Source organism: Notechis scutatus, chromosome 1 (assembly GCF_049901735.1).
Source record: "Notechis scutatus isolate UNSWTSFEM ecotype Mainland chromosome 1, rNotScu1.2, whole genome shotgun sequence".
In the NCBI taxonomy this organism is placed as follows: Eukaryota; Metazoa; Chordata; class Lepidosauria; order Squamata; family Elapidae; genus Notechis; species Notechis scutatus.
The window spans coordinates 277,909,505-278,052,187 of NC_142009.1; the positions used below are offsets into that span (position 1 = coordinate 277,909,505).

At 38.5% G+C, this 142,683-nt stretch overlaps 5 protein-coding genes, 1 non-coding gene and 1 pseudogene across 13 annotated transcripts; 3 read left to right on the forward strand and 4 right to left on the reverse strand.

Moving 5' to 3' along the window:
* Positions 1 to 3,446: 3,446 nt before the first annotated feature.
* On the reverse strand, positions 3,447 to 12,909 carry RAD51 (RAD51 recombinase). The gene is made up of 10 exons (XM_026664575.2): positions 12,605 to 12,909; positions 12,183 to 12,290; positions 11,162 to 11,299; positions 10,530 to 10,647; positions 9,786 to 9,877; positions 8,636 to 8,730; positions 8,384 to 8,497; positions 6,709 to 6,838; positions 6,015 to 6,136; positions 3,447 to 4,195 (listed from the first exon to the last, which is right to left on the reverse strand). The coding sequence occupies exons 2-10, from the start codon at positions 12,267 to 12,269 to the stop codon at positions 4,072 to 4,074; spliced, it is 1,020 nt and encodes a 339-aa protein (XP_026520360.1). The 5' UTR covers positions 12,270 to 12,290; positions 12,605 to 12,909; the 3' UTR covers positions 3,447 to 4,071.
* A 3,500-nt stretch (positions 12,910 to 16,409) lies between these two features.
* On the reverse strand, positions 16,410 to 53,686 carry KNL1 (kinetochore scaffold 1). Its single transcript, XM_087951700.1, has 26 exons — positions 53,519 to 53,686; positions 52,118 to 52,167; positions 51,352 to 51,391; positions 50,542 to 50,601; positions 49,680 to 49,741; positions 48,520 to 48,566; positions 48,364 to 48,400; positions 47,939 to 47,976; positions 44,365 to 44,414; positions 38,850 to 43,421; positions 36,490 to 36,637; positions 35,478 to 35,545; positions 35,102 to 35,200; positions 34,629 to 34,744; positions 32,038 to 32,128; positions 30,426 to 30,542; positions 29,527 to 29,614; positions 26,664 to 26,747; positions 25,248 to 25,287; positions 25,054 to 25,155; positions 23,146 to 23,246; positions 22,631 to 22,699; positions 22,081 to 22,190; positions 19,845 to 19,963; positions 18,045 to 18,167; positions 16,410 to 17,930 (listed from the first exon to the last, which is right to left on the reverse strand). Exons 2-26 carry the CDS (start codon positions 52,147 to 52,149, stop codon positions 17,792 to 17,794), a joined length of 6,552 nt encoding a protein of 2,183 aa, XP_087807826.1. The 5' UTR covers positions 52,150 to 52,167; positions 53,519 to 53,686; the 3' UTR covers positions 16,410 to 17,791.
* A 338-nt stretch (positions 53,687 to 54,024) lies between these two features.
* TRNAS-GCU (transfer RNA serine (anticodon GCU)) lies at positions 54,025 to 54,106 on the forward strand. Its single transcript has one exon. It is a non-coding gene; the product is annotated as a tRNA-Ser (tRNA).
* Positions 54,107 to 57,822: 3,716 nt separating this feature from the next.
* On the reverse strand, positions 57,823 to 63,277 carry RPUSD2 (RNA pseudouridine synthase domain containing 2). Its single transcript, XM_026664573.2, has 3 exons — positions 62,734 to 63,277; positions 60,304 to 60,600; positions 57,823 to 59,307 (listed from the first exon to the last, which is right to left on the reverse strand). Exons 1-3 carry the CDS (start codon positions 63,226 to 63,228, stop codon positions 58,549 to 58,551), a joined length of 1,551 nt encoding a protein of 516 aa, XP_026520358.2. The 5' UTR covers positions 63,229 to 63,277; the 3' UTR covers positions 57,823 to 58,548.
* Positions 63,278 to 68,515: 5,238 nt separating this feature from the next.
* Positions 68,516 to 79,980, reverse strand: LOC113409986 (protein-L-isoaspartate(D-aspartate) O-methyltransferase-like). 7 transcript variants are annotated; one of them, XM_087951708.1, is made up of 9 exons: positions 79,722 to 79,980; positions 78,400 to 78,536; positions 77,464 to 77,568; positions 75,930 to 75,961; positions 75,127 to 75,231; positions 71,389 to 71,509; positions 70,668 to 70,753; positions 69,737 to 69,906; positions 68,516 to 68,918 (listed from the first exon to the last, which is right to left on the reverse strand). In XM_087951708.1, exons 2-9 carry the CDS (start codon positions 78,509 to 78,511, stop codon positions 68,906 to 68,908), a joined length of 744 nt encoding a protein of 247 aa, XP_087807834.1. In that variant the 5' UTR covers positions 78,512 to 78,536; positions 79,722 to 79,980; the 3' UTR covers positions 68,516 to 68,905. The 7 variants fall into 7 exon arrangements, with proteins under 7 accessions (XP_087807834.1, XP_087807833.1, XP_087807831.1 ...); XM_087951707.1 differs by having other exon boundaries at positions 78,400 to 78,532; positions 79,906 to 79,975; XM_087951705.1 differs by lacking the exon at positions 79,722 to 79,980 and adding an exon at positions 79,517 to 79,693.
* Positions 79,981 to 80,053: 73 nt separating this feature from the next.
* CCDC32 (coiled-coil domain containing 32) lies at positions 80,054 to 92,741 on the forward strand. Of its 2 annotated transcripts, XM_087951709.1 has the most exons (4): positions 80,054 to 80,218; positions 83,667 to 83,925; positions 85,589 to 85,745; positions 91,057 to 92,741. In XM_087951709.1, exons 2-4 carry the CDS (start codon positions 83,679 to 83,681, stop codon positions 91,202 to 91,204), a joined length of 552 nt encoding a protein of 183 aa, XP_087807835.1. In that variant the 5' UTR covers positions 80,054 to 80,218; positions 83,667 to 83,678; the 3' UTR covers positions 91,205 to 92,741. The 2 variants fall into 2 exon arrangements, with proteins under 2 accessions (XP_087807835.1, XP_087807836.1); XM_087951710.1 differs by lacking the exon at positions 91,057 to 92,741 and having other exon boundaries at positions 85,589 to 85,749.
* A 13,738-nt stretch (positions 92,742 to 106,479) lies between these two features.
* Positions 106,480 to 122,163, forward strand: LOC113409985 (prolactin-releasing peptide receptor-like; annotated as a pseudogene).
* Positions 122,164 to 142,683: the final 20,520 nt, after the last annotated feature.

Below are 142,683 nucleotides of genomic sequence, written 5' to 3' on the forward strand. Positions count from 1 at the left end.
GGCCTCCCCATGCTTCCAATGAATTTCCCTTAATGTATTTATGGGTCAGTATAGAGGCTTGGATATCTTGCCAAGGAAAAGGAGGACTTGCCAAGGGAAGGAGAAACTAAAATAATAATTTAAAAACCAGCATAAAAAAATCATTGCATCATTGCTGCTACTTCAGAAGGATTCTGAGCCAAAGGAGGAATGAGTTGTTCTACACACACACACACACACACTTTCCTGTTTCACCCTCGGGAGTTGCGTGTGTGTCTCTGTGTGAGGGATGATTAATCCACTGTCAGTGTAAATTATTGCTGACATGAGGGCCTGAATTGTGACAAGATGGATCGCAGGGTTACTGCAGCAATGCCGTGAGAACCCGGGCCCTTTGCGTGACTGCCTGCCTTCTCCCTTCCAGCTGCTCTTTCACCTTGGGACAGGCAGCCCTTAACTCTTTGCTGGCCACTTGGCAAGGGAAAGAAAGGAAGAGCTGGAGGGCCAAGCAGAGGCAAGTCTCTCTTCCGAAAAAGGCTAGTGCCAGCAGTGGCGCAGTGCTTGGCTGTGCCACTGCTGGTGGCTTCCTTACTCTTTTGTTTGTTGTCAGCTGCCCATGTCATACAGAAGCACCAGCTCTCAAAATCAAGAAGCTGAGCTGCATAAAAATCCGATGGTCTGAAAGCAATTTAAGGCTGTTTATGTTTACACATTCCTTCCGTTATTAGATTCACACACACAGGCAGATCCAGTGCGGTATATAAAAATACAGAAAACGTGACTGGTGCCAACATTGGGAGGTGTTAATGCAGTAGCTTCTCTGCTGCGACTGGAGATGGCCATTACATAACCCTGCATCTCTAAGTTTAAGACTACTTTATAACTGTTCTGCAAAGGAGTTTACCAAGAGAGCAAGGAAAAAGTAATAACGTTCACAGCCCTCCTAAGCTTGTGTGGAAGTTTGTTAATGCTTTTTCATGAACATGTTTGTGAAGTCACCAGGAACTGACCTGGACTTGAAAATTTCTTTAATGTAAGGAGATACAACATCATGTTACAATACTCTGTTTGATCAATGCCGTATTTCTGTAGGGAAACAGAAACCGCTTCATGCCTACAAAACTCTCTTCCACAGCTGAAACCCAAGTACAAGTTTCAGGCTTCAGACCAGCTCATGAAAGTAGACCCAGCCGGCCAGATCACAGAACTCGTTAAAATGTTTTGAAAGCTTTGGCATGGAAGGGCTACAAAACGAATGCTGAAACTATACTGATGACCCTGAGAATGAGTGGCACAATCCATAGGAAAATTATATTAAACATGAATAGGGATTATTACGTAGACGTAACATACCGGTAAAACTATTGCAGAGCTTTTGTTCTTTCAGCAAGCACTAAATAGAAGCTGAGGATTGTCTCCAAGTTCTGTAATGCTTCTCCATTTGTTGTATATTGTTACCTGGTGCTCAAATGTAAGGTCTCTTCTCCCCCACCCCCCCACCCCCCGCTCTCTCTCATCTATCTAAAATCAGTACATTAATCTATCGTCTATATCTCTAAAAATGCTTAAAATAGTACGCGAAAGAACTGCGTAATAACAAAAGAACATGGAACGTTAAGGAAAGGTAATACTATAAGGCAGCAGGTTGCATTTTCCAGACTGTCCAATAGAAGATGCCACACCTGTTACATATGAGCTGCATGTCTGGGTATCCATTACATTAGTCATATATAAGCATATATTAAACTCTTAAATTGTTGGTAAAAACCAGATCGTTGACATGAAGTACCAATCTCTATTTTTACACAAATTATGTTCACATACGGAAAAGCTTAGCATATGTTTTTGAAAATCACTTCTGTGGCCACACACAGTGATGATTTCAGCCAATTCTTTTCCCACAAATTTGCTACAAGATGTGGATTTTCTTTCCAAAAATGAGAGATTTCTCAATAACACAGGCTACCCATTTGTTCCTCCAACTGAGAGCCTGGCTCAGTTCCTCTGGCACAGCAGTTTCCTCACATCTCTCACATATATTAGGGAGCAGTTAAATTTCTGTACAACATGCTAATTGTACAGCCCACTGTGTTGCCAGTTCTCTTGAATATGTACAGCAGATGTGTTTGATCTCCACAAAGCCACAATGGGATGTTCGTGACTACTAACTAAACCAGTGTACTGAAGCTGTTTGGGCCAGTTTAGACAGCAGAATGCAGCCTCCCCTCCATCTCTCAATCTACTGTATTGTTTGGAGAGCAAAAAGCAGTTTATTAGCCAGATTTCCCCAGTTTATTAGTCAGATTTCCTCAGTGTCTGCAGTCCTTAAACCTTAGTTATCATTTACTTTAAGATTACAGCCTAGAGCATATTCACTAACTTTGGATACTCAATATTCAGCATTCAGATAACTACATCTAAATTTTAATTTAGGATACATTCTAAATGTTGAGTTGATAGTCAAACAAGTATTTTCAGTTCATGTTTATTGATATCCTGCCTTTATTATTTTTACAAATAACTGAAGATGCAGACATAAACCACATCATCCTATTTCCCCACCCACAACAACCCTATGAGGTGGGTTGGGCTGATTGTGATGCCCAAGGTTAGCTGGCTTTCATGGCTAAGATGGGACTGTCTTTCTAGTCTGGTTGCCTTTAGCCAACTAGACTAACGAGATTTCTGTATTAAAAAAAAATCTGTTGACCTTGTGCCACTCTATTACAGATTTGTAGAGAAGCAGAGATGGCTTCAGATACAATAATACTGTTTCCTAATGTGGCCAATCTCTCTGATGTGAACAGGCAATGTGCGCATTGGCATTAAAGCCAATTTTTGCAGAACCCCTGCCTAAAGATGCTAATGGTCTTGGACCTCAACACTATCTTAGACCCCATGGATGCTTTCGTTTGCAGTACAGACATATGGCTATATAATGCCCAATCAATAATTAACAAAGGCAAGTAGCATTTGTCTAGTGAGGATTAAATTTTGTTGAAAACAGTTGATTCTCCCCCCGTCCCCAAAGTACAGTGGTACCTCAGCACTCGGCAGCTCTGAAAGTCGCTGAATTTGGTACTCCTTGCATTATGATGTGAACATTTTGTCCCATCGTTTGTTCAGTACTTGACACACAAGGTAGAAGTTGTTGATGTTGGCTGCCTCGCTACCTTTTCCAGCCGAAAACAGAAGTCATGTGTTAAGTCACATAGTTTGTTTGGCACTCATAATACTCCTCGTACCTCCCAGAACCTGGGTGTTTTCTAGTTTTTCTCTATACCTTATTATCACCTATAAGGAGCCATTACATTTGTGGAAATCACTAAGTAAAAAAATTCAAATGGAAGTTATATTATTTGCATAATACTGTAGGTTTTTTTTTCTTCAGATGAGATTTCCTACATTCATCATTTTGTCTCAAAATATAAATAAGAATCAGAAGACAAATGTAGCAATCATCAAAATTGCAACAATATGATTAACTTTAATTAAATCAGTTATAATTATGAAAATATTTACAAGTGGAAGACATAGAACATACCTTTAAAATGTTTACAGCCTTTGCTTGTAACAGCAGAATAGCTAGCTTTTCTTGGCTGATGCAACATTTCAATTTACAGCTGTGTAAGTATATATATATATACATGTATAAAAATACAACTTCTAGTTGTCCTTGAAAAAGAAACTATAAATATAAGAAAATTTCTTGCTAGCCATTCAACAAATGTTGCTTTCATTTTATTAGATAGTTCCTTTACTGAACAAATTTCTTCCATTTTATTTCGGCTTCAATCATAAAAATCAGGAAGTGTTGAATGTTTCACACTTGATATATCCATAAACTGCATAAATTCTGTAAATATTTCTTAGAGTTGTCACTATTCTATTGCATTACACAACAAATAAAGATCTTAGTAGGTTATCAGGTATGTTTTAGAAAGTCCAGGAGTCTTCTACTGCTTATCCACAATAACAATTTATGATTGTTTCTTCTGGTAGTATAGCAGAAGTTTCATGAAGAACAGGATCCTATGGAAAGAAATCCCTCTTTGGCCCAATCTTGTGCCATAAATCAAAGAGACAAGTTCTTCAGTCTTTAGCATCTCCTATTCCATCAGCATTAATAGCAAACATGGCTTCTGCTTCAGGGAGGCAAGGTGAATCATATATCTTGCATATCCTAGTTTCACCACGACCTTTTCTCAAGTAAAGCCTAACCAGACAAATTAATGCAGTTATTAAAATAAAAAGTAATGAATTAATAAATAAAACACTAGACATTTATTCAACATGTTCCATTCTATCAACCAGAGAATATTCTGGTCAACATTCAATTGATTATTGGTGTTTTAAGGTTTTCTTCATCCATTAATACTACTGGAAACTCAAACAAAATGGTCAGGTAGAATAGGTAAGTGAGTTAAAAGAAAACGCTGATTTGACAAACCGAAAAAAATTCCTACTTCATTATCTTTGTTAACACATAGTTACATAACCAAATCCAATGCTGAACACTGGCCTCTTGTATTTTTTGCTGCTTTCTCTTACTCCTCACAAGTGCGACAGATAAGTACTGTCCCAGTGCCATGAGTCAAATAAAATTGGTTTCCTACGGAAAGTTGTGCATTTGGCCTGATTGCCCAACAGCACATTGATGTGCCAAGAACATCAACAGCAGAGCACAATATTATCCAAAATACTTGTGTATTTGAATATCTGAAAGGGCTAAAGAAGTGATTAAGTGGCCTTCTATTAAGTTATTGCAACTTACAAATATGCATATTTATATTAAATATACAATTATTTTTGCTTTCAACTACTGTTTTACAACATACCATTATGACAACTTTGTAGGGTAATTTTCTTCATTAAGTTGGTAGCTAAAGATTCAAACTTAGCTTTATACTTCTAGAAGATACAAAGCGGAAGTCCAGTATAGTAAAAGGTAAAAAATTTATACAATCTGAAGAGAAACCAGAGTATTTCTTTGTTTCCTGCCTTTTTCCTATGTGCTCTATGTCCCCTCTGTGATTTATCAGATGATGTTCCTGTTGTGTTAATTTACTGGACTATGCTCCTGTTTGCCTATCTTATTTACTGTAAACATATTTGCTTATATAAAACTGGTTTGTGTCAGCATTTCTGACTCCATTTAGACACCGGCTGTGCAATTCTCTGACACATTAACATTATTTTTCTACATAGTTACTGTATTCTCCAAAGCTTGCATTCACTTCCAAATATTTAATTGAATATTTTGAAGACATGACATAACAATTGCTTATAACTATTATACAGTATTCATAATCAGGATTACTTTTAATTAGATCTTCTGCAATTCCATCGTGTAACCAACCCTTTTTGTCCTCTTGGAACTGTATGACTACTGTTCACATGCTTCTAATTCTTGAGGCTATCATCTCTAGAACATCCTCTGAAATCTATAGACAGTGGACCTGAGGCCACCTTGTGGTGGAAACGAGTTACAGGAAGCACAAAGATTCTAGGTTTTGTACTACTTCTACAGCATCTGCTATTTGTTGTAATGCATTTTTTTTTATTGTAAAGTCTTTTACAAAACAAAATGTAACTTTCCATAATTTTTATCTCTAAATTGTTTGTCACCAGCTCTCTCCAACTGATGTCACAAACTCCACCACCTAATTAAATTCTTGAATTTATTTTATAAGGTAGATCTAATGCACACCTGGATTTCTTGAACCAGGGTGGTTTATAAAATAAGCAGACTTTTACAGAGAATATTTAATAGCTTGAGGGGTATTATTTTATGTTCTGCTTTTTAATCGAAAGTATTTTTATTCTGTTTTTCTTTGTAAAAAGCACTCAGAGATGTTAGTGATCTTGAGTGAGAATAGAAGCTACAAATCACCAATCTCTATTTAAACAAAACCTGGCTTCATTGTCTACAAAAAACTGACATCGCATTGAAGTTTCATTCTAATTTTCACAAAATTTCTAATTAACTGAAAGCATGAAAACTGTTTCACTAAAACTAGCATCTGCAATCCTACCTGGTTGTTGAAGCGTGTGCGATAATATTCCCTCCAATAGGTTTCTTAGGATCTGCAGCAAACATTGCAGCTCCATCTACTTGTGCTACCACCTGGTTTGTGATTACAACTGCTACACCAAACTGTTGTGAAAGAAACATACAATCAGTTTCAGCTTCTTCACTATAAACTGGAAAAAAAATGAAGAGAGAGAGAGGCACAGTGGCTTAAGGAAGCTGGATCTGTGCACCAGAAATTGTCATCACTCCAGTGGTTTGAGCCCTGGAAGTACCACAGAACAGGGTGAGCTCCCGTCACTGACCTCTAACTCCTACCCATCCCACCCAGGATTTTGAAATCATTATTTTGAGTAGATAAATGGGTACTGCTTCGTTGGGAAAGGGTAGCTGTGCAAGAATAGGACCCCTGCCTGGACATGAAAGCGAGATAGGCAGAAGAGGCCACAGAAGATGTCATCAATCCGAACGCTGCTAGCCAGCTGGTGCAAGGTAATTTGCTGCATGGTGCACCGTGGACGAGCATGCAGGCACAAAATAAACTAGCAATTAGGTTGTCAGGATTAATCTGTAAAGTGTAGATTCCTCCCCACCCCCCAAATACAAAATAAATAACTGAAAAATCCCCAAGTGGCTTGGGACCACACATTGCTACAAGGATCTTTATGCAAAACATTGCAAGTGGATCTAATGATTACCTCATCTGCAAGTCGAAGCAACATGCGCAGGAATCTGGCTAAATGCATCTGCCTGGCTGATAATTCCCCTCGGCCAGAGTAGTCTGTCCGGTAAAGAGCTGTGGCGCTGTCCACTATCAGTAAAGCATATCTAAAAGAAAAAAAAAAGAATATTTTCATGTACTGGTTTTAATTCTTGCCCTCCAAACATGTTTGCTTTTCTGGATGGTCTGGCCAATTTTTAGTATACTTCAGGGGTGTCCAACCTTGGTGACTTTAAGACTTGTGGACTTCAACTCCCAGAGTTCTGGGGAGTTGAAGTCCACAAGTCTTAAAGTCACCAAGGTTGGACACCCCTGGTATACTTCAATTGAATACATAAGTATCAAAAAAAAAAGGAATACAGGTAGTCCTTGACTTACAACAGTTCATTTAGTGACCATCCAAAGTTACAATGTCACTGGAAAAAGTGACTTCTGGCCATTTTTCACACTTAACGACCATTAGTCACGTGAGCAAAATTCAGGCGCTTGGCAACGGACTCATTTATGATGGTTGCAGTGTCCCAGGTTCACGGGAATGGCTTTTGCGACCTTCTGACAAGTAAAGTCAGCGGGGAAAGCCAGGTTCATTTAACAATTGTGTCACTAACTTAACAATTGCAGCGATTCACTTAACAACTGCGGCAAGAAAAAGGTAGCAAAATTCACTCAACACGTTTAGCTTAGCAAGAGAAATTTGGGGCTCAATTGTGGTTATAACTCAAGGACTACCTGTATACCCCTACTGCTTCTCCTGAGCAAGATAAAGCCATGTTAGCAATATTTACAGCCTTACCAGGATGAAAACCAAAACCAAATGACAACTGAAGCAGCGAGAACAACCTTAATTTCCTTGGTATCCATTGAAGTTTCACCTTGAGTTCTGTAAAGCAGGCATGGCTAAAATAATGACAAGCAGCCTCTGTACAGCTGTCCATCATCTCTTGCCAGGATAATGTGTGGGGGCCTTTGAGGCGGTTTTTGGAGTTCTGGACACTGCCTGGATTAGTCCCTCCATTTTTTTCTGGTGAGATTTCAGAGGTGGTTCACCATTGCCTCATTCTTGCTAAAGTTGACAGAAGGAGACTGGTCCAAAGTCACCTAGCTGGCTTATGCCTAAGGCAATCTAGAATTAACCATCTCCCAGTTTCTAGCCTGCTGCCTTTAATCACACCACCAAACTGGCTTCATCAGAATGATACTATTTGAAATGATTAAAGATGAAACATGGCTGTAATCAGTTAAAAATATCCTTAGATACGTTAGAATTAATAGCAGAATATGGTATAACGTAGGGGGAACAATAAAAGAAGGCACTTTCATGCAATTCAATATATGGTGATAAAGAGCATGTGGAATTTATTTATCAAAAGAATGCAACTTGTTAACAAAGTTTCTATTGAACCATTGTAATACATATTGTTTTGCCTTTAGCTAAGATTCTTAGAAGCAGGAAAACCTGTGGTAATCACAGCTTGTTTTGAAAAGCAATTTTATCATCAGAACTTTTATAGTGAAAGAACCAAATATGTTTTTTATGCCATTATATTTCCAATTTGTATAAAGTGAGGCATATCCTAAATTGGACATATTTTACATATAAATATTTTAATTTGTTCAAGGAGAAAACTCTGTTTCCTTGACTTTTTTTTTACCTTGATTCTGTCATCATAGCAGATGCTTGATATAGCAGCTGGGTTTGATGGTCTGTATTAAATCCTCGCGCATAAGCCACATTATCAAGAACATCACTACCAGACAAACCATATCTGGGGAAAGAAGGCAAAAACAGATCAATTTTACAGGAGTGGAAATAAATGCACGTGACTTAAAAACTGCCAACAGATAGCTCTACAACTCTTGTATTCAGGATGCAACACCAATAATTTCCAGATAGAAATACAGACCTCTCAGCCACCGCTAGCAAGCGCTCTGGACGGAAAGTGCCTTCTGTGTCTATGTACATGGCCTTCCCTTCACCACCACCTCGATCAATAGGAAGCTTAGAGGGGAATAAAGACAAATTCAGTTTACAGAAGTGAACTAAATTGCAAAGTTGCATCTTTCTACGATAGGGCTATTCCACACAACATTTTGTATTAATGTTATGCAAGGTGACCCTCTCCCCATCCAGTTACTCATCCGTTCTCTAATTTTGCTGCAGAGGAGGATCTCCCAATCTTCCAGGGCCAATCTAGTGTGTGTATGAGAAAGAAATTATCTGCCCTGTCAGTGAACACACATCATTGGCTATAATTTATTATATTAGGCTGTTGGGGAGTTGTCTTATCATCATCTAGAAATACAAACTGATAACCAAACAAACCAAACTATATTATTTTGTTTGTAATTCTTAAAAGACTTTATTAACAGGTTGGTTAAAAGGAAAATGAGGAAAGGGGTAACTGAAGAGGCCAATTTAAGATAAGCTTTAGATGACAACAATCAAACTACTAAAATATCTGTAAACCATCTAATATAGAGCTTATATACCAGAATTAATATTTAGTTGATGAATTTTATGGGGCACGTTTCATCAGATAAAACATTAAAGAAAATTGAGGAAAAATAAATTCATTCTAAGGGCTATCAGCTGAATTATGACAGCAAATAAATCCACTGTCGTGGAAAGAGCCAGTGGAAATTAGTTGTAGAAATAATTAAGAACCGTTTTCTATTATAGTATAAATTTTTTTTTAAATCTAAATTTTCAGAGCATCTACCCAATCTACAAGTTCCCAGTCCTGGATCTGCTATCAAATATCTCATTTAGCTTTCAGCTTCTTTAATGTCCTTGTGCTTAATCTAAAGATGTCCTCCTAATTGGCATATTTAAAGAACTGCAGCATTCTCCACCTCAGTGAAACCAAGACTTCCGAATCAGGGTCTTCAACCAAACATCTAATTCAGCCTTCACAGTCAAAAGGACTACAGAATTCTAATTTTACTGCATTATCTTCCCAGTCCCGAGAACCATGTAATTAAAATACATGGAATAAAATAAATTCTAAAGTTTTTTCTGCACAGTATTACACAAGGAGAATCTCTGTTGCTTACTTGACAGGTTACAGCCAAAGTGTGACATATCTGAGTCTTTCCTGTGCGGAATTCTCCAAACATCTCTGTTATTGACCCAGTTTCTATTCCACCTGGACAAGAAGTACAAAGTTCAGGCATATCACAATAACTATAGACTTCCAAATATGCCCATGAGATTATGTATCACACATTTAAATTCAAACGAGATCTGAAAACAGATCTGAAAATATTTATTTCTGCAGATATATCCCATATTGAACAAATTTACTTCTGAAATTCAAATACGTTTACATGTTTCAGTTACAAGAAATATAATGAACAGAATTCAGATAGCGGACCTTATTACGTAAATTAGCCATACTGCACAAGTTTTATTTTGATTTGTTATGAAAACTATTTAACATTATTCAACAACTAGATGCTTTTCATATAACTTTATTAGGATGTTATTGAATAAATTATTTTTGTAGCAACTCTTTTAGGAGAAATTAAGATATGACTAGACTTTAAGTAGCTTGGGAAACAATCTGTATAATTTTTTTTTAGCAATGGTCTATTTTTTTAGAAGCAAACTTCACTGTATTAAGTTTGCACAGCAGTGTAATATAAATATGAAATTCAAGATTTATGGAACCTCAAAATATGTTCTTTCCTCATATTAACACTAGAAGCAATCCAAAACCATGTATATTTATGTCATCTACTTTTGATTTATAACATGTAATAATGACTTCAGGACCAATTATAAATCAAATGTTGTACCTTGAAGAAGCTTATCAAGTTCTTTGGATCCAGTGGTAATTTGAATAATCTCTGAGCGTCTTTGGTGAAACTCTGTAGCTGTGGTGAATCCCATTGGAACTAACTTTGCTGCTTCAGCCTGCAAATGACAGTGAAATCAAAAGGTTGGTTTTATTTTACAACTCGGTTATTTCATTTGTAATTTTGTGTTAAAACTCTCACGTTTTGCTATAATCCTTTAAAAATTACAGTCAACCACTTGCAAAAAGTAGATAAAGTAGGCATGCTCCAGGTTTTCTCTCTTAAATGTTGTCACCTAATGGGACCTTGGAGATACTCTTTCTTGATGGCCCTTTGGAATAGCCTCCCACCTGAGATTTGAGGGATCCCTACTCTTTTAGTCTCCTAGTGGGCCATGGAAAGCTGGCTCTCGCCCAAGCATTAGGCTAGGATGGTATTGAGCCGAGAGGATGTCTGGTCTTATATCCTGGGGAGAAGGGCATTTCTATTTTATGAAATGTTATGAGCCACCAAGAATCATTATAGTAGAGGCCCATATAAGTCAAATCAATGAATCAATAAGATAATACAAATAATACTCAGTACTGCATAGATACATATTTTCTGAAAAGTTTAAAGCTAAGCATCATTACCAGGATTTTATCTGCTTTAGCTTCACTGATGCCTTTAATATTGAGCAATTCCTTCTTTGGTGCATAGGCAACAGCTTCAACTGTGTGAAAACCAGCTTCTTCCAATTTCTTCACATCATTTGCATTTATTCCACATTGCTATAGAAACAAATAATGTTATATAACACATTTAATATAGAACTCAAAGAGTTCTACACGTGTCAAATATAATGATTCAAATGTAATAGGTAACAAAACTAAACAATATTCTAATGTAAGAGTGAGCTCTGCTGAACTATGAGAGATTTGGTTCTGCAATCTGCAAAGATACTGTAGCATTTATAATCAGCTTTGTTCATTTCAATCATTTCCATCAATTTAAAGAAACAAAAGCAGAGCTTTAAATTCTTTAGTAAGTATAGTTTTTAGTAAAAAAATATATTCTAAGTTTTTAAAAATAAAACCAGTTATTTTTTTTAAAAAATATATTTTATATATTCATTATATATTTACATAATGAATCTATACATAACATTGTCTTCCTTTTTGCGCATAAGCAACAAGTAACAAAAATACACCTAAGAGTTATCTGTCATATTTATATGGCCTCCCATTTCACAGAAGCAACTCTGGGCAATTTACAATAATCAATAAAAATATATAAAAACAGGCTTTATAAAAGTATAAAACCATTATTAAAAATAAAAATACATTAAAAAGTAAAACTCATTTCAATAACACTTAAGATTTGGAAAATATAAAGATTTGGATAACGCTTAATTTAAGTCCTCCTTTTCTCAACTTCTTTTCAAAGGTTGCATAAAAAAGAAACAGGTCACCTGTTGTCAAGGAAAATATTTTATAATATCAGTACTGGTGGCAAGGAGCTTTCTTTCATCCACAATTTTAAAAAGCTACAATTAACGGTTTCACTGAAACTTACATTGAAACAGTACAGCTTGAAAACTATCAATAAAGACCCTGGGAATGAAAATACGACTCCAAACAGAGTTTTAGAGTAATACGTGTTAGTAATACGTACCTCTAAACGGGAAATGGGCTGAGGACCAAAGCTTTCCTCCTCCCTGGAGATATCTATGCTCTCGTCGCATTGCATTTGCATAGCCATGGCACAAAATATCCGATATTCCTATCAAGAGAGAAAAAAACCGAAGTCTGAAAAACACGGCACAAAAGCTAGCGGTGTGCAGCTTTTTAAAATGACCCTTTAATTTTATAGTCATACGGTAAATAATATCCCGTTATGTTTTCCTACGTGAAAAGAGTAACCGTATCCGGATGACAACCCACAAGCACAAACGCTGGAAATGTTATATGCGTTTCTTGGCATATCGCAGTCATTGACATTGAACAGGAGTAAAAGAGAGATTAAACATTATTAATAGTCCCCGTTTTATTCCTGACCGGAACTAAGACCGCGGTGTACAAATCCCCAAGCAACACCTTTCTCTCCCCAATTCTCTTCTTCCAACACCGCGAGCGAGCGAGAGGCCCAAAGGGAGACAGAGACGGTGGATTCCCCACGGCCTCTGGCCTCCAACAGCCGCCGCCTTCCGTGTGGAAACGGAACGCAGCTCGATCGAGCTTTCAAAGGTCGAGTGGTGGTGAATCGAGGCCGCTCGAAGGCCTGACGCAGCCGAGATCCTTCGGGGCCCCCGAGGCCGACCCGTCTAGGGCTCGTTTGCGTCTTCCACCTCCCGGTTCGGATTAACCCGCCACAGGTCACGTGACCGGCGCACAGGCGTAGAGACGTCTCCGCGAAACATGGGAGGGGAAACCCCCACCCACCCGGTATCCCTTGCGCATGCGCATTTCCTTGCGGGCTGTTAGGTCCGACGGAGAGGCGGCTTCCCAAGTTTGTCTTTCTTGAACAATCTTGTAGTTGACTTTGATTGGGGTTCTTTCCTTAAATTCTATCTAGAGAGCCATACTTCTCAAAATGCCAACTTCAACCCGAACCTTTTCGTGATTATTCATATATGCATCTTGTATCTGGGTGGGTGCAACTTCCTGAAACTTTTAAAATGTATGTTGGGAAAGTGATGTATTAAATAGAGAATATACGCGGTGGTGGAGAATGGCCGTTTATACCTTTTTGTTTGAAGGTCAACCCCCCAAATGCTGAATCCCCACGGAGATTTTGGAATGAGGATTGCTCATGGGTCTGTTAAAAGAATATTCCCTACCAAAGCAAATACGTATATTTCCCGTATTTAGTTACTTCGATAGACGGCAGGTCTTACCAATTGAACATCTTTTCCCCTTGAAAATTGCGACAGGCGATGGCACAAAGTAAACAAGTGCTAATTTAGACGTTATTTTCTTAGATCTTAACCTTTTTTTAAAAAAGGTTTTTATTCCACCTTTATTACTGTATAAGTAACTCAAGGTAGCCAACTTACACAATATTCCTTCCTGTTTTTCTCCACATCAACCACCCTACCCTGTCAGGTGGGTTTTGGCTGAGAATGACTGGCCCAAAGTCACCCAGCTGTTTTCATACCTAAGGTGGGACTGGAACTCAGTCTCCTGGTTTCTAGCCCCATGCCTTAACTCCTAGATCAAATTGGCTATTTTACTCCTATGTGTGTCGTGTTCCCCCCCAAATGAAGGAGTGTGCTAAATAAACCTTGTGAAACGTATGTGGATGCAACTTGGTTCATGCTGCCTTATTATAGTTCTGCTTAAGCCAGTGTTTTTCAAACTTTTGGCCATTTTGAAGATGTGTGAACTTCAACTCCCAAAATTTCCTAGCCAGTTTGTTGATTGGGAATTTCATTGCAAGATGAAAGCCACATCTTAAAAATGGCCAAGTTTGAAAAACACTGGTTTAAGCTCACTCTGAACTAGGAATCTATGACTGGATGCTGTGTAGTTTTATCTTGCAGAAACCCAAATAATAGGGATTTGTTCAATAAACTATGGCTGTGTGATTATTTCTTTTAACACAAACCTTCTTAAGGTAGGGAAACACTTAGCTTTCCACAATTATACTTTTAAAAACACTTTTAATTACAAACTCAATATGTGTGATATGGTTACAGAAGGCATTATTGTAGTTTCTGCCATGGCTTCCATCCTCTGGAACATGACGGCCCAAAATGTGTGATTCAGATCCACCCTTTTGGCCTTCCAAAAAGGCCTGAAAATTCTGCTGTTGGAAGTTAAAACCCACCCCTCTCCTAGGAAAATGAAATATTTTAGGATATACTAAAAAGGCAGAATATCCCGCCCCCCAAAAAAACCCAGAAACTCAGAGAGGCAGAAACTCAGCCTCCCCACGTTTGCTAATGGACCATTACTCTGGCCTAGGCCAGTCTATTTTACATTACAAAGATCTACTCCAGGTAAAGCTATAATAGGAATTGCCCAAAGCAACCCTCATTACATCATCATCCAGCAAGGCTCAAACAAGCCTGGGACTCAGGACAGCCTACAGAGTTGCCCCTGCATGGCCCCATGGGAGTCTGACAACCAATCAGAATACAAGCTCAAAGTCAAATCCCAACAGAGTATAAAACCAAGGGACTCTCAGCATTTCTTCCCTTCCTTCTTCACCCAAGGCATGTGCTCCTGTCCACCATTAAACCATCTTTCCAAGCAGTCACCATGTTACCAGTGTCTTTCTTTCCCACTTGGAACTGAATCCAGAAGGATATTTCTTCCAACCTGACAAGTGGCCTGAGGCCCCAACGGAGGCGTGTCATTCTACAGAGAAGACTCCCAACCCTCCTCCCCCTGGGCATCTTGCTCCCTTCCATTCCAGGAAAGGAAGGGGGCGCAGACATGAACTATATTCTGATGCAACCTACAGTGATATAAGTAGAATGCCTATTGGGTTGTACATTAAGTCTGCAAAGTAGCACTTGTTTTATTAAGTCGAAATTCAATCATTGCCAATCATTGTAATTTGAAGACACCCTGTGGTCTGGAATGAGGGATAACAATTCAAACATAATATTTTTATACCATCATAACATCAACATTATAGTATCACACAATAACCACTGCAGTAAATTCTTTAGACAAAGCAGCAGTCTTAATAGATCACTCCTACCTATTAAGCAGAAATGAGCATGTGCATAAAAGGCTACTAAGGGGAAAATAAAACATAAACATTTATGGTATTTATAGAAGCTAGATGTCCCCATCACTGACATTCCAGGAATTAGTGCAGGATGAATTTTCCTGGAGGATCTTTGGAACATGATTACTTGAGACCAATGTTATATCTTATTTTATACTGTATTGTTATTTTTCATTTTGGTTTTCTATGAATGTATTCTCTTTTCTGATATTATTGAGTCCATAGGTAGTCCCGGACTTACAACAGATCATTTAGTGACCAAAGTTATAACAGCACTGAAAAGGGTGACTTATGACTGCTTTTCACTTATCATTGCAGCATCCCCATAGTCATGTGATCAAAATTTGGATGCTTCACAACTGGCTCATATTAATGATGGTTGCCATGTCCTGGCGCCATTTTGCAATCTTCTGACATGAAAAGTCAATGGGGAAGCCAGATTTAATTAACAACTGTGCTACTACAGTTGTTAATTAACTTAATTGCAATGATTCACTTAACAACTGTGGCAAGAAAGATAATAAAATGGGGTAACGTTCACTTAACAAATGTCTCACTTAGCAACAGAAAATTTGGGCTCAATTGTGATCATAAATGGAAGACTGCCTGTAGTTTTTCTTATTATTTTATTGTATTTTATATTATACTGCAGTCCGCTGAGTCTAGATAATACAACCACACACAAATTAAATGATACTACTATTTGTTAAATTGTAACTGATTCTTATGATTCTCTGGACTAGCTCTATGTACATTTTCCAATCTTGTACAGCTTCTTTCAGCTGTTTTATGCTCTGGCTGGTGTCAGCTTTGATGATGTGTAGCCACAATTTTTTGTGTGTGGCCTCATTTCCTTTTACTGTTGATTATTCTGAGCATAACTGCCTTTTCCAGTGTGTTTGATCACATGACATGACTGAAATGTTGTGATTTTGCCTTTCAGTGATAAGTTTTATACACTCTAGTACTTGTTTGCAGAGGAGTCTTCTCTGACACTACAGCTCAAGCAAGTTGGTTTTCCTTCTAACTTTTTCATAGCCCAACTTTTGCTGTTCTCTGTAGCTATGGGAAATATGATGGTGCGGACTAAGCTACATTTAATTGCCAGGCTGATATCCTTGCTTTTCCATACTCAATGTATTCAAATTAAATAAGTGTCAATTACATTTCATTAGGATTTATTTTTAGGGACATGTAACATCCTCGTATAAATTAAAACAATTGAAAATGGGATGGGGGAATAATAGAAAAGGTAACAAGAAAAACAGACAAAAGCATTACTAAACAGGACATGAATAAGAGGAAAATACAGGAAGTAAAGCAGTGCATAAAAACATATTGAGGATTTAAGAACAAGGGAATTAAAAAAATTTGTTTACTTATATTTGCAGGTGTGTGTATGGTTCTGAACAGGAAAAATGCAAAATCTATAAAAAGTAAAGTTTTATACTATACTCCATTAAACTAATATTTGTTTTCTATGATAAAAAGTATAAATATTATTGAACACTGGACCACAATGATTCTATGACACATGCTGTTAACCTTTTTTCATCTGGATGCATAACATTTTGCATAGTTCAATTCTACTTATAAAAGCTTTTTTACAAAATCTTTTTTCTCTTTTCATAAAATTGGAATGAAATAAAGGTAGAGTGTTTAACCCAACTTTTTAAATGTTAACAGAAACATTCTAAACAAATTACAAAATGTGATCCACACAATTTAGAGGGAATAGGTTTTTTAAAAATAATAATAATATGCAAAATATTTTTTTATTTCTTTAAAAAAAAATTAAAATTAAAAAATGAAATAACATAGCAAGTAAATATTGAATTTAAGTGTTGGCAGTGTTTTTTTTTTTTTATTTCTAAATCACTACCAAAATGGTAAAAGTATTATTGTAAACTTTATTACACTTTTCTTTTTGACAAAATACTAAAGTTAAAAAACACTCAAACATCAAAAAGCATTTAAATATGCAATATTTTACATATAAACATAATTTGTCCACCAACAAAATATTAGACAAGGAAAAAATCCTAGAAGTTTTGTTAAAAGAATATCAACATTACAGATTCAAGATGAGCCTGCACAAAGATGCAGGCTCAAATGTCTGCTGCCTTCACTGAAACTGAAGACTTTCCTCAGTCAGTATAATGGAATAAAATTTTAGTACATCCTATGATCATTTCTAAAAGATTAGGAGACTGATCCAATATTCTACATCCAACGTTCAATTCCTTAAGTGCCTTATAGATAGGACTCAAAAGCGCCTCTTACTCATCTTAGCATCCCTTCCCTGCAGTATATGTTTCAAAATTACATCAACTGCAATATAGTTTACTCTATTATGAAATAGTCTCTCAGAAATAAAAGGCAGCGCCAAGCACTAGTGAAAAAAATACAGAAAAACAACAACAGAGGAACCACATTACAGTTTTGCATTATAGTTTTCTGCTTTTCTATAGTTTAAACAAAGATGTAATCACTCTAGTACTGGATGCTTGATAGTTGACATAAATTTTCCAAAGAAGAACAAACTATTGGACAGTTGCTCTTTTATTTATCAGAATTGCTGAAGAATGTTGGCGTAGATGACAACTTATCTGATTGACCATTCTCTTCAAATAGTTGGCTCCCACTGGAACGCTGGACAGAATCACAGAAATTTCATCATGGCTGAGAACAGAAAATACATATATACAAACTGATTAAGACAACGTTTCTGATAAACTTTTTCACAGGAATGAAGTATATATCACTACCCAGAGACATTCACCTTGTTTTACTCACCCAAGATTGCCTGTGCATTTTTGGATAGTGAAAACTATTGGAGATGTTGGATAATTGGCAGATAAAGAGAGTTCAACTTCAAACTTTGCAAAAGGCGTAGAACTGGAGAACAAAAAGCTTACACTACATATGAAAAAAACCAGATACATAAAGTTAATCATTACGTATGTTACTACCCAAGCAAAGCTCAATTATATGAAATAACTGGGAGAAGTAATCCGATTTAAAATGAAAAACTGTGAACATGGATAATTTTATCTTTCACCTAAACCAAATTATATAGTGATAATCTGAATTGGAATCTAAATTAATAACTTGGTAAATGACAACTAATAAATAAAGGTGAATTCAGCCTATTTGCAGTAACTTCATCATGTAAACCAGAGGTGGGCAATTAATTTTCCCAAGGGGTCACATGAGAAATTGGGACTGTTGTGGAGGGCCACTACCTCCCACCTTGCTGCCACCCCCCCCCCCACAACTCCACCATGGACCAGACAGGGACAGCCAAAGTGCTGGATATGGCCCATGGGCTGTAAAATGTCCAGATCTGATATAGACAATCATGAACATATTCAACTTGTTCTCTCTCAAAGATTACTTTACATCGTTTTTCATTGAATGTTTAAATGGCCAGGTTTCAGATGGTGTATCAGCAGTGCCACTCCTGCAATAAATGACTTCTCTACTTACCATGATTTAATAACATCCTGGATTCATTGGTATACACAATAATGTGTTATAAATAGGCTACTCCTGAAAAATGTTTGGAAACTTCAGATGATATGGCCAATGGGCTATTAATAGGTACATGGTTTTTTTGTTTAAAAAAAAAACCTTACTTGCTAGTTCTCAGGAATCTTTCTTTGCTTCCACTTTATCTCTGGATACATTTTAAATAAGTATGAAATTATAGAGCCAGAAATGGCCAGAAACTTAATTAAGTTCCTTAATAAATATACCTTGCAGATATTCTGATGTATTGTTTTAATTGTGTTTTTGTTATAGCAATCTATAATAATTAAATGAGAGGTCATATACAAATTATCATTATCATAAATAACTAAAACTAAACAAAAACCCTTGTTAGATGTTTTTCTCACAGTCAGTCCACATACATAAATTGTGTATTAAGATCTTTCAATTCTCTACTACTAAAAAACCTCTGCCAAATCTGCATGTTGTATGTGTTTGTTTTTAAGTTGCCTGTCAAATTACATACATAACTCTTTTTAGCTTTTATTTTACTATTTATTTTAATCTGGTTCTGGAATCCACTATTTGATTATTTCTCTTTTATTTACTTCATTTTTTATGCATTTTGTAAAGTTTATATCATACTGGATAACTGTGCATTTTTGTTCCTTATTATGCTCCTTGAAATCTATTTGCCAAAAATTGTTCACCTTTTTTTTCCTGCCTTCAGCAAAATGGATTATGATTCGTGGCAATTGCCTAAACAAATCCATGCAGTTTTCTTGGCTGCAATTTCAGATACAATTTGTCATTGCCTTTGTACTAGACTGAGAGAGAGAGCGACTGATTTTTACCTGGCTGACTTTGTGCCTAAGACAGAGGCTCATAACCTCTTGGTTTCCAGCCTTGGGCCTTTAACCACTTCCAATCTGCCTCTCGTTTTAAAATACACCATTGTAAAAATTTAGTGTTGTCAGTTAAGCATAAAACTATGGAGTAATTTAGCTGAATTATAACACGTATTTACAAACTGGGAAGACTTTCCCCCCCAATTATTTGTATGCACCAAGCATACAAACGGAAGTAGATTAGACAAGAACTTACTTTGTGTTATTCACTTCAGTCTTCAGCAAGTAAAATTTTCCGCCCCATTTGTTCAGAAACTCTATCTCTTCTCCCAGAAGTTGACACCGGTTCACCACGAGAGACAGATCATGCAGCATCTACTTGAACAATCAAAATAAACATAATCTTGACATCCTAATAATACACACACAGATTTTCTAGAAAATATGGTTTGTCAAAAATGAACTTTTCATAAAATTTTTGGGTGATTCTACTCTTCAGTCTCCTCTCATCATCCTTATCCTTTTCCTCACCACCAATATCTCCATTATTCGGAACACATGGAAGAAAGTGGTAGAGGTGCAGGGCATTGGGAACTAATAATTGGCTAACCCCTAACTTATCCTTTTTCAATTCTCCCAACGGCGGTTGTCTTTTGGCAAAATAAGTGGCTGAAACCAACCCATATATGACTCAATGTATTGTAGAGAAAGGTATGGTTTTTCTATACCAGGGGTCGGTCCCCAATCCCCAGTCCATAGCACAGTAGCAGTCAGCGACCTGTTGGGAACTGAGCCGTGCCAAGCGGCAGGTTCCATTTGTGCAAGTGGCAGGTGCGTGCATGAAACCACCCCCTCCCCCCCCCACCACTGCTGCTGGTTCAGAGCCGGAAAGGTTGGGGACTTCTGTTCTATACTAAAAGCACTCTAAAAGCAGCATGTAGAACAATAAAGCAAACAATAAGAAAAAATGCATTAGCTTCTTTAAATAACTAAAGCCAATCAGTCATCTAAGTGTTACTGCTTCTAAGACAAAAAATAATACTCTCTAATCCAGGGTCCCCAACCACCGGTCCGCATGAACAAGTCCTACCGGGCCGCTGGCTTGCTGGCGCCGCCATCTTTTTGATGAAAAGTGCTTCCGGTGAGCTTTTCCGGGTAGAAAGCTCACCGGCGCGTTTCATCAAAAAGATAAGCGGCATGCGCTCGGTGAGCTTTTCCGGTAGAAAGCTCACGGAAGCACGTTTTCATCAAAAAAGATGGCGGCGCCAGTGCTTCCGGTGAGCTTTTCCAGGTAGAAAGCTCACCGGAAGCACGTTTTCATCAAAAAGATGGCGGCGCCAGCGCTTCCGGTGACCTCACGGAGCGCTGGCGCCCATGCTTTGATGAAAAATGCTTCGGTGAGGTCACCAGAAGCACTTTTCATCAAAAAGATGGCGGCGCCCAGCTGATGCCGGTGCCGGCGCGGCGCCCAGCTGATGCCAGTACCGGGCAGCGGCGTAAAAAGGTTGGGGATCACTGCTCTAATCCATAGTTCCCCATTCGAGTAATATCCAGATTTTTTTCCCCAAGAATGTATGAGCTTCACGATAAATTTCTAACTTCTTTGTTCATCTCATAAGTGTCATGAACCAGTAAAATAATAAATGTGAGGATAGTTTTAAGAGCTTTACTGTCATGCCTGCTTTATTCTACATAGTATACAAATTCTAGACTTCCTTAAAATTTGTTCCTTACCTGAGAAAGTTGATGCACTGTTGAGCATTTCTTTTTGATGAAAAGTGCTTCCGGTGAGCTTTTCCGGGTGAAAGCTCACCGGAAGCACGTTTCATCAAAAAGATGGCAGTTCAGCGCTTCAGTGAGCTTTTCGGGTAGAAAGCTCACCGGAAGCACGTTTTCATCAAAAAGATGGCGGCGCCATCGCTTCGGTGAGCTTTTCCGGGTAGAAAGCTCACCGGAAGCACGTTTTCATCAAAAAAGATGGCGGCGCAAGCGCTTCCGGTGAGCTTTTCCGGTAGAAAGCTCACCGAAGCTGCGCTTTTCATCAAAAAGATGGCGGCGCCAGCGCTTCCGGTGAGCTTTTCGGGTAGAAAGCTCACTGGAAGCACGTTTTCATCAAAAAGATGGCGGCGCCAGCGCTTCAGTGAGCTTTTCCAGGTAGAAAGCTCACGGGCACTTTTTCATCAAAAAAGATGGCGGCGCCCAGCTGATGCGGTACCGGGCTGCGGCGCCCAGCTGATGCCAGTACCGGGCGCGGCGAAAAAGGTTGGGGATCACTGCTCTAATCCATAGTTCCCCATTCGAGTAATATCCAGATTTTTTTCCCCAAGAATGTATGAGCTTCACGATAAATTTCTAACTTCTTTGTTCATCTCATAAGTGTCATGAACCAGTAAAATAATAAATGTGAGGATAGTTTTAAGAGCTTTACTGTCATGCCTGCTTTATTCTACATAGTATACAAATTCTAGACTTCCTTATAATTTGTTCCTTACCTGAGAAAGTTGATGCACTGTTGAGCATTTCTTTTGCCATGATTTTTGACTGTCAATAAACTGAAAGATAAGCTTATGCACTAATTTTGCAGCAGGCGCAGCTTTTGTTTCTGGAAAAAACACCAAGTAAAGGTAAAAAAAATATTATCAAAAATTAAGTTATATTTAAATCATTTCATGTTATTTGTTTATTAATCACATTTATGTGGCTGCCCATCTCACACAAAGTGATTCCTGGTGGCATATAATAACAGAATAAAATAACAGATAATTTCAGATGTTTTAATCATTAATCATGCACATGTCTCCTTTGTATAGTTTTACCAAGGACCTGTGCATTATCCATTACTTGTAAAAGCTTCTGTTTCCCCACAGCTTTGACTATTATTTTCCTAATGAAAAAAATATACTGCAGAAGAAATTAAAATTAAAATTAGAAAGCAAAGATTCCTGGTATCAAGCCTGATTTTCCTAGTTTCTTCCATTTCAACAGTATGTTTCACATGAAGCTCTGGGTATTCCTTAAGATCATAAAATATTGCAATCTTACCATCCAATAATGTTTCAAAATTCAGACTAACAATCTCCCAGGATAACTTGTTTCTGAAAGTAGCATCATCTACAAAAAAGCACACACAGTGTGAAGCACATCTTCAAAATGGGGTTTGAGTTACTCCACTTCTAGTAATGTATAGTTTGCATTACAAATAGTATGACTTAGGGTGACGTGTGAATCAGATTTGTTCACTTCTGAATAAACTGGATAACCTCCTATACATATTTACAATATTGAAGAATATTTACATGGAGAGATAACTTGTCACATCAGCCTCTACCCTAAAGCTGTCCAGTTTAGACACCCCCTGATCATTCAGGATTTACAATCTATCCTTCTAATGCAAAATGTTCCTTTACAATAAAAAAACACAACTTCACAAAATAGTAGTATCAAACAGCCAAAAAATAGCCACGATAAACAGTTAAATTCAAATAATTTTAAACATTTTTTTTTTACAAAAGTGCCATAGGAGGCAGGTTAAGAGTTCCTGCTATTTTGCAACTTACCTAAGGGACATTTAAATCCCACGGTGAGCTCAATAGAATCATAAAGGAAGGTAAATACTGCCTGGTGATCATTCCATTCCTTTATTACCCACTCAGAGAAGCTGCAAGAATAAAGCATTACACAATCACAGACTGAAGAGAAAATATTAGAAAGACAAGATATGCACACATATTAATATTTGCTATTAATGCACTTTCCGTTTTTGGAAAGCGAAGTGTTTCTTGACTAGGCTGCTAGTGCGACTAATATTAATGTTTCTGTATTTCTTTCTTTAAAATACTTTTCTTCTTGGGGAGACCAAAAGGTTAAAAACAAAAAAGGTTCCATTCATTCCAGGAAGGATGCAGAATTCTTTAGTCGAAGTCTTGAGCAGAAGCTCCAAGAGAAACTCAGATTTTCACAGATTAGGACAGGGGTCCCCAACCACCGGGCCGCGGACCGGTACCGGGCCGTGGAGCACTCTTTACCGGGCCGCAAAGAAAAATTTTTTTAAAAAATGGCGGCTTTCTTCGCCTTCGGTGAATGCTGCTGGGATCGGGGATCAAGGACACAAATGAAAGAAGGGGGGAGGAAGCAACCGAAGCCTGTCCTGTTCTCTGGCTCAGCTCTCTCAGTCGCTTTCTCGCTCCTCCACCAGCCCAGGAAGAAACTGCTTCAAAGAAGCCGGGGGAGGGTGGCTTTTCCTGTCGCCGCAGCTTCCCCGAGCGCCCGTTCACCCCACCCCACCCGCCCGCCCGCTGCGGTTCAATCCACAGTGCTCCGTTCTGCCTGCCTGCCTGTCTGGTTGTTTGGGAGCAGCTTCGGCTGAGAATAATAACTATTCGCCTCTTTTTATCAGCGAGAAGCTGCTCCAAAGCGAAGAAGGCAGGCAGGCAGGCAGGCAGAACGGAGCACTGTGGATTGAACGCGAGCGGGCGGGCGGGCGGGGTGGGGTGAACGGGCGCTTCGGGAAGCTGTGGCGACAGGAAAAGCCACCCCCGGCTTCTTGGGCTGCTGGAGGAGCGATAGAGTGACTGAGAGAGGAGCGAGGCAGACACCTGAGGGAGGGAGGGAGGCAGACACCTGAGGGATGGGGCTGAGGGAGGCAGGGCCGAGGCGCTCCCTGAACTTGGTGGTTTGCTGGCAGGCGTTTTATTACCCGACTAGGTAACAACATCAGATGTTACCTAGTCAGGTAATGAAACGTCTGCAAGCAAACTACCAAACTCAGATTCCCGGTCCTTGAAAAATGTTTCTGCTTGAAACCGGTCCCTGGTACAAAAAGGTTGGGGACCACTGGATTAGGAGATAACCTCTAGCAAAATCAGTGTCTCTTTAATTGTAAGATTAAATCAATTAGATTGATCTAGTGGTTAAGGCACAGGTTAGAAAGCGAGGGTTGATCAGTTGAAGGCCATCTTTGTTATGAAAGCCACTTGGATGACCTTGAGCCTCTCAGCTCAACCCACCTCACAGGGGTTTTTTTGGGGGGGGAAATAGGAAGAGGAAAGTGTGTTGAATATGTTTGCTGCCTTTTGTTATTTGTTATTTTTTGTTATTTGTAAAAATAATAAAGGCAGGATACAAATAAAATAAAAATAACGTAAAACTAACTTTGTCAGTTAACTTCAAAACCATGCAGTCATCCCCACAATAAATACTGAAACAGAGAACTTGGTCTTTTAACTATTATTGGAAAATTCATGAGTTTTATTTTCCTAGACAATTTTATTAACATCAGATAGTTTTTTAGAGTAATTATATTGTCATCCCTCAATGAGAATGAACAGTAATCATGAAATAATCAAATTAAACTTTAAACAATTCTCTGTCAAATGAGACTAAGTTCCTAAAGGGACAGCATATATTGGGACAGTTCTAATTAGAAGATGAATGGCATTACAAAAAATCCTTTTTAATTTACTTACTTGTATTTCTCTGTAAGTTCTTGGCAACTTCTTACGTCTCTTTGAAGCTGGTTGATTTCAGAAATTATCTGTTGTTTTTTATCACTAAGATCTGATTGGCCTCTGCAAAAATGCAACGTGAATAAAATAGTGGTGTTGAAAGCCGACATATTTTATAGGTTGCAAATATGGGATATTTTGGTGTTAAATATTACCTTTGAAGATTATCTTGTTGGGATTTGTAATTTTCTAGTTCTAAAATTAAAGAAAAATACATTTAAAATCTGGCAACAGAATACAAATAAAACTATTTATTATAATTAAACACATCCAATCCCAAATAATTCTAATTTTCCTTCCAAGATAAAATTATTGGAACTTCCACACAGCTGTAATTTCCATTCCAGTCTCCAATCCCTCAAAAGCAGGTGATGCTAATATGCAATTGTGTTCATGCCTGCCCATTTTGTGCAATACTAAGAACAAGTGTCCCATCTTAAGCAGCTCCAGGACTTGGAAAGAAAAAGGTTATTTTACTTTCCCCACTCCAAGGGACATAACATAAGTAAAATAGCTTGCCTTTCCTTCATATTGTATGAGTTTATTTGATAATCTACAAAAAATATTCTGAGTTAAAGGGTAGGCAGGGGGAGCAAATCCTGAAAGATCTGCTAGGACAACTTAACTTCAGAAGACAATGTGAAATGACAGTTCTTGCAAATAGGAAAGAGACCACCCACAAACTCAACAGAGCTGCAACATTTCAAAAGAAATATTAATTTTGCTATATTTAAATACAATGCGGCCAAGACAGAAATAAAATAGTTCAACTGACCAAGGCAATCAACATTGTAGAACAAGAGATCTAGAGCTGAATGAAAATAATTTAAATATACTATCCTACACTCTCTCTCTCCCTCCCTCCCTCCCCCTCTCTCTTCCTGGTACTTTTGTATAAAACATTATGCAGACTCCAGGGTCAGTGCCCTTCTGGCATTCAGGAAAACACCACATTAGGTTTTGGCCTGAAAAAGAGTACATCAATCTGATCATGATGATCTTAGAAGCATTCAGTTCATAGCATATAACCAAAATGTACACATATTAGGAGGTAAAGTCAACTACAGGCTTTCAGAGCATAAGCAAAGTTGAACGTGACATGACGTAACTATCCAAAGCATCCCCCTGGTGCATGTAAAAAGCAGTAAGAAAGGTAAACTTTGGCTAACAATGCATACTCTGCTAGCAAACAGGTGTTTCATGTACTTCAAATATTCCCTATATAAACTCATTGTGGGAATGTCATCGCAGTTTATCAGGTTTATATGATTTCAATAATCAGGATATTCTGAATGATTTATACTCCCACTATATGTAGGCTAGATTAAAACAGCAAAAATAATCAATAAATCTATCTAATATATTTCTATGTTAAAAAAATTGTAAAAGCCATATCATTTCACAGGAGGAATACTATTAAGATAATATAATCTTTATTTTAAGCAGTAATGGTGCCCAATTTTCTTGTTTGTCTGAAAGGTTTTTGTAAAAGACCATTCTTATGTCTCCCTCGTCTATTGAAAATTAATTCTAAATCTTTTATCTCATTTAATTAAAAAAAACCTACTTACCTCTCTCAATATGTTTTACTTTGGTCTCATGTTCCTCCATGGCATAATTGGTATCCAACTCAGAATAATCGAGAGTAGCAGTTTCTAAAAGTCAGGTAATGTTTAACAAAGTCATATATCCAAAAGTATAACATACATTATCAAACAGTTTAGTAGAAAATTCATTTTGTAAATGAATATGCTTCCTATTTTGAAGTTTATACCACAGAAATTGAGTAGTTTTAATGAAAGAGAAAACAAAAATTCTAAAATGCTTCTGGTAAGTATAAATTTATAGATACAGCTTTTATTTTTACTATATTGGCCCAAAGGTTGATATAATTCCAATTAAAAAAAGCAAAACTTCCAACTAGTGGTCATATTGCATTGCTTTCCGGAGGACTGTTGTACACTTACATCACTTCAACACAGAAACGCATTTTAGTAAACAATGGTTTACAATCCATGAAAAACTTAATGTTTGTGCATTCCATCTTACAAAGAGGTAGGCCAGATGCAGCCTTAATATTTGGGATGGAGCGAGTCTGGTATATTGTGAGACACTATGTTATCATGATGCCACACTGAATCAAACACTAACCTTTAAAAGACATTATTGCAATTGAAAGCAAAAGCTCGCTACTTGCCATAATCTCCTTAGAAAGTTGGCTAGAACCACTTAGGGTGCCCACTCTACTACTCTGCAAATGACTGCCCTTGCATTAGATTGAAATCAAGGAGTTTTTTTTTATTGCATCAAGGAAATCATTGCTACATCTCAAACAGAAATCACAAGTAAAACATCTTCATCATTGGATAGAACTGCTTGAGTTGAGCTGCCTGGAGATGTGGAGAACGAGTGGATGGTCTGGAGATGTTTAAACAGACTGTGCATTGGTCTGGCTAGAACTAAAGATTACATGGGAAAATGGGGGTTTCCCAGAGGATGAGGATATTCACTGCAAATGTGGCACTATTCAGACAACTATCCATTTTTTACTGTGCCCTCTGGGATCAACTTGCACACAGAATGACTTGCTGGTCTGCCATTAACATGGCCTGTACTGGGCTAGAACCAGTGGTGGGATTCAATTTTTTTTACTACCAGTTCTGTGGGCGATGCTTGGTGGCAGGGGAAGGATAATCCAGTCAGAGGTGATATTTGCCGGTTCTCCGAACTACTCAAAATTTTCGCTACCAGTTCTCCAGAACTGGTCAGAACCTGCTGAATACCACTTCTGGCTAGAACTATATAAATCTATATATTATTAAAGTTTTTAGATATTAAATAAATAATTTCCCCTTTTCTAGATCCTGCATTTCTGACACAAGACAAGATGAGCAATTAATTTCACAAGAAATTCCATTTATAAATAAGGTAGTTCACCTATCATTAATAATATTCAGAGAAGCCAAAGATGATATAATCAAAATGTTCATTTTGCAGATCAGCATTTAGCTACATATATCCTTTTCTTGAATTCCCTTATCTTTTAAAAATAATATTACAGTAGTTTGACAAATTATTTAAAAAATAACACTGTAGTGTCTTTCTGTCGGTCAGTCTATCCATCTACTTACCTACCATATTAGCATCATGAGAACACTATGAAAATTAATCAGCATATCAAAATGCAAATTAAATAAACTGAGGTCATGATTTTTCAATTTCCTCATTATTATCTGTCATAAAATGTGCAAATTTAGTAAAATAATTTATTTAAACTACCGTATATGCCGGCGTATAAGACGACCCGGCGTATAAGGCGACCCCCAACATTTCCACTCAAAATATAGTTTGTTATATACTCGCCCCTCTTCCGCACGCCTTCCACTTTTGCACTTTTTTTTTTTTTTTGAGGCACTTTTGTCTACCGTGGAAGCGAATCCCGTGAAGCCGAAAGGAGCAGCCAGCCTTCTCCCAGCTCCCAGGAAGCGAGGCTCGCACCGCCCGGGCTCCGCTGAGGTATCCGGCTGGGGCTGTCAGGAGTTGTTACCGCTGGCGCGGCTCGCCGGCTCCAGTCCCGCGTTGCCTCGGGAAGGGAAGGCAAAAGGAAGAGCCGCGGCGGCGCTTTGCAATGGCAGCAGCGGCTCCTGGTTTTGCCTTTCCCTTCCCGAGGCAACGCGGGACTGGAGCCGCGAGCCGCGCCAGCGTAAGCAATTCCTGACAGCCCCAGCCGGATACCTCAGCGGAGCTCGGCGTCTGCGAGCCTCTTTTCCTTGGGAGCTGGGAGAAGGCTGGCTGCTCCCTTCGGCTGCTCACGGATCATTCCATGGTGCGCAAAAGATGCCTCAGCCCTGTGGCAGCCGCAGTGCTTCCCAATTACTATTTGCCGGCGTATAAGGCGACCCGGCATATAAGACGACCCCCAATTGGAGGCATCTTTTTCAGGGCAAAAAAGTCATCTTATACGCCGGCAAATACGGTAAGTGCTGCACCTGGATAATCTGTGTAGCATATCAGTGATAAAGTGATCAGAAATTCACAAATAGTATTTTTGTCATACTTAAGTTCCAGACTAATTGTAATTATCCAATACAAACAGGGATGAGAACACCAAATTTATAAGGAATCAAAGTCCTTCAAAATCGATTGTTATTCTTCTTCCCACTTGCTTGTTCACTCTGTTTGGAGTAGAACAAACAGTATATTTGAATTGCTTAGTTTTGAACCAGCCAAATACAATTTTATAGACACATAATTCTTTTATCTTCTCTAGTTGATAAAGAAAATATAAACAAAGGCTATGGCATATGGAAACCATATGTTGTGCTATATTCTTGTAATTTTTATTGTAATAGAAGCCTGCTATAAATTTAGGAAAACAAGCAACTTATACTAACTCAAGAAGACTGAATTGTCTAAAATTTTTAAAAGTTGTACCTTTCTCCAGAGCAAAAAGACAGCTATCAATTTCTTTCAGAAGTTCATCCATTTTAGCTAATCTTGATTGTAGTTTTTCAAATTGCAGCTTATATAATAAAAAACATTATTTTAAGCATACTTTTTATTTGTAATGTAATATTTATAATATAGTAAATCTAAAGTTACTATTGACTAATGCCATCTAAAGTTTGTTTGCTAATGACAAAATATCATCATATTCAAATATTACATAAAGTGTTGGGTGATGTATCAAGCAAGATCTGACACACATACATATTTAATGGCTGCATAATCAGAGTCTCCAGTCTATTCATTATATGCCAAATGAAAATAGTAATATCCATCGTGGAATATGCTTCTTATTGACATACTACAAATTAAGAAAACAAAAAATTTTCTACACATTTTGTTACATTATTTATAGCAGAAGATTAAAATGAGTTTTGTACTATTATGGGGAGAGAAAAGCTAACAATGAACAATGCTAGTAACAATATTAGTAATTGTAGCAGACCATCCATATCATATCACTGCAAGTTTAAATTCAAATGGAAATTATATTATTGTTTGTTAAAGATATTTAAAAAGTAATTCCAATTAGGGAATATTGCGCTATATTTTGTATTATTTGCAAGTAGATTTACAATTTACTCAAGTTCCATTTTATTTGGGACAAGGTAACTTGAATTCAAATCTCTGTTCAGATATACATTTCATCTTGGAATAGTCAGCTAGTCGAATAATAGGATTATACAGAATGTTAAACCACAATGTACTTTATTTTTCTAGGAACAAGCTATTAAATTTCCCAACTGGAGGATAGGATACAAAAATAGAATTCTTAATAATTAAAATTGTCAACAGTTACATCTCATTGGTTATCATAAATAATTTACCTTTGCGTGGTGCACCAACTTCACATATAATTTTGCTTTTCCTTTGTGAGCAAGAATTTTACTTTTCTTGGTGAAACAGGATTTCATTTTGTTCAGCTCAGCACCAAAACCTCTAAGCTGCAATGAAATTAAACTTTCCTTAGCTTAGCTGATAATTCAGCAGCAGCATGCCACAGTCACAATGGATTGAATTCTAATGTTGGCTACATCAAACAGCTATCAGAAACAATTTTTCTTATCCACCTCTTTCCAAAACACTTGTTTTGAATTCCCAAATGTAGTATTGAATGAATTGGTGGAATCTGCTGAATTAACGTTATCATATAGCCAATTTGGAAACAAGAGGTCCATCACAAGCTTCTGTTCAATTTCTAAGGATACTTCCAGCCTCTAATCAATCAATCAATCAGAATAGAGATGGAAGGGACCTTGGAGGTCTTCTAGTCCAACCCCCGGCTCAAGCAGGAGACCCTATACAATTTGAGATAAGTGTCTATCCAGTCTCTTCTTCCAGTGATGAAGTACCCACAATGTCTGAGACAAGCTGTTCCACTGGTTAATTGTTCTCACTGTTAGGAAGTTTCTCCTTAATTCCAGGTTACGTCTCTCCTTGATTAGTTTCCCTCCATTGTTTCTTGTCTTGCCTTCTGGGACTTTGGAAAATAGGTTGCCCCGCTCTTCTTTGTGACAGCCTCTCAAATACTGAAATATTGCCATCACTTCAACATCTCTATCCTATTTAACAAATCCTCCTTAATAGTGTTTTTCTGGAAGATTTTTGTGCAATTGATAAAAATATCTGATTCTACAAGACCTATTAAGAGCATCCAAATTTTTCATCTGTTGAATAATGAAAGTAAAGTAAATGTCCTAAAATGTCTAATATCTTTGAGAAAGGAATTCATTTTAGTATTTACAGAGCATTATACCATTCCTCCTAAAAAGAGGTCTGAGAATAGTACAGTTTAGGTATAGATTCTTTCAAAGGCTTTGAGTAATTAATAAGTATACAGGTGTAACTTAATTTTATCACTACTTTATGTCATAACACATTTTTGTTATATTTAAACATATCACAAATATACAAAATTCAGATCTTATATGCTACAGTTCTAGATTAATTGCAAGAATAAATGCACCTTTCCCCAGTTAAATAGGTTATTTTGTAGTGTTTATTATATGGATTTGGGCACTATATTCACATTATTCTTCAGCTGGCTATTGTCTGGTATTCCCCTTCTATCAAAGCTCCTCCTTTACTAATTTTACTTATTCATCTACTTTAATAATTTAAAATTTATACTCCCAGAGAGAGTAGAGCCTCACCTTTTTAGTGCTCCAACAAGCTTACTGAAAATAGAATGTCTTGACACATTTTAGATTTTTATTTCAAGTTATTCAATCTAAAAAATAGCCATTATGGATTAAGAATTAGAATGTAGTAACTATGTGTACATCATAGTTTTCTGGTATCTATTTATATATTGTTTTCATTTATATAAAACTATTTTTTAAAGTGAGCATATATAAGCAATTTCTATACAAAGTGCCATTGAAAAACAGCCAAATATTCCTAAATTAAGATAAGTTATTGACATATCCCAATAGTTACCTCTTCCTCTGAACAAGTTTTCATTACTTCCCAAAAACTTTTATTTATATTCACCAGAAGTTTATCTTGGTCAGCTGCATGAATTTTTAATCTGGAATACAAACAAACAAACATCTGTGCTAGTCCGCTGATAGAAAGCAGAAATAACTTGGCTGGGATCCAGTAAAACAAAGGGTGGCTGTACCAGCTTTTCCTGCAGTATCCCTGCAAGATCTTCAGGGATTTTTAAAGAAAGGTTTCAGATATCCTAATATAAACAGCTTGAAAGAACCGTTGAGGACTCTTCTCTATTTAATTATCCACATCAAGCTTTCTAATGCTTCCAAGAAATGCTAATATTGTTCAACTTTGGGAATATCTATTAACTAATAGCCTATTTAATCTACAGCTTATTTGGATCTCTCAACTTTGTGTCACAGAGAAGTGCTGGATTGCCCTCATGTTTAATATTTATCTCTATTTTCACTCACTTCTGCTTTGCCTACATGTCCAAACACAAAAAACCATAGAACTATTCACAGAACAGAACAGAGTGATTATTAATAACATATTACATTACTATTATAGTCAGCTCTAATTTTGAGGATTTCTATAAAGGCCTCTTTACTGGACATCTACTATACAGCAAGAAAGCAGGCTTTCAGGAGGGTAGAAGATTTGTGGTTATGGGATACTTTTTTTAAAATACATGTTCAGTATCTGCATTACCATTGTTCGATTTTTCTCAGGGATTTCGTCTAATGTCATAGTGTGCTGCATAGCAACCAATCCATAGGCAGTAAGTAATTTACAGTTCAAATCTGCTCTCCTTCTACCCTTGCTTTAGTGACATTATGAGAACTTTTCCCTCAACACAACTACGGGATAAAAAACCTAAATATAAAGGTAATCCTCAACTTGACCATACATTTAGTGACCATTCAAAGTTATAATGGCACTGAGAAAAATATCTTATGACTGTTTTCACACTTAGACCATAGCAGGATCCTCGTGGTCACATGATCCAAATTCAGACGATGGGCAACTAGCATGTATTTATGACTGTTGCAGTGTCCTGGGGTCATGTGATCACCTTTTGTGACCTTCTGACAAGCAAGATCAATGGAGAAACTAGATTCACTTAACAACTATGTGACTGACTTAACAACTGCAGTGATTCGCTTAACAACTGTGGCAAGAAAGATTGTAAAATGGAACAAAAACTTACTTAACAATTATCTTGCTTAGCAACAAAAAATTTGGGCTCAATTATTAGTCAAGGGCTACCTGTGGAGAAGAAATCATCTTTCTGTATGCAGAAACCCCCCAGAATCTTCATAATAGAGATATTATTCTATGCACAAAATATACACAGAAAAAGAGGGTTTTGTGTGGTCTATGTCCAAACCGAGACATTTGTTTTGGGCACTTTGGTCTGTAAACAGAAAGAACAGAGGGTTGTTTTGTTCTGGATCTGGACTGAAATACATATATTCTGGGGGAGCCCAAACCAAAGCGTTTCCTTGGTGATCTGTGTGGACGTCAGTGGCAGCAGATGAAGAGAAGCAGAAATCTAGGGATCTGAAAGACTGTTCTTACTGCTTAAATCACTGAACAGATTAACATACAGGTAATCCTTGACTTATAACATTTAATGGTGGTTTGAAGTTATAACGGCTTTGGAAAAAGTGACTTTTGATCTGTCCTCAAAGTTATGATCATCGCACCATTCCTGTGGTCACATGATCACAATTTTGATGCTGGGCAACTGGATCACATTTATGATGGTTGCGGCATCTTGCAGCCATGTGATCGCAATTTGCAAGCTTCCCAATCAGCGTCTGAAAAAGTAAAGTCAGTTGGGAAAGCTGAATTCGCTTAAGGACTATGTGATTTATTGAATGACATGATTTGCTAAATGACTGCAGTAAAGATGGTTGTCATATCGGGTTTGGTCATGTGATGACTCGCTTAATGATGCATTGCTTAGTGACTGAAATTCGGTTTCCAGTTGCGATTGTAAGTCAAGGACTACCTGTGCCCCTGTTTAATATACTGGCTGTAAAAGCAATGCCTGTTAAAAAAGTCAGAAGTAGTAGAGAAGGCAAAGTTGCTGGAAAGATCAGTGTTCAGGCAGGTCAGTGGGACAGGCTATGCTGGCACACTGGCAAGGCCTGAGCTGACCCAGGAAAAGAAAAGCACTGTGAGGAAGTGGGGAAGGTGAACTGGTGCAGGTGCCAGGAAAAAGAGCAGGAGGGGACACAGGGAATGACACCCATTAGCCTCGCACTGCTCATTCCATCAAATCAGCCAGGATCCCTTTGGATATTGCTTAGGCTATAAACTGCAAAAATCAAAACATTCCAGGCTTAGGATGGTCAATCCACAATGAATAGAAGTAGAACTTTATTTGTGTCCAGAACAAAACGATTTCCATTTAATGCACAGTTCTACTTTGCAATCTTTTTTATAAGAGTTTGTAAGTATTTCTGAAAGAATTACAATGCACACATTAAAGTGATCAACGGATATCAGTAATATTGCAATTCATATCAAGTTTCAAGTAGATGTTAATACAAATAATGTCTGAAGAAAAATTGGAAGTATCTTACTCTTCTATTATCATGTGAAGAGTTTGACAATCTTCCTTATAAACCTGTAATTTTGGATGATAGATGCAGTGGCTGAGAATCTCATCTTCTGGGATAGATGATGTGTTGACTGTGTGCTATAGAGACAAAAAACATATGTAGTTTCTTAAGAAGGAATCTAATTAGATTTAGAATGTTCCTGTTTAGTACTGAGAAAACCAATATGCTCAAAATTGAACTGGAAGCAATATTAATTGCTTCTTTCTTGGTACAGCAATTCCAGAGGCCAAATTTGCATAAAATTAACTTAAACTTTGGCTGAACTGAATGTTAAAAGATGTTTATAATGGCTGAATGAAGCCTATAAAGTACAATATGCATACTGATGAATCTTAAATAATCTCTAATATAAAGCACTAGACTTGTTTCGGTAGTAAAATCAAATCCTTACTCATATCACAAAATAGTTGCTAGGATCTTTTACACATACATACCTTGACCGGAAGCTGACTCTGGCGAGGCACTTGTATTAAAACATGGACTTGGAGAAGTGTAAAAAATTCACGAACTGTGATAGTACCTTCCAGCAATTTCTAAAATGGAAACGTTTAAGCATAAACATTAGTTTGGAGTTGAAATCAAATGTCTCAAGATTTTTTATTATTTTTTAATATACCCATTAAGATATAACCAAAATTTAAGAATAAAAATTAATTTAGTATATGAAAGCATTATCTAGGATAATGGGCTTTCAACAAAGCAAGAAAAACTAAATCTAGATAATTAAACATGAGAAACCTGCTAGATTTCAAGTCTATGCATTATATATCAATATATGTTTGAGATAAAAATATGTAATTTCATATATACCTCTTGTAAATTTTGTTCACAAATACTGTCCATGAGAAGCTGAGTCTCCAGTTTACTGTTTTGTTGAACTAGAAGGAAAAAAATAGGTCAGAAATGTGAGAAAAAATGCCACATAAAGATATATCAGTAACAATCAGCATCGGTTTACAGCCTAAATGATTTTGATTTTTACTTTATTAGGCATAAAGTTATATCATGACATCCACAGAGCAGGCAGAACCAACCAACCAACCAACCTTTCCAGTTTTAAAAATAAAATTAACCCTTAAGCCTTTTCAGTTCCTTTAAATTCCTCGCAACTTGGTCTCATTAATTCAGCCCCATCATGTAAGGAAACCCAATAATTAATTTCCCCACCCAGATTCATGAACACAGAGGGACTGATATTATATTATCGAAAATATAATATAGATGATAGAAAATCCACAGATTTGCTAGAGAGAATGTGGTTTGGGTTCAAGGTTAAGGCAACTTTTAAAAAGTTAACAATATCTGTTTTCCATTCTCTTCCCCCACTTTCTGACTTTGTGTCCATCCTCACTATTGGTATCTCTAGTAAGATCCCTTGAAAAAATCATGCGCCGCAAACATGCTGCTAGGCTCCAATTAAAACAAATATACAATTTATTACCCTGCAGCTCTTTATTTGGAACTGTATCTATTTGGGAGTATCCTATATGATAATCAATGTTCTGAAACTGGCATGACAAGTACAGCAATAATTTTACGAATGAGCAGAACACAGCACAGTAGCTACTTTGCAGCAAAATTCTACATATAGAGGAATTGTGTATAGAGCCTAAAGATTTGTTGCTCCTAAAAAGAACCATCTTTAGAGTGAACTACTTCTAAACAATATGAGCCATTCTAGTAGATAAGCTGCCTCTGAAATAAGTCAGAATACCTTCTGCCAATTGAAGGAGAAACTTCCAAGGTATATACAACACTGCAAAGTGTCTCTACAGTATTTCAGGCCCTGTTATTCAAGTCATTAGTTGGAAAGAAATCTTACTATTGCAACTTGTATCAGCCTTAAATGAATCAAAAAGGTTGTTCTTGCTGCTTTGTTTCTTTTCCCACTTTGTGGGCCCCACTTCTGGAATATGTTTGTTTTCATCAGTTTCTATGTTGTTATGAGGTACCTCTGTGCTATGAAGGATCTAAAATTAAAATAGTCATTATTCATAAAATATTAAATTACAAGAAAAGATTACAAATATTTTACAGGTTTGGAGTATTTTTTTTTGCTATATACATCGTATAAAGTGATGTGTACACTTGTCATGGAAATACATGCATACTGTATACAGTACCTCAAAACACAGGAATTTAGTTAGGTTTCTTATTTTTCTCAGTAAAAGAAAATAAAACTGCCTGTTCATTACATGATAATGGAGTTTTAAAACATACTGCATATCAATTGAAGTGATATACTGGTAGTCCTCAAGTTACAACCATAATGGAGCCTGCCCATTACAGTTGGAAGTTGGGATATTAACTGTCTCAAGTAATGATCAGCTGCTCCTGGCAGTGCAATCATTAAATGAATGTGTGGGTCATTAAGTAGAGCACGGGGTGCCTCAGGGGTAGAAGAGATGCTGGGAGGCTTGGTCCAGGCACTAGCCCACCTGCCTCAGGCCTCCCCCATCCTCTGAGATACTCAATGCTCTCCCCTTGGGGTTTCACATGCTCCTCCCCCACTTCAGTTGCTGATCATGACACCTTTTAATTCAGACTTCCTTCTGGAAGGTCTGTTGCATTGGGAATGAAAGCAAGCTGCTCTCCTAGACCACATGACTGCAGCCTGGAAATAAGTTCCATTTTCAGAATAGTCATAATGCCTTACGGGTTCTTCAAAATGGTGGTTGCTTCCAGGAGAGGGGGAGGAATGTGGCCTAGGAGCTAGCAAGAAACAATGGGGAAGGAAAACATTCAACTCGTCCTGTCTTTTCTGGTTCTGGTGCTGTCCTTCTTTCTGGTCAAGGTGCCCCTGACGTTCTGGGGCAAAACAAGGACCAGTTCCTAGCTTTTCAGAGTTTTTCCCCCCAATCGGCTGGCAGTCGGTAGATGTTATGCTATGTTTTGAGAAACATGCTATGTTTTGAGAAAGCTGCAAAGGTGGCAGCTTCTGGGCAATCTTCCCAAAATCTTTCCTTTGCTTTAACCATCTCCCTCCCAAAGAGAGCCATTTTTCAATAAAGAAAGAAAAAAAAAGGTAGGAGGGACAGACTTGTTGATCTTTCTCCCCGCTCCCCCCCAAAAAGGTGCTAAAACTAAACTCTCTACTTCTGCCCTTCAGTCTGTATCCCTTTTCAAAACCTCGTTCGCTAAATTATTGCATGGCTGGAAGAGAGGGAGGAAAAAACCCTGACTCCAGGCTGAAGAGTAGAGGAAAGCAAGCAAGCAAATAAAATCTTTCTGCAGCATTCAGGATCTGAAGAAAAAGCTTGAAAGCGGAAGTGGTTGAAGCAGAAATATGTAGCGAATTGCCAGGGCAGAAGCTGGATCCTAAAGGGAGCTAAATAGGCAGCAAAATGCTTGTAAACCATAGATTTTCTTTGCTTGTTCCATGGTGACAGATGATCTCATCCAGAAGTTTCATACATAAGGTGTCAAAACAGGAGTGGGGAGAGTACAGAACCCTGCAGAGTAGAGGATGCTTCCATTAAACATTGGCTGGTATCAGCCCTGGAGGAAGAAAACCAGCACAGTACAGTGCCAACCCACCTTAACCATATATTCTTTCTTATCTATAAAACCTATGCTTAAATTTAGTACTTGCGTGTTGCTTAATTTAGAAAATGTCATAAAAAGCTATTCAATAAAAAAATAACTGAGCTGTGACTTAATATAAACAATGTCAAAATGAATTGTACTTGCCAAAAATATGATCACTCCTTACACTCCTAACAAATATAGTATAGGGAAGTTTGCTTATTAATTATATTCAGCATAACAGAAAACTAGTGAAAGAAAAATGAAAAACACTTCAAAAATAATTCTGATTAGCTTTAAAAGCTACTTTTAATCATCTAAGTTTCTCCATGATAAAAAGTCATTTTCTTCTACTATACACACAGGTTTATGTATAAGAAAAATGGCTAAGAGGTTAAAGCAAAGTTTAAAGATTATACATCTTTAATTTAAAATTATGTCTTTTTAAAGTTATATAATCTATTCATCACCACCATTTTTGTTAGAGTATTTTTATTCTCCAGGCACAGGTGCCAGCTTTATAACTGAAATAATCAGTTTTCCGGTATTACCTAGCCAATTTGTAGGTACTATTGGTCTTCTTTAAAATAAAATCCTATTGATATGTAATTACTTTTTGTTTGCAAGAATCTATCAATCTAGTAAATTTTTACCAACCTGCTTTTGTTCTGTGATATCATTCCGGTCCATATCTTTCTTGAACTTTTTTTCTCCTTGAATGTCCTCATTTTCTTGATTTCTAGGTCTCTTTAATTTTTGATTGGTTTCAAACATTTCATTATTAATAATCATTTTTTCATGTATCTCATCAGGACATTTTCCTGGCACTTCATGGCATAAAGAGTCATTAGAATCCATTTCCGCTGCATATGAAGGAAGCAGTTCTTCATCTATGTAAAAAGGATCCGATTTCTGGGTTATTTTGTCTAAGGAACTCTTTGCAAGTAAAGAGACTTCGGAATCTTGAATTTCTGAGTTTTTATCCAATTTGGCAGCAGGAGCTTCTATGTTGGAAAGGGCAGATTTTCTTTTATTTGGTAATTTAGGTGGGAAGATAGCCAAGGGCATTATTCTTATTTTACTATTATCTGTATTTAAAGATGCACTAAGAGGAATACCCTCAGTAGAACTTGTATTTATCCCTGCTTTAGAAGCCATTGCATTGGATTCAATTCTTCTGTCTTCTTTCAAGGAACAATCTGGCTTCATTATCAGCTTGGGCAATTCTTCACTAAGATTGGTCTTGTCATCACAAGAAAACAGAACAACTTCTGGTTTCTTCTCAATATCTTGTAACTTTGGACAGTTGCTGACAACACTAGATCCTTTGTTTAAAATGACTGGCTCTTCCACTGGAAGTATGATATTTATGGGACTGGATCTCAAATTGTTATGCTGATCTTTTGAAAAGCTTCCCCATTCAGGTTTCTTTCCGGTTTTGTCACCATACGGAAGAACGTCCGTTGCTTTTATAGTAATATCATCTAATTGCATTGACTGAGATATTTTTTTAAGGTCATCTTTTTCCATTTTGCTTTCATCTAATAGGGGTTTTTTTCTGTTTAAACCAATTTCATCAGATAGGGCTGGTGCTAGAGAGGACTTTCTGGTAGGAAATATCAATTCATTCTCTTTATTTGAATCTACAATTGAGATAGTTTCCTTCATATGATTATTAACTTTAGCTGTGCAAGGCTCTAGTTGTCTCTCTTTAGTATTCAAAATGCTCTGCTGCATTCTGACAATGGACTTTTCAGATTTAGTTTTGTCGATATTTAATTTCTTTTCACAATCAACTATTGAAGCGGAGAATTCCACATTAGATATACCAAGGGAATGTAACTCACGTTCATTTCTATCACTCATAAATATCCTTTCAATTCCTGTTGTGTAGTTGCTAGTTACCTCCATGCTCCCATCATCTGAAAAGGCAACTGTTTTTTCTTTTGACATTCTGGAAGTGCTTGGTATTTGTTTTTCAGCAGGCAGCTGGTAGCAATTATGTTCCTTGTTGGTAACTGTGTTTTTTTTAATAAATTCCAGATAATTTGTCTTTTCCTCACGATTCTGTTCCATATTTTTTCCTAGCATCTCTTTCTTAAATTCCTGCAGATTCCCACAACTTATAGCACCAGAGTGCAAACTTGTAGCTTCTGTGCCATCCTGATAAGATGTGAATGCATTGGTTTCATTGAAAGGAAAAAGTTGCTTAGTTTGGCTAGCAACCTGGCAATATTCAATTGTTTTGTTATCAAATAATACTGCATGCATATTAGTATTTAATGGCTCATTAGCTGTTTGGTTTGAAGAGAACTCCCATTCAGTATTCTTTTCTGGTTCAGTCTTATTCTTATGAAAATTTTCTTCAGGATTTTTGGCAATTGTAGGAAATCCTGCAGCATCCATATTACTCTGAACAGGTATTTGCAGAATCTTTTCATTATGGAAAGCATCATCATGGTTAACTAACACTGTGTGGCATTTTGTAATCTCCATTTCATTATGTTGTTGGGCAAAAACACTAATTTTAACCGGGTCTGCTAAAGCAGACTCACAATTTAAATTTCTTTTCTGTGCCAAACATTTTAGACTATTTTTGAAAATTTCAGCTGATAAAGATTTTGTCATCTCCATATCATGATTCCTCATAATCATGGTGTTTTCTGCAGGAACAAGACTTGAGGATTTACTTATTGTTTCATAATTATTATGTACAGACAAACTGGTTTCATTTGCAGGATCTAAAAATAATTTCTGAGGAGCCGCCTTCGCATGTTGGAGTTCATAGTTGACTGCTACTGTATGACTTCTTGTCATTTCCATCTCATTTTCATCCAAACACAGATCAGTTCCTTCCTTGGCTGATTTTAGCAGAATCGCTTTGCCATTTTCTTTGTTTTTTAATTGCAAAGTCTCAAAGCCAATATTTTTTATAGATGTCATACTTATTGGTTTTGTGATTTCCATGTCATTATTATGCACAAACATTACCGTTTTATCTGAAGGAGCAAAAGACATGCTTTTATTTACTGGCATATGATTTGATATATTAATGTTGATATTCTCTTCAGAAGATAAACTTTGTTCTTGAGGAGCTTTTTCTACTGGCTCTGTAAGGTTCTTCCTAAATTCTAGTTTATTGTTCACACTCAAAGGAAATGCAACAGACATATCACTATCTGATTCAATTGTTTTCCTTCCAGTTTCTGCATTTTGCTTTGGCACATTAAGGAAGTCAGATATACTTCTAAGAGTTTCACTTGCCACAGAATTAGTTATTTCCATATCATCATTTAATGGAGATAGGATAGTTTTATTTGAAGATACAATTGATAGAACAGGCCTATCTTCTGCAGAAGTGACAGCATCGTGATTTAATGCTACTGTGTAGCTTCTGGTAATGTCCATTTCATTCCCGTCATTGAGGGAAAACACAATAGTCCTATCTTTAGTTGGACTAGTTGTACCAGATCTTTTTTGCTGTTGCATAATCTGGGAACCAGAATTTTCTACATGCTGACTTATTATACATGTTATAGGTTTAGTTTCATCCATATCATTATATATATTAGTAGTTTTGTCTACAGATTCCAAGGGAAACACTTCAGTGGTTCTCTCATGCCGCAGCATGTTGTAATTTACTGGCACCGTACAGCTCTTGGTAATCTCCATATCATTGTCTTTACTCAATGGTAATGCCATAACCTTATCAGAATCTGAATCAGTTATACTTTTCCTACTAGCACTTGTCAACTGCTGTGGTATATCCCAGAATGCAAAAGGCTTCAGAGAATTATGTCTTAAGGATCCTACAGCTTTACTTATTTCCATATTCTCACTGGGAGCGAAGACATTTTCCTGTTCAGGTATTAAAGATACTGCATTGTTTGAAAGCCCAATTGTTCTATTAATTGTACTATCTCCTATTGCTGAATTAGTCCATTTAATGATACCACTAGTAGTATATGGCACTAATGGAGTCTCTACCTGCTCTTTAAAATTCTTGGAAACTTGACTTGTATTTAAGTTTATGTTTCTTGCAGCGCTAAGATTTACTCTTTGATTTAAATCCATGCTCCCATGATCATTTTGCAGATCTGCAGTAGTCATTTTACTGACTAAGTTGGAATGGTGCATACTGTTTAGATAAGAATTCATGGAAGCATGGTTTTTTGTAATGTCCATTTCAATCTCTCTAAAATTAGTTCTGTCCATTAACTCAAAAACATCATTTCTCTGTTTTTGAACTAAGCCATGAACAGGGCTATCTGTTCCTTTAGAATGTACTTCCCAGATTAAACCTGTACAATTCTTGGTCATTTCCATATCTTCAGAGAAATTAGTTTTATCTCCATGGAGAATAGGCACAGAAGTGACAGAAGGTGCTGTAATAGTTCCAAAACTGGTTTGTGAGGGTAAGATGTCCTTGTTAGTTATCTTGACAGCAGAATTATGGTTAATATTTGCTTCCTTGTTATTTATTTTACTGGGAAACATATTTGCGTTTTGCTGAATATCAAGCTGATAATTTGAAGTCCCTAGAGTACAGCTTACTGTGCTATGAGCAACTGATTTATCCTTTCCAAGATCCCGTTGTTGATTTATCATGCTACTTGCACTAGTTCCAGATGGCAAAAGTCTTTCTGTATTGGCAGTAATTACATCCATACTTTCAGCACATCCTAACTGCTTTGAAGCAGAAAGAATGGCTTTTTCAAAAGATAGAACAGAGGTTTCACCGTGTTGCCTATTATCAAGTTCTCCAAAGACAGTAGGCATGTTGCAATTTTCTGTTTGCAAATGAGAACATGCATTTTGTTTGGAAGAATAAGTACTTCTTTCTGAAGCTGCTCCACCTGAAGGAATACTCTCATCAGAGGATGCTGAAAACAATTTAGAGGATCTTAAACTTTCCAAAAAGTCTCCTAAATTAATTTTGTGTGTCTTTTCAGTATTTGTCTTCTGCTGAGATAAATTGCTCTCATTCATTTGTACAGAGCTATATGAGAAGCAGGTTTCCGTAACTTGTGAAGCTTTTTTTTTAGGTTTTATCTCAGACAAAAATGATTCAAAATTTATTTTCTTGGGTTTGTCAGTTTCTTGACAGACTTTGGTGTCATGGGTAATCAAGATTGTGTGACCAGATGTCATATCCATTTCATTTTGTTCTGAAAAAATCAGTGTTCTATTCACGATGTTCAACTCTTGGCTAGGGTTGGCATCAAGACACTATAAAAAAGAAGTGCCGACATTTTAACAACTAATTATATTTAAGCTATGTTTTACAAACCTATGTTATACTGAAAACCAAAGCTCAGTCTTTTCTATAAATAAATTAAAATACTCTACTTATTTTAAATTCATCTATTGAATTTCATAAAAATGGGAATGGTTTGATAATTCTGGGCTCAAATGTGATTGTGTTAAACTGAAAACTGTTACAAAAAAGAAATAATCCTAAATTTTGAAATTAAACAATTATCTGCAATAAAGGGCGGGGAGATAAAAAGGGAAGCATTTCCAGAATTGTTCAGATCAATTACGTATATTTAATGTCCAGATTATATCTCAGGTTTCAAAGAAAAGAAAGTTTTAATAAGTACTCATAGCATCACAAATTCCAAATGTTCTCAATAGTCATTCTTATAGTTATTTTAAAGAAAGGAGAAAATCTTCAAGATTCAAGATATGTTTACTGGCAGAAAGGTGTTTAAATACATTACATGAAAGCAGAGTAATGAAGAGAAAGTTTTGAGGACTTGTATGGCAAGAGTATAAAGTAAAAAATATGGAATTAAAAATCAGTGTTGAATGTAAATCAGAAAAAAAACATGGAAAATGTTTAAATTTGTATTTCTCTTATGTATGAACAGGCATTGTAACTTGCAAGCCAAAGCTCTCCAGTTAAATCTTCCGTCCAAGCAATTTGAATGAAATAAACTATCATCCATTTAAATAAGAGCTTAAAGTATTATTTGAGTTGCTATCAAAAGTAATAAGTAACCATGAAAGGAAATTGACACAGTAGTTATCCATCAACTCATGGAACTACTGAAAGCAGTATTAGCTTCTTTTTAGATCTTTTGTACTAATATTTATCAATGTTTTTATCATTCCAATATACTGTATCAAATTGATATGATTACCTAGATTAAAAATTAGTGTACTTTACCTCCATCTGTTGCAAAGTGTGCATAGGAGCATGAAGTAAAGTGTTCATCCCTTTGAGGAAGAAAATAGGATTAAATCCTGTTGGTTAACTTTAACATGCCATATATATATATATATTTTATAAAATCAATCTATTCTCTCCCCTAACCTCGCGCTAGCAAGAGATTACATTTTCTAGATGCAAGAAGTTTCTTTATAGTATCCATCTCATATCCCATTTGGTTTCCATTCTGTTTTCTGTTATTCCAGCAATGGTACTCATTATAAGCCACAATGATATATGCATAATCAGGCAACTGATGTTTTTTTTTTCCATTTTATCCCGCCTTTATTATTCTTCATAAATAACTCAAGGTAGCAAACATACCTTTTTTTCTGTGAGGTGGGTTGGGCTCAGAGAGAGGACTGGCCCAAAGTCACCAAGCCTATTTGTCATGTCTAAGGCAGGACTGGAACTCATGATGTCCAAGATAAATATATAAGTTATGTCACTTGTATGATGACTTAGCACTTTTTTTGTTCTCTTTGCAAATGCCCATGCCCTCAAGTTTTATTTTTTCACCTTCACCTTCATATAGGGATACATTCTTCCCTATCAGTGGAGCCGTGATGGCATAATTGTAAGAATACAGTACTGCAGAACTAACTCACTGCTCACTCCAGGAGTTCAATCCCGACGTGCTCAAGGATGGTAAAATGAAGACCCAGCTTGTTGGGGGCAATATACTAACATTGTAAAATGCTCAGAGAATGCTGTAAAGCAGTGATCCCCAACCTTTTTTATGCCGCGGCCCGGTACCGGCATCAGCTGGGCGCCGCCATCTTTTTTTGACGAAAAAGTGCTTCCGGTGACCTCACCGGAAGCACTTTTTCGTCAAAAGATGGCGGCGCTAGCGCTCGGTGAGCTTTTTCGGGTAGAAATGGCTTTCTACCCGGAAAAGCTCACCGAAGGTGGCGCCATCTTTTTGATGAAAAGTGCTTCCGGTGAGCTTTCTACCCGGAAAAGCTCACCGGAAGCACTTTTTACCAAAAAGATGGCAGCGCCCAGCAACCAGTGGCCCGGTAAGACTTGTTCCGCGGACCGGTACCGGTCCGCGGACCGGCGGTTGGGGACCCCTGCTGTAAAGCACTATGAGGCAGAATATAAGTCTTAAGTGCTGTTTGCTATTGCTAATGCATTGCCTAATATTGCCCCTTGATTTAGCTCTTTTCTTCTGTACAATTTGTTCTACCATTTCCCTTATATCCAATTTATCTGCAATTCAGAAAACTGGCAGTTTTCTTCATAAGTTTTTAACCATCTTATCATATAACCATTTGATGTGAGCCTATTAGGATTCAGAAGCTTCTCTGTCATAAATGCAACATATTTTATATTACTACCGAGTTTCTCACATAATAAGGCCGGGCCTTATTTTTGACCCCAAAAACCGGCTAGGACGTCTTTTCGGGTGACTTAATTTCCCCCTGCATCCTCGGGTGGGCGGGCGGCGACAGCTTGGATGTTGGGAGACCTTCCGCCACCGCATTTCCCTTTCCCTTGCTGCCGTAGCGTTACAGCAACACCGCGGCGCTTGGCGCAGCCACGTGCAACCAGTCAGGCTCCTCCCTGCAACCGGAGCCCTGAGGAGACACTGCTTCAGGCGCCTGTGGCCGCTTTCCCTTGAGCTTCGATGGTAAGTGAATTATTTAAAAACCTCCGCTCATCCTATCAGGGCGTGCGAGCTGAGCAGAGCCGGAAAGCAAGCCGGGGTGTTTCCTGGTTCTGCCCAGCCCGTACAGCTCTGCCGCGGCCCTGGCGGGATGAGCGGAGGTTTTTAAAATAATTCACTTTACCTCCTAAGGCAAAGGGAAGGCGGCCACAGGAGCGCCTGAAGCCAAGTATACCAACAACAAAAGGCAAATCCTCAAGGTGGGCTGGAGGGAGGTGGCTACGTGCCCCCGGGCTGCTTCAATGCAAGGTCCTGACTTGCAGCATCCTGCCGTTGCCGCCGCGTCCTCCCTCTCCGACTGCAAAACTCGTGTGCTTCGCCAACGCTCCGAGCGAGGCGAGCTCTTTCATACATAGAGAGAGAGGGAAAGACGCCGGCGTGCTCCGAGAGGCTGGCTCTTTTCTCTAGCCGAGGCTGACAGGAAGTGCCTCCAGGGCCGTGGCAGGCAAGCCGCGGGTGTTTCCTGGTTCTGCCCAGCGCGCGGCTCTGCCACGGCCCTGGCGGGATGAGCGGAGGGCCCGGCGGGGAGGCACTCGTTGCCTTGGTGACATTTCGGGTGCCTCCGCCGCCTCCTCGCCCATCGCAGGTGGCGGTGGCGGTGGCAGCGGCGGCGTCGCTGAGGGAAAAAGAAGACAGCACAGCCACCTTGCTTGCTTTCCCACCTGCCCGCCCCAGATGGCCTCAGGAGCGGCGGCAGTGGCAGCAGGCGCGCACACTCCTGCCGGCGAAGGGAGGAGAGGCGAGGAAAGAGAAGGGAGTGCGGCAGCAGCGGCTGTCACAGTATCGTCTCATAGCGGGGCAAGGCTGGCAAGCTGAGGTGGCCGCACCAGAGAGCGCCGCTGCCGACCCGTCGTGAGGATAAAGGAACGGGATAGAGATTCAGTCAGATGTCAGCCTCGGCTAGAGAAAAGAGCCAGCCTCTCGGAGCACGCCGGCGTCTTTCCCTCTCTCTCTATGTATGAAAGAGCTCGCCTCGCTCGGAGCGTTGGCGAAGCACACGAGTTTTGCAGTCGGAGAGGGAGGACGCAGCGGCAACGGCAGGATGCTGCAAGTCAGGACCTTGCATTGAAGCAGCCCGGGGCACGTAGCCACCTCCCTCCAGCCCACCTTGAGGATTTGCCTTTGTTGTTGGATACTTGGCATCAGGCGCTCCTGTGGCTGCCCTCCCTTTGCCTTAGAAGGCAAAGTGAATTATTTTAAAACCTCCGCTCATCCCGCCAGGGTCCGGCAGAGCCGTACGGGCTGGGCAGAACCAGGAAACACCCGGCTTGCTTTCCCGGCTCTGCTCAGCTCGCACGGCCCTGATAGGATGAGCGGAGGTTTTTAAAATAATTCACTTTACCATCGAAGGCAAAGGGAAGGCGGCCACAGGAGCGCCTGAAGCCAAGTGTCTCCTCAGGGCTCCGGTTGCAGGGAGGAGCCCTGACTGGTTGCACGTGGCTGCGCCAAACGCCGCGGTGTTGCTGTAACGCCACGGCAGCAAGGGAGAAGGGAAATTAACAGTGGCGGAAGGTCTCCCGATATGAAGGTCTCCCGATATGAAGTGCTCCACCAACGCAGGCAGCACCATATCCGGCATGCAACAAAGTACTTCCTAACGGCAAGCCCCCGCCATTTCCCCCGCCATTCCCCCATTTCGCATGTTTAATATGGGCCTTAATTTGGGGGAGGGGCTTAATTTGATTTTATGCCAATAAATCATGCTGGGGCTTCCTATTGGTGGAGGCCGTATTGTTGGAGAAACACGGTACTTAGCAATGATGTTTTTATGAAGCACAGCTATCAATAAAGCCTTGAATATTTTTTGATTGGGTGGCCATACGAATTGAAATACTTGCATAAAAGTAATAAAATAAATATTACCAGTTATCTCACACTGGGTAGCTTCTCGTTCTTCATTTCTGGGGGGGAAAAACCAATTTAAAATTAACATATTAAAAGGCTAATTAAGCAAAATAAGTAGGAAGTATAATTTGAAATTATAAATGTTGGAATTAGTAGAATGTTTCTAAGAAATTTAGCATTTAATAACAAAATAATGGATACTGTTAAAATATTGATTTGTCTGAAAACATCTTATTAGTGAAAATCTTCTAGCTCCAAGTATGGACCAGTTCATTTAGTCAACAATTTTAGAATTGTGAACTGGAACACCGATAACATGATAAAGATGAATGTATTAAATGTACTAAACAAACAACCCCAATATTAGTATAAATGCATACAAAAGAAAGTGATGGGGTTATTTTAAAAGAATTATTTGATATCCTATTCATTCAATAACTTACTCTTTTAGCAGATTTTGATTTGTTTCATTTGAAGGTTCTACAACAGAACATTGTGAAAAATAATCAGAGTTATAAGAAACATATGTAGTAATCATAGTAATATAATAATCGATTTTATGCATATGTACTAGTTAAGGATAATTTAAACATTCTCACCTGCATGATTTAATTCAACAAAAGTTTGAGGATCATGTGGAAAAACCCTAAAAACAGTGATACATTTAGAATTTATACTTAAAATATAAATTTAGAAGAAATTATATTTGACACAAAGATCATGCTCTTTGCTTAACATACAAAAAAGCAATTTCCAGTCTTATATTCCGCATAGTTCTTAAGTATGGCATTGATACGGCAATTGGATTATGCAATATAACATTAAAATCATATACACCGAGTCATTATTATAAACATTGAAAAACTTTGATATGCTCCTTTCTTATTCTTTAGCTCTCAAGAAAATAATTCAAATATTTATTATTCTTAGCTACTTGCAAGATGATATATTTTTTTTTAGAACTCAGTCAGCCATCTTGGTCTAGTTTCTTTCCTACCGTACATACAGCAAAAAACTAATAGTTTGAATAGAGTTGTGTAGCTATTCAGATTTCAAGGAGAAAGAAAGGTGATTGGGAATGAACTGCAATTGTCAGCAACCTCATAAAGAAGTTGCACTTTTAAATGTGGAAAGGCTTTATGAAGTGCTGACAGATGCAACTTGTAAACCAAACACCTTCTAAATCATCTTTTCTCCTTGGATTCCAGATAGTTTCACAGCTGTACTATATTACCCAATCTTGCAATCAGCCCTGACTTTGAACTAGCACTTCGACTTATATACTGCTTTACAGTGCTTTACAGCCCTCTCTAACCTCTACTCTGTTTCAAACTTGATTCTATTTAGTGTCTGGAAAGTTGCTCTTACAAAGTGATTTCTGGGCATAAACTGGAGATTCTTTGGGAAATGTTACATCTGCTTTTAACAACTAAGATGTTTGGACTGCATATCTTAATCTATATACTTTATTTACTTTTGAATTGCTAGTATTAAATGACTTAAATGTTAGCAATTTAACTGCATATTATTAAATATCTGTAAATGAAGACAACTTATTCTCATTTAGTACCTAAGAGATTCCTCTTTAGAATTCCTTTCTTTCTTTTGTATTAAATTAAGAGTAATATTTATATTTAAAACAATTGAAAGATCTCAGTATAACTTCTTGAAGAATATTCTGTAGCCACTATTATATATTGTTTTTTATATGGTATTAAAGGATGCATTTATATTTGAAATGCTTTTTCAACAAACTCACCTTATGGTTTCTGCAAAACTCACCCGCCTGGAGTTTTTCTGCCGTTGCTCAACGTTGTATTCCTGTACATGCACAACAAATTAAATTCAAAGACAAATTATCTTTTGACTAGAATATCCAAAATGGGTAACATGACATATAACTTACTGCCTATATTTAAGCATACATTAAAGGATAGGTGTATCTGTGATATTTAATCACATGTAAATATGGAACAAAAACCATGAACACAGTTTGATTTCCTCTTGGTCTTGGCATGTAAATGTGTTGTGCAGCATAATCTACACTAATTGATTCTCAAGTAAGGGGCCTGATAAGATATATATTTTAATTTTTTCTTGGCATGTAAATGTATTGTGTTTGCAGTACAGTTCATGAGGAATGGGCAAAACACATTTAATTTTTATTCTATAATACATTATTCTGACTATTCTGACTTTTCTAGAAGCACATCTTCCAAAACTGGAAATGATTCACTGTGTTCTAGATGTGATTGGAGTCTGAAATAAGCCAAAAAATTATATGCTCTTCCTGTTTGGAATTTTTCAGGAAAAAAATTGAATTGTCTACTCTATAGCACTAGAACAGTTTTACAAATAACTGCACTCAAGGTGTGTGCTTCAGGACCATGGTGGGTGGTAAAATACAATCCCAGTTATATTATGGAATAACATTGTAGAATATTCCCATAACATTGCAGCCTCATCCTAAATAAACTTCCCTGGAATTATATCTCATTATCTTCAGTTGGATTTTTCCCACATAAACATGTCACATTATTTTCTTTTGTAGTTACTATAACCTATAAAATATGGTTTTTTTTAATGAGACTCTCTTCCAATCAACAAATGCTAGTGCTTACCTGAGTACATTCATTTCCTGTGCCTAAGTCACAAAGAGGAGTTCGGGGAGTTTTTAAAATCTAAAAAGAAGATAAATATAGTTCAGAAAATAGTGTTCACATTGCGAAAAGTTAATTTCTGAAGGAAGCAGTTGTTTTGATAATGATAGGTACATTGATTTTAACATATAGTATAGAACTATAGCTTACCTCTATTATTTGGCCTCTCTCTGTTCCAAGACTGAAAGCACTTACCTGCACGATATTTCTTAAATGGTCCAATTATTGTAATTGAAATAGCAACCCATTTTGTAAAAATTCAAAAAGAATGGATTCAAAATGGAATCTAACACACTTCAACTACTTAAGAAATGTCCTGAAGGGCATGTCTTGTAGCTACGCATCAAAAACAAGATACTAATTCACATTTTATTATTAAGCTTTCAGCTAATAATATCCAAATAGTACATGCTAATACACACACACATATCCTGCCCTTATTATTTTTACAAATAACTCAAGGTGAACATATTCAACACGCCTTCCTCCTATTTTCCCCACAATTTTCCCCTTTGAGGTGAGGTGGGTTGGATTGAGAGAGAATAACTGGTCCAAAGTCACCAAGCCTGTTTTTCATGTCTAAGGTAGGACTTCAACTCATGGTCTCCTGCTTTTTAGCTTGGTGCCTTAACTAGACTTAGGCAAAAATATAAAGATCAGTCTCAACATCTTCTTGATAAATTGTTCATGTAACAAAATAAAATAATGTTTTGTTATAACAGTATTATTACTTTCTTCCACAAGGAAAATATACTGGTAAGTTATACTTACTGATGAAATTCTTCTTTTATTTGTGCCACCTGTGAAGTCTCTAAAATAATGGAAAAATGAAAACTATATGAAACCTAATATTCATGTATTACCAACAGAATGTATGGGAGTACGTATATATATTAAACTTATAACATGCATACAATAAAAAGTTACTATTTCAAAAGATAAAATAAAAACAGCATTTAAAACTTAAGAAACAGCTATAACCACATTATTGTGAACTACATAGAGCAGGAGTGTCAAACTGGATTTCTTCAAGGGCCGGATCAGCATTGTACTTCTCCTCTGCGGGCCGGTGAGAAGACCGGGGTGGGGTGGGGTGGCAGCAGAGGACAGGGCCGATGCTTCCTGTAGCACCCTGCTGGCCCAAATGGGGTGGGGGGCCACACATGGGCCCTGCGCCTCGTTTTCGCCCTCCATGGCCTCCTGCAGCACTCTGCCAACTGAAAAGGGGCTGTTTTGGGGGCATTTGTACAGAACTATATGAGAAGCAGGTTTTTCGGCCTGTTTTGGACCCACTTTTCAACCCGGTTTCGGCCGGCAGAGTGTTGTAGGAAGCTATGGAGGGTAAAAAAAAAGGTGCGGGGGCCCTTCACATGGCCCACTTTAGCCACCAGAGACACTGCGGGCCAGTCCCTTGATATTTCCAGGCCAGCTCAGCAGGCTGGATTTAAGCACCCCGCCAGCCTTGAGTTTGACACCCCTGACATAGAGTAAGAAAAACCCATCAACAGAAAAGGCCTCCACTAGAAGCTCAACTTACTTCTCATTCATCTCAGCATATATCTTGTCCATTTTGGAAGCCTCTGGTGTCTGCAGTATTAATCAAAACACAATGGGACACTAGTCAATCAAAATACAATGGCAAAGCACAAGCTACCTTTCTCCAGGCTGGAAACAATATAAACACACCTTGTATAATACAATGTAAATGAAAAAATATTTTTGGCTGTCAATGACCTAGCAAACACCACCCTGAGAGAAAACCTAAAATACTGAAACCATTACTGGAATTGAATTTTAACAAAGCTTTGCTGCCTTGAACAGAGTACCAAAGTGATTGTTTCAAGCATGGATTGATACAGTACAGGTAGCCCTCAACTTACAACCACAATTGAGCCCAAAAATTTTGTTGTTAAGTGAGACATTTGTTAAGTGAGTTTTGGCCCCTTTCTTGCTACTGTTCTTAAGTGAATCCCTGCAGCTGATAAGTTAATAACCCAGCTGTTAAGTGAATCTGGCTTCCCCATTGACTTTGCTTGTCAGAAGGTCGCAAAAGGTGATCACATGACCCTGGGACACAGCCATGGTCATAAATATGAACCAGTTGCCAGGCATCTGAATTTTGATCACATGATGATGGGGATGGCCAAAGGCCGAGAGGTTGCAACTGTGATAAACGGTCACATTTTTCAATGCAGGTTGTAACTTTGAACAGTCACTAAATGAACCGTTGGTAAGTCTGCGTTTTGAATGGGGTCCCTTCCAAGTGTGAACCCGAAACCAGGGATACACTACACTCTCCTTGCAATGAACCTTGTTCCCAGAAGGGAATCTGGAAGACCAGCCACTGAAGGTCCATCTGGAGGGCAGCGGCCTTCCCCAGAGGGAGAACCACCTCTGCTCCTACCCGGAATGTCTAAGGGGCTGCCTGGGGAAACCTCCGAGTAGAGGAGAAAAGAGACAACAACCCCAACCTTTCGCCATTTCTGCGTTGGTTTGCCCGGGAGCTTGTACCTGGCATTAAGGGGTGCGTGTGTCGCGCTCTCAAAAGGGCAAGGGAGAGTCCCGCGCACTAGACGGAGCCTGAGACTACAGAAGCTACCGACGGTCAAGCCTCCCTGATGAAGACGAGGATTCTCGCTCGGGCTGAAGTAAAGCCCTTTCCGCTTCCCTTCCCAACTTACAACAGGAGTTACTGCTCCTCTGCGGGGTGGGCCGCGGGCAGCTGAGGAGCAGAAATCTTTGACAGAAAAGGGGAGGGAAAGATGGGGGAGCGGGGGGGGGTGTTTGGAAGTTCTTAAGAAAATGGAGTCATCCGGGGCGGGTCTCCGGTTGCCTTCCACGGCTAGCCGTGAGGGAAAGGGCTTGGGGCGGGGTGGAATTCGGGAAAAGGCTCGACTCGGACGACCCTTCAGGAAAAACAGCCGCCAACCCGCCTCACCTAATCGTGAACTCGCGTCTGTCCAGACCGGTTAATTTAGGCCAACCAAGGCTTGGTTCCCGCTTCGGGTTAAATCCAGATCCCTTTTTCGCTGTCAGGCCCGGCCGACTTTCCAAACCATTGTTGCCACAGTTTGCTTGAGGCCGCCGTAGCCGTCCGATTTAAACTAAGCGCCAGGCTTCACGCATGCGCCGTCGCCTCTAATGCCCCTGAAGGCTGCTTTGCATCATGGCGGTTTCTTCTTGCCATACAATATTATACTCCACTCCCCCAAGTGGCCACTACGCCGAAGTAATGTGCGGGGTGGGGGGGGAGGAATAGCAAAAATCCGAGCAAATAATTTTTAGAATCCGGGCGTGTATGTTTGTCGTGTATCGGCACAAAATACTACGCTATATCGATTTGTCGCTGCTTAGAAGCGAAAGCCTATAGGCAAACAGAAAGTGAATAGACAGTCATTGCTGAGAATCGTTTCTTATAAGGTTGGAGAGAGCCTAAGTTTCCGCGACGAGGTGGCCGAGTGGTTAAGGCGATGGACTGCTAATCCATTGTGCTCTGCACGCGTGGGTTCGAATCCCATCCTCGTCGTTGAGTTTTGTAAAAACTTTTATAAAACTGCACCTACGTCTTTAATACTATATATATAAATAAATAACTTTATGTATGTATGGTATTCAGCTTTGTTCGGGTATTTTCCCACGTCATTATAGTTGTGCTTTTAAAGTTGTAGCAACGTTTCAGCAGAATCTCATCTGCCATCATCAGGCATTGTATTGTGTTTGTCTGAGGAACACAATACAGGAGCCTGATGATGGCAAATAAGATTCTGCCGAAACGTTGCTACAACTTTAAAAGCACAACTATAATGATGTGGGAAAATACCCAAACAAAGCTGAATAACATACATGTAAGTATCCGCAAAACTTAAGAATATGTGTGGTGTATGTATATGTGTATGTATGTATATATATATATATACTTTTAGAAAAACAACAGATCTCGTTACAACACATTAGGATTAATTGCTGTTACTCTACAGTTAACTTGCTTAACAAAAATGAACACTACAAGTAACCCTCACCAATACAAATAATTATAGATGAAAGGTGAATACTGGAAATCAGGCATTTATTCATTTTCTAGGAAAATATGGACTAATTATTCAAATTTTCCGTGAAATCAATAGTCATTTCAAAGACTGAGAGTGTACACATTTCATCTTTCACACATGTAAGTAAATTCCGTACTTTTAGAATATAGCTAACTTGATTTACCCAATTCAAAATAACTGGGCAGTTTACAACAAAACTTAGAGTCAAGTCACAAACATCAATCTCTAAACAGAACACATTGCAGTTAGGACCAACATTTCCATAAAACCTCTTAAAACACTTCTTAGAATTATTTCAGTGCTGAGAGTTTCATGAGTTTTGGATTCCTCTTCTGAGAGAGCTCTTGCTAGTGGATTTAGGGTTCATTTTTATTTTTTTTAAAATACAGCTCATTCTACAGGCTTGACATATTAACTAGTTTGAACTAGCTAACATAGTTTATGTTGGGATAGTTTATTTTTGTGGAAAAAACTTGCTCAAGATCCTGGTTCAATGCCCATAGGGGCAGCTGATCATCATCACCTTTTGAAAGCCATCACCTTTTGAAAGCCTTGACCAATTTTGGGGGGGAAGGTGGCTGGCTGGGTACTGTTCCATTAGAGAAGGCACACTTCCTGATTCTACCAAATGCCTCTGTTTGACTAAAGCAGGGGTGTCCAACCTTGGCAACTTTAAGACTTGTGGACTTCAACTCCCAGAATTCCTCAGCCAGCAAAGCTGGCTGAGGAATTCTGGGAGTTGAAGTCCACAAGTCTTAAAGTTGCCAAGGTTGGACACCCCTGGACTAAAGGAACCCAGGACTCAGCACAACTGCTGAGAGTTCAGGGACGGCCACTGCCATTCTGAGCTTTTCAAAGATGAACAGAAATGCAACCATTGCTACCTTACTTCTAACACCTAAACCTCAGCCTTTACTGAAAGGGTCAGATACTGTTTAATCCATTTCCCCCACAGTCCTAGGAAATTGCAGCTCAACCACTTTCTCCCAAAACTGAGATGTTAGGAATGGGATGATTACCCAGAATCATCTATCATCAAGGCCACCTTTTTACTCAAGGACAAATTAACCACTTTCTGTTTCCACTGCCATGACATTTCTTAGGCAAGGCCTAACAGAGCAGGATGGACACGGAATCAATGTACATGTAGCTGAGTTTACAATGTTCACTGCTTTGGAATCAACAAACTCCTCCTGGAGAATACATCCAGATCATGCCTCAGTCAAGTTCATATAGGACCTATTACAGAGTCAGAATCCAACTCAGAGCCGATCTGAGCAACTTTGTCAGAAGTTGCCTTGAATGCTGCTGCAAGATGGCTCTCTAAATTTTCTCTCCCTAGGGCACGGTGTCAAACTCAAATCACGTCACATGAAGTATTGTGACTTTTTTTGTCTTCGCAGAGCTGGGGTGGCCATGGCCTGCATGTGACACATCTGGCCCTCGGGCTGCCAGTTTGACAGCCCTGCCCTAGGAGGATATGGCTCACCCAGAACAGAGCCAATTATCTGTGGTAATTGAAAAGTAACTTTTTCCCGCTATTGTCTCCACAGCAAATTGTGGCTATGAAACAGGGAATCTTGGAGCCTGACCATTCCATCAACCTGTAAATCTGTAAATTTTGTGAAATACGTGTGGAATTAACATAAACATCCTTGTTAAAATATAAAATGCAATCTTATATTTATTTCCCAAAGATTTTTCCCCACAGACTAATAAGTATTTTCAATAATCTATTAAGAGTTCCCCAACCTTTCTGGCTTTGTGGATTGATGTGTAGGGTTGTTCTATGCAAGTGGCTGGCATGAGCCTGTCGTTTGTGCAAATCGAGTGCACATTCATCCGCTGCTTGTGCAAACATGCTCGCCTGTTGCTTCTGCAGTCCAGTTCTGAACGTCTCACAGCCCAGTAGTGGGCCACAGTCCAGGGGTTGGACTGATCTATTAATCTAAATTCCTTGTGTGTCCAACCACACTTGGCCAATAAAGAATTCTATCCTATTATAATCACTTATTAATCTGCATTATATACTTAGAAATACTCAAATCTTCTAACAATATTTTTCTGAAAATAAGTGATATTCACTTTTTGTAAGATATTGTGAACAAATGTGTAATACTCACACCATACTCTGTAATGACAGCCTGACACCTGACTTACTTTTGAACATCTTGATTAGTCCTATTTTTTCTATCTTGTGAAGTTCATGACAAAGTCAGGCATTGCTAAGCATATACATGCGTAGTTTACACTATTTTCCCCTATGCTTACCTTTGAACTTGCAGAGCTGAATGTTGTTTCTAGCCATCCAGAGATTTCCAGCCTTTCAATTTTACTGAGCTAAATCAATTACATTTCTGAACTCAGTTTTTGCCGTCTTATTATTTATGAAAGTGATCACAGGAACTAGTATGAATAGAAAACTGAATGAAAAACTACTGGTGACCTTCTACCGCTGCACCAGAGAGCATTTTAACCTACTGCACCTCTGTATGGTTTGGCAATTGCACAGTGGCAGACAGGAAAGCACTCCAGAGAGTTAATGTCATTGCCCAGATCATTGGTTGCCCTCTCCCCTCTTTAGAAGAGCTTTATAGCTCCCGCTGCCTTAAGAAAGTTCAAAACATTCTTATCCATCTCACCCTGGGAACCCTTTTTTTGAACTATTACCATCTGGCCGACAGTACAGGATAAAAAAAATGACAAATAGGTTAAAAATCAGCTTCTATCCCAGGGTACCTCTATTGAATTCTACTGTATATTGCAATATTAATGCAATATCAGGGGTTTTAAATTTAATGTATAGAATGTGAAGGATGTGTGTTTGTGTTTATTTTCATAGTCATAATGTACACTGAAGATGGTATTTAATTTCATTGTACGAGGTGCAATGACAATAATGTAAACTAACTAAACTAAATCTTCATGGGACTCCTGTTTTTCTGTTGGAATAGTCATACTTGTGAAAAATATCTCATGGTATTCTTCCTGCCAAAGTGAGGGTCTGAAATTACACTTCTTGCCTGCAGAGCAAAATGTATGTTTCAAACTTTTGGCATACTCTAATAATTCAATTACTCAAAATGTATTAAACAAAATTGGTAATTAACTGGCTGGCATTTCTCACATACAAAGAACTCATGCTTCAGATATTTTAAATCACGCCAACTTTGTACAAGTAATTAGCAACATATGTTTTTAATGTGTATATTTATTTGAAAGAGCTCAGTTTCATCAGATTTTTAGGACCAATGATTGCTCCCAGGAAACTGGAACAGCTTTATTATTACACAGCTTTTTAAAAGCAATGAAATAGGCAGTACAAGCTCCTCGCAAGACACATTAACTATGATTGCAGCTGTTTAATGAGCCCTTTTATTAAGTTAATTTATTGGAGAAGCTATGCAGCTCTATTAAGGAACAGAGCAGCTGAGTAGCAGTCACAATAAAATAACCAGAGTATGGAAATATATAGCATGAAATAGAGATGCAATGGGTTCTGGAGATCCTAAGGGTTAGAAACGGACAATGGGGTATCTAAGGGGTGGGGGGAGGCCTTGGAAGGCCCAAGGCATGGCGCTTGTGCCTGCACTAATTCCTCCAGGGTCATCCCTGAGGCACCCCATGCGCACATAATGACCCGCACATTTGTTTCCCAAATGCATTGGGGTGAGCAAGGATGGGGTTCATTTATCCAGATTCCAACAGTACTGTAATGGGCAGGTTCCATTACTGTTGTAACTCGAGGATTATTTGTATATTCTTACTTGGTAAGAAATATTGCTTCTCCAAATAATTATTTCACTTTCTTGCAATAAAAAGAAAATACATTCTTGGGAACAGCTTCTTCACCTATACTGACTCTTCCGTTCCATTTGCAGAAAGTTTCTCACCCACTCTTCACTTTATAAAATAAGATTCAAGTCTCTTCCCAATCATCCTGGGCCCAAGCAGGCATTTTGGAACAATATTCAAATTCCATTCCTTTATAGCGTAAAGCATGGAGATACATCACTAACTCTCTGGGTGATGGATCAGGCCTCACCATTTTGCATTCTTCACACAGTGGGTCTATCTCATTGTGGAACTCAGTTAAACACATTTCCCCACTTTCAGTTTTATGTACATTTGCTTGAGGGGCAGAATTCAGAGAAAGCGTCTTTGCTTTGTCTTCTGATTCTTCAATGTTGTCAGAGTGATCAATTGCAGTAGTGACCTGCAGAGGCTTAGTTCCATTATCTGGAGTTTCCTGCTTTTTATCTGCTAAAACTGCTTTCAGGTCCTCCTCAACAATGTCCAAGATTCCCAGACTCTCTTTTGAGACATATTCTTCCGCAAATGACTGAAGCAATTCATCATCAGTTTTATTAACACTGCCCCCCTTGCCCTTTTCAGGACCCCAAATTTCATTATTGTAGATAGGATCATTGATGATAGGATGCCCCAAAAACTGTAGATGGACACGGATCTGATGGGTACGGCCAGTGTATGGGAAACATTTTACTACACTAGTCTTGCCATTGTAACTGAGCCGCTGGAAGATGGTTTTACATGGCTTGCCTTTGGGATCCACTCGACACAAACCCATTTTGTAAGACATAGACAAGATAGGTTCTTCACAGATCACTTCATTTTCTGGAAACTCTCCAACCACGCGGCATACATACTCTTTCTCCAGCTATTAGAATTGGGGAAAGAAAGAAAAATTATTAGGGTTTAGAATGTAGAAAGAATGTGTATTTCAGAATGTTATTTATGCATGTAAGTAATTTATATGGCCATCTATCTCACAACAGTGAATCTGGATTGTGTACAAAAATTAAAGCCCAACAATTAAAAATAACCCATGGCTCTTTGGGGAATGACACCTTCCAATCATAAAAATCATATCATACGGCTAGTCTAATCTCCCAGCCCAAATGTTTTAAGGCTAAAAGAGTCAGAGCCATCTGGATCTATAAGGGAGAAATTGTTTGACAACTAGTTAATCTACTAACCATGTTCTGTACTGAGGCTAAAAACGTTATCGGCATTAAGGTGGACAGGAAGCAAGCTTGAAGCACCTTCAGTCGGCTTTAAAGCACCTCAAAAGCCAGAGATTGATATTCATTTGTTTACTAGCTAAGGAAACATTATTTTAATTGCTAGAACTTATTGTTTACAGCTCATCTACCAAAGAATGAAATGTAGATATATGGCCGTATCCATTTCCAGATTTTCTTTTTTTCTTTCTCTTTTTGTGCCTTCGATTCAGTATTGACTCCTGGCAATTTCCTGGACTATTTTCTTGGCAAGATTCTAAAATTGAGTTGACATTGCCTACTATCTACAGCTGAGAATGAGTGATTGGTCCAAAGTCAACCTATTGGCTTGGTTCTAAGGCAGGACTAAAACTCATGATCTCCAGTTTTTGGCCTAGTGCCTCAACCACTATACCAAACAGGATCTCTTCCAGGAATTTATCAAACACATGCAGAGGTTAAAGTTCTGGCCCAGGAAGTCGTATAAGAATTTTTGTTTGGGCTATGAAGTTCACTAAACATGTGAGTTAATGCGAATTTCTGTCACATTAACCTACTTACACTCTTAAGGATGTCTAAAACTGTATCTGTACTGATGCTGTTGGTAAAGCATATTACAAATATGAAGATATCATTAACAAAAATAATTTTACCTGCCGCTGTCGAACTTGTTCATCAATTCTCTTGGATACTTCTACAGACTTGGCAAAGATGAGGACACCTGATGTCAGGCGATCAAGCCGATGAACGGTATGCAGCTCTTTCAGGTTATGCTCTTTGCCCAAAATGAAAATGATAGTGTTGTGCCGAAATCCACCGCAAGGATGAACAGGTACAGATGAGGGCTTGTCTACAACCACAACTTCATCATTATCCTCTATAAACTCAATAGTTTGTGCTGTAACTGGAGGTTCATGGCGATGTATGGTATTCTCCAGAAAGTCGTTATTCTGCAAACAAAGCAATTATTATATATTAGTTTAGCCAGATGATTTTCTGGAGCAATTAGTTTCAAGAGTTATGGTGGTAGCTTTCCATATAAATTTTCAAAGGAATCACCTAAATTACCATATAAGAATATGTCTGCATTCAGAGTGAACTCTTAATCACCTGTCACTGATTTTTATTCTGATAAACATAAACCACCGTGTTTCTCATATAATAAGGCCGGGTCTTTTTTTTTTTTTTTGAGCCCTGAAAAAACGGCTAGGACGTCTTTTCGGAGGTGAATTAATTTCTCCTCCCCTGCACACCCTCGCCTAGGGCGCCCCATGGACAGCCACGCCTCACCACCAGCCATTCCTAATGGCCGTTCATGGTGGAGTGAGGAGGGCTCCCTACCCCCACCAAGTGCCTTTACTACAGACCTGGGTCAGCAGGTGGGCGGCGGCAGCAGCGTGGATGTCCGCCAGCAGCGTTTCAGCCGCTTCTCAGGCCTCCATAGCTTCCACGGTTTCTGCCAGTGCTGGCACCTCTCTCGCCAGCGCCGTCTCCAACAATAGCATCTGAGTCTCTCCCGCTTTTCCACCCCTGCCCCCGCAATAGGGAAAAAAAACATTTTGAGGTACCTTGAAGCGCCACACGCTGCGTTTTCGTTTAATCCCGAGCGGCTGGGTGGGCATGAGAAGAGCCGAGCAAGCGTCTCTGCCGCTGCTACTCTTGGTGCTCCAGCCTCGGGCTCTGCAAGTTTCCAAAAGTCCCACTGCACAGCCCGTTCCTGCATTCCAAGTGCGCCCAGGTCGAGTGGCAGCTGTCCCTCTCTCGCCAGCGCCATCTCCAACAACAGCGGCAGCAGCGCCTGGAACCATGGAAGCGTTTTAGCCGCTTCTCGGGCAGCAGAGCCGCCTCCATAACTTCCACGGTTCCCTCTGCTGCTGCCACTGTTGTTGGAGACATCTCTGGTGAGAGAGGGACAGCTGCAGCTCGGCCTGGGTGTGCTTGGAATGCAGGAAAGGGCTGCGCACCGGGACTTTTGGAAACTTGCAGAGCCCGAGGCTGGAGCAACAAGGGTAGCAGTGGCAGAGACGCTCACTTGGCTCCTCTCATGCCCACAGAGCCGCTCGGGATTAAACGAAAACACAGCGTGCGGCACTCCAAGGTACCTCAAAATGTTTTTTTTCCCCTGTTGTTGCGGGGATGGGGACGGGGGATGGAAAAGCGGGAGCGACTCAGATGCTCGCGCAACCGCCGGCAGGAACCGTGGAAGCTACGGAGGCCTGAGAGGTGACTGAAACGATGCCGGCGGACATCCACACCGCCACCTACCCGCTGACCCAGCCTGCAACCAGCATCATACCTGGGTCTGCAGCAAAGGTGCTTGGCGGGGGTAGGGATCCCTCAGCCATTTTCGGCCATTAGGAGCAGCTGGTGGTGAGGTGTGGCTGCCTGTGGGGCGCTCATAACAGCAAGTTCCCCCCCCACCTCCCCCCCAATTTTGCTTGTTTTAAAATAGGCCTAAAATTGGGGGGAGGGGCTTAATTTCATTTTATGCGCAGAAAACATGCTGGGTTTTCCTATGGGAGGGGGGAGCTTATTGTTGGAGAAACACGGTATCATCAAATTATAGATCACAATCCCCTGTACGAAATCAGCCCCGACAGCAGAGATGCAAAAACTGATGCACAGATCCTTATCCGTTCCATATGGAATTAAAGTCACATTACAAATGGCAGCTGTCCTCCCAGAATGAGTCATAACACATTTATAATACTTTGGGGCCTCACTGTGGTGCAAACCATGCAACTCAAAGCACTGATGAGGTATTTTTGCACATTTAATTTTATGACACATGTACCCGTGTTTTCTTTCAAATATCTGCTATCGCAAAACTTATAGGGTTAGGTGCTTACTAAAGAAAAGAAAAGAAAGAAAATACGACATTTGCAAAAGCATGTTCATATTGAAACGGGGAAGGGGAAGGAGGAGAGAAGACGAAGACCAGAAAGCTGGCTACGGCTATACCTTCACTGCCTGACTTGGCTTTTTCTCTCTGCGTGACCGCAGTCTCCCACGGGACGCTCGCCGCGTGGGTTGGGTCCAAGGCAGGAGCTTTCAGCATTTGGCCTGACGCCCGGCCTCCTCACCTTGAGTACCACGCTGAGGTCTTTCAAGGGGTGTTTGTTGAGAAGCAGGCGTCCGGCTTTGGCTGCGGCCAGGTAGTACTCGATGGGCCGACCGCGGAACTCCGAGTGGAAGACGTCCACGAGCTTCTTTCCCACCCAGCGCCCCTTGCAGTAGGTACTATAGTCGTAGTAGTACGGGCGCACCTTGCGAAGTCCGCCCTCGATGTAGTAGCTAGTTTCGGCGAAATGGGCCTCTCCGAAGCTGACGCCCGTATTCCGCTTCTTTGGCGGTGGCACGTAGCGCTTCTCTCCCTCTTCGAGCGGCCCCGGCCGCTTCTTCTGCCCCTTGGACAGCCGCCTCTTCTTCGCCACCTGCTCTTTAGGCTCCGGGATCGGCTTCCCTTCCATGCTCCTCCCGGGCACAAGGCCGGCGAGAGTACCCAAGGAGGCGCGCTCTGCGTTCAGCCGGGCTAAGCAAAAGCGGAGCAACGCTCTGCAAAACGACCCGGGTCGCATGCTGAGGAGTATAGGCGGAGAAGCCGACCACGTGGCGTTGTGGAGCCCCGCCCCCACGCGACCCCACTCATCTTTACCCAATCAGATTGTTCTATGCCTCTTGACGGATAAAGCAAGCGACGGAACGAACGTTCGGTCCTCTAGAAATGTGGTGGTGATCACGGAGGGCTGCGCATTTTGTTTTGCTGGACCCTCGAGGAACCAAGGAAAGCGACGCTCAGATCCAAATTTAAGCATTTTATTAGGTTATAAGATACAATATGCAAAAATAAATAGGAAAGTGGGGGGGGGGGGGAAGGGAAGTGAGGAAAGGTTGGGAAAAAGGGGGAAAAAACGTTGACTGCCGACTTCCTCTGTTGCAGTAAAATAAGGCATCAACATCAAACACAACTTTTTGCTTTTTCATAATAATATATATATAAACTAGCCATTTTTATAAACTCAGATCATGTTTCCATTGACTGGATTGAAGAGATCACCCGGTCTGTTAAGTAGTACACTCCAGGCATCCTAATTTGAATAGGTTAATTTGAATTAAAACTGGGCTTTATTTGCACTTCCAGCACAGTTGTCCAAATGCACCAAAGCTGACTTTTCCTGCCTTTACTATTACATTAGCAAGAAATACTGTATGTTGCAGAGATACGATTAAAGCTGGTAATCTAGTATAAGGTTTAATTTATTAAAAGTGTCATGAGTCTCACGTCTGGAGCTATAAGGGGAGGCAGAGATCAAAATCTATCTACCCAGCTGTTCATGACTATGACATACGGTCCCAGCTTTTCTTGTGTTTTCTTTTTAATATAATTTTTATTGACAACAATAATAGTAACTAATACAAACCAAAGGAAAGAAGAAAATGACACTAAAAGGTAGAAAGTGCATAAAGGAAAAAAATGAGAGGAAGGTAAAAAAAAAGAAAAAATACAAAAAAATTAAAACAGGCTTCCAATCTTCACAGCATTATATTTTAAGTTCTCTAAGGTTACATCATGACTATATTCTGTCTATCAGAATAAATCACATTCATTTTTTGTGTGCAAAAATACTAAGGTTTTGAATCTCTAATAAATATAAACCTTGTCTTTTTGCTAATCAAATAATTTAACTACCATATTTCAGCAAATTCGATCATCTTCACCAAGCATTCCTCCATTGTATTGCCAATTTTTTCCAGCTTTTTTTACAAGTTCACCAAACATGATGAAATGACAATTTCATTGCAAGACCTAGGGAAGATGGTCCTACATGGCCAGCAACCTCCTTGTGAACATGAAATGCATTTTATGCATCAGCACCCAAAATTTATTGTTTTCTTCCTATTAATTTTGAGTCCTGCTACCGCTCCAAATTGTTCTAGCTCATTTATCAATTTTTGTCCTCTTTCTATTGGTTCCTCAATAAAAAAAATCATATCATTGGCAAACGCTTGCAATTTGTATTCTTCTTTCTTAACCTTTAATCCTTTAATCTCTGGATTCTTTCTAATTCGTGTTAATAGTGTTTCTAAAGAGAATATGAAGAGCAGGGGTGAGAGTGGGCAACCTTGTCTAACTCCTTTTTCTATTTTTATTGGGCGAGTATATTCCCCATTTATTATTATATTGGCCTGTTGTGTATCATAAATCGTTGTTATGATGTTTTCAAATTTAGTGCCTAAATTCATATTATAAATTTTTTGAATTAAAAATTGCCAATTTAAATTATGGAATGCCTTTTCTGCATCTAAAAACATAAGTGCAGTTTGTTTTTCGGAGTGGGCTTCATAAAATTCTAAAACATCTACTACTGTTCTTAAATTATTCCTTATCTGTCTAGTCGGGAGAAATCCATTTTGGTCTTCATGTATATACAAATTTAAAATTCATTTTAATCTGTTAGCTATGATGGAGGTGAATATTTTATAGTCGGTGTTTAGGAGTGAAATTGGTCTGTAGTTGTTAATATATCTAAGATCAGATTCCTCCTTCGGGATCAGCTAAATCAATGCTCCCCTCCATGAGTCCGGCATTCTGGCTGCCAATAAAACATCGTTAAAAACTTCCATCATAAGAGGTCCAATTTGTTCTGCCTTATATAGTTCTCCCGGGATCCCATCTGGCCCCGGGGCTTTGTTATTTCCCTGATTCTCTATTGCTGATTTCAATTCGGACCAAGTAATGTCTTTATTTAATAATTCTATCAATTCTTCCCCGATTACTTTATCTTTCATTTCATCTAAGTAATTTCTTATTCTATCCTCATTAACTTCTTCCTTTTTGTATAACTCTTCAAAGTATTTGTGTGCAATATCTTTTTTCTGTTCTATCTCTTGTTGTATGTCGCCCTTCTCATCTATTAGTTGGTAGATCAATCTCTTTTCTTTTTTTAAATTTATAAGATAACCATCTTCCTGGCTTATTAGCATGCTCAAAGTAGATTTGTTTAGTCATTTTCAAATTTATTATCATTTTCTCTTATTCAATTAAATTCAAATTATGTTTAACAGTTATTATCTGATGTTGTACTCTTTGATCTTTAGGGGTCTTTTGTAATTGAGTTTCTAATTCCTTAATTTGTTATTGTAATTTATTTTGCTGGGCATATTTTTCTTTATTTCTCCTAGCATTATAAGAGATTGTTATACCTCTTATTACTGCCTTCAATGTGTCCCAAATGTTTTGTTTCGAAGTTACACCATTGTCATTTTCCTTTAAGAAATAGTTTAATTCCTCCTTAAGTTTGTTAATATACTCTTTTTCTCTTATTAATTGGGTGTTTAGTGTCCATCTTTTCTTTGGTTTCTTCCTACCCTTCCAAGTTATTTGAATTGGATAAAATTTCAGTTCCTTTTATCTCATTTGCTATTTCCCCATTCATCCATGCCATGTCAATTTGTGTCCATATTTGATGCAGGTTAGAATAAAATGTGAATTGTTTTTCCTCGGGGTATAGTCTTCTCCATAAGTCCACCAAATTTAACTCCTTCATCATTTCCTTACATGTCTTAGGAAGCTCTCTTTTCCCCTTTTTATTCTTCCCCCCATTGCTATGGTCCTTTTGATAATCAGCAATAGAGTTGAAATCTCCCATAATACAAATATTCCTTTTTTCAAATCCTATTATTTTTTGATGTAAATATTTAAAGAACTCTTTCTGATCTTCATTCGGGGCGTAAATTACTACTAGTAGAATTGAAATAGCATTAATCCAGATCTGTAAAACCAAAGTTCTTCCTTCGGGGTCTGACCAAACTAAATCTGCTTTCAAATCGTCTTTAATGTATATTGCAATCCCTTTCTTTTTTCTCGTATCTGCTGGTGCAGTAAATAGCTTCCCTAGTTTCGGGCAGTCTAGGTATCTTTCATCTACTTTCCTTTTGTGAGTTTCCTGTAGGCATATTATGTCGGCATTTTGTTTGATTAATTTAGCTATTATCCTTTTCCTTTTTGTCGTCGAATTTAAACCATTTATGTTAATGGATAGAAGTTTCTTTTCTTCTTCCATTTAATTAATTCTGTTTCGCTCTTTGTCTCGTGATAACTCCGGTCTCTCCTTGTGCTTGCTGGGGACTAGTTTCTTCTCTCTCCTGAAATGAATAAACATTCCCTTGGTTTCTTAAGGATCCTTCTTTTTTGTTTCTGTGGTGACTTTGGTCTTCCTGTGAGTTTATTTCCAATTCCTCCTTACTACTCTGATCTTCCATACCTACTAGTCGTTCATAAAATTCTTGGGCCCTTTCCATAGAATCTATTTTAATTCTCCTTTCTTTCCATGAAACTAACTTCCCCTCTGGAATTAACCATTTAAATAGAATTCTTTTCCGATTTAGATAGGTAGCTAGAAATTTATAGTCTCGCCTTATTTCTCTTACTTTCCTTGGAATTTGCTTGAGAATCAAAATTTCTTTGCCTTTATACATAATTGTTCCGTCTCTGGACATCCTAAATATAATATCCCGGACACTCCTTCTCGCAAAGTGAATATGGACTTCTCTCGGGCATTTATGGTGTCTCGCATAGTTGTGCTGACCCTGTAGACTTCGTCAAATTCCCTTAGGATATCATCTTTATCCTTTCCCAGTAGTCCGGCCAGTATTTTTGCCATTAGCTGCTCCAGGTCTTCTTCCTTGGATTCCTCAACATTTTGGAATCTCAAGTATGTAGCCGCCTTATCCATTTCTAAGTAGACCAATGAGTCTTCCATTTCTTTGCTAACATTTTTTAATTCTTCATCTACCCTTTCTAATTTCCTTTCTGTTCGTTTAGTCCTTGTCTCTACTTCTTTTATCGTTGCTTCGTTTTTTTCCAAAGCCTGTTGTAATATTCCAATTTTGTCCTCTACTTTAAAGATGTCTGCTTTCATTTCTGCTTTTAATTTCCCCATCTCCTCTTTTAATTCACTAATATCTGCTCTTGTTTCGTTATGATTTTTAATCATTATTTCTTGTAGTTTCGTCATCGATTCTTGTAGGGTTAGCAAAGTTGATTGAATATTGGCATTCGAAACATTAGCTTGTTTTTCCACTGGTAGCGTTTCTTCTATGGTTTTTTGAACCATGGGCGAAGCTGTTGCCAGGGCAGTTATTAATGTCGGGGTAGCCTTCCTTCCAGTTTTCAAAGCCGTAGTCATTGTAGAAGTCATTTCTTTTAGTATTTGTTTCTGTTCTTGGATTATATTAGTTATATTATCCCAAATTACCATTCAGTATTATAACCTCTATATTAGAATTGTCCGGTATCTAATTGCTTAGTCCACCTATCTACTAGGTAGCTGTATTTTGTATTCTTAACTGGTTACTAAAATATATGAATATATGTTATTTTTAATCCTAATTCTAAATCACATATATAATTTTATGAAGTCTATGTTCAAGTTCTATGCAACACTATACAGCACTATATAACGTTCCATATAATAAATATATATAATAAATAGTATATCAAATCTAACCAAGTTTAGGTTTTATGAGTTTGTAAGTATTGTAAATATATATGTATTCTTATCTAACCTTATCTGACTCTATTTTAAGTATTAGATATTCTAAATATTCTTAGTCACCGGTATTCTTAAACATAAACAGTATTATTCCCTTCCCCAATAGATTAATTATAATCACACACTAAATTATACTATTAAGATCTTAAATATTAAATATTAGGTCTTATACTTATTGATTAAATAGTTCTTAACGTTCTTACTATTTTCCTTATCAATCTGGTCAAAGTATAACTATCCCTATTATTTGTGAATTAATCAAAACAATTAAATCAGTTATCTAGCAATCTAATATAACAATCAGTACTCCTTTCCACAATAGATAAATTTATAGTTGTTATAAGGAGAAAATGAAAGGAGAGAAAAAATTTATCATAACACCAGAAAATCAGTAAATAAAGGGAAAGGAAAAGAATTAAGCAGATTTATACACAGAGAAAAAAAGAGAAAAGAAAAGGAGGAGAGCAGTAGGAAGACAGGATTTTAAAGTCAGTTTTTAGTCCACCGTTCTCTGGGTTTAAGCACTTTTTCTTCAAACGCACCGGAAGTAGGGAGGTAAAAAGTGCTGAATAATGACTGCCATCAATCAGTATCTTCCGAAACTTCCAAGTTACTTTACTTTTTTTTTTTGTAAGTGCTCCTAAGTTCAATACATTAATTTCCTTCGCGTACGACCACCTCTTCAATTTATTTAAATCTTTTAAAGTTCACCCCTAGAGAAAAAGAAATAATTGTCTTTTATTATATCACACAATAATTCTTTCTTCCTAAAACTAATATTTGGTTGTGAGTGGAAAAAATACTACCAAAGGTGGCTGTTTAGTGTTATATAAACACTGAAGATCCAGAGCAGTAAATTAATACTAAATCATGCTTTCCCGTTTTGGATTGAACAAATAATTGTGATTAGAGTACAAATATGGAAGAATGGAGGGAGGGACAAAGCAAGGAACTCTCAGTCTTTTGTTTTTTTTCCAACTACTAAACTGATTTTACCATTGTTAATTTTAATTCAAAGAAGTGTACAGGAATAACTCTTAAATCTTGGGAGTTACAATATTCATAATAAAACTCTTTAGAACATCAATATTAAACTGAAATATATGTAAATTCACACTTATAAACACAGCTGCCATCCAGTCACATGCATGTTTTTGGGAAAGCAAGTTCCATGAAGCTTAATACGGTAGAACTTAACTTGCAGTTTGCATGTATTCATAGCATTAAATGTTGGCAAATTAAAACTAACATATCAGAAAGATACAAAGAGATTCTGAAATCATTACCATTTGGAGTAAAATTTTTGAACAGTGGTTTTGGCAAAATTATAATGAGCTCAAACTCTATTTGAGATTTTGTTTTCACTGCTTGTCTGCTTAAGGGAAGATAATTCTAGTTTCTATAAGTGGTTTTGTTAGAGATTACATTCTCATATTAATATCTTTACTTTGTCTAGCAAAAGCCAGTTAAGACACCAATTCACTATTCTGGGGTAACTTTGCAAACGAAAAAAAATGTTTTAATACTTTACCGAGGCCACTGTTTTTCTTTGTCTGTCAGAGGAACATATATCACACCCATCAGATGCTTTTCCACAATCTGGCCATCCATCGTTTTGTCAAACTGCATCATAACCTGGTTTCCATTTTCTGGCCCCACTGGCAAAATCAGTCGTCCTCCAGGTTTCAGTTCATTCAGCAACTGGTAATACAGAAAAAATATCAGTAAACATGGTAAGGCAAATTAAAGACAAAAAAAATCAAGCTAAACACTGAGCATCCTAGGAAGTATAGTGAACATAAAGTATTTCTTGAGAATCTGGAACCTTGCTGTTTATTTTTAACTCAACTTGGTCTCTTTATTTAGCTCCTGAAAGGTTCTATGGCAGAAGTCTAGCAAAATAGTGTTTGTTTTGGTAAAACATGAAAGCTTACATCTTATAATGTAAAGAAAGAAATTATCAAAAGCCTCTATATTTGAAGTATTCTTCCGAGTTTATATTATTTGGGGCTAAACTTCCAATATGGGTCACAGTTCCGTAGCATTCTTGGGAACTTGGAAAACAAAAGACTGTAGAGTTGTAATTGCAGGAATGTTCCAATCTCGGATGGCAAACCTCAGATAAAGAATGTTTCCAAGCAAATACAACTCAGGCAAACAAAGTCACTAATCTATGGATAAAGGAGGATTAGAGAGGGGAAGTAGACATATGTTAGACTTTAACTAGAGATAATTAATTGTATGGATTACTGTGCTAAACAGTAACGAAAGTTAAGCAGTAACCAAAGTTAACTAATGATGGAAGATAACTAAAAATGTGTATAAATGCAAGACTAGACTCCAATAAAGATCATCATGATTCAGTTGTTCATGATCAAACAACTCGACTGCCTCGTCATTACAACAAAAGACAAGATTATTGTTTACTGAACGGAGTGGAGATGGTTCCTTCTGTATCCTACCTCCATTGGCACAGTGGGTGCAGCTGCTCCAACATGGATGGCATCATATGGGGCTTCTTCAGGATATCCCGTCCTACCATCCCCAACTGTGGAGAGGGAATGTAAACAGTTAAGGTTTTATAAGTGGAAGAAAATGATTTTTCTCATTCACAATCTATTTGCTATTAAACTCACAGGTGACTGAAAATAGTGCCTAATTTAAATTACAGAAACTCTGTACATAACACAAAAACAACAGATCAAAATGACAGTTAAAGAACAAGATATATGCAACCTAATTAATCATCAGGGTCAAGCCTCATAAACACAAAGATTTCCTGAAAAAAGGGGGATCTATTTTGAAACAGAAGCATCACACTATGGATATTACTAGAGAAAATATTTCATTCAGTATTATTCCATTCAGTATTTCAGTATTATAATTTAGTCTCTTATTTTCCACTTAGAAGGAGCTTTAAGAAAGACCCAATAAAGAACTTCTGGGTAAAATGAAAGAGAAATAATATGGGAAGTAATATGTGAGAATCAAAACATCCAGATTGTCCAATTTACCATAAAAAGAATTATTATATAGAGATAATTATTTAAAGACAACTCACCCCTGTAGCTTTGAAAAATATATTTTAAGAATTATCTTTCTAGAATGCTTTCTCTACTGTTGAAAACAGCAAGCACCTATCAAATCAGAATTGGTACCACAGCTACAAAACAGATAACTTACCTAAAAGTTTCACTCGTCCAGAACTAAGTAAGTTTGGGTCATCTTTTCTGACGTTCCTAAGGGATTCATGGACCAATTCTTCTATGTGCTCAATACCTATTGCCTTGCCTGTGGGGCCCACCTATAAAAGGAGTCATGTATACTTCAAACTCTATTGCTACTTCAAATTCATTATTATAGAGGAAATAGAATTCATTAAATAAAAATTCATTATGAATTTAGCAAACATTAATTCTAAACAGAATTTAAGAATTTTTAACTGTTTGATTTGATCCACCATCACCCAAGACTAGGCATGCACGCCCCTAACTACCTCAATTCCAACTACTACTGGCCTTAAATGCAAACTACTCAATGCAAGAAGCCTCGTGAATAAAATACCTGAATTTTTCCTCCTACTAAATATGGCTAAATTCGACATTATATTTGTCTGTGAAACATGGCTCAATGCATCTCTCCCTGACTCCATTACCACAGTAAGGGACTATCATGTTTACCGATCAGATCGTGAAATTCATAGAGGAGGTGGTGTTGCTATCTTCTATAAAAAGTCCTTACATCTAAAAAATATCCAAGTTACCCAGGAGCTTGCTCTTCCTGAGACCATCATCTGTGAACTATCCTTAAATATCACAATTCGATTCTTACTATGTTACAGAGCACCTGATTATGACATCGAACATGTAAACAAGCTAAATACATTACTAACATGGGCTGCATCATGCCCATACCCTTTTATCTTTCTTGGTGATTTCAATCTACCTCATATTGACTGGACCCTAAATGAATGTACAACTGAAATCATACACACAACCTTCTACAATGCTATTACAAATCTGGGACTGGAACAACTAGTAACCAACAACACTAGACTAAACAACTGCCTCGATCTCATCTTCTGCAATAGTTTGAATTTAATTTATGGAATACAAACTAAAGAACCCTTTTCCAGCAGTGACCACAATATGATTGACTTTTGTCTCAACATACGCCCACACAAAAATCACCACAATGATGTAATCCCCAATTGTAACTTCAAAAAGGCAACTATGATCTTATAGACAACGATCTCTCATCCCTTGATTGGCAATCTCTATTCACTGGATGCAATACTGTTGAAGACCATTACAACATATTTTTACTTGAAGTCAAAAGAGTCATCAAACTATATGTACCAACAACAACTCCCAAAACAAAACAAACAAGCAGATTACCCATAACAATAAGGAAACTTCAATCCAAAAAGAGATCACTCTGGCGGAAAAACAAATCTGGTCACGTTGCCAATTTCAAAAGCCGATACAAAAATTTATGCCACCAGATAAAGACCGAATGCACCAATTATCACATTAAACAAGAGGAAAACCTTCTAAGCACCAATTCCACCAGTGCTTTTTACAATTTTGTAAACAACAAACTAAAAGACTCAAGGTCCATCCCACCCTTGATAGGACCTGATGGTAAAGACTGCAACGACGACACCATTAAAGCCAACCTCTTTAACACATTCTTCGGCTCAGTATTTGTAAACAGCAATGGATCATGCCCAGTATTTCCTAGCCGTACCACAGATAACAACAATGATCTAATACATATCGATTTTACAGAAGACAATGTTGAAAAAGCACTACGCAATCTAAAACCATCTCTATCTATTGGACCGGATGGAATATGTGCCTACTTCTTAAAAAAGCTATCCACTGCCATAGCCAAACCTCTAAGCATAATCTTTGAAAAATCCTTCAGGACCAGCTCCTTGCCTAACCTATGGTCACAAGCCACAGTCATCCCCATCTTCAAAAAGGGAGACCCAAGCCTAGTTGAAAATTACAGGCCAATCTCCTTATGCTGCGTCACCTGTAAAGTCATGGAATCAATTATTAACCAATCCATCATCCTCCACTTAGAGACAAACAACCTACTCTCCAATAAACAATTTGGTTTCAGAAAAAAACTATCCTGTAATCTGCAACTCTTACACTGCAAAAACATATGGACGACACAACTCGACCAGGGCAAAGCAATAGACGCAATCTACATAGACTTCTGTAAAGCCTTTGATTCAGTGGTACACGACAAACTACTCCTAAAAATAAAATCCTATGGTATCTCTGGACAACTGAATAACTGGATAGAAGCATTCCTGGCAAACAGACAACAAATGGTCAAAATTGGGAGCGTCCTATCAAATTCTGTACCTGTCAATAGTGGTGTCCCCCAAGGCAGTGTTCTAGGACCAACTTTCTTCATACTCTACATAAAAGACCTCTGTGATCATATTAAGAGCAATTGCGTTCTTTTCGCTGATGATGTAAAGCTGTTCAATACCACAGACAATACTGCTACCCTACAAAAAGATCTCGACTATGTATCAGAATGGTCAAACAAATGGCAACTTCAAATCTCAACAAATAAATGCTCTGTCTTACATATTGGCAAAAAAATCAGAAAATAAAATACAAGCTGAATAGTCAAGATCTTGTTGATGACCCAAGCTCTGTAAAGGACCTTGGAATACTCACCTGTAATGATCTAAGTGCTAGAGCCCACTGCAACTACATAGCCAAAAAGGCATTAAGAGTTGTTAACCTAATCCTACGTAGCTTTTTCTCTGGTAATATCACACTACTAACCAGAGCATACAAAACATTTGCTAGACCAATACTCGAATACAGTTCATCAGTCTGGAACCCACATTACATATCTGATATTAGCACAATTGAGAAAGTCCAGAAATATTTCACAAGAAGAGTTCTCCACTCCTCTACTCGTTGTAGAATACCTTATGCCACCAGACTTGAAATTCTAGAACTAGAAAACCTTGAATTACGCCGTCTTCGGTCTGATTTAAGCATGGTATATAAAATCATACATTGCAATGTCCTACCTGTCAATGAATACTTCAGCTTCAACCATAACAACACAAGAGCACACAATAGATACAAACTCAATGTTAACCGCACCAAACTTGATTGCAGGAAATATGACTTCAGCAATAGAGTGGTCAATGTCTGGAATACTCTACCCGACTCTGTAGTTTCTTCCCCAAACCCCAAAAACTTTAACCTTAGATTGTCTACTATTGACCTCACCCCTTTCCTAAGAGGTCTGTAGGGGGCGTGCATAAGCGCACCAACGTGCCTACCGTCCCTGTCCTATTGTTTCTCTTATTCTTCTTTTATTTTTCTTATATGTACCCATTTCATGTATTCACAACTATGTATACACTTATACTTATTATCTTGTAAACAATTGGCAAATCAAATAAATAAAAATAAATAAATAAATAAAATAAATAAATAATTGGAAATTACACTCACAAGCAATTTATTTGCAACTATCTCACAATTGCATCTCGTTCTTTCTCCCAGTTCTAATGTGAGAAAAAGTTCAATTCGTATCAATCTGACCTCATAGCTGAATTCCACCATATTCAGTGGAGCTCAATTTTGGTTTATCTCTTTGCAGTGCTAAAAATTTATATTGCCAGATAGTAGCAGTCTCATTAAAGTATGTTGTGTAGGGGGTTTTGTGCAACTGAGATGCAATTGAAATTTGTGTTTTCCCTTTCATTTTTCAAAGTTTAAGTTTTGTAATAGTCAGACAGCAATTGCACCAGATACATCAAGTTGACAGAATACTAACTGTAAAAAAAAAACAACACTCACAGGTGTGCCTTCTCACCTGTAGCAAGAAGAGAGAGAATTTTTTTTGCTAAAAGTGCTGTATTTTGCTTACCATCCTAGCAAAACAAGCAGTGAGGTAGCCACTTCCTGATCCTACATCTAATGCCTTCGCTCCTTCCACTAGCTGGTCCTTCAGTAACTCAAGAGCATGAGCATGCTGTAAAACAATCATTATACATAACATTACACATTTTTCACATAACTTATTTTCATAGTTTTTAGCTCAGTCTTTCCCTAGTTGGTATCTTCAAATGTGTTGAGTGACAATTTCCATTACATCAAACCACCAACTATGCTGGGCAGAGAAAGGAAAAGGTTGCAGTCTAATACATTTGGATGGCATCAAGGTGGAAATAATTCTTTTTACTATATTCTAGTACCATTTTTCTTTCATAAGAAGAAACAAGTTAATTCTTACCATCTTGGCCCTGGCAGACAGATTCTTATAGTATAGATGTAGTTTTATGAATGATCAAAGTAGAGGTTTATACTGATTTGTGTCATATACCTCAATGAGAGATGTACCAATGTGGAACACAAAATTGTCCAGAAGATGCAGATTAATGATGTATGTAAGATATAAAAAGGGTCTCATAATTCTGTGGTAGTGTACATGGATACTGCCTTAGGTCAAATCATCTGGCACTTTCTCTAGTTATAAGTCACAGATAAATAAAATTCCCTGTTCTACTACAAAGAATCTCATATAGCAATGCCATAGTAAGCTGCTTGGAAATAAACTGATAATTCAACGCTATAAAGCCTTACATTGGTGGTCTCTCTGCTTTACTGGATAAATATTTTTCAATGCAAGAATGTCTTCATATAATATTTAATATAAAAAATGTGACTTACCATGTGAGGTGCGCTGATAGTAGCCTTGAATCCTGAAATAAAACCATCAACAAGGTGCTAAGAACCATCATTCAAACATTACAAACCCTTCATTTTCTCAATCCTTCCAGGCAATTAAAAGTGTAAGATGGTGAGCGATCTTTTAGTGCAAGTATAATAGTTTTTAAGAAGGTAAAGCTGCAAAGGGCAGGCTTTTTGTTTTTGCTTTCTCGGGTTTTTTACTGAAACATATGCAAGGGACTTTTAAAAAACTCTTTGAAGCCTAGTCCAGGGTACCCAACACCATTATATGATTTTTACTTCAAATTGGTAGAAAATCATACCACTGATCTTTAGATCTTTCAGAAACAACTCTGGAGCTGCCCAAAGTAGATTCAGGAACTTAATTCATTCCTGAATTAGGATTCTTATTTGAAGTCTTCATATTAACTTATGTTCCGGAGATGACCACTTGATTGCTAAAATATATAAAAAGTTACTGAAGATGAATCTGGAAGATGAATACATTGAAGATTGTATGATAAAATGGGCAAATATTTTTGGATATAACATAACTATAATAAATGGGAGAATGTATGGACTAATGGACTAAAATTTACATTAAATTATAATTGAAAGACAATATTTATAAAATGATGTATCATTGGTATTTGATCCCAGATAGACTAGCAAAAATGTATAAAGGGACTTCTAATAAGTGCTGGAAATGTAGTCAAAATCCAGGCTCATTTTATCATATGTGGTGGTCTTGCAAATATGTGAAAACATACTGGACAAGCATAACAATGACAAAATATTCAAGATACAAATATTAATGAAACCTGAAGCTTTTCTTTTAGGTATTATGGACAAGCCAACTGAAAAACAATTTGGGGTGCTATTCCTTCACATGGTGACAGCTACGAGGATTGCACTTGCCAAGCACTGGAAAGAAACAGGGATGCTGACTGTTGAAGAATGGATTTAAAATTGACTGAATTAGCAGAGATGGTGAAATTAACTGCTTTGATCAGAGATAAAAAACCAGACAGCTTTATAAGCGACTGGAAACTGTGAACTTTCTGCACGCTAAATACAATAACAGATAGTTAATAGAATGATTTGAAGATTAGTATAATGTGGACTATTTTTCCTTTTTCTTCTATATACATATATTGTAAAAAGGGGGAAGAGAATTTGCTGTTTTTTCTTTTTTTTTTCAATGTCCAACCAGGGTGGATTCTATATGTTAAATATTAAATTTATTTGGTATTTGTCTTCTTTTGTACACCATTTTTAATTCTGTTGCTGTTAGTGCTGGACATATGTTTTTGTTTTGTTTGTTTTTCTGTTTTGTATTTTATCTTTTATGATAAAACAAAATAAATATACTTAATAAAAAGTTTTCATATTATCTTTATTACCTGTAGCTTGGATGAAACCATGCTTTTTAGTGGCCTGAGACAGACATGAAGTTCCAAGCATGAAAACAACATATGTGGTCTCTAATATATGCAATATTTATTTATTAACTGACAGTAGTCTGCAATCTTACCAATTGACTGAGGAGAATCCATATACGGAAAATAACTGGCATAGTGGGCTCTATCGGTAGCCAGCATCACAGCATGAACATGTTGGGATTTAATCACACCATTTTCTACAGGAACAGAGAAATGAATACTCATTATTATACAGTATAAAACTCATGTTTGTCACAAAATGGAGACCAACTTAGGGTAATACAGGTCAGATGTAGATCATATTCCTTGCTATATACTGTATCTTATGTTAGTTTCCACAAAAAGCTAAGAAAACTGAATTATCTTAGTTACAAATCAAACTAAGAACATAATTTAGTTTTCTTAGTTTCTTAGCTTCTTAACATCCATCAACTATGTGCCAAGGAATATGATCTATATTTGAAATCTAATACCCTACAAATATTACAATTCAGCTTCATGGATTTTTCCTCTATTTCATATTAGAACTAGCATAAAATTATTTTTGTATAGCCCTTAGATAACTGGAATTCATTATAAAACATAGTAACAAATTTCAACTGGGATCATTTAACCCTAATTAAATGTCAATGGATAATAAAGTTATCAGTATCATTATTCATAATAGTTATCTTCAACATTAATGATTTGGAAACATAGAAATGCATCCCACCGCCATCTATCTGGCTACTGTAAAGCAAAATAGGAAGCCTTTTTGCCTAATGTAGTTAGGAGTTTCTGTCCTTAAAAAAATGGTCAGTGAGAAAGAATCATATACCTTAGAATGGAAGTGGTGGATTGTCTATCATATAACCTTCTGAAATATATTTAACCTTTCAGTGTTATGCTGTTCCATTTGATGTAATTGTTAAAAGACATTCTTAACAGTCAAATTTACCATGCCATAGAATTGTTAATTATGAAAAATGTCCAGGTACTTCAGCACCTGTTTTAGAAGTCTGCCCTAAATGGAAACTGTTTGTACTCACTATGCAGATTGTTGATCAGTTCAGCATGCGTCTTCCCAGTTGAGGTCCAAGCCATGGTTCTTGTTGGCAGCAGTCCCATCAGCAAAACAGAAAAAGGCAGCGAATAGCTCATTGCACATAAATGTTCCCAATCCTTCCTAGCCATTCAGTGAGTTTTTTTAAAAAAGGGAAGAAGCAAAAGTTGTTTAAATAAAACTTTGTAGAAACAAAATCATACATCAACCAGAAAGCAGCCGAGATTAAGAATAGATCCCCAGAGGAGTACATAAATAGAAAGAACACATTTGCTGCTCAAGTTCAGAGTAAGCAATTTTTCATGTTGCCAGAGGGAGACTGGCGATGAATTCAGAAGCTTGTTCACTTGTAAACCTTTGGTTGATCAGAACATAACAATCCAACTCTAAATTTTAGAATTTGCATCATTATAATAAAAGATCTTTAGCACCATTCCATTTCAGTAGGTATTGGGCAGTTTTATAAATGCAAACTTCACTATTTTTATTGCCAAGCAGCTCTGGAAGATAATTTGAAAGTTCTAGCTAGTCACCAACACAGATCCCTCCCCCCAAATTATTCTGTCTTTATACAGAAAGAATTCAGTTGCCTTTAACCTCAGCTTCCAAACTCTAATTATTTGATCTTCTTTGGAAACCAAGTTCCTGCTGGTACCCCTCTCCTGACAAAAGCATATGAGCTTTTTAACAGAGGTCTGTTAAGAGAAGCCCCTTCCAGGGCGAACTCTCCTTGGCATCTCCCTCTCCAGGAAACTTCCAACTGCTGCCTTTGACGATATCCTTTAGGCCAGAGTTGCTCAAACTTAGCAACTTTGACTTGGGTGGACTTCAACTCCCAGAATTCTGGGAAATGATAAATCCACCCATTTTAAAGTTATCCAACTTGAGGCTCGCTGCTTCAGGCCTTCTTTCCTGCATGCAAACGGTGGGGGGCTGATTTTAGCACAGTGAATTCAAAACCATATGCGGAATCCGAAGCGGTGCTACGCTTGCCCACGATTAAGTCAACTTAGCTAGTCTTCCGCTTTCACACACCGCACACTGAACCAGACTACCCCTTCGCTGGTGGGTTCATAGCGGTTAGCACCTCTCAAAGCACCCACCAACCCGAAGTGACAGGGAGGATTCCTCTGTGCAAACGCGGTAAACCTAGCGTCACGTTCCTAGCCCTTTCAGTTTGTTTATAACACTAGAAAGGAGAAGAAGCTACGGTTCGGGTCCCCGGAGCTCCATAAAACGCAGTTAACGCAAACGCCCAAAGAAATGCCCGGTTCCAAGATGCCGCCTTCAACTACACGGCTTCATTACTTTAAAGAGATAGACGAAAAGGATGGCGTTTGCCACTTCCGTTGCTCTTAGGCGTCTCCATATGCGGGCTGAGGGCTCTGAAGCAAAAAAAACAAACGACGTGAAACTCCTTAGCGAGACGTTTCCTTCTGGTCTTTTCCTAAGCTCCGTATTTCTTTCCTGGATGAATATACTCTCTTCTTACCCTGTGGGGAAATAGCGCTCGAATGTAGTGTCTCCCACCCCGCCCCTCAAAACTTTCTTTGAGGTCTTGTCTTTCTAAGCACTCCTGCCCCGCACATGGGCGACGCCACAACGAGCTATACGGAACCGGAAGTTACATAGGAATCCCAATCGACCGCGATCCATTTTTAATCTTTGGGGGATCGATCGATGGTTTTTGTTTAGCTGGGTCTCCGTTCTCTTCGCCAATTGGCCAGCGTGGAGGCGAGAGGGATCCGCTCGCTCAGTTTCTCCTCTTGGCGGGTTTTGACTCGCGGGCAGGTTTACGCATCCAGGTAAGGAAGAGTCGGAGCCGCCGATCAAGTCGGTGGGGGTGGCGGAATGGGGAAAAACGGTGCAGAACCGGAGGGATCCCCCCAGCGATCCCCTGGGAAGATCCCTGTCGAAGGCCTTCCGTTTCTGTCTCTCGAGGTTGGCGCATCAGTGCTGTTTTGGCAATGCACCTCTCTTGGGAGGTGGGCTACGCGGTGTGTCTGTATCATGGTGTTTTGTTTTGTTTTTAATTGCCCAAGTCATTCAAGGGCTCTAGTTTTCAAAGCCAATTTTTTTTTTTAAACCGAAAGCCTTTTTTCCCCCTAGCAATATTTTCTCCAGGATAGCAATACAGTCTCTCCAGCTGTTCTGGATCGCAGTACTTGGGCATTCCCGGTCAGTGTGTTTGGGGTTTTTGAATGGCTTCAACGCATCTGGATGACAGTAGCTTGGAAAATAGGTGACGGGGGGGGCACCCCTCAACACTGTTAGGAGTGAATTGCACAGCAGGACCAAATTCCCGAGGGAGGCGGTGAACTCCTCTTTCTTGGGGATGTTCAGGTGGGTGAATGGAGCCATCTGCTGGGGATCTCCAAATTGGATTTCCGCATGGAACAGAAGCTGAAATCGGTGGCTTAAAAAAGGTTCCTTCCAATTTTATAGCAGCATTATCACTGAGTACTCCAAACTTTCCTAAATTTTCATTTGAAAGCATTTAACAGCTTGCCGCAGTTTGTAATTATATGTTCTATAAGAAGCTGGCATTTGATTTTGTCACAGTCTGTGACATAAGCGCACCAATGTGCCTACCGTCCCTGTCCTATTGTTTCTCTTATTCTTTTATTTTTCTTATATGTACCCATTTCATGTATTCACAACTATGTATACGCTTATACTTATTATCTTGTAAACAATTGGCAAATCAAATAAATAAATAAATAAAAATAAATACATCACAGCAGAGATTTGCCTTGGAAGTCTCTGGTGCAGTGTTTCTCAACCATAGCAACTTTAAGGTGTGTGGACTGGGGAATGGTGGTTTCATATGCTAACTGGACAGTCCTGCAATTGAGGTCCACAGAAGTTGTTACGGTTAATAAACACTGCTCTGGTGCTATGCCTAGAAATGATATATTAGAATAAATGTAGATGCATATCAATTTAAAGTTCACATTGAATCTAAATTGCACTGTGAGGGCAATGCCAGCATTCTTCGCAGTTTTGCAAAGTAGTAGTAGTAGTTATTGTATAATAATAATAATAATAATAATAATAATAATAATAATAATAATAATAATAATAATAATAATTTATTTACCATAGTGGTAGTAATGGTAGTAATTCTGCTACCTATTCTAACATATGGACACCAACCTCACAATTGAAACAAAAGCTACAAGTGGCGCAAAGAGCCATGGAAAGATACATGGTCAGCATCCATCCTGCACATGGATTAGAGAACAAACAAAAAAATACAATATCATCAAAAGAGTAATTGAAATGGAAATGGGCTGGTCACTTAGCAAGAAGAATTAATGGTAGCTGGACTAAGGTAGTCATAGAATGGATCTTGATAAAAAGTGTCGACAAAGAGACCTAAAACAAGATGTGGAGCGATGACATCAGCAAGTATTGTGAGCCCAATTGGCAAAAGAAAGCTCAGGACAGTATTGGTTGGAAACATGCGGAAGAGGCCTTCATCCTGCAATGGATACAGTGGCTAAGATGATGATGAAGAAGAAGAATGATTTCAGATCTGTAATCTGTTTGCTTGGATTTAAACTCACTGCACTGATAACTTATTTCTCATATGCATAGAAATGCATTGTATGTTCAGTTATGGATCAATTGAATCCAATGAGATGATAGGAATGACACCTTTCAAGGAGATCTGGGAGTGAACTCTGAATGACATTCTGTGACGTGTGTGCTTGATCTTTGAGTTTCCTGTGCTGTGCAAGCTCTCGTGAGGAGATCAAAAACTGGGTTCAGGCAATCATTCATCCATTTACCAAGGTTGAGCAGGAGATGTGGGAATCTTGACCAATGCCTGAAAATTGAGGAGCTGGATGGGACAGAACCAGGCTTGGATGAATCCCAGCAAGATAAAGGTTCCGAATCAGACTTCAGTCCAATTTTGGGAGTCCCATTCCTGAAGCTCAGCTCCCTTCTGTCACCTGGCCCATTCATTTTTTTAATGAATAATTGCTCTAAAAATAAGGCTTTGCAGAGATTTTAAAAACCACAGAAACATAGAAGAAGAAATAGAAAAGAAATTATAATAGAATAAAAGAAAAAGTTAAGAATAAAAAAAGCAAGGAAAAGAAAAATATCTAAGGATGCAACTTGCAATCTTCTTTGTTTTGGTCTGCTGTTCAGCCTAGAATGGAGATATAAAGCTAGGTATAATTCAGGGGTGTCCAACCTTGGCAACTTTAAGACTTGTGGACTTCAACTCCCAGAATTCCTCAGCCAGCAGCTGGCTGAGGAATTCTGGGAGTTGAAGTCCACAAGTCTTAAAGTTGCCAAGGTTGGACACCCCTGGTATAATCAATGATATGTCACCTGAAACTGGTGGATGGCCAGTCATCCATGAATGTTTTCTAGTTAACTGTCCATAAGTCAGTAGGAAAAGTTCTGGTTTCATCAGAATGTTAATTTTTAAAATTCTGTCCCTCACCATACATATTTGTACCTAGTATTCCCCCCACCACCACCACACACACACTTTTTCATGCCCTCTAATGTTTTAGACAGACTCAGTCTGGTCTTTGGGACAACTTGCTTTACCAACCAGAGATATATGATAGAATTCTACGTTACATCTTTTCTAGTATAAATTTAAAACAACAAATAATACAGTTTGGTCTAGTAATTAAGGCATCAGGCTAGAAAGCAGGAGACTGTGAGTTCTAATCCTGCTGTAGCCATGAAAGGCAGCTAGGTGACTATGGGACCAGTCACTCTCTTTCAGCCCAATCCACCTCACAGGGTTGTCGTTGTGGGGAAAATAGGAGGAAGATGCATTGGATATGTTCTCCACCTTGAGTTATTTGTAAAAATAATAAAGGCAGAACACAAATAAATAAAGCTTATTATGCAGGTAATCCAGATCTAAAATGACTAATTTTCTGTGGAGTCATAAACGTTTTAAGAATTTAGTTTTAGTTTATAATATTTTCTTCCCAAATGTTTACAGTTGAATCTTTTTCTGTAGAAAATTCCCTGAGCATTTTTATTATAAATACTTGGGGGGGAAAAGAAAGAGTTTTGTAATGTACTACAGCAGATAATTTGACACCAAGAATTTTAAATGGGTAGTTCTGAAAAAATTTAAACATCTGCTTTTTAAAAGTTACTCTTCTTGTGGTTTGAAAGGTTTTTTTTAAAAAAAGGATATCTGTCAAGATGATGTTATATACCTAGTAACAACTCACACATCATTTTCTTTCTTTTTTTTTTTCTCCCCAGAATTGCTGCATTATGATCATGACTGAAAGTGTCGATTCTCTGGTTATGGTTTCCAGCCAGGACCTCTGGACTGAAATCTGTTCATCTCTGCCAGATCCAGGTCAGAATGAAGAGTCCAATCATGCATTTGCAGATTCCTTTGCAGATTCTTATGTTCACGTGATGGAGAATCAGATGGAAGTAACCGGCCCCACTCTGCAAATGAATGAGAAGCCCTGGGTACCGTTAAAAGATTCAGAGCTCTACTTGGCATCTTTAGGTCAGTATTGAAGTATTTTCTAATCTAGGGTTATTCACAGGAGTTGATACTTTCTTCAACCTGGATATGTGAGACTTTGAATCTTATAATCCCAGCTACAGATAATGATATTGTTGGGAGGATCATAGAGAATTGTGAATCTACCCATTTGACACACATTTGTGTATAATTTTAAAGCAGTATTTTTCAAACTTGGCAACTTAAACAGTTTGTATTGCCCAACTAGGATTCTGGGTGAGGAGTTCTGGGAGTTGAAAGGCACACATCTTTTAAAGTTGGTAAGCTATAAAAAATACTGCTTTTATGTTCAAAGTCTTTAAGCCTGATACAGATGCATTTTTTAAACAATACATCTGTTAGGTTTGTCAGTTGCATAAATGATTCTTGTACTTTCACAGTTTTCTGGATATTGTCTGATATTCTGTGACATCAGAAAGATTCCTATTTTATTTTTAAGATTTGTGACACTAAGGTATATCATATTTTCCTACCTGAGATTTTACAGAGCTGTGAAAGAAAAATCACTGCCTATTTTATCTAATTTGTTTTTTTTTTAATGAAACTTTCTGAGAAATATAACTGAAGTTATCTTTTTCAATAATGTGTTGAAAAAAAATCTAATCTATCAGCCAATTGGGAAAAAGAAGAATGGGTATTCTTAATGTGGATGAAATTCCTAAGTATAAAGATTTCTATTTCACATTTTTCTTGCCTGCTCTGCATGTAATCATGTTGGTTTTCTCATGTGAAATATTTGTAGGAATAACTATGAGCCATGATCTTTAAAGGATAGTAAAACCCTTTCTTCTTTAAATATACTGTGTTTCCCTGAAAATAAGACCCTGTCTTATTTTATTTTTTTTGCCACCAAAAAAGGCACCAGGTCTTATTTTGGGGGGATGTCATCCACCGACTAACCTCACTTGTGTGCGTTGCCCCCGGCCTCATTTTTGCTGTCAGAGGCCTTCAGGAATTACTACTTCTGCGGCCAGCAAGGCTTTCCTGAAGGCCTCTGCAGCCAATAACAGAGCTCCAGATCAATATGGAGCGTTGTTATCAGCTACAGAGGCCTTCAGGAAAGCCTTGCCAGCCTTGCTGACTGCAGAAGAAATGGGCCGGCAAGGTAGGTGTCGGGGTATGTGAGGCCTGGCTACAACTGTCCAAAGGGAAGAAGTAGGGTAACTCCACCCCCCCCCATCCTCACCCTAGTTTAATTTTTATCTGTGCACTCTGGAGTTGGCGGGATCTTAATTGGGGCTTATTTTGGGATTAGGGCTTATATTGGGCGCATGTGTAAAAATCAAGCTAGGACTTACTTTTGGGGTAGGTCGTATTTTCGGGGAAACAGGGTAAATGCCACTTCGGTGCACAAGTTTCTCAAAAGTATATTCTGATTTGGATTTGGGACAGTAAAAGAAAAAAATTAAAACAATGGTTTAGTCCATGCTGATATTTGTTTTTATCCAGTCTCCAACAAAATAAAGCTCTGACATGAAGCTTTGACATTAGAAGGGTCTGTCAGGGTTTGTTACACTGTTAACATAGTTACAATTTATACAAAACTTTAAGAGTTGAACTGAACATTGTTCACTTTAACCTGCCCACTGATTTTTATTTTTCTACAGGGTGCATTTTTCCCTCATTAGTTTGTTTCTTTCCTCAGAGAGAAGATTAATGAGAATAAAGGGTTTGTCTCAGGAAGTGACATCCAAAGATATCCTGCATACACTTTCTCAAGCTAAGAAAGAAAGTTGGGACAGGTTTCTGCAGGAGAAGTCTGAATCTGACTTTTATATGGAGGGAACAGATTCTGATGAGAGGTAATGCTTGTGTAATAAATATTTTATACTTAATACCACTTTTAAATATTTGTCTTGTAAAAATTGCAAGTATTATGAGAGAAAGGATATTCTGGGACATTTATTTATACACTAGGGTCTTCTGGTGCACCTATGAATGTTTTTAGTGACAAAGGTGAGCTCGAAATATGCTTAGAAGGAGCTCCGATTGAATTCCACAAATACGTCTGTTTTTTTTACTTATCCCAACCAAAAATATCTTTCCAACTCCACATGATTTCAGTTTCTCAGCACATACAGTACATGCTATTCTGCACTTCTCCTAAAGCTCTTCTTTTTAAAAATAAAAACATTTATATCCACTTATGTATATAGTGATATATTTCTGTTTACATATTAAGCAAAAACATGTATCTCTATTTCTCCTATCCCCTTCAATTCCCCACCCTCCTTCCAAGCTTTCCTGAATACATTGCTGGCTTTTTAATGTTTCTGACTCTTTCTGACTGCTTTTCCCTACCGCTCTTTGTCTCAGTCCAACTAGGTTGATATTTCTTCTTTTCAGTTTTGGCCAGTATTTTCAAAGCCAGTGAGACTGCGCTAGCGTGTAATAACAAAAAGCTGTTTTGTGTTTTTTAAATTGCACCCTTTTTCCTGTATGAATTTGGAAAAATGCCCCTGCATATTGAGTAAAACCTGCACATTTTCAAGTTGCATTTTACATCTCGAAGCTTTTGTTCAGGGAAATTGAAATAATGAGCAAGCTGTTACCTCCTAGTTTGCAAAAACCCAGTTCTATAATTTCTCTTTGATTTTGCTAAGCAGTTACTGTGGCCCCGTTACCTAGGAAATCTGGTTTCAAAAGTGAATCTTCTTCTCCACTTTTATACAGACTTGTTAAATTGGAGTCCTACGGGAGAAGCATCTTGACCTGGCTCTTAACATTTTGTATGCTTCTTTGAACATTTGTGGCAGAAATGTTATTTAAATAGGAAACTAAGTTGTCATTATTCAGTGTGTATGCGTGTGTGTGCAGGGGTGGGATTCAAAATTTTTAACAACCGGTTCTGTGGGCATGGCTTAGGTGATTTGGTGGTCATGTGACTGGGTGGACATGGCTTGATGGTCATGTTATTGGCTGGGTGTGGCCAACTCAATATCGCTCACATCGAGGCATGTATCTCCTCACCTGGCCTCTCGTGACTGTGGGGATGCTGCAGCAGTCGTAAGTGTGAAAAATGGTCATAAGTCACTTTTTTCAGTGCCATTGTAACTTTGAATGGTCACTGGAAAAATAACTCCAGAGAAGTTCCTGAGACAGGAAGTCTAATCCTGCTAAGAATGTAATAAGGGTTAATGGAGAGGCAGTTTCTGTAAGCAACACCAGAATGTTTCCTTCCTGCCTTCCTTACAGGATTAGGCCAATAATTTCTTCTAACAACCGGTACTCCAAACTGCTTAGAATGTTAACAACCGGTTCTAGCGAATAGGTGCGAACTGGTAGAATCCCACCCCTCTGTGTGTGTGTGTGTGTGTGTGTGTGTACAATCTGCTATGGATTCGTAGGGAGCAAATGTTGGGACTCTGCTCCCATGAGACTTTGCAGCAGCATAAAAACATTAATTTTAAGCAAAGTCTTGTTAGTGTTTGTCAGGTCTCAGAGCTTGTCTTATTTCTAGTGTTTGTCTTGCTTTAATCAAAAGTCTATGAACCACAGTGTTTGAAAAACACACATCCTACTGGAAATTGTATCCAAGCGGTGGCTTCTTTTTTCATTTTCGTTTGAAAATTACATTTAAAGACTTGCTTGGGGAAAATGTATGCATCACCACCCCCTGGGGAAAAAAATGTTTGCCAGACCAGACTCCTGTCCTAATAACGTAAATCATAAAAGAACTTAGATTTTACGGCCACTAAGGAGAATCTTCAAGGGAGCCATCTTTCTCTAAAGGAAGAGGGAAAGAGAAAGACAAGCTTGTTCTCAAGTACAGAAAAGAGAAACATGACACGTGAAGAAAGAAAAAAGATGGCTAAGAAAAAAGCCAAGCCAGTACTAGTTGTGAATAGATGCTAACTGTAGTTAGATTAGAATGCTTATCTTTTATCCCTCTGGGCAGCTGAGCCCATCATATTCTTCCTAATCCCTTTCCTTACATCTTCTGTCTTTGGGTTGTAAGATTGATCTGAAAGCAGTTTAGTCTGATGTTTTTGGAATCTACTTTGAGAGTCTCTTCAGCTTAAGAAAAGCGCTTTAAATAATGTTAGCTACATTTAAATTTTTGCTGCGTTCTTGTCAGCTATTGACAATAGCTTGATAAAGCTATTGATTTTATCAAGTCAGATGCCAGTGGCAACAGACAGACAGTGCAGTGTCAATTTAATCTTCATTCAATTGATCCTTCTTGAAACTGATTCTCAAACAAAGTGTGTTTGTATTTGTAGCTTAAAGATTCAGCTACAGATTCTTTGGTTCTTATTCAATATAAGTGTCAACACATAGTGTGCAGCTGTAAAAACAGAAGGCCAACAGCATGTTAGTGATAATAAGCAATGTTATTGAAAATAGAGATGCTAAACAATTAGTAAAACATATAAATATATTTTGGACTACAAATTAAAAGAAGAAATAGTCACAGAATCTTTGATAATTTGGGCTAAAAATGTGGGTCATAGTATTGAATTAGATAAGTGGGAACACATTTGGCAAACAAATTACAAATCAACCATGTCAGTCTTGTATAAAGAAAACTTATATAAAATGGTTCATTGCTGGCACCTACCCCCGAGAGACTGGCTAAGATGTTCCCCAACCTACCACCCAACTGTTGGAAATATAACTACACACAAGGAACATATTTTCACATGTGGTGGACTTGCCCATGTGCTCAGAAGTTTTAGAGAAATATTAGAAATTGGATTTTAAATATAACAAAACAAAATTTAAAACTTGAACCTGAAACCTTTCTGCTAAGTATAATAGATTTAAACATGGAGAAAAATGACCTCACGTGGCTGGAGTGTGTCAGCAGTTCCTGCAAGATGAAGGTATTGATGCTATGGACTGGCCCGCCCGTTTCCCAGACCTAAATCCAATTGAGCACATCTGGGACATCATGTCTCGCTCCATCCACCAATGCCACGTTGCACCACAGACTGTCCAGGAGTTGGAGGATGCTTTCGTCCAGGTGTGGGAGGAGATCCCTCAGGAGACCATCCGCCTCATCAGGAGCATGCCCAGGCATTGTAGGGAGGTCATACAGACACGTGGAGGCCACACACACTACTGAGCCTCATTTTGACTTGTTTTAAGGACATTACATCAAAGTTGGATCAGCCTGTAGTGTTTTTTTCCACTTTAATTTTGAGTGTAACTCCAAATCCAGACCTCCATGGGTTGCTAAATTTGATTTCCATTGATAATTTTTGTGTGATTTTGTTGTCAGCACATTCAACTATGCAATGAACAAAGTATTTAATAAGAATATTTCATTCATTCAGATCTGGGATGTCTTATTCTTATGTTCCCTTTATTTTTTTGAGCAGTGTATATATGTTGATTTGTCTATTTTAAATGTATGTCAAATAAATGTTTTTTCTAGAATAAAATTATTAAATTAAAAAAAAGAAAATAGAGATGCTAATATCATAATACCTATGTATAAATCAAGAATGTGACAGCATTTGGAATGTTGTGTGAAGTTCTGGTTACTACATCTGAAAAAAGATCTAGAGGAGTTAGAGAAGGTTCAGAGGAGAGGATTTAAGATGATAAAAAGGCTGGAACAACTGCCCTCTAAGGAAAAGTTCTGACATTTTAGTCTAGAAAAGTTGCAAATGTTGAGGTATTCATGGTGTGGATAAAGTGGGAAAGGACTTGCCATTTTCCCTTTCCAAAAATAGTAGAACCAGAGGCCACCTGATGAAATTGAATCCTGGAAGAATCGGTACATTACATCAATGTGTAATTCGACTTTGGAATACTCCACTAAAAAATATGGTGCTGTCTACCATCTTGGCAGGTTCCCAAAAAAAGAGTTGGACCAATTCATGGAAATCATGGGCTTCCATGGCTTGATAAGGGCAGGGGAGATGCTTCTGAAGGCCATCTGCTGGGACACTAGGAGACTGGGCAGTTGGTTGATCACTGAAGGTACTAAATGGTGCAGGGGTGTTATCCAGCAGGACACTGTTTATTTTATTAAGCTTTCCAGACCATCACAATATCTAAATAAATGATCTTTAGCTAATTTAGAAATTTTCTAAAGAGGTTCAGGACTCTCTTTTTTCATCAGCAGACTAGCTCTCTAAAAACTGAAAAGAATGAGTACTGCACAGATTTCCTGTGGAAGTAAAAACCAGGAAAAAACAAAGATCAATCTCAGTCAAACCAAGAGTTGTAGAAAAAGAACACTCAGAAGAAAATTCAGCAATGCATCCCCTATGGAGTACAGTACAGTACTTTAATTAATAGCTTGGAATGCTATTAATTGTTCCATTCTTAAGCCTGCTTACTCCTGGTCATATGACCCAGACTTGTCCTGTTACAATATTAAGTGACTGGAAAATTCCTAAAACTATATTTTACATGTTTTTCCTACTTTATTTATTTATAGTGTTATATTTATAGCCTGCCTATCTTAAAAAAAAAAAAGTAAAGGCATTTAATGTGCTGCTTCTTCCTATTACCTTCTCCTATTAACCCTGTGAACTAACTTGTGTTGAGGAACTTACCCAGTTCACCAAGTGATAATCTGCTTAATCATTATTATTTGGTATGCTATGATTACTGTAGCTGGCATTGTGATAAGTCACTAGCCATAGTTCCCAAACCATAGTGGCTTAATTCCTGTAATCTATCATGGTTTAGTATAACCAAATGGGGATTCTACTGGAATTTTCAGAGAAGGTATATTTCAAAAACAAGATTCTGCCCTTGCATTCATGAATGAATAGTTTAATCATTGCTTGTTTCAGGGGTAATTAGTCTTTCTCACTACAGGCTCATGTGAGGCTTGAAGTGAACCTTGTGGTTATATTCAGAAAATAATTGCCTTCGGACCTTTGCCTACGGACAAAAATGGTTGATATAGACAGTCACAAGCCAACTTTTTCCCTGAAAGCAACTATCTTTCTATGATCTTTGTCAGAGCCTGATCTGCTGATGCAAACTAGCAAGTTAATTGTGGTTATGTTTGCTTATTTTTTAAAATTGGTGCAGGAATCCTGATGGACTAATCTAATCTAAAGTCCTGCAGGCACCATATTGTCTACACCTGTCTTATTTATTTACGATGAAGTGCCCTTGTAACCTTTCTGTTCTGCTTCTTCTCAGTACTTTGGAATACTTGAAACGTTGGCTACAACCAGAGAAGGTGGCGGTCAGCAGTGAAGAGATACAGTTTCTCATCCCCCTCGGAGCGCCTCCTGAGAAGCAAGAGGCTGAAGAAGAAGAAGAAGAACCTACGCCTGTAGAACAGTGAATGACCTTGGACCTTGTCTCCAGCACAGTTGGCTGTTGGCACTTTGGGTCAAAATGCCAAAAAGAAGGATAGAGTTTGATAGACCTTGTGGATTTTTCTCTCCACCAAAGTTTATAATGTACAGATTCTGGTTTAAACGTCTTATAATGTTGCAGATTTAACTTAATTGTGCGTAATTTGTTAAGATGATGATGAAGCGTGGTAGAATAACTTAATTTGGCAAACAGATTTAAATCCTCTTCCCTCAAATGCAGAGAAGATTTTGCACTTAAATGATCATCTATGGAAAAAAACCTTAGCAATACTTTCCTTGCAGAATATAATTGCCTCATTCACAACTCCCCTGATTTACCCACGGGTATCTTTTTCACAACTTGGGAAAAAATCCTGAAGACCTGTACCCTTTTCCCCTGGGAAGTAAAAAATGTCTACCACTATTCAGCTGAGCTGAGCTAAAGCTGAGCCAAGCCATGCAATTCCATCCTTCAGTGGGATAAGCACTTCCTTAGCAAAAACACATTAAATGCTCGGTGGGAAAAAAATGTCCTACTTGGTGTAGCTTTGTTCTGTTGCGGCTATTTTTTTTTTATTATTCATTTCATCAAAGGATTTGATGTTATCATCTTTTCAAATATTTTTTTGGGGGGGTGTTGGGCTAATAATTATCTATTCGTGTTTTTCTTCCTCTTATTTCTTTTGCTGCAAAAAGTAAAAGAAAATGCATAATGAAGGAAAAAAAACCAGAGCTGTCAGTTGAATGAAGAAGGCAAAGTTTGATATGAGGGCAGAACAGAAATGTGAGTTTTTAGAGTAACCCTCCCAACAAGCCCCTATTTCACTTTATTTGGGCGGGGGAAGATTGGTAGGAAGTAATTCTCCCATTCAATGCTATAGCGTAGCTTTGGTCTTTCTATCTCCCCCATTTTTATCACCAAGCCTTTATAGTTTCTGCGTCCAATACTTTTTATCATGGTTTGCTGTCTATTATAGGCTGTTTTGAATATTTTTTTTAAATTTGCTTTTTCTTTTCTATTTCCATGGAAATTATTTTTAACAGCTGCATATGGAAATAATTGAAGAAAGGAACTATCTGAATTTCATTATTTACCATAACTTTATTGGCAAAGTTATGTAGTCAAATTTGAGAGGCTACATACCACCTTAATGGGTCTGAGAAAGGAGAAAAACAACTCATTTTTTTTTTAAATGCAACAACTATTTGCATTGGTTTAGCAGGAAGACAGCACATATTGGGGAAACGATGTGATATTCCCACTGTGGGGTTCTTTTTTTTTTTTGGCACTGAAATTCTCAACTGAAAGGTCTGATGTCTCTTTAAATGCATGTCATTGTTATTTCATCTCCAAAATTGTAGAGATACCTTGTTTTACTAAACATATCAGAAAATAAATGTTCACCAAATGTATTAGACAAAATGTTGAAAACTTGAGAAGTTTACAGATTATTTCTTTACTGAATTTATTTCAAATGTAGCCTAACTGGATTTTCTGAATCTGGTAATGTAATATGAATAGTGGATTGTATCGTTTGATTTTACTTTGTCTGTAATCTGAATATTGTCTACTTGTATAATTAACACTATTTGAAAGTTGATTGTGATGTTTTTTCCATCCAGTGAAAATATACATTCTTGTGTAGATAAATTTGGGGTGATTTGGTAAATGTTTTAGAATAGAGGTGGCACACAGAGAAATAGGCGCATTTTGGCTGTTGGAAAAGTGCTATAATGTTGCGTGTAAACATTGATTATTAATCAAAGAAAGAAACCCCAATCCACAAACTTTCAGAAAAACTTACCCTCTTTGCTAATGTCATTGTGCCCATATAGTTTATAGTCAACCAAAAATATTTAACAAAAATTGAGGGGCGATTGCCCTGGCTGTTTAAGAATTGGTCCCATGCACCTGTGTGTAGTGAATGCTGCAAACAGGTGCATGGGATCAATCCTTAGAAAAGAAAATAAGATCCTCCTGAATATTTTAATGTGATATTGTCACTGTTTTCAGACATTCTTGTATTGCCAAATACTTTAGAGTTGCAAGATGGATACCGAAGCAGGAGGACACTAAAGGTCCAGGTGTTAATGTAAAAAAGGCAGATGGCACCCCCAGGACAGTCACTGTGTTGGTTATGGGAAACTCCTTGGTGCTTGAATTCGTGTGAACCAGCCAATGATGAGCAGCTTACATGAATCAGAAACAGGAAAAGGAAAAGGGCGGCCCTGCACCTTTGGGCTTCTCATTTCCATAATCAGAACATTATGGTAGAATGGAGAGCTGTCTGAATTATTACCCCCCCTCCCATTTCCCCAGGCTCAAGAATGTGGCAATGTGGAAGCATCTGGTGCTAATATGGCTTCCAAAGCTGACATCTGCACTACTGTAGGTGGCTTGTGTGAAAAACATTGGAAAACAAAAAAAGGAAAAGAACAGGGCCGCTATGCCCCAAATTCTCTAAATGCTTATGATGTTTACAATACTAATTGCAATCGTGCATGATTTCTGCAGAGCAATTAACTAAGTGATTTCCAAATTCACTGGGAAATTGTTATCTTTATTGACAAGTCAACTAGGACTCATTCAAATGATGGAGTGGGGTATGATTTAAGATATAAGGTTAGTACTAATAACAGCAATTAACACAGATTGAAAAGAAACATCCATCAAAATCCCCAGGTGGATCATTGTTGATGGATGTTCTGTACCTTCAGAATCCTTGATATTTAGTCAAGAATTTTAGAAAGTCTGGTTAAAAAGGCTCAACTGTCCTGATATTTGCCAACCAGAAATACCCTTAACTTATAACCCTAATTCAGCCTGTGTGTTTGGTCATAAGTCATGACAGTTGTTAAGTAGATCACCATGTGGCCACACCTGGCTTTACAATCTTTTTGCAGCAGTCATTAAGTGAATGCTATATAGTCATTAAACAAATCCATTGTTTGCTATAGGGTTGTTGTTTTTTGCTGGAAACCGGAAATAAATGTTGGTTTCCAACAAAAACATAAATTGTGGTTCCATGACTATGGGACGCTGCAAACGGCCATAAATATGGCTGGTTGCCGGTTGGCCAAAATGTGGTCATGTAACCATGGGGGGGGTGTGCAAATCTGGGTTATAAGTCCCTTTTGAGGGGGGTCTGTCATAACTTTAAACAATCATTAAGCCAAGGACTACCCGTAGTGATTGCAGAAATGCCTGCTAACTGGTAAGGAAAAGATGCCAAGAATCTGCCTGATTTCCTTATACAGCCATCAAAAGATATTCCTGAAGCATGGAATCCATCAAATGGATTACTGTAATGGCGCTACCCATAAAGATGCTCAGAAGCTACAGTTGATGCAGAATGCAATGGTGTGAGCAGTGATGGGTATGCTTGAGTATGTTGGTGTGACATGATCCTGCAAGCTGGGCTGGTTACCAGTTGACTTCTGGCTGCAATTCAAGGTGCTGGTTATCGCCAGAAATGTTTTCATGCCATGTAGCCTGACTATTTGAGGAACTGCCTGTTTCCAGTTCTTTCTGGCCATCCAGGGTGATCAGGTAGGCTGGTCATGCTCTGGGTATGGGACATAATATATTTAGATTTCATCAAGGCTTTCGATAAAGTAGACCACAACCTACTTCTTAGTAAGCTAGAAAAAAGTGGAATAGATAGCACCACCACTAGATGGATTCACAACTGGCTGGCAAACCGTACTGAACAGGTAGACCTTAATGGGTCTAAGTCTACATGGAGGGAAGTAAGCAGTGGGGTGCCACAAGGTTTCATCTTAGGCCCAGTACTCTTCAATATCTTCATTAACGACTTAGATGAGGGAATAGAAGGGGAACTTAACCAAATTTGCAGATGATACTAAGCTGGCAGGAATAGCTAACACCCAAGAAGATAGGCTCAAGATCCAGATGGATCTTGACAGACTAGAACACTGGGCCGTATCTAACAAAATGAAATTCAATATAGAGAAAAGTAAAGTCCTACACTTAGGCAAGAAAAACCAAAAGTACACATATAGACTGGGTGAAACCAGGCTCAATAGCAGTAACTGTGAGAAGGATCTTGGAGTCTTAGTGGACAACCAGCTAAATATGAGCCAGCAGTGTGCAGCAGCAGCCCCAAAAGCTAATGCAATCCTAAGTTGCATTAACAGAGGGATACAGTCAAGATCAAGGGAAGTACTAATATCATTCTATAAAGCCTTAGTAAGACCACACCTAGAGTACTGCATCCAGTTTTGGTCACCACATCATAAAAAAGATGTTGAGACTCTAGAAAAAGTACAGAGAAGAGCAACCAGGATGATTAGGGGACTGGAGGCTAAAACATACAACGAACGGTTGCAGGAACTGGGCTTGGCTAGTCTAGTAAAGAGAAGGACCAGGGGAGACATGATAGCGGTCTTCCAATATTTGAGGGGCTGCCACAGGGAGGAAGGGGTCAAGCTATTTTCTAAGGCACCTGTAGGCCAGACAAGGAATAATGGATGGAAACTGAACAAGGAGAGATTTACCCTGGAAATAAGGAGAAACTTTCTGACAGTGAGAACAATCAACCAATGGAACAGCTTGCCCTCAGAAGTTGTGGGAGCGCCATCACTTGAGACTTTCAAGAAGAGATTGGACTGCCATTTGTCAGAAATGGTGTAGGGTCTCCTGCTTGGGCGGGGGGGTGGACTAGATGACCTACAAGGTCCCTTCCAATTCTGAGTAGCTGTATCTGGGTTCCATGTAAGTAGAGTCACCTTGTAGGGCCCAGGAAACACGCCTTCTCTGTTATGGCACAGGCCCTCTGGAACAGGGGTTGCCAACCTTTTGGGCCTCAGGGACCACCAAACTCATAATTTTAAATCCCACGGACCAGAGACCCTGGGAAAATCCCAAAAATTGTTTTCAGGAAAATTCCCCACCCCATTTTTTTACTGATTGATCATTCTTTATTTGGGATCACAGGATACCGTCTCCAGCTCCGTTCCCAGGAGAGAGAGAGACTTTTGGCTTCATGCAAGGAAAGCAGCAGAAGCAGCAGAAGTCTTTCTTTCTCTCCCCCAAACTCCACCAGAAATGAGTCTTTGTGAGAGTTGTCCTGCTGGCGCAGCCTCTTGGAGCAGGGTGCTTTGCAGGGTCCCAAAGACTCATTTCTGGTGGAGTTTGGGGGAGAGAAAGAAAGACTTCTGCTGCTTTCCTTGTGTGCAGCCATAAGCAGAAGAAGAAAAAAGTGGAAAAAAGCAGCCTGGTGGCCAGGCCAGGTGCATGCGGCGCGTGGGGCAAGTTCCCCCTCCACCCTTTCCCCGCTCCCCTCACTACCTCATGTTGTTCACAATGCAAGCCTTGTGTTCCCATGGGCCATGTGGGCGGCGCAGCCTTGTGTTCTCACGCAGCCTGGATTAATTGCTTTGGGGAGTGCTTTGGGGGTGACATTTCTCTGCGGACCACCCAAATTTTCTTATGGACCACCAATGGCCCCAGCGACCACTGCTATGGAATGACATCCTGCCAGAGACCAGAAAGCCAATAAAAGACCTGGCTATAGTCTCAGGCTTCGAGCCAAAGCAAGAGCTGAGCTCGTTGGATGGTGATATGTTCTTTCTGGAACCATTTGCGATTCCATTTTGTCCTTTTTACAAATTAATTAATTATAAGTTTCCCAGGATCTTATTTTCCTACTGGGATAATCTCTGGCAAGGGGGTGCATGCATCAAGTAATTGAGAGTGAAAAAAGCAGTGGGTAAGGCCAGAACATCTTTCCAATGCCTTTTCCCATGCTTTTGGAAAGTCTCGTTTCATTCCCAGGATACAGACAGTAAAATCTCACCCATGCTCTGAATTAATATCTTGCAACAGGGCTTAGAAAAGAGGCCGAGAGCTATGCAAAATTAACGTGAGCCTTATGTCCTCTGATTGATTCTAAGAAACATTAATCACGTTGATATCCGTGCCTCTGCTTTGAAGAGTCCTTTGTTCTGTTGAAAGGGGAGGCGAGGGAAATTATTCTGATTTATTTAACTCATATGTATCAATCCCTAATACAAATCTGTAGAAGTGGGCAGAAGTGTTCCTCAGGCAGAGGAACAGAAGGCTTCACTCTGCTTTAGTCTCTTCTCGGTTGAGCAAGAATATTTTCTTTAAAAACCCCACTGCTTCCTTTTGAATGATTTCTATTTTAATGGTGTTATTACCCTTGATATACCTCCCATTACATTTTCTGAGATCTGGGGAGTGAGCATGACAATGTTATCTCCTCCATGGTCATCCCCATTACCCACACCCCATCTCAAAAATAGGTTTGATCTCTCCTTTCCTCATGTTGCACAAGGCACGTAAGAGATTGGATAACCATTTGTCTGAAAGTAGTGTAGGGTTTCCTGCCTAAGCAGGGGGTTGGACTAGAAGACCTCCAAGGGCCCTTCCCACTCTGTAATTCTATTATAGCCTTTTGTTTCATGGTGCATTTGATTCTGATTAATTCTGAGTGGCCATTAAAAGTAAATAGATTTTTATTTTTGCATTTCATGATAGCTTTTTCTTTCATGTTCAATTGCTCCTTGCAAAAAAATTCCCAGAATTTGCATGGATTATAGCGACCGACAAATATCTTCTAATAAATAGTTGTTTTTGTCTAAATGGCAAATAGTTGAAAATTGAAATAATAGTGCTCTTTATATTATACAATAAAAAGGAAAGAAGGCCTGAGAACATTGTGTGCCATTTCGGTATTTCATGAAATGAGACAACTTTCCAATAACAACATCAATTATCAGTTATGAGCTATTTGTTCATCAGGTCAAATTATCTTTAGATAAACATGCTGATGCAGTTGTACACTTCAGACTAACAGCTATTTATCCTCCTAAGTACACATGTGATAAAGATTGACTTGAAAGGAAAGCTTCCAATTTCCTCCTAAGATGCTGCTTAATAAAAGTTTAATGGAAGAAGCAATAGGAAATGCCGATTGCTTTTAAAGAATATGGATTACCATAGAAATAACCTGCATCTGAAAGCTGTGCAAATTAAATATTTAATTCATAAATGTATTTCAGTCTTGACTAATTTCACTTTTGTGTTTAAAAATAGGCAGAAAGAAATATAAGCATGGATTTCCATGTGCCTATTGTTCAACTTTGTATTACTTCCCTCAGTTAAGTAAAAATAAATCCAGTTCCATTTCATTGAAAGGAAGGCATTTTTCAAAGGCCTTGCCTCTGTTCGATTTGGTTCAAACTGTTTCACAGTCAATGAATTCGAGCACAATTTTTTTTAGCAAATTTAGTGGAAGGGTCAAACTTATCTTGGTGTGTGTGTGTGTGTGTGTGTGTGTGTGAGAGAGAGAGAGAGAGAGATCCCTTATCATCTCTATGGGTGGTATGTGTCTTACACAATCTTGAGTCCTCTACAAGAGGACTCTACAAGAGGGAATTTGAGGTTTCTGTGCAATATCTTAGTTGTTCCTAGCATTGCACTCTTCTGGTGATTTTTTTTCCAGGAGCTGTTGCAGCCGCTTTCCCAGCTTTGGAGTACAATCAGGTCCTGGTACTTCTCCAGTTTTTCATACTCCTTCCTGATGCTGCTGTCCCTTGGCATTGCTACATCTATCACCACCGGTTTTTGGTTCTTGTCTACTACCACAATGTCTGGTTGATTGGCCAAAACCTGCCTATATGTTTGAATCTGGAAGTCCCATAGGACCTTACTCCTGATGACCTTCTATGGAATCTCCATTTGGACTTGGGAAGGCCTAGTAGTCCATGTACTCTGCAGATATTCTTGTTCACAATGCCAGCTACTTGATTTTATTGTTCAATATACTGTATGCTGTTCCTGTCTGCCACTATGTGTTGGATTATCTCTGAGGTCTCTGTCCATAGTCTGCACCTCAGGTCCTGTCTAATGTGGTAAATCCCTGCTTCTATGGATCTTGACATTAACAGACCCTTTTTCCTCCTTTGATCAGCTCACTAGGCCAGTAGTGGTCTAAACTAGCAAGCAAGCTCAGAGACCCCTTCCAACTCCAATATATTCTGCAAGATGCTCCGAGTGCCACTATCAAGAGTGGAGGTTGCTTAACAGACAAGGAAATAAATGAGAATAGATTTGTTTTATTTTCGCAAGACTAGATAATCTTATGTTCCCTAGATTTTCTAATTATAGTTCTCATAAATTGTAGACTGGATAGTCACTGTTGCAGGTCCATAGGATAAGGCAATGAGATTAACTTCTTAAAGTATTCGTTCTATGGTTTTCCATGAAAGGTTAGAAGACCGGCTGCTTAGACAGGTAGGAAGAACAAAATAAAAGATTGAAGTGAATTTCCATTTCAACATGGATGGATGACATTGTGCTGCTACACAAGACAAAGGGGTTGATGAAAGCTCACTTCTTTTGAATGATGGCAGAAGTACGTATCTCTTGACATACTTATAGAGATTGATTTCTATACATCCAGGTCTATACCTGATGGACAGATCAGGTAAAAGTAAAACCGAGGAACAGGTTTTAAAGATCCATCAATTTAATCCATCTGATCCATCCATACATTTAATAAATCTATACCCTGCTTTTGGAATATATCTTCGCAAAGTAATATGTATATACCCAACCTTCAAAAGACAAGTAGATACTTTACACACATCAAACCAATTTTCATTACTTTGAGGCAAAACATCAGCATATTCTAAAATATCATAATGATCTAATAAGTAACATATACAACCAGCTGCAGGAAAACAATCCTGGAAAAAAACAGTCTAGGAAATATATATTTTAATGATCTGTTTTGAAAAACTTTTATATAGTAGGTGTTAAGCATATGCTGTTTTGATTGGTTTTCCATATCCATGAGACCATCACTAAAAATTATTTATATATTAACTATTTTTATAGTTTATAAACAACTTATAAACAAGCCCATCAAAGCCAAGTGCTGTGTGGCATACATCTTAACATATGTAAATTGTCAAACCAACAGTACGCATTACAATAAAATAACAGCAACTTAAGATAATAAAAATAGCATGTATCTCATATTTCCATTCTGAATTATCTTGATTATGTTCCCAGGTTCCTTCCAACTGTTATTCTGTTATTGATGGTGGGCATACAATCAAAATTTGTAAAACTGATTATCAAGAAAACTTCCAAAGTAAAAAAGATAGAGAATGCTAAATATTGGTAGATGCAATCAGTGCAATCTAATTTTTTATGTTTCAACATGAGTTATGATTTGCCAACAAAGCTATCTAAAATCCACTTATCTATTTCATCTGTTTGCCAAATCCAGGTTTTAGGTTTACATAAAAATTATTTTAATGGTTTTACAATGAGATGTATTTTCTCTTTTCATTTTTCTAGAAGCTTGCTAAATTTTTTTGTAATGGCTGAAGGCTTATTTGGCAATGAAAAGTGATGTTAGTAGGTAGTCATTTGTATTTTTAATATGTCAGAAGTCAGGATTTAAAAAAAATGATGGCTTGTACATGAAATATACCTTTAAAACTTTGCCATGTATTATTGCTGCAAAAACAAAATCCACAGAGGTTGTTTATAGGGAGAGAAGGGTATAGGACTATAAGTAATCCTCAATTTACAACAGTTCATTTAATGAATGTTTGAAGTTACAGGAGCACTAAAAAAAGCGACATGACCATTTTTCACATTTTCAACTGTTCCAGCAATCCCATGGTCACGTGATCAAAATTCATATGCTTGGAAACTGACTCAGTGTTATGACAGTTGTGTCCTGGAGTCATATGATCACCTTTAAATGATCTTCTGACAAGCAAAGTCAATGTGGAGGACCGGTTCACTTCACAACTTTGCTACTAATTTAGCAACTGCAGCGATTCACTTAACAACTGCGGCAAGAAAGGCCATAAAATGGGCCAAAACTCACTTGACGACTGTCTCACTTAAGCAACAGAAATTTTGGGCTCAATTGTGATCATAAGCTGAGGACTACCTACATATGTAAGTTATTAGCATAGCAGAAAGCAGCTTTCCTCAATGTGATGCCTTCCAAATTTTGGGGATTGCAGCCCCTGTCATTCATAGCCAACAGCACCATGATGGGGTGACAGAAATCAGTTTCTCTTGAGGTCACCCAGCTAGGTAAGTCTGCTTAGGGAAAATGTTAGGATGAAGTGATCCCAACCTCCTTGGAAGCATTATATACTCCATGCATTGTTGTGCTTTTTTCTCCAAAACGGGCAGACTATATTCCAGCAGTAAAGAGATGAAATGGGAGGAGAAGCAGAGGGGAGATCATTTTAAATCCTTGTCCAAGTAGCCGGTGCGGGTGGGTGGGTGGAGATTTATCGGTCTCTATATATATTTCTCAGGATAAAGGAGGGTCAGCGCTTAAATTCAGCACCACAAGCTGAGGACAGTTCCAGGGCTTTCCTTCCCAGCTTTTTTCCTCGGTTCTTAGGAAACCCAACTGGAGCCGCGTCTTTATTAAGAAGGGAGGCTTGTCTGATTTGCAGCTCCAACACGGCGAGTCTCAGTGAACGAAACAGGTCTGGCCTCTGGTCAGCCCCGTCTCCAGCTTTCCCCCATCCCGTCGGCTCGGGAAGAATAAAAGAGAAAAGAAAAAAAGCACCATAGATCGTGAGAAGGAAGAGCCGAATATCTTTACCGGCTCCTTCCACAAAAGCCCCGCGATAGCTTTGGAAACTCGAGCAAAACGTCCAGGCTGTATTTTGTCTTCCTTTTCCTCAATGGTAAGTGTTGAAGAGCTGAAGGTGCGGATGTATAGCGAGATAAAGTAGCGGGATTCTTTCAATCCCCCAGAACAAACAAACTTTAGTGTTCTCGATTCGTCCAGAACTTTGAGTCACTTTTAATGTTTAATTGTCATCAAGGGTGCCAACTCTTCAGATACTCAGTCAGAGGTACCACTAGAGCAAGTCAGGGAGGCATTTGTCAACATCATGCCAAACCTTGTATCTCAAAAAAGCAAGTAGAACAGTAAGAATTAACTTTTCCAACAATGTCGAATACTTTTGTTTTTAAGTTAGTGTAGGATTTTTTTTTTTGCATTGGTTCTGTATAAATTATCTCTACATTCCTTGCTAGACAATTTGAAAATGCTGTACTTTCCTTTTGTTTCTTTTCTTTTCTTTCTTTCTTTCTTTCTTTCTTTCTTTCTTTCTTTCTTTCTTTCTTTCTTTCTTTCTTTCTTTCTTTCTTTCTTTTCTTTCTTTCTTTCTTTTTGCCTGTTATCTCTATCTGAAGAAAAGGTGCAAGAGGAATGGGGTACCTGAAAATATTGTGGTGGAAATATTAAACGTAGTAGTTTTAATACTTTTTAAAGGGACTATTAGTCCCGCCATTCTCAACCCATTCTGCCCACCCACCCTCAAATTATCCACTTATTTGTTACATTTCTATCCCATTTTTCTGCCAAATGCACAAGACAAATGATGAGAATCTCCTTAATTTTATTCCAACAGCAACCCTGTAAAATACATCACACTGAGACAGACAAATTGGTCCAAAGTCACAGTAAGTTTCCATGATTAAAGGAGAATTTGAACCTCTTACCTTCCAGTCCTAGTCTACTCACTACATTGGCATCCATTATATCTGCACTTAAATCTCGAATCATATACTCATATCGGTACTTCATACTTTTAATCTCTTGTGTAAATCAAATCAGGGCTGAGTCATGGAAGCCTGCTGCTTTTCTTTGGACATGCTGACTTAGTTATTTTTGGTGTGCCAGCACCACAAAAGAAGCAAAAGGGATTTTAGCCAATCTGGAAAGGGGGGGTAATACAGCAGGAACTAACAAGTAGATCTGTAACAGAATTCATGCCATTCCTGGTGCATACATAAAACTCAGTTATATATTTTATGTGCCTTTTTCCCGGGGGGCGGGGGGAGACACCAACATATAAAGTATTGTATTAGCTCACACTCAATTTTTTTTATAATAATAGGGAAAAGATTATTTTATAATAATAGGGAAAATGCCTCTTTGTGATTACAATATGGAATAACCTGAGCTACAGCTTTGTTTCAAATACTTATTTGAGTGTTGCTGGTCATACAAGAGAGGTCTTTATATTTGAGAAGAAAAAAAACAGTGCCACAACCATAAATTTGCCTCCTAAGAGAGATCAGGGTTCTTTAATTTATATAAGCCTTCACATCAACTTCAAATCTATTTCTTTGCCAGTTGTTTATTAGCATCTGATGGATTTTTAGATTCTTTGGGGTGTTATTTTTAAGAATACTTCGGTTTTGTCCATTTTCTTTTTATACTTTTTATATATATAAAAAGTATATTGTTTCTCTCTCTTTTTTTCTTGTCTGTTGCTCCGGTGCATTTAAAAGTACTTGTATTTCATCCCAGTATATATTCCAGAAGGATGGGGAGACTACGGGGAGAATCTTAGAACCCTAGAGTGTCTGTCTGTCTGTCTGTGTGTGTGTGTGTGTTTGTGTGTGTGCATGCGCACACATGGGTACATGTCTGTCTGTCTATCTATAAATTGATGGTAGATTGCGTCCATAGTTTCCCAATCTTTTCCCTAGTCACATTAACACCTATAGAGATAGCAATGGTAGAGATGGAGCCAGATCCAGATACCATATGAATCAGAGAACAAAAATGAAAGGATGTCCAGTTCAGGAAAGAGTTTGGTAACAACAGCAAAACTCCTCAGGTTAATACTTTTATCATGTTGAAAAAAAGCAAAAGAGGGAAAAAAAGTTACAAAAATTAGAACTGAGTTGAATGGCTACTTTAAGTATGAGTTATAGATTATTATTTTTTCTTAACATATAACACAATCTGAAAAGACAGCAATGCAGTACTGGCAGCTCTGTTTGGGCAAGAAACCATTTGGCCAACGGTGAGGCATTGAAAAGAGACCTATAGGCTGACACTGCTTATAGCCTGGGAATGAGGACGAATCTGATACAAATCCTTCAATGCCTCACTACTTTTAGAAAAGGAACTATTCTTCCAGAGTACAGACCATTAACTGGAGAAAAATGTATTCTGCTGTCTATTTTTCACCTTCCAAATGAGATGTTAATCAGAACATAATTTGATTCAGGTTTTAGCAGAGCTTGTTACCATCACCCAGATATGTAAAACTTCCTACTCTTCCAGACAACATACTGAGATCTGACTAATTCCTGTGGCCAGACAATTGCAGCTTAAATCCCAGGGAAATAAGTGGGAACTAGAAGGAACAAACTTATTTTCTATTGCATTAATGAGTCATGACAACAGCTAATGAATGCAAATTGTAAAGAAACAGTTTTCTGTTTGATGTTAGAAAAAACTTCCTAATGGTATCTCTTTCCCTTCACTTGAGGTATAGCTGTATATGTAGCTAAACCATTGAATGGTTCAGAAAGATGCAATTAATGAAAATAAGAGTTTGGGGCAATGGGACACATGCAATAGATGTAATTATCTATCTATCTATCTATCATCTATCACCTATCATCTATCTATCTGTATCATGTCATCTGTCTATTGATATGGGGGCCTGATGGCTCAGTGGTTAAAGAAGCTGAGGTCACTTGGAAAACTGTCAGCCTGAGTTCAAGACCTTAGCTTCATGCAACAGGATGAGCTTCCATTACTATCACCAGCCCCTAGCAATTCAAAAGCATGCAAGTGCAGATAAAATAAATAGATACCATTTTGGTGGGAAGGTAACAGCGTCAGTATACTGGTATAAGTCTAAATGCTATTGCTATTGCTATTCCATGTGCCTAGGCATATAGTCATGCTGGCCACAAAGAAATATCTTTGGACAATGTTGGCTTCTTCAGCTAAGACATGGAGATGAGCACTGCCCCCTGGAGTCAGATATGACTGGACAGGGGACACTTTTACCTTTACCTTTACCTTTACAGATAGATAGATAGATAGATAGATAGATAGATAGATAGATAGATAGATAGATAGATAGATAGATAGATAGATAGATATTAAATTAGACAGACAGACAGATAGAGATAGATAGATTAGATTAGACAGAGATAGATAGATAGATAGATAGATAGATAGATAGATAGATAGATAGATAGATAGATAGATAGATGATAGATAGATAGATAGATGATTAGTTGGATAGTTAGATAGATAGATAGATAGATAGATAGATAGATAGATAGATAGATAGAGATAGATAGATAGATAGATAGATAGATAGATAGATAGATAGATAGATAGATAGATAGATAAGATATATTAGATTAGACAGACAGACATGGATAGATGATAGATAGATGATAGATAGATAGATAGATAGATAGATAGATAGATAGATGATAGATAGATAGATAGATAGATAGATTAAATTAGACAGACAGACAGATATAGATAGATGATAGATAGATTAGATTAGACAGAGATAGATAGATAGATAGATAGATAGATAGACAGATAGATAGATTAGACAGACAGACAGACAGAGATAGATAGATGATAGATAGATAGATAGATAGATAGATAGATAGATATAGCGATATAGAGATGTATATGTTATAGATGATATAGATATACCATGATATAGATATAGATACTTAATTGAGGAATTAATGGAATAGTAATTAACATTAACTGAATGTGGAAGGGATTTTAGGGAAATGAACCTTTAAAATGCAGGGTTGTTCTTATCAAATCTTTTGAGATAATGTTCCTGTAATTATTCCCTATTGCCATTTATTTATGTTTATGCAGGTCAGTATGGACAAATAAATATAAATGAAATTGCAGTGAAACCCCTAACTTCATGCAACAAGTGAATTTTAAGTAAGAGTTTGACATAAGAATCACCCAATCTAATTGTCAATCTCACACTGATTTGCCAGCCAGGATTAACCAAAGTGAATGGCAAAAAGCAGAAGGAACCCAGAGGGAGACACTGGGGGAAAGGGGCATGGTTGTAGCCGCAAATAAATGTAGGTACTTACACAAGCCCTGGAAAATCCTTCTGGGGGAAAGAATAGCCTCAAAAGAAGTTTAATGAAATGTGCTGTGTCAAGAAGTCTCAAGGGACACATTTAACGACTTCCTAGGAATGCTAGAAGATGGAGGCTGAAACCTGCCACCTCTTCAAAACAGACACAAAATTATTTCTATGCTTCTAATCTCCCATGTCTTGGTGACATACCAGGTAAGTAGAGTGGCATTTCCACAAGGATGAACAATGCCAAACTCTCTATTTTCTTTTTAACAATTTCCCCGCTTTCTTTTTTTAATGTAAAAGATCCTCATGATCAGATGATGACATGGCGGTCCATTCCCAGCTCTTGAATGGCTCCTGTTTAATTAGCTCATTAACTCTCTTATTCACTGGCCTGGATCTCCTCTTTGGGCTGAAGCCGCCTTTCATTCCCCTCTATGCTCTTTTGGTGTCAGTTGCCTGCCCAAGGAATCCTCTCCTCCTCCTCCTCTGTCTCATCAGCTTCACCCAAAAGCTGCACAGCACCACAAATCTCCTTATTGGGAACTTGGCAGCTGCTGACCTGATTATGTGCATTTCCTGCGTTCCCCTGACTGCCGTGTATGTCTTTGAAAGCCAAGGCTGGCTTTTTGGAGCCTTCATGTGCTCCTTTGTCACCCTGATGCAAGGGACGGCCATGTTCATGTCTGTCCTGTCACTTACAGTCATTGCCGTCGATCGATACGTTGTAATTGTGTATCCCATTTGCCAAAGGGTGAGATGCAAGTGCTGTATCTATATTGTGGCTGCTACTTGTCTCTTGTCTCTTGTGGTTTCCCTACTGATCTATTTACACACCTATTACCTAGGCCTCAACAGCATTGGCCATGACATGATTGTCTGTGAAGAAATCTGGTTGCCTTGGACGACGGAGTGACAGCTGTACTCTTCTTGCCTGATGTTCCTCCTCTCTTACATGCCTCCGCTTGCGGCCATGCTGTTCTCTTCCTGTGCCATTTCTTCCACCAACTCTCTTCCTATTTGTATCGAGTGAAGCTGTTCATCCAACTACAAAATATGTATCTAGGCAAACAAAGTTACTCTGTTTATTAACCCTCCCCCCCTCTAGTACCCCCCGACCCCCCCCCCCCCCCACACCCCCACAAAACTTATCTCACCAACAACCCCCCCCCCCCCCCTACTGGTCTCCTAACTTTCTCCCCCTAGCGGCCATCCTGCTTTTACGTCCCATTTCTTATCATCTCCAGAAAAGAAAGATCTCAGGAGCTGTATGTCACAACCAAGAAAAGTGGGCTACAAAAAAAAAAGAAAAGACCTTCCAGATCCTGGTGATTTCGGTCCTGTGTTTTGGTCTTTGTTGGCTCCCTCTCCAGGTGGTTAATTTGATTAGAGATATGGATGAAGAGTTTGCTGTCCTAAACAAGCGATATGTGAATGTCATCCAAGTTTCAGGTCATGTGGCTGCCATGAGTTCAGCCTGTTTCAATCCTTTCATTTATGCTTCCCTCCATGAGAAATTACGACTCCATATTGGGAGCTATTTTTATCAGAGAAAGAAGTCAAGCCTCGGATCCCACAAGACTTCACAACTTAATACCTGTTTCACTTTGGCTGCCAGAAAGAGGAGGGGGGTCAACTTATTTTCCAAAGCACCAGAGGCCAGGTCAAGAAACAATGGGTGGAAAATAATCAAGGAGAGGAGCCACCTGGAATGAAGGAGAAATTTCCTAACAGTGAGGACAATTAACCAGTGGAACCACCTGCCTTCAGAAGTTGTGGGTGCTTCATCACTGGAGGTTTTTAAGGAAAAACTGGACAGTCACTTGTCTGAAATGGTATACTGCTTGAGCAGGGGGTTGGACTAGAAGACCTCCAAGGTCCCTTCCAGCTCTATTCTGATTGATTGAACATGTAACATGGCTACCTTCTCATTCCCATTCCAAAAGTGGATCCCAGCTCATCACATATAATCCTGTGATCATGACAAAAGGCATGAGAAAGGATGGGCAGCCAGAGTTTTCTTTATTTATTTTCCTGGGGAAATTAAATGAGAAATAAGTAGTTCTATCTTCTATTTTAATTCAAACTGAGTATTCGGATACATTGCATACATGTTGATTTATGTAGTGGAACAGTGTATATTTTGAACCCCAAACATAAGTGTCAGGTTAGAATCAGCTTGTATTCAGTCGCTTCGTTTTTTCTTCTTTTTGGGTCCTTTGGTTAAGAACAACGTTAACTTCTGCCTTTGTGTTTTTTTCTGGTGCCTTTGTTCACCCAAGCTGAAAGTTTGATGTGGCTGCACATGTTGCACTTTTACCCAGTATATTTTTTACATTTGATGGCAATGATTAAAATTTATAAATCAAAACTGTTTTCAAGAGTAAGTGATATACAGAGAATGATTAACATTAAAGTATTAAATAAGATAAATGCTTATGCCTACCAGATTTCTCTGTACATCCCTACTTGAAATGTGTTTGCTTTTGTTTCATTTGGAATCGCTTGGAAACAGTGATATCAGCAGAGCAACATCATCAGGCAAAGTTTAGGATTCTTAATCCTGGAGCCTCCACCACATAAATAGAGTTTAAGTATTCTTCACTTGTATCATATTGTCTTAATCTCCCCCTTTTAAAAAAAAAGCCATCTGGAAACATAGAACATGGCACTTTAGAATTGCTGTTCAACGTACCCAAACTCTTTTAAAAACAAAGAAAAGATTAAAAAGTTCCTGTGGTATGTCCAGGTAAAAAATATCAGAAAATAAAATACAAGCTGAATAGTCAAGACCTTGTTGATGATCCAAGCTCTGTAAAGGACCTTGGAATACTCATCTCTAATGATCTAAGTGCTAGAGCCTACTGTAACTACATAGCCAAAAAGGCATTAAGAGTTGTTAACCTAATCCTACGTAGCTTTTTCTCTGGTAATATCACACTACTAACTAGAGCATACAAAAGATTTGCTAGACCAATACTCGAATACAGCTCATCAGTCTGGAACCCACATTACGTATCTGATATTTGCACAGTTGAGAAAGTCGAGAAATATTTCACAAGAAGAGTTCTCCACTCCTTTACTCGTTGCAGAATACCTTATGCCACCAGACTTGAAATTCTAGACCTAGAAAACTTTGAATTACTCCGTCTTCAGTCTAATCTAAGTATGGTATATAAAATCATACATTGCATTGATTTACCTGTCAATGAATACTTCAGCTTCAACCATAACAACACAAGAGCACACAATAGATACAAACTCAAGGTTAACTGCACCAAATTTGATTGCAGGAAATACGACTTCAGCAACAGAGTGGTCAATGTCTGGAATACTCTACCTGACTCTGTGGTTTCTTCCCCAAACCCCCAAAACTTTAACCTTAGACTGTCTACTATTGACCTCACCCCTTTCCTAAGAGGTCTGTAGGGGGCGTGCATAAGCGCACCAACGTGCCTACCATCCCTGTCCTATTGTTTCTTTTATTTTTCTTATATGTACCCATTTCATGTATTCATAACTATGTTTTTACTTATACCTATTATCTTGTAAGCGATTGATAAATCAAAATAAAAAAATAAAAGAAAGGGACAGAAAGAACAATAAACATGAGGCTGGTAAGAAGAAACAGAGAGGAAAAAAATTAAGAGGAATAAAATTGGGGTGGGGTGGGAGGGACTAATTAAACTACAGTATTAGATAAATTGAATAAGTTCCCATGCAATCTATGGAGATTCTCAGTCATCCAAGTCATGGTTGTTCCAAAGGTGCCTTTTCAAGAGGCAACTGGACTTTCTGGTTTTTCTTTGAAGACATTTTGCTTCTCATCCAAGAAGCTTCTTGAGCTCTGATTGGATGGTGGGGAATGGAAGGTTTTATACCCCTTGCAGGCAGCTGGTCATCTGCATTCTTTTAGTGCAGGGATATCAATCTGGCGGCCTGTGGGTCGGATGCATCAGGCACAGTCCACACCCACCCACTCCGCGAATGGGAAAAACATCATGAAATATCGCACGATGGCAACATGACGCGGTGAGTTTGACACCCATATTTTAGTGAGCCCTCCTTTCAGAAGTTCCAAGAAAGCTCCACACCCATTTGCACCACTCAGGTAACCCTGAGGAAACAGGTAAACCTCCAGGTGGCCTTAATGACTCATTAAAAGAATGCAAATGACCAGCTGCCTGCAAGAGGTATAAATCCTTCCATTCCCCACCATCCAGTCAGAGCTAAAGAAGCTTCTTGGATGAGAAGTGAAGCGCCTTCAAAGAAAAACCAGAAAGTCCAGTTGTCTCCTGAAAAACCACTTTTGGGAGTTCCCCTGAAGCCATCTTATAGAATTCCCTCAATTCTAAAGCACTGGTGGTAGAAAATCCTTTCTAAATATCCTCACACTGTATTGGGTATATACAAAAACATTTAAATGAACATAACAGTAACTAACGTTAACATTTGAACTTAAGAAACACAATCGTATAAGGTTAGGAAAACATGAGCAATTTTCATTAGCATCTTTTCAGATCCGTTCAAAAGCAATCAGCAGAGCAATGAATGATCTGATCCTACACACACACACACACACACACACACACACACACAAATCTGTTTTAAAAATGAATTTATTCCAAATACTTCTCAGTTCCTCGGTAAAGGCTCTTGAGTAAAGCAACCCTTGAATAAGAAGACAGGTTTTCTTATGGATCATTAATAATTACTGATGCATAAAACGTTATGGTTATCCCAGGGTCAACAATTCAGTACAGGAAGCAAATGAATGCTACGACACAAGGATAGGAGATGTGTATGTGTATAGAATCAGATTGTTCATTGCTGATTGCTTTTGAATGGAACTGAAAAGATGCTAATGATAATTGAACACTTTACAGAATATGAAATCTACTTCATAAATGTAGTAACTTGAATGTTTCTCAGGTTTAATCATTGAATCCAACCATTTACAGAACTTCAGATTCACACATTCACAGCAGGTGCCTTAATCTTTGTCCAGTCTGAAAAGTGTGATATAATACGCCTGTTCAGTTGTGTTTTTTTCTCCTAAACCTCTCTAGCTCCCTCGGTCACTTATAATATCACGAACAGACCCTTGATCATCTCTATTGTTCTAACTTATATCTATTCTAGTTCGTTCTGGTGCCCAGAACTGGACTCAGAACTCAGAGGAGGTTTGACTTAGAAGAAATTGTGAAGCTGTATGATAGACGATCCTTCAAGGTGATCGAATTTAAACACCAAACCTCTTTTTCTTTCAATTAAAGAATCCAAGATGAAACATTTTCAATTACCCCAAGGAAATGTTAGTTGTTTCAAAAGTCCTTACCTATTCTGGGTATAGGTATGGTGAACCCTGAAATGGCCATCCGTGAGCGAGCCATCCCGGGGCTGCCATTCGGGGAGGGGAGGATCCATCATTGCTGCGTGAGCAGTCAGTTGGGAATCAGAGAGCCTACGATCAGCTGAGAAGCAGACCCAGCCGAAACAGCTGAGCACCGGCAACCAGAAGCCAGGGGGTGGGGCAGGTGAGTATGCAAAGATTTTGCTGGACTAAATGTGGGTGGACACCCGAGGGTGGGGGATGCCAGGGGGTGGGATAAACACACATACTTAAGGGTGAAGGGATAAACTGCAGTTAGTGCTGACTCTGTTTTGCTTCTTTGCTTGTTGGTCACTTTGTGCCGGGTTTCAAGCTTTCAAGGATAAACGCTTCTAATTGAAGTGTGTTGTCTGAGGTTTCTTGATGCCGAACTAAAGAACGTGATAGGTCTCCTGTCCCACTGTGAGGAAGCAGAAGAAGTGGGCCTCCCATACATGGGGGGAAAAAATAAATAAGATATCCCCTGAAAATATGCCCTAGTGCTTATTCTGGGGCCCAAAAGAGAATCAGACTGCATCTTATTTTGGGGGAAACATGGGTACATAGCACTAGAGGCAGGGGAAAATGGTGCCATCTAGTGGCTATCTGGATTTATGCAATTCAGATACGGTAGCCCTAACCTATTTTATCATGACAAGCTACAATCAGTGGTGGGATTGAGCTGGTTCTCACCTGTTCACCTAAACAGTTAGTTAATTACTTATGCAGTTCGGAGAACTGACTAAAATAAAGTGCAAGAGAGGGTTTTCTCTCTCTCTCTCTCTCTCTCCTCCTTCAGTTAATAGCTCTGGGCAGTTAGCCAAGAACCACTTAACAGTTACAGCTGGAATGCAGTCTATATATGCTGAATCAAGTCAATAAACAACAGAAACTGACAGAATTAGGGTAGCGAAACCCATCAATCACCCATCTAGGGATGGGATTAACCTCTTCCCTTCAGGAAGAAGGACAAGATTACAAACATTTTCATTATAAAGAGTATTAAGTAACACTTCTGTGATCAGCTGATACTCTCTGGAGCTCCCCAATACCTTCTATAGCTGCTGCAGTGTTGGCTACTTCTTGTTTCTTCCTGGAGGAAAAGATACAGGAGGGGACAATGATGCAGCTTGATCATACAGGCCAATTTAATGCACGTGTGATCCAGCCAGCTGTATTGCTTCTGCTGTGAAGCACCCAATTTAGAACATAGAATAATAGAGTTGGAAGGGTTAATGGCTTTTGGCAGCATGCCCAGGCTTTCAATTAGCATGAGCAGCTGCTCTTAGTTTCCCTCTCAGCTGCTGCGATTGCTTTGGGGTTGACCTTTTTAAAAAGGGGAATGGCTGTTTTAAGTTTTCTGCATTTTTTTAGTGGTTCCTGGCATTGTCCTTTTGGGGGGTACTTCCCTCACTCTTTTTGAAAGCCTCTAGTGATGAAACAACCACAACTTCTGAAGACAAGCTATTCGATTGATTAGTCTTACCCTTAGGAAATTTCTCCTTAGTCCTAGGTTGATTCTCTCTTTGGTTAGTTTCCATCCATAGAAGACCTCCAAGGTCCTTTCCAACTCTGTTATTCTATTCTAAATATTGGAAGAGTGTTAATTTATTGTGAATTGGACTAAATTTCCTAAGGGTGAGAATGGGTGAGAAATTTCCTAAGGGTGAGACCAATCAAGTTGGCCATGCCCACCCAGTCACATGACCACCCAGCCATGACCACCCAGTCACATGACCACCCAGCCATGCCCACCCAGTCACATGACCACCCAGCCATGCCCATCCAGTTGTTAGGGGAGATAACTGGTTGTTAAATTATTTGAATCCCACCACTGGCTACAATAGCTAGATTCATGAAAACCATATTTGTGTGTAATATGCCAATCCAGATAAACTGTGTTTTGGTGTGTCCTCTTATAAAATGAAACTTCATCATAAAAGACAAAACTGAGTTCACATATTATGCTAAACCAAAATATAATCTGTTTGGTTTGGGTTAAGGACAACATGTGTTCCAAGCTATAATTGTTTATAAATAATTTGTGTGAATTCAGAAATTTAGAACTTTCCCCACAAGTCATGACTAACATGAGACTGAAAAAGAGAAGAAGAAGAGGAAGAAAGGAGGAGAAAGAGTATGAAAATACAGCAATTTCAAAATATTTTTTATGATTTCCAAAGGTCACGGCCTAGATTTAGTTTTCAAAAATGAAAACAAAAAATATATGAATTTCACAGGGAGCACAAATTGTTAGCACAGAGTTTAGTATTTAGCATTTTCATGTGCAAGTGGCAGAGATTTTAATGTTTAATAAAAGCATAGCCGCACAACATAATTTTCACATGGTTAAACATTATTTGTAATAGGAAGATAATGAATACTATTGCTTATTTTCTGGTTTAAAAACCTCATTAGAAATTGGTGACCCTGAGTAGTTAATTAAATAAACTAAAAGCATACTACAAAAGAACATGGCTATTAATCATTTGATTAAAAGATCTGTGCCCCATTATAACAGCCAATTTCTTTATATTTAAGTATAAACTGCCTATGAGATGCAGGATCAGATTTTGCATTTAGCAAAATTAGTCAGAAAAATAATACCGTAGTACTAATTAGTCTTAAAAGTGCATGTGATAAATGAAAGACAACAATGTTGTGTAAGGATATCTCAGTGCAAACTATACTCCCATGTGCTATGCCTCGATTTTGCCAAGTAAACCTTTCTGGGAAAATCATTTTTCAAATTAGGAATCAGTTGATTGCTTTCCATTGATTTGGGCTGAATCAATGCTAGAATGCTATTTTTACTTCTACAAACCATAATTATTTTTGGTTCTCTAATTGCAAGGAAAGCAGTAGACAGATAGCTCAGGGATTGCTCAGCTCAGTTTAGCTGGTCCTTGCTTAACAACCATAACTGAGACTAGCAACTCTGTTAAGCAATGCCGTTGTTACGTGAGATGCCACATTGCGATTTTACCAATGGCTTCTTCATTGACTCTGCTTGTCAGACGCTGGCTGTGAAGTGTGCAAGTGGTGATCACATGACTACAGGACCCTACCAGGGGTGGCCTTCAAAATTTTTAGCAATGGGTTCTCTGCTTGGTTGCTGGGCAGCTGTGACCATAGTGGGTGTGGCCTAGTCAGCCTCCTGCACCACGGCGGAGGTGGGCGTTCTTGCACTCCCTGGGCTCCGGAGGCTTTCCTCGAGCCACCGGGAGGGCGAAAACAGCCACCCCTGGCTCCAGAGACTCTCTGGAATCCGGAAACAAGCCCATTTCCAGCCTTCCCAGCCTTCCAAGAGGCCCATTTTTCACCCTCCCCAAGCTTCCGCACGCTCCCTGCACTTACCTGCATTCAAAACGGGCCGTGTGGGGACTCCTGGGAGGGGTGAGGTGGGCGGGGCCAGCCAGGAGTGGGATTTGGGGGGTTCTCTGAACTGCAGAATCTTAGCTAGGGGCTCTCCCGAACCCCCGCAAACCCCCAGCAGCCTACCCCTGGACCCTGCACGGTTTATTTATTCGTTTATTAAATTGGTTTGCTGCCCATTTCACTGCAAGATGACTGTGTAAATGCCTACTACTTGTAAAAACACCTGAATCTTGATTATGTGGCTCTTCAACAGCCATAAGTGTGAGGATAAATCATAAAGTTACTTTTCCAGTGCCATTGTAACTTGAAATGATCACTAAATAGGGCAGCAAAGATTTACCTGTTTCTGCATCAGGCTCCTGAGAATCAACCATTGTTTGGGAATCAACAACAACTTCTTTTTTTTAATTTAGAACCAGCCCAGACCTGTCAGATTTCATCCACCTGTAAGCCAAGGAGAAGAATACATGGCCTAATATTAAGTAACTAATAAATAACTGCAATTATAATTTAAGCTGCTCCTGTCTTATGCTTGTGATGGCTTGACTATAAGCTGGTTTTAGAAAATCATGGGCTTTGAGGGTGAGATCAAACTCCTACTTGGAGAAATGGTGAAAGTGCAACAGTACAATTTTATTTGTTTTTAAAAGCACAAATAACATTGATACAGTTATTAAGACAGAGTACAACTAATATTTGGCATAGTGCATTACTTTTGGCATCCATCAGGATTCCTGCATTATCTGTTTTTAATTTTTTAAAAGCTTAATTTTAAAAAAGAAAAAGTCGGCATGTTGCAAAGCAAATATCAAAAGCTGCTGTCAGTTTTATGTACAAGGTTATTAATTTCATGATTAAAACAGACACATTTGCTGTCATTACCAATGAGATCATATGCATGGGATGAAATAATTGTGGCTTATGTGTATAGGAGAGGGCCCAAATTATAAATTTGTATCAGAACAAATTATCCACGGGTCCTATAATTGATTAACTGATTACATGCCATCATGTCTTGTTGACTCTTAGGGATCACATAAATTTTTTCCATGTCCTGTAATAAGCAGAGTTATTAACAGTGTGTGCATTTGAAGAATTGCATTTATTGCACTATTTCTATTTCCTTTCCAAACATTGCAGGCATTGATAGAGGAATATAAATAATATATTATAGTGATGTATAGTGATAACCTAACGGGTCTGTATCAAACTTCAGTGCCTGTTATAAGGGGATGATGGGAAACATAATTCATCATAAGTGAAGGATGCTTGTTTGGGAAGTACTAAACTGAATTTCAACTAAGGTAACTGCAAAAAAAAAAAAAAAGGCTGATAGCAGTTGTCAATTTTAATGAGCGACAACATGATTTGATTGGATTCTGGAGCTCCATTCAGATGAAAACTTCCAGTTGGTGTGTGCGTGTTTGTGTATGAAAATTATAGCCTGCATACAATAACATGATTCTGAATAATTAAAAGCTAAGCCTCAGCAGCCAAAACGAAGCTGGACATTTCTCGGTATAAAAATAATGTTTTATTCTCCGTGCTGAAGGCTATCATTTGGCTGGGTTTTTTTCTGGTAAGTACATGATGGAAATGTTTGGCAGCAAGTGTCACATTCAGCTTCTTTAGGCTATGTGCTAAAGGTAGGCTTGAGAGCATAGGCAACATTTGATGCAACTGCAGAGCACATGTGGTACTCTCCAGAGCTATATCAGGTCCCATAATTCCCAGCTAGTGTTAAATCTTCACCATTACTATCAGCAACAACATTTTCTTCCTAATTGGCAGATCCAAGTTCAAAAGAAATTGTCAAATGCACCAGAAACCCTTAGGGGGAGCAGAAATTGATACATACCCAGAGGAAAGTCCTATTAAAGACAAAGTGAGAACTACTCAGGCATCAGGAACAAGCCAGGTCTGTTGCTCTCCATTTTGTTGCATTGCTTTCTGTTAAGCCAGAGATAAATAACGCTTTGCTGCTCTTTTTTTTAAAGTACAGAATGATTACTGCTGCACATTGACAAGGTCTATGAATTAGGGATCCAGATAAAGAAAAGAGTAAAATATTTGAGGATCTGGCTTACAGCGAAATGTTCCACAATCAAGGTAGATAACTATGATAAATTGATAGCTCAGATACAGAAAAACTTAGATAGATGGGTAAATGTACAACTTAAGGATAGCGACTGTAAAAACAAATGTGCTACCAAAGCTAGTATACCTATTCCAAACTGTGCCAGTCAAACTAGGAAAGAAATTCTTCAAAGACCTTAATAAAAAAAAATTGCCAAATTTATCTGGCAGAAGAAAAAAGCCAGAATAAAATGTAAATTAATGCAGGACAATAGAAGTAAGGGAGGCTTGGCCCTCCTAGACTTTGAGTTATACTACCAAGCTGCAGTTAGTACCTGGATTAAGGATTGGGTCAATCTGGCAGACAAGAGAATACTGACGATAGAAGGCTTCGATTTACAGCTTGTCTGGCATGCATTCCTTTGGGATGGGAAAAATAGATGTCACAACTACTTTCAAAGACACTGGGTAAGAAATTCCTTGTTATATGTATGGGAGGAAAAAATCAAAAGGAACCACTATGTGAAAATACCTCTCTGGCTATCCCCAATGGAGACACTAACATATCCCGATGCTATGGATTTGAACAAAACAATAAAATACAAAGAACTTATAACTGATGAAAGTGAGCTAAAAACACAGATCCAATTAAAACTACAAGGAATTGAAATAGGATGCTGGCCCTACATTCAAATTCAAACAAGACATAAAAAAAGATAAGGAACAATTTGGATTTTTTTTACCACATTTCAGGAACTAGATAAAATATTACAAGGAGGTGAAAAAAAGGATGATTACTGACAAGGTCTGTAGAGTTGTAATTGCAGGAATGTTCCTATTTCGGATGGCAAACCTCAGATAAAGAATGTTTCCAAGCAAATACAACTCAGGCAAACAAAGTCACTAATCTAAAGGAGGATTAGAGAGAGGAAGTAAACATATGTTAGACTTTAACTAGAGATAATTAATTGTGTTAATTACTATTATGCTAAACAGTAACGAAAGTTAAGCAGTAACCAAAGTTAACCAATGTTGGAGGATAATTAAAATGTGTATAAATGCAAGACTAGACTCCAACAAAATTCATCATGATTCAGTTGATCATGATCAAACAACTCGACTGCCTCGTCATTACAACAAAGGTCCAAAAAGGCTGGTTTGCCAGGCTGCGGCGGCGGCAGGGATTCGTGATCCTGCGCGATCCCTGTTGCGCTAGCCGTCTTGGTGCCTCCGATCCCGACGGGTCTGGAGGATAAGGCTGCCCCGTAGAGGCAGCCGAAGATAGGGGGATCCGGATAGGGGTTTGGGGTATCGCAGACCCCCTCCCCAGCCGGCAAAACCCCCTTTCTCAAGGCGGTGGAGTGGCGGTCAGTAATGGCCGCCACAAAGAAGCCGGCAGCTGGACAAGATAGTGCTGGAGGAAGAAGGAGAAAGTTTTGAAGTGAAAGTTCTTTGGCTGAACCGGGATCTTAAGATACATCTAACATCCTGAAAACTTTGATTTTTTGAACAATACTTTGTTTCCAGAGGAGATTTTTAAAGCGGCGAATGGAAGTGCTGAAAGAGAAAGTTTACTCTCCTTCCCTACGGAGTTAACAAATGGACATTGAAAAACCTGCTTTTTTATAGAAGGTAAAAATTTAAAGCTCTTTGTTACAAGTGGGAAGGGAGAGGACAAAAAAAATTTATATTAAGATCTTGTTGGAGGAGATGCCTGGAAGATTTTGAGACTAGAAGTTAATTGCAATAAGGCATACAGACTGGGTTTTTTTTCCAATTGATATTACCCCAGGAAGAGAAAGTGTAAAGGGAAGAACTTTGTGCTCTGTTTGGACTGCTTGATGACTCTGGGACTTTGGGGAACTGTTTTAAGCTTTGAAATATCTTGGTTGTTTTAAGAAGAAGAAGAGGGAAAAAGAAAAAAGAAGAAAAGTTTTATAATGGCTTTATCTGTTGATGAACTAAGAAAGGAATATGGAAAAACAAAGAAAGAAGGCAAGGACGCTTTGGAAGAAGCCTTTCACTTTTTAGAAATGGCGCTTGCTATTTATCAGCAAACACAACAAGCAGCAGAAGAAGAAGCCATCTTTAATGAATCCAAAAGTTTGATTAAGAAAGAAAGGAGAAAGAGAGGAAGGAAAATGAAGGACTTAAGACCTAAAAAAACACCCAAGAAAGAGAAAAATAAGATGCAAAATCAATACAATGTTAGAAAGCAAAAGAAAAGAGGAATACAACAGAGAGGGGAAGCTAAAAAGGCGGAGGTTAGGAGAGGGGGGGTAAAAAGGCCAGGTGGGATAAGAAAGGAAGGGAAAAGGGGGGGAAAAGCCACAAAGGTATGAAACAAGATGGGAAAAAGCAAATTTTTTTAGGGATAAAGGGTAATGTATAATTTTTTTAAAAAAAAAAAAGATTCTGCAAGGTACATAAGATAGTATTGTAGTATTTGTATTAGAAATAGAAAATTAGAATTTTATAAGATCTAAAAAAAGATTAAAATATTAAAATGCTTAATAATGATAGATTTTAAGATTTAATAAAATATTAAAGGGAATGTTTAAAATATTTAGTTCAATTATAGAGTTTAATTGACTATTGTGTTGATGTTATTATAAACTTATTATTGCAGCATTTGTTTTTGAAATAGATAATTGGAATGTTACAAGATTTAATATTTAATTATGTACTTAATTATTTTATAGATTTACTATTTTCTCTTTTTCTTAAAATTTAGTAGGTAGAATGTACTAAGCAGAATCAGATTGGGAACTAGGTGTTATTTTAAATGTCAATTTAGGGGAACGATAGAAAGGCATCATACTTCGATTAGTGATTTCAGGAGAAATCTTTTTTTTTATTATAGGGAATGAGATAAATGGATAATTGGAAAAGAATGGACAAAAGATACAAGTATAATGATTTAAACTAAGATGAAATAAATAAAATAGAATTAAGAAGAGTGAAAAGCGGGGAGAAGTTATATAGAAGATATAGAATGGTAAATAAGATAGGTAATGGTATATAAGATGAGCATGAATTTAATTGAAGTCCGTATAAAGAGAGGTAATCCGGGGCCAAGCCACTTTCTAAAAAGAAGTTTTATGTTTTTGTGTTTTGTGTGTTTATGTTTGTTTGAGAATTAATAAAACCTTGGAGGAATGTCAGTGAGAATAATTGTAAACAAGTCAGTGGGAAATATGAATATGATGACTATAAAATGAATAAATATAGAAAAAAATGTAATTGAATAAGAGTAAAGAGAAATAATGAGAAATTTGCTAAAAGATATTTATGTGTCCATATGGAAATGGGATAGATTAGAATTATGTTGTATAAAATAATGTTTTATCTGCCTTGTAAAAATTTATAATGGAAAGAGGTTTTATGTGTTCAATGTTTAATGATGTTTTGTTTGTCTTTAAAATTAATAAAATTTGTCTCAAAAAAAAAAAAAAGGTCCAAAAAGAAATAATCCTGGCCAAGAACACTGCTTTCTTTTTTGATGAAATCACAGCCTGTGTCATGGTGGGCTTTGTTACCTTTTTGCTTTAATGACATAGAATAACAGAGTAACAGTTGGAGGGGAACTTGCAGGTCTCTTAGTCTAACCCCTTGCTCAAGCAGGAGACCCTATACCAGTGTTGGCAAACCTTTTCAGCACCAAGTGCCAAAACGGGAGCATGACGCATGGGGGGGGAAGCACCAGAAACCAGAAGAGCAGCTCCCAGCATGCATGCTGGGAAGCTGAGCTTCCAGTTTCTGGCATGGGCATGTGCACCAGCCGGCTAGTCTTTGCACGCGCGTGCACACCAGAAACCAGAAGACCGGGTGACCAGTGTACATGCGCGTGCCGGAACCTGGAAGAGCAACAGGCGATGGCTGGCGTGCTGGAAGAGATGGCTCTGCATGCCACTTCTGGCACACGTGCTATAGGTTCACCATCATGGCCCTATACCATTTCAGAACAAATGGCTGTCCAATCTCTTCTTAGTAGCCTCCAGTGATGAAAGTACCCACAATGTCTGAGATGTCTGTTCCACTGGTTAATTGTTCTCACTGTTAGGAAGTTTCTCCTTAATTCCAGGTTGCGTCTCTCCTTGATTAGTTTCCCTCCATTGTTTCTTGTCTTGCCTTCTGGGGCTTTGGAAAATAGGTTGATCCCCTCTTCTTTGTGGCAGCCTCTCAGATATTGGAACCCTGCAATCATGTCATCCCTAGCCCTTATTTTCATTAAACTCGACATACCCAATTCCTGCAACCATTCTTTGTGTTTTAGCCTCCACTTCCCTAATCATCTTTGTTGCTCTTCTCTGCACTCTTTCCAAAGTCTCAACATCTTTTTAATAACGTGGTGACCAAAACTGGATGCAGTAAATGGCACTAAAGTCACATTGAAAGTCATCTTGGCAGCAGCTTTGTTTGTTGCACATACTTATTTCCTGTTCTCATGGCATGCTGGATTGTGAGTTAGTCCAAGGGGAAAAGTAAACGATATGATGCAGAAGATCTGCCCCAGAGGTGAATATGTGAAGACTTCAAGAAGGCTTCTACAGATATGTGAGCATAAATGGCAATTCAATTGTAACCTGCCAGCAAAAACCTATCCCATAGCCAGTCACAACAGCCCCTGATCACCTTGTCTTATCTTGAAAAAAGCTTAGTAAAATCAAATCTGGATGCTATTTGGAAGAGGATCCACCAGGAAATTTCAGGTTTTAGGTCAGCTTGGGAAGTTATAAAAGCCTATCCAAAGGAAGGCAAGGGTTAACCATTTCCATATTGTTTCAAGTGATGTTATTTGGATTCATAACAATTGGTTCTTAGACAAGTAAGGCATAGAAAAAACTGAGAAGTAGAAAGTGGGACCGAGAGGACCAACATGTTGAGACATCTCCATCTCCTCCTCCTCCTCCTCCTCCTCCTCCTCCTTCTCTTTTTTTAATTTTTAATAAATTTTATTGAGTATAAACATTAAAAACATTGAACGTAGTGGTCTTCTTTAACCTACATTTCAGTCAAATCATTTTACATTTAGAAAGATTAAATAAATATAAACATTTATATACATATATACATACATATATACATACATATACATATATACATTTAAGCTTTGCACCTTTTTAGTTCTTTTTCTTATTCCTCAGGTATGAGGTCTCTCACCTCTTTCCTATTTCATCTTAAATTCTTATTTCAATTTTGTGAACTCCCTTTCATGTCCCTCCCATAATAGAATTTATTCCATACTTTATAGTATTCTGATTTATCTTCTTCCTTCAATTCTAGTGTCAATCTATCCATTTCGGTGCATTGAAAAATCTTATCAATCATAGCATCTTCACTAGGGATTTTATTTGTTTTCCAGTTTTGGGCGAATATCATTCTTACTGCCGTGATTATGTGTACAAATAGATAGGTATTGGCTTTACTAAAGTTCTCTTCCATTACTCTGTTGGAAGAACATTTCTGATATATAACTAATTTTTAACCCCATCATTCCCTCTAGCCATAACCAAATTCTGTACCAAAACTCCTGAGTTTTTTTTACATGTCCACCATACATGATAGTAACTGTCCCGTTCTTTCAAGCATTTCCAACAGTTGGGTGATTGGTTTCCATACATTTTGGCTGGTCTAGCTGGCAGGAAAAAGACATGTCCTTCTTTAGTGCATGGGGATCATCCTTCCTCCTGTTTGACTCACCATTTCACTGGGAGGAGATTAACTTCTGGACTGGCATCATCAGGCATCTTTGTGAGAGTGGTGTTCCTTCACCTTTCTGCATGTCTGGTCCTGTTTGCCATATTTCACTTAAGGTAAGAAAAGAGATGTTCTTGGCTTGGGGAGCGGGGAATAACATCAACTATGAACCAGACAGAACTGACTAAATAAATACCCCTGATTATTCATTTATGAGTTGTCTGCCTTTTTATCCTCAACATGAATTGTATATCGCAATGAAAGGAAATGATCAGAGTTTTTATCCATTATTTCTGAAAAGGTCTATGTCATGAAAGGCTACCATAGACTAAATTTTCTTAGGCATTTACTGGATGATGTCAGCAGAACCCAAATCAAGCCATCAGGATGGGCTTTTCAATTGACTATTTAGGGTTGGTATGACTGAAGGAATTTTCAGCTCATTTGAGGGAGTTTTTTTAAAATTCTCTCTCCCTCCTCTTATAATAAGACAGCCAACCCCCATTATATTATGTGTTATTTAGGGCAAATTGCGCACTCTAATCATTATTGCTGATTAGGGGGAACTAATTTTGTATTATCATTTCCCCCCTCCTTTTTTGCAATTTTAAGACAGCCTTTTTCGGCACAATCACGAGAGAAGTTTCTAAGATGTAAGAAGATGTGGAAGAGAATGTTGTGGTCTCCCAATGATTCACTCTCACAGAGCTTATCAAGGCCATTCACAAGAAAAAAGTCAAAATGTGGGTTTGATTGCAGGCTTGACCCGATGGTTCATCCCTGGCAGAATGAATCAAAACAGACCTTATTTGACGGCTAAAAGTAGAATCAGAAGCAGATGACATGTCTGAAAATAATCCTGTCAACAACCTGCATTTAGCTGCTAACATCTTGTCCTTCCCTTAAAAGCATTTAAGGGCATGTTTTCATGTGGAACAGAGAAAATTTGCTTTCCTAGGATTCATTTTTAATGCCAAGATAAAGAAGCACCTCCGACTTATGTGACAAATCCTAAAGAAATTTAAAGCAGATTTACTGCTTTATGTGGTAAGCCTTTACCTCTCAGGACCCAGACTGTCCAAAGGGGATGACAAAGGAAAGTAGAGGATGTTTTGCCTGCCCTGGTATGCTGCCATCATGAGCAAGTAAAACAGTGGTGGGATTCAATTTTTTTTTACTACCGGTTCTGTGGGCGTGGCTTGGTGGGTGTGGGTGGGTGATCATGTGACTGGGTGGGAGTGGCTGGGTGGTCATGTGATTGGGTAGGCATGGCCAACTTGACATCACTCACGTCAAGGGGCACCTTGCCTGGCCTTTCCTCGCCTCAAAGGCCTCAACGAGATACAATTTCCCTGTCTATTTATTTACTACTACTGAACATCCAAAATACACTATTTAATCCTATGTATATATTCCATATGTGTACATACATATTACATAGAATAGAGTGTGTATAGGCACACAAAAAGATACATTATCTACTATATATACACCGTATGTGTATGTACACACACACACACACACACACACACACACACAGGGTCTTCTAAAACTATACACATGCAACCTCACTTACTGCATTTAGAAAAACACACCCAGAGTCTACTTTCTGCCACAAATTTAATATAACTTCTGTACATTAGAACATTACACATGCCTTCAGATGTTCTTCCCTAGCCTGCACATGACTATTAAATTGTGTGGTATTTGCCAGTTCTTTGAACTACTCAACATTTCTGATACCAGCTCGCCTGAACCAGTCCAAACCAGCTGAATGCCACCTCTGAAGTAACATGAAGAGAGAATAGCAACCTGCTGCAAGCACAATACAAAACATTTTGTGTTTTTTAGAAGGTTCCCTGGACTAGGGCCTTTAGCACTAACTACATGACTTGCTCATTCTCTTCCCGTCTAAGTGGATTCAAGAACTGCTTAGGAGAGAATACTTCATGGAAACATAGACTTAGAAAGATATGGCAAGGTTGTCAGGTTTGCTTGAAGATAATGCTGAAGACAAGAATGTTACTTATATACAGCAATGAAGTCTAGAATAAGAGGGAAGTGGGTTGGCCCAATGTTGTATAAAGATTTCCCTCCCCCAAAGATTTCATTGATTGATTGATTGGTTGGTTGGTTGATTCATTGATTCATTCTTTCAATTCTGTATCAGAGATACAAGGTTTGATTCTGTTTTGTGGTAGGAGAGGTTGCCTAAGACTGAGCATTTTTCATGCCAAAGCTCTGGAACTGGCCCTTAGGGGAGTTCCAATCTGTCCCTTGTCTCTATTTTTTGGGGTGTCATCCAGTACAAGTAATTCTTAGTTTCAAAGAGCATTTGGGATCCCTTGAATTGTTGATGTAAAATTTGGGTGTTCTTCCAGGAAATCTGTATCAGTTATTTTTATTGCTGCTTCTGAACCAGCTTGAGCTGGTCAGTTACTCGCAAGGTCTATCTCTTTAGAACTGTGCAAACAGCAACATTATTGCAAATTGATTTTTCTTCTTCTATATCAAAAAGAGACTCATTACACAGATACAACTCAAATTACTCACTATTTGAAAATATCTACGGATAACATTGCCACCCACATTTTCTCTGGGATGATTCCAGACTGACAAGCCACAAAAGCATCTGCAGAAATAATTGCAGGGGAGGAGGATGAAGTTAAGGCTATGAAATATTTATTAAGTTTTGCTTTTGCTTTCTAAATTTCTATAATGCCTTTTTATCAAAAATAGATCTGGAACAACTCCTGGTTGAAACAACAAGGACATACAATTTAAAAAATAACAATAATATAAATTATGGCTGTGATTTCAGATACCCGGAGAACCAGTTCTCCCAGCAGGATTTTGCCCATCCCTGCATTTCTAGTTTCTCTATCCCATATGAAGTAACATCCCTCTATAATGGCTTGTAAGAAAGACTTTGAGAAACTGGGCAAAGAGATGTTATCTGGGAAATGGTCAGATAAGAGACGGCATAGTTCACAGCTGTGCAATGGGTGGAGAAAGAATATTTGTTCCTGAGCATATGATGAAATCCCAACAAATACAGAATAGTTAAGTAGCAGAACAAAATATAGATGGGTTTAGCTCCACTACTAATGAATATTAACAGAAAATCATTACATTTATCATGGTTGTTCTACCAGATATTGTTGAGTCAATACAGAGTCAATAGTGGTTTGTAAAATACACATGTGTAAAAGTTACAATGTATCATAAATATAAATACATTAAAACAATCAATAACCAGTCAAATATATAATTATATGAGGGTAAATTGTATCAATGATAAAACACTTAAGAGAACAAAATAAAACAATACCAACAATTAATGTAACTGCATAACATAATGTAACATAAAGACAAAACATAATATAACATAACATAAAAATATAACATAACATAACAACACCAATATAAATAATTCCAAGTAAAACAAATTAACTGAAAACTCTTTGGAAAAGTCCTATCTTCAGTAGCTTCCCAAACATTAAAAATGACAGAGCAATTGGTAATTTTAAGAGAAGGATATTCCATGAGGCCAAAATAGCAACTGAGAAAAGGGGCCTTCCTATCCTCCAATTTGTCTATTAGAAGTAAAAGTAGATTTATTAAGAAATATGTAGAAGAAAGTCTCATTTCTGCCTAAATTATATGTTAAAGAGAAGGAACTAGATTTCCATCTAGCTGCCAAAATTATCTGTTTACGAAGAGGCGCAAGAGAGAGGTTCAATTAATCTACGGTCCCCAACCCCGCCGCTACCGGCTGCGAACACCTTCCCCATTGACACAATCGTTGTGAGCTTTTTACAGAGAAGAGGCAGCATACAGAGAGAAGTGTTCAAATCAAAAAAATCAAATATCTGAAAGGTTGGGACTGACTCACCACTCTGTGGTCTACAACCAGCTCATGAGAGATTAAAATACAGGACAAGCTTCCTTAGGTTGATGGAAGATTTCGAAGAATTTGACAGCAGAGTGGACTTAGGGAAAGCTACAAAGAACCAACAATGGATGGAACCCACGGAGGAGCTGGTACCTGAGTCTAGCAGAGAGCTGGGAAGTATGGAAATCTTTGTATAGAGTAAGACTATGCACTGGTACAACAAGATTCAGAGACACTCTGAACAAATGGGGCTATTAGGTGGCTTCTGCCCTTTGCAATTGTGCTGACATGCAGATAACAATACATATGTATACCTGCCCTTTGTGTCCTAATCAGTGTACACTTGAGGATTTCATGACAGCATGACAGAATGCAGAATTAATGTTGCTAATTTCTGGCAAAATGAAATACAAGATATTTTAAGTATGTATTTTATATGTTATATTGTATAGCATGCCTCATTTTAATTGTGTGATGTTTCTGACATGCATAAACAAACTAGATGGTCCAGAACTGTAATTCTCAGCTCCTCTTCCCATTAGCTAAGCTGGCTGGATCTGATGAGAGAGACTTGCTACTCATGCTTGGCACACACCATCTGGTTATTTCATTGGGTTCTCTCATACGACACTTTCTGAGTGGTTTATATGAGCATGCAAATCCTCTCCTTATTCCAGCCCTGTATTGTAAGTAAGGAATTTCAGCTAGGAAACATTTTTTAAAGTCTCAGGCCTTGAGCATTGGATGTCCACCATAACTTTTTAGCGTGCTGGGCAAACTATCAGAAAATCAGTACAGTTTAAACAAGGATGAAATGCAATTTTCAGGGATAAGGCATGCTTAAGTATCCTAGTGTAGTATAGAAACACATTAAAGAAGAAGCAAGGCATAAGCTAACGATCAGTTCCCAGAGAAATTTTTACTTCTTCTTTGAGGTCTATGAAATATGTAACTGGGTGGCATGCTGATAAAAATTACATTAGTGGGTACCTTAATGTTTTGTGGGGGTTTTTTTAACCCTAGTAGCCAAGTGTCATAATAGCTACTGTTCAGGGGTGGGATTCTACCAGTTCGCACCTATTCGGTAGAACCGGTTGTTAACATTCTAAGCAGTTCGGAGAACCGATTGTTAGAAGAAATTACTGGCCTAATCCTGTAAGGAAGGCAAGAAGGAAGCATTCTGGTGTTGCTTACAGAAACTGCCTCTCCGTTAACCCTTATTACATTCTTGGCAGGACTAGACTTCCTGTCTCGGGAACGTCTCTAGAGTTTTTTCCCCCTCCTTTGCGGGTACTTTGCTTTGCTGGTACTTTGTGTGGAGTGACTGTTAGGAATATAAGTCACCTAACAGGTATTTGGGTTAGAAATATATAAGCCAGGATAGACATTTTAGTACTATGTCTTTAAGAGATTGCAAAAACTGCAATTGGGTGTGGTTTTTCAAACGGCCATAAGATGGAGCCAGAAACCTGGGTTGTTTAGTCTTAGTCTCAGAAGAGAGTATGTCTGAGTGAGTATCTCTGTTTCCTTCTGTTGGAAAGTATTGCCGTTCCTCCATTTCTTCTAATTGACTGATATTACTGGATTTGATGTAAGTCTGATACTGAACTGTTTTTGACACTGGAATTTGATATTTAGATTATCCCTGGATTGAAAAACTGACTGATTTACCTGTGAATGACTTTTGGACTGCTTATTTTGAACTTTGCTTAAACCTTTATTGAAAGTAAAACCCTACATTTACTGTACAGTGTATCTGTATGCTGTATGTGTATTATTCAAACACTACTGTCTATACGTCTCCCTGTATGCGCTCATTCTCCTAACGGGGAATTACTTCAACAGTGACCATTCAAAGTTACAGTGGCATTGAAAAAAGTGACTTATGACTGTTTTTCACACTTACAACTGTTGCAGCATCCCCACAGTCATGAGAGGCCAGGCTAGGAGATGCGTGCCTTGAAGTGAGTGATGTTGAGTTGGCCACGCCCAGCCAATAACATGACCATCAAGCCATGTCCACCCAGTCACATGACCATCAAGCCACGCCCACCACCTAAGCCACACCCACAAAACCGGTTGTTAAATAATTTGAATCCCACCCCTGCTACTGTTCAATGAAACATATAGGCTTTGATACATATCTTCCTATCAAATATACTGAAAAAATGTCTGTACATCCTAATTTAGAGTTGATTCTAGTCTTTTTTGGTCCCACACACACACCAGATTTTGAGTTGGAGATTTTTCAGATTTTCTTTAAGCATCAGATGCATCAAAAGCCTCTTGAATTCTTTGTTGGTAATTGCCAATTCCATGGAAACAGGAAATATGGTTCTTAGCAATGCCTGGTATTCATGTCTAATGGGATTGGTAATGTTAATGGAGATTTAGCTACCAGAGACTTTTCCCCCCAAGTTATTAAATATCCCTCCAGGCTGTGGCTGAGATAGCACAAAACAAGAAGTCCAAAGGCCAAATGTCTGCTCCCAATAATGGAGGATGCAGCCCAGGTGACTGCATGAGAGAACAAGATAGGATAAAGAATGTGCATGTGAGGCAACCTTCAGTTGAACCACAATCCTTTTCTGTATTATTTGCTTAGGTTTCAGAGGCAATGTTTTGTCCTCACTGCGCATTACCCTGTGTGTACTTCAACATGCAGCTAAACCCTCCTATCCTTTAATAAGCCAGCCGGTAAATGTAAATCTTGATACTTTATTAAAGAACAGGATAAAGTGAAACAGTGATGCTATGTATGGTATATAGATTTTTTTGTACAGACAAACATGTGTCGCTGACTAAGCTTCTAGAGCAGTGGCTCCCAAACTTTTTCGCCCACTGCCCCCTTGGTGCTACAAACTCATCTCGGTGCCCCCACCCAGGGTGGGACTCAAATTTCTGTGGGTGTGGCCTAATTTGAGGGTGTGGTTTGCTGGTCACATGACTGGGTGGGTGTGGCTTGCTGGTCATGTGACTGGGTGGGCGTGGCCAGGTGACTGGCAAACCAAATACAAGTGGTCTCACTTAATGACCAGTTGTTTAGCAAGTGTTCTAATTTATGACTGGCCTCCCAGAACTACTTAACCAGTTTTTGGAGTTTTGACAGCTTTAGATCAGGGGTCTAAATCCCACCCTGCCTGTGTTTGTGTGAGAGGGAGAGAGAGAGGTTGAATCAGATCTCTCTCTCTCTCTCTCTCCTACCAACACCAGAAAGACACCATCAGTCAAAATTCATATTAGTGGTCTCGGGATTTAAAATTATGAGTTTGGTGGTCCCTGAGGTCCAAAAGTTTGGCGACCCCTGATCCAAAGGGATGAGCCTAAGAGAGGGAAAAGAGAGACAAAAGAAAGAGAGAAAGAGAGGAAGAAAATAAAAGAAAAGGGAAAGAAAGAAAAAGGGACAAAGAAAGAGGGGGGATGGAAGGAAGGGACAGAAAGAAAAAGAAATAAAAAAGGAGGGAGGGGGAGAAAGATAATTAGATATCTATTCTAATCCAATCATCTGCTCCAGCAGGGTTAGAAGGGAGTGTGTATGTGTGTGTGTGTTCTCCTTGTAATTTACCAGTACATTTTGGTTTTGCCTTCTTCAGAATTGGCACTGTAATACATTGGGGAAAAATAATTTTAGGGTGGAGATCTGGTCCAATGGATCCTGTTTAAAACCTCAACAAAATGTGAGAGCTTCCTGATAGTCTTGACCATGTTTCATCCACAAAATAATAGAAGCCAAAGAGATTTCAATGTGCTGGCAAAGATGTTTCAATGTGGAAAAGGGCCTCAGTCTAAACTAGGCCTCATTCAATCTGATGCATCAGGTCTCTCTTTTTCTCTCTCTCTCCCTCCCTCCTTCCCTCCCACCCTCTCAGACTGGGTTTGCTCTACTTTCCTGATGTGCCTGCGGGGCCGGCGCTTCAAACATGGATGGATGGATGGATAGAGAGAGAGAGAGAGAGAGAGGCAGGCAGGTAGGTAGACAGGAAGGCAGGCAGGCAAACAGACAGACCTTTTGGATGGATGGATGGATAGACAGACAGACTGCGACAGTGGCAGCACTTTGGGAAAGCAGTAGGTCGTAGGTCCTGGTCAGCTGGAAGGTTTCTCGTAGGTCCTGGTCAGCTGGAAGGTTTACTCCCCACAGAGGTACGATATTTGTTTTTGTAGATTTTCATGGGTACAGGTATGCAGGTCTTGGTGTGCTCAGGTCTTTTCCCATGTAAGATTGAGAGTATCTTGTCGACGTTTCGATGAGGTCCCACTTGCAATCTTCAGGCTGATGCTTTCGGCTTCATACTTGTGCAAGCAAAGCGTGATCGGGGCTGCCGTCTCTCTATAAATACTGGTGGGGAGGTTGGCTGTTGTTGACAAACCAACAGGAGAATAAATGCACGCATCGCAGAACACAAGAACGCAGTCAGAAAAGAAGAAAATACTTCCTCACTTTTCCAGCACCTTAAAGCCACAGGACATGAAATTAATTTTGAGGGAACCAAATTAATCTCCAATACTGAACACTTCAACAAGAGAATAATCAGGGAAGCCATCAAAATAGAGAAACACTCCCATGACATGAATAAACGGGATGATACCTCCTGCCTACCAGACATCTGGAAACTAGCCCTTATCCACAAATGAGTCCCAGCCACAAACACCAACACCAGATCCAAAACAACACATGACACCACCACTAATCTCCCTCACCAGACTCAAACCCAAACCCACCCCATAGACGAAAGGCAACCACCGTCCAGAAACCAGACCATAGCTGCATCACCAGCTGCTACACACCCCGACCCCCAAACCAAGCAAACTGACACATGCCATGAACATATAGCCAGGCCTCAAACTCAGAGCCAAACCAAAACCCGGAACATCACATCACAGCCACCCACTCAGGATATCACATCACAGAACTCAGGAGGTTACACCACAAAACCTCAGAATGTTACAACACAGCCAATGACCCAGGAGATTACAGCACAAGACTCAGGATGTCACAACAATAGAACTCAGAAGGTCATCACGCAGCCCATTACCCAGGTCGTTACAACACAGGAGGCTGATAGACACACAGCCAATCCCTCAGCCACACATGTTCTTATGAAAAGCCAGCCAATCTGCAAACATCAACTCCATCAACCAATCAAGAAATGACAACACAGCCAATCTCCCCACCAGTATTTATAGAGAGACGGCAGCTCCGATCACGCTTTGCTTGCACAAGCACAAAGCCGAAAGCACCAGCCTGAAGATGGCAAGTGGACCTCATCGAAACGTCGCCAAGACACTCTCAATCTTACATGGGAAAAGACCCGAGCACGCCAAAACCTGCATACCTGTACCCGTGAAAATCTACAAAAATTATATATATATAGTATTCAGCTTTGTTCGGGTATTTTCCCACGTTATTATAGTTGTGCTTTTAAAGTTGTAGCAACGCTTCAGCAGAATCTCATCTGCCATCATCAGGCTTGTGTATTGTGTTCAAAGCCGAAAGCACCAGCCTGAAGATGGCAAGTGGGACCTCGTGAAACGTCGCCAAGACACTCTCAATCTTACATGGGAAAAGACCCAAGCACGCCAAAACCTGCATACCTGTACCCGTGAAAATCTATAAAATTATATATATATATGGTATTCACTGGTTAAAGTGTGCACGTTGTACAGCGTTGCAACTCATCGCCATCATCAGGCTTCTGTATTGTGTTTGTCAGATGAACACAATACACAAGCCTGAGGATGGCAGATGAAATGCCGAAACGCAGCAACTTTAAAAGCACAACTATAATGACGTGGGAAAATACCCGAACAAAGCTGAATACCATACATGTAAATACCCACACACACATATATACACACACACACACACACACACAAACACACTCAGAAAAAGGCAATGTTTGGTGAGTGAGTCATACTTAAAAAGGGAGGGCAGGAGCAATGCCTTTTCAATAAAGGTGTTTATCACTCATGTTTTATTCTGATTACACTTAATGTAATAAAATAATGCAAATATTTCTCTCCTTCCAGGCAGGAGGATCTTTGAGCATAATAATGTATTGACTGAATGCTAGAAGTACATATTGTCCAGAACCATCTTTCCTAATATTGGGAAATAGAAAGCAGATGTATTATTATTATATTCAGATAGGATCTGGTATTAGTAACCTCCTGTTGCTATAGAAACCAATAGGATGGGGGTGCAGGGAGGAACAGGCAAGTAGATATGAAAGGTCTGTTTGAATGCTAATGCTGTACCAGAGAGTTGTGCTTTCTCTGCATAAACCTTGGCATTCTCTCTTTAGTTGGCATGCTCAAACTTGTAAGGGAAAAAGGAAGACCCCCCCAAGCCCAGGGGAATGTGTTTCTCAACCATGGCAATTTGAGGAGGTGTGGATTTCAACTTCCAGAGTAATGGATGTCACAAAAGGTCTTTCTGAATTCTCCTCTGGAAAAAAAGAGAGGACTTGAGATCATCCAGAGGGCTCCTTACAGATATTCCCTGTGTCAGTGAGTAGTGGTCTACGGTGGATTTCAGAGCTCTGGGAGACATGTAGAAACAGCTTTTTTCAAGCCATGATCAGAGTCTTTCATAAGGACACTGGGATCGTCCATCTACCCTTTTAATCACTTTTTATTGGAATTGGCTTGTAAATTGCTTTTTGGACATTAAAAAGCTTCAGGTCAAGTTATACTGTTTGTAACAAATTGGCAAGACATTGCAGCAGACAAGGAATCAGAAACAGAGTTCCCGGCCCTTTGCATATACTTGTTACGTTTAGCAAACTAGAACTGGTCTCTTGTGAATACTTGTAAAACAGGAAGTCACTGTGATCATTTCATTCCCTGGTGTTTCTGTGCATAAATTCTGTGTACTTGAATAAAGAAATGGCACTGTGAGACAGCAGAAGTTTTGCTGCACTGAAACTTCATAACCATACCAAGCACTCACCAGAATCCAAATTAAATGTGTCCATTTATTTTTCTGCACATCATTTTTTTACTTGCTGTGGGAAAGTCCCAAAGCACTTTCTGATATATCAGAAGTTTACATCAGTAGGTAAAAGACTGCTATGCTGTAGTTCTTTAAACACCAAGATATATTGGGAGAAGCATAACAATAAATATGTGTCTTATGTTTAAATCAATGCCTCCTGGCTTATGAAAGCTTCTTGCGAAGTGAAATTTGAGTACGTTCTAGCAGTGATCAATGGGAGAAGGGGCAATACCCCAGCTTTTTAAGGAGGCTGTGATCCACTCCTTTCTTAAGAGACCATTGCTAGACTCCGCCCTATTGGATAATTTTCATCCTGTCTCCAATCTTCCCTTTCTGGAGAAGGTTCTTGAGAAGAACTGCACTGCAGTTATTAAGGTTTCTGGGTGAAACCTTGTCCTGTCAGAGCTGAGGTCTGGATATGGCATGGAAATGGCATTGGTCACTACTTTTTGATGATCCCTGACAGGAGCAGGATGGAAATAGCATATCCATCCTTGCTCTACTTGTGGGGTCCTGCAGATCCCATATTTTCTCTGCTTCATACACATGAGATCATTCAACACCATGGGCTGAGATATCATCAATATACTGATGACACCCAGCTGTTTGTCTCAACACATGGGTGAGTTAAACTATGCTTGGAGGCTGTTAAGGGCTGGAGGGGGAGCAACAAACTAAAACCGAACCCTAGCAAATCAGAATGGTTCTGGGTTTGGGACTCTGGTCAATGGAAAATTGTCATCACTGATTTTCAGTGGGGTCACACTGCCCCAGAAAGACCTGGTGCATAATCTGGGGTTCTCCTGCACTCACAACTGGTGGCTGTTATGGAGAGAAGGGTCTTTGTGCAACTGCAGATTGTGTGTCTGATATGCCCTTTCTTAGATCTGCTCAACAATCCTTTCTTAGACCAACACACACACACACACACACACCCTAGTCACCACTGTCTTGACGGCTGCAATGCACTATACCGGGGGCTCTCCTCGAAAAGTGTTGTTGGAAGAAATGTATCTGGGTTCAGTTCCAAGTGGGAAGAAAGACACTGGAAACATGGAGACTGCTTGGAAGGATGATTTTGATGGTGGACAGGACCACAGTGAGGTCCTGGGCAAAACAGGCAGAAAGAGAGAGGGGGAGATTTAAACCCTTTTTTGGCTTTACACTTCTCCTGTTCCGCAAGAAATATATCTTGAGTTAGATTTGATTTTTATTTAATTTTTTTTTCCAATTTTTACAAGATAAAAGTATAAGTGTATACTAGTTGTGAATACATGAATGGGTACATAAAAAAAAAAAGATAAGAGAAACAAAGACGGACGTAGCACATGCCGCCCCCACGACCTCTTAGAGGGTGGGTCATAGTGACGTCTAGTTAAAGTTCTTGGGTTTGGGAAGAGACCACAGAGTGGGAAATATTGACATCCTGATTGGTTTGAGTTTGTATCTAGACTCCCACAGGGCCACGCAGAGGTAGCTTGGTTGAATCTTGCTGGGTGTTGTAATCTTCCCAGGTGCCATGTGGTGAGATGGATAGAGGGCTAATCCTATCATGTCCTGAGGGCCATGTCTTAATCCCATCACCCTGGAGCTGAAGGGGGTGGGCAGGGAGCTGCAGGGAGCTTTTTTGTCTTTAAAAACATGTTTCTCCTCTTCTCATCCAAGGAAATATAATATTCTGCTTTTTTAATATTTCCTAGAGTATTTCATTCTTCTAGGAGAGAGGTGGGTGGTAACTTTTTACAGTGTCTTGAAGCTTCAATTGATTCAAAATGCAGTAACCCACAAGGTTCTTTGCAAATCTAGATTTTTACATGTCATCTCTTTTGCAGGAGCTGCATTGACTACTGAATTTCTTCCGGGTTCAATTCAAGGTGCAGATTCTCGCCTGCACATGGCCTGGGGTCAGATGATTTGAAAGACCATATTTTCCTAATTATATCTACCCAAGTGGGCAGGCAGGGTATGTTATGGGTCCACTCTCTTAAAGAAGGTTCATCTGGTGGGACCAAGAAGATGGTCTTCTTTGTGGTGGCTCCCTCCCTGTGCCCCCTACCTTGACATTATTTCAAAAAGCCCTAAAGGCATGGATTGACCTATAGGCCAAGGAACCCAGGGTAATATGGAATTCATCAAGTTGCTGGTTTGGTTGTTGTCACCAGGAACGAGGGGATAGGTGTTTATTGGCTTTTGCATTGGGGTTTTATTTCTGTAAACCACCTGAAGTTAGTTGGGTGGCCATTTTCTTAATAAGTAAATAAAATAAATAAAATACGTTAAAAATTAAGATACAGGGATTGTATAGTCAGGTGAAGTCAGTCTTGATGTGTCATATACATACCAGCACAGATGTTTATGTTTAAAAATTGATAGGCCAATCATCTGTCACAAATTTTTGGTCATCCACTTGGCTGCTGGATTATAAGTGCCAGCTATAAGAACAATTTCTGGAAGCACCAGTGATTATATGGAGTGATTTGCACTAATAACATCTTTTTTTCCTCATGATGTTCCTTGCTTTTGGATAATGACTTCTAATAAACAACTTTTGAAGTTTCTATGGTAACAAATTTTTGTCATGCTAGCCATCTCATTAAAGCAATTATTTGAATGAGAACACAGAACTTATTTTCATAGCTCAATTCCTCTTTCCTTCAGCCTCATATAATAAACAGAAATGTGAATACATAACATCCTTTCTTAATCTAGCTCTAAATTAGAGTTTTTCAACTTTTAAACGTTGTGGGATTTCACCTCCCAGAATTCCCCAGCCAGCATGCTTATAATGGTTACATTTTATTTCGCCAAATATTTATAGCAATGCTTTCTACACAAGTCAGGAAAATGCAAATAGATTTTTCAAACTATTTCTCTGTATGCCAGGTAGGATGTTTTGTTTTGTGTAATAACATAAAACTAATCTGAAGAATGTGAAATTTAGTCAGAAATTTTAACATTCCTGAAGGAAACCTGAATTTTGAAACAGGGGTGGAGGGTGAAACATTGTTGCCTGTCAAAATGTTTTTAATTATGTTGTATTTATGTACCTATTTTGAAATAATCAGTATTGTGTAATGGTCAAATTTGACATTCAGAAGCTCATCAGATTTCCTTCTCCATTTATATTTAGACTTGGTGAAGATACTGTCCATGTTATTTCCTGTCAGTGTTACGGCATCCATATTGCTCCTTGAGGAAAATGGGCAATCTAGAAATTTGAAATAAATAAATAATAAATATTCATAGAGTACCAAAAACATGCAGCAAGACATCCCCCAATGCTCCCTCACGGAAAAAAACAATATTTCTCTCTGATTGTGGATCCTGTAGAAAATCAGTTCCTGTACAATGCTCAACATCTTCAAGACTGAGGAACTGTAGCTGTTCTTGAATTCAATCTAAGTTACACAAAGTAGTAATTCTATTTAAGCTGCTGGAGATGTCATGTTTGATATCTAGTATAAATGTGACACTTCATTCTGACTTTTTCACCTGAATCAGGAGAGACTAGCCTGAGACTTGACAGTTTCCAAGAGGCTGTAATGAGGGTTCAAGCAGACCAAAGATGAATTTAAATAGAGATAGATATTGAATAGGTACTTTCAGGGCTGGGTGCTTTGAAGGTAACCTGCTCTGAATAAAGTACGGCTCCCTTTAAAGGAAAAGATGATATGGAAGTTCCCCTTGATAGTAATCTGTTGCTAGATACATGTACATCTTTATCAAGAAGAAAAACATAGGTCTAGTTTTGGCTGGTGCATTAGGGTATCACACATCTGGATGCCTTTACTTATCTTAATAATCACTCAGATTACTGCAATCTACACTAGGCCAGAGTGCAATTACCAATTGTTAAGTAGGGTGGCTAAATGGAATTATATCAAATCAGTCCTTGAAAGAAGTACATGGGCTACTTGGGAATTATGAAGTCCAATTTAAAATGTTGACCTTGGTCTATAAAGCTTTAAGCAATTTAGGACCCAGTCATTAAAAAAATTCCTCCCCCAGTAAGATCAGCTGGGAAGGCTTTGCTCACAATCCTACAGCAGAATAGGGCAACTTGCCATGGGACAACTTACTGCAGGACAATTCAGCAAATACAAAAGTTAAATTAATTTCGATGCAACTGTGGCCAATAATAAAATAAGAAAGTCAATCCAGAAATACAAGAGTTCCAATAATGTTGATGAAAATGGTGATCACCAATAATAAACATAATCAAATGAAATGATTAATACAGTGAGTTATCCTGTGGTGAGTTGGCTGTGGTGAGTTGGTTGCGGCAAGTTAGCCTCAGTGAGTTGGCTGTGATGAGTTGGCCATGGCGAGTTGTCCTAGACCTGACCTAGAGATAGGTTTGACTCACTATGAGTTGCCGGGAGAATGCCCTTCTTGGTGAACAATAGCATCTCAATCATGAAGCTCTCTCCTAAGAAATGATCCACACACTGCATTATTTTGGAAAATATTTGAAGACGGGCCTCTGCACCAAAGCGTTTATGATATAGTAACTCTTCTAAGACTGGATTGCCTTTAAAGTTACTTGTTGTTTTACTTTTTTAATAATAATCATTGTAATGTTTTGTATTTATTATGTTTAAGCACTTTCATTCATTTATTTTTAAATATTAGACTCAGAAATAATGTGTGTTAATCCCTTTCATGCTTCATAGAATTCCATTAAATTCCAGGTTAGGGAAAAAACAATGTGGTGTCCATGGATACCTTTCTTGTTGCCTGCCAGGCTCCCTTTTCATAATATATGAATCATTATGGTTTTTAGATTAGAAAAATTACACAGCCAGACTGCAGAACACGGCACCAGACTCTTAACATTCAAATGTTAAATTTTAATTAGTTTCTAAGTTTAAATGTAAGGTATAGGTTGGAATTGCAATCCACTAAGACAAAAAATGATGAAGGAAAGCTGAGAGAGTAAGGGATATTCTGGATGATGGTCCATTTTGCTTTTTGATAAATGCCAATAGTACCTAGTAGATAAAAAGTCAGCAGATGCCAACTGAATATTAGGAAACAACCTTTCCTATAGTTAGAGCAGTTTGGCAATCGGATGAATTACCCAAACAGGTAGTAGCTTCCTCCTCATTGAATGTATTCAAGCAGAGACTGAGCAACCGTCTGTCTGGGATGTTTTCATGAGTTGCCTGCATTGGGCAGAGAGCTGCATTCGGTGGTCTGAATGCCCCCCTTTTGAATCTGTGATTCTACATAGGTATTGGGTGACCCTTGAAGGCAACCCTTTGTGAGAACTTTCATGGCACGTCTTTAAAGTATCAGAAGTGTTCATTGGCATAAAAGGTGTCTCCCTAGCCCAAAATACTCTTATGATTATTATGCAAGAAAGCTTCATACAATATGGAGGCAGCTAGACTGTGATGTTTCCTTGCTGAGCTACTATTGACAGCTTCCGTTAAATAATGGCAAAGCAATAGCCAAGGCAGCTAGCTGCTAAGCCAGTTCTCCTTTGTGGGTACCAACCACCTAATAACTACTGGGCAGCCCAGAGAGATTGTTAACCATATGGAAGAAATAATCCTTTTCCCTCCTGCAGAGAAAAACGCCAAAGTTGTTACTGTAGTGACAGCTGTTGTTCGGAAAGGCCAAACCTTTGAAGAACTGCTCTTTCTCTTGGAGTTTCATAGTGAGTAGCTTGAGGAATCAATACACCTCCTGTGGACTACAGGGGCCCTGCCCTCATTATCACCACACGAAATGGCTTTTACTGGGAGTTGAAAGATGCCCAAAGCACTCTTATTTTCTCTTCTCTGTGAGATACTTTGGAGACTAGCTTCTGGTTGTGTTTTCAAGCACAAACAACAATCCAAGCAAACAGGTAGCAAAATAAGCAAGACTGTACTTTAATTGGGCTGGTTTTTCTGAAAGGCAGGCTGCTGCATTTCAGATCAGGCCACAAACAAAAGAGTACACAAAGAGGTCCACCAAAAAGAAGAATTCCTCTGGTACATAGGGAGATTCATTCATGGTCAAGAGAGGGTGTGATGGGCTGAATTGTCTTTCACCGAGGCAAAACAAAACAAAACCCAACAAGATTAATAAAAGCCGATCATAGAATTGTGGAGTTGAAAACCCCCATAAAAATAATCTAATTCAGTGTCTTCTCAACTTTAGCTGGCTGGACAATTCTGGGAGTTGAAGGAAACACACCTTAAAGTTACCAAGATTGACAAACACTGATCTAATCCAACCTTCTGCAGTGTGCAGGAAAACCAATTAAACCATTCTAAGAGATGACTAGGGTACCTAATCTCTCTTTTTTTAAAAAAAATCTAGAGACAGAGAGTCCACCGTATCTGAGGAACAATCTCACCCCAATGGAATTGGCCCACCCCACTCCCACTGGCAGAAGAGCCATAGGATTCCGGTGGGCGTGGATGAGGAGAAGAGCCTTTTCTATCATGGTTCCTGACCTCTGGAACATTGTGCCCCCAAGGGGAGAGATGCTTTCTAAAAGGGTCTGAAGACCTGGCCCTGACAATTAGCCTGAGGCCCCGATGGTGTCATTCTGGTGGTAGTTAATGGACTAAGATAAGCCTCTACCCCATTCCTGTGCACACCTGTTGCTCCCTTTCCTCCCACCTTTGTTAATTTTAACTCAATTTTAATGCTATTATTTATTGTTTTAAATGTTTCATCTTGTGTCTTTTTTAAATTGATTGTAAGCCACTTAGAGTTGCCCCTCAATGAAATGGGTGCATATAAGTTAAATAAATAATAAACAAACAATTAAAATCTGCCTATAAATTCTTTCTTTGTTTTTCCACTGTTCCACTGTATATCTTATTATGGTGTTTTTCCTGTGTATATGTATGTGTTTATTCACAGTTTAATAAAATCTAAATGTATATGCAATTTATCTAAAACTAAATGTATATGCAATTGATCTTGGTATCTTTGGTTATGAATACACTTCCTGTCTTTCCTATGGCACCTTTTTAGGTTCCTGAAAAATAATATGTTGTCTAGCCTCAACCTACCCATGCCTCCTTTTTTTCTAGACTGAACATTCCAGATTACTTCAGCCTGTCCTGATAAGGCACACCCTCTGGTCTCTGTATTATCTTTGTCACCCTCCTCTGAAGCTGTTCCAATCTCTCAGTGTGCAGAATAAAGAGGAATAGGGACCTCATGTATCTTGGATACCATTCTTTTAATATTTGTGTTCGCTATTCTAGTAGCTGTCTCAGAGTTTGCTCATTTCAGTTTATTATCAATGACAACCCTCCAGGCCTTCTATGATGTAGTGCTTTGAAGCCATGATGAATCCCTCACTAAGCCCTATATTTTTTTTACTCCTTATCTTTGCTTCTGGTGAAAGGACATCTTGTTCCTCTCAGCCTAGTCTTCCAAACTGTGTAGGTTAAATAGCATTCTTGTTCTGCCACACCTGCGATTTGGTAATGAGTATAATAATTGATGGGCTCCCTTATCAATATAAATGCATTCAGTATAAATGTTGAATGATATTGGCCTCGAGATAGAGCTCTATGGGATTCTACGTGTTACTTTTCTCTGGTTTGATATCTCATAGATTATATTTTCATGGTTTGGTCAACTCCTGCCATAGCCATAAAAGCTGGTTGGGTGATTTTGGGCCAGGGCTGTTGCTGTGGGGAAAATAGGAGGAAGGTGTGTTGGATATGTCTGCTGCTTGAGTTATTTGTAAAAATAATTTAAAAAATAATAAATAAAATAAATAATAAAAAGACTAATCGGATTTGACAAAACAGCAACCTATGGACTCAGCATTCCCTTATTTTCCCAGTATTGCAGAATAGTTCACTTGACAGATGATTCACAATAATATTTGATGCCTTGATAAACTTCAAATACTTGAGAAACAGCCAGAGAACATGTAGCATTGTTGATAAATGGTGATTAAAATCATGCTGAGTATGAGAGTTTTTTCATAATCACTGTAAAAACAAAGGACAACCAGCTCAAAAGAAGGAGCTAAGTTCTTTGTTAAGGTTTTTTTTTATTATGTGCTATTAAGTTGTTTTCTACTTTAGTGACCACATAGATTTTATTGATGATGATCTGTCCCTGACCTGGTCTTTAAAATCTTCCAACTGTGCCCTCATCACTACTGTGGCTGAATTTGCTCCTGGTTGTTGTCTTCTTTCCTTTCCTTACACCTTTATCAACATTAGACTGTTTCCAGAGAACTAGATCTTCAGATAAAGGTGTCCAAAGTAGGATAATTCGAGATGGAGGAGAACAAAATACTAAACGCAACAAACTTTGAACCTTATCTTTAGAAATAGGACTAGTTTAACCTTGCTGAAATTCTTTTGACACTTCCTTAATCACTTTTTGGCCTCCAGCTGAAGCCTGGCACTGATTATCATCTAATTAGCATTCCTATGAATTTCTGATCAAAGAGAAATCGAAGGACAAACCCAAACCATCCTGGCTGATGTTCCAGCTTTGAATTGCAACCCAACATTAAATTCAATGAACAACAAAAAAGACTTTCATTTACTAGAATGTATTATGGTGATGCTATCTTGTGAGAGCTAGAATAGTTTTTGTACTTGAATCAGTGAAACTTAAGGTTCTCTCGTAGGGAATTCACTGAATGACTTTGTGCCAGGGATTCCCTTCCAGACCAACCTATCTCACATGGTTGTTCTTGTTGGGATAAAATGTATATTATCTGGAGTCCCCAGAGAAAAGCAGAAATTGCCATTTTCAGTCTTAGCTTCCCACATTATTATTCAATGATTTATTAATGCGCATTATCCTCCATTGGTTAATTTATCCATTTAAGATGCATGGATGCTTTATAGATGATTCATATTCAGATAATGGAGACAAATAAGATGCATCTTAATAGCAACTCAGGTACTCTCCATATTTCTAAGAGCTATTTGGTATTGTAGTTCAGAAAAATCTCGAGAATCACAGACTTTTGTCCATTGGGAACATTTACAAGACTTCCTCATCTCTTTTCTTTAAAATATCTCAAGTAGCATGAAAGCTCTTAACTTATCTCCTTTGAAGTTTACATACTAGTTTCTGATATATTGAATCATCAAACTAGGAGATGTTCCATATTTATATCTTTTGC

Coding starts and splice junctions, on each gene's coding strand:
- RAD51 (XM_026664575.2), bottom strand. CDS start 12,269: ATGGCTATGCAAATGCAATGCGACGAGAGCATAGATATCTCCAGGGAG. Junction 6,839..8,383: donor GCTATGATGACAGAATCAAG/GTAAAAAAAAAG, acceptor TTTTTCTTTTAG/ATATGCTTTACTGATAGTGG. Junction 6,137..6,708: donor TGCTTCGACTTGCAGATGAG/GTAATCATTAGA, acceptor CTTTCACAACAG/TTTGGTGTAGCAGTTGTAAT.
- KNL1 (XM_087951700.1), bottom strand. CDS start 52,149: ATGGACAAGATATATGCTGAGATGAATGAGAA. Junction 51,392..52,117: donor TATGCTGAGATGAATGAGAA/GTAAGTTGAGCT, acceptor CCATTATTTTAG/AGACTTCACAGGTGGCACAA. Junction 43,422..44,364: donor ACACTTTGCAACAGATGGAG/GTAAAGTACACT, acceptor TCTTTTTTATAG/TGTCTTGATGCCAACCCTAG.
- RPUSD2 (XM_026664573.2), bottom strand. CDS start 63,228: ATGCGACCCGGGTCGTTTTGCAGAGCGTTGCTCCGCTTTTGCTTAGCC. Junction 60,601..62,733: donor ACCTCAGCGTGGTACTCAAG/GTGAGGAGGCCG, acceptor CTTTGTTTGCAG/AATAACGACTTTCTGGAGAA. Junction 59,308..60,303: donor AACAAGTTCGACAGCGGCAG/GTAAAATTATTT, acceptor CAATTCTAATAG/CTGGAGAAAGAGTATGTATG.
- LOC113409986 (XM_087951702.1), bottom strand. CDS start 79,488: ATGAACCCACCAGCGAAGGG. Junction 77,569..78,399: donor ACTGATCAACAATCTGCATA/GTGAGTACAAAC, acceptor CTGTTCCTGTAG/AAAATGGTGTGATTAAATCC. Junction 70,754..71,388: donor TGGACGAGTGAAACTTTTAG/GTAAGTTATCTG, acceptor CCCTCTCCACAG/TTGGGGATGGTAGGACGGGA.
- CCDC32 (XM_087951709.1), top strand. CDS start 83,679: ATGATCATGACTGAAAGTGTCGATTCTCTGGTTATGGTTTCCAGCCAG. Junction 83,926..85,588: donor GCTCTACTTGGCATCTTTAG/GTCAGTATTGAA, acceptor TTCTTTCCTCAG/AGAGAAGATTAATGAGAATA. Junction 85,746..91,056: donor GGAACAGATTCTGATGAGAG/GTAATGCTTGTG, acceptor GCTTCTTCTCAG/TACTTTGGAATACTTGAAAC.